We start from the raw sequence: 144179 nt of genomic DNA, 5'->3' as shown, positions 1-144179 counted from the left end.
AATGTAATCTAATTTTATCCAAGTATGAAAGACATACATGTAGTCTTAAACAGACACACCATCCAAATAAACAAAATCTGAAAGAGCCTAGCTCTAAAATCCTTATCCTTATTCTGCTATAATTTGTCAGATGACACAATAAATGCTGCATAATATAGAATTATTTTTTTTTAAATTTGATTTATATGCTGCCCTTCTCCGAGACTCAGGGCGGCTTACAATGTGTTAAGCAATAGCCTTCATACTTTTGTATATTTTTACAAAGTCAGCTTATTACCCCCACAAACTGGGTCCTCAATTTACCTACCTTAGAAAGGATGGAAGGCTGAGTCAACCTTGAGCCTGGTGAGATTCAAACTTACTAACTGCAGACAGCTGGAGTTAAATTACAATGCATTAGTCTGCTGAGCTATCCAGGCTCCTCTTATCTTTTTCCCTTTCTTCTCTTCCAATAAATTTGTAATGACATCTCTTATAAAACATACTCACATACTCATCTAAAAGCTGGAGCTACCCAGAATGAAATCCAATAATCTTCACAGAAGAAGCATGTGAAATGCAATTTATTCTATTGCAGAAATTTTATTATTTTTTAAAAAATTTCAAAATGTAAATGGTTCTAGCTCCAAACTCCTGGCTTATTTCTCTAGATTTTCTGGAACCCACCTTTTTGAGGTCATAAACATATGAAAGATGTAGGAGATAATCAGGTTGAGTCCAAGGGCAGGGTCAAATGCATCATCAGTTTGGAGTCTATACATGTCCGTGAGTGACCTATGGTAAGTTCAGCATCCCTTGAAATCCGTTGATCTTTTTCTGGTGTCAATTTTCCTTGATCATAAGTAAATCATACTATTGTACATAGGTAGCATGAAATAAACTTGTAGTGCTTTTGAACTCTATCCTAGCTCTTGATTTATTGCACCTGACAAAAATAATATAAAGGTTAAAATAGACTTTAGGTAAGTAGATAGTCACAAGAAAGGAAGGAAAGAAGGAAGGAAGGACGGACTCTAAAACTTTCTGAAAAATAATTAAAACATTTCCTTCATTCCCACATGGCCTCATTCCCACAATTAATCCCTGTGGGTCTAAGAATCAAAGAAAAAGGATTCAATTTAATATATATATATATATTTAAATGTACTAGAGTGCTTGTTTGATTCATTGATTTTGATCTTTCACACCAATATGTTGGAAAATTTTACTCTGCACAAGTTTTCTCCTGATATAGTCAACTACTGCTTCCTGGGAACTACAGCTTCCAGTGCCAGGAATGTCAGAGTTTCCCAGATCACTAACCTATTAATTTTCCAAGCATGAATAATGCATGTGATTGAATCTGGAATATTTCCATGTTCCCTTTGACTTTATCAGATGTAAGATGTTATAATAACAGTATTACAGAGAAGAATCCATATCTATTGTGGTTTAAGCTGAGCAAAAAAACTGAGAGACAAAGGGCCTAGAATGAATTTCCTCTAATGAAAATTCTTCTGAGTGTTTGTTTTCAGGATTTGGGTATGACAATCATGCAGGTCATAACATTTTCATTGAGAATAAATAGTATTATTAAATAGCAATAAGTGATATTCCTGATACATAAAACTTTATTGTATTCATAGCTGTGGATGTTTTGAAGAACACTATTCTTATTTTCACGGAAACAGAGCAGTTAGAACTAGATGTATTCATATTTCAGAGAAGACAAACAGGAATTAGGACATCACAACTAACTAAGAACTAGTTGTTTGCAGTAACTGACCATATTCTAAACAGATTCTAAACAGATAATTAAGGAAATAGAACCAACAAAATATGAGAAAGAATTGATTAGAATTATGATTATAATGGGTAGAATTATAATAGCCAGATATTGGAAATTAGATGTGAATTTTAGAATAGAAGAATGGTATTGTGAAATGTGGAAATTAGCTTTAAATGATAAAATGACATGTGATATTAAAATTAGAAATGGTGACTATAAAGAAGACATTTTCTGGAAAATTTGGAAACCATTTGTGGACTATGCGCTGGGAAAATTGGATGCTTCGGTACCTGTACCCCGAGAACGTGGATTTTGGCGATCATGAGGATATATCCGAAGAACCAAATCTTCCTTTCTTATGTATAGCACAGGGTGAAATATTGTATATGTTGTTTGTAATGTTAGTAATTTAAAATATAAAATGTTAAAAATAATAATAATAATAAAAAAGAACTAGATGTATTCATATTTCAGAGAAGACAAACAGGAATTAGGACATCACAACTAACTAAGAACTAGTTGTTTGCAGTAATTGACCATATTCTAAACAGATTTTTGCCATTTTAAGTTTCCTGAATTTGTGACTGACTAATAATGGGGATGGATGGATCCGTCAATTTCCGCTTCTCTCTGTTCTCATTTTTATAAATCTGGCAATTTCAGTTTCTCTCAGTATCTTGTTTTTTCCATTGTAGTTTTGCCCCACTCTTCTACTTGCTTTAAGTTTTTTAAGTATAAAAGCAGGAATTGGATATGTCTAGTTTAATGAAAAGAAGGACGAGGGGAGACATGAGACATGATGTTCCTTTTTTTTAATTTTTTTATTTTTTTTTCTTTATTTTCAATTTTATTAAAACATTCGAATAAAACATATTTTTAAAAAATTAAAATGTTTAAAAGGATTGTCTTGAATTTTTTTAAAAAATTGTCCCGATTTCTTCTTCCAATGGGATCTTCATGATGATAAAATCCTTGAAGTTGTAGATTCTACTTTCTCTGTTCAGAATAGCTCTTCCCAAAAACAAAAAGAGGAGCAGGACATTTATCAGCATCAGCTTCCCAGTCTTCCTGCGAAGGTGGGCATTGCGCGCCAGTTACCTCTTTGATTCCCATGTTTAGATTGGAAGCCCCATTGGACACATCCAAAGCAATTTTATTCTCACAATTTTCAAGATGGAAATTGAATTCTTCCTTGGGAATTCTATGGCGAGCATTATAGGGGCATGTTGCTAGTTTTTTAGCAATCTTCTCATTGTTCTCCTTGCACTTCACCAAGTGATAAGGGAAACGGCTGGCTCTGATCTGATGGTTTTTGTCATAGGGACACTGAACCAGCCGTTCTGGATCCATGAGAGATGTGCTGGGTGGTTGTGCTCTGTGTGACCCCACTTTCCAGCTTATTCCTCCACAGACTGTTAGCTGTGTAGCTCAGTGTTTCACCAGCTGAAGCTTCTGAATGCTCTTTAAGGGCAGGCCTATTCTATAAAGTCGATAGCAGTGTTCCAATATCTCAGGGGCTGCCACAAAGAAGAGGGAGTCAAAATATTCTCTAAAGCACCTATGGGTAGGAAAAGAAGCAATGGGTGGAAACTAATCAAGGAGAGAAGCAACCTAGAACCTAGAAATTTCCTGACAGAACAATTAATCAGTGGAACAACTTGCCTCCAGAAGTTGTGAATGCTTCAACACTGGAAGTTTTTAAGATGTTAGATAACCATTTGTCTGAAGTGGTGTAGGGTTTCCTCCCTAAGCAGGGGGTTGGACTAGAAGACCTCCAAGGTCCCTTCCAACTCTGCTATTCTATTCTATTCTATTCTATTCTATTCTATTCTGTTCTGTTCTGTTCTGTTCTGTTCTGTTCTGTTCTGTTCTATTCTATACATTCATGCCAGGGGTGGGCATGTAGCTTGGTGGGCATGGCTTGGTGGGCATGGCAGGGGAAGGATACTGCAAAATCCCCATTCCCTCCCACTCCTGGGGGAAGGATATTGCAAAAATCTCCATTCCCACCCCACTCTGGGGCCAGCCAGAGGTGGTATTTGCCAATTCTCTGAACCACTCAAAATTTCTGCTAACGGTTCTCCGAATTGCTCAAAATTTCTGCTATCGGTTCTCCAGAACCTGTCAGAACCTGCTGGAGTTCACCCCTGATTTATGCTCATTTCTCCAAACAAATGCATTCTATTTGCATTTTTCTATTTTCCTAAAGGTAATGGAATTTGGTATAATATATACTTTATTCTAAAATTTCTTCTTTGGTATACTGTAGTTTGCAAAATATTGTCTACACATTAAATGACTATTCAAAATTACAATAGTATTGAAAAAAGTTATTTACAACTGGTCCTCACACTTATGACTATCGCAGTATTCTCACAGTCACATGATCAAAAGTTGGGTGCTTAGTAACCAGCATGTATTTATGATAGTTTCAGTGTTTTAGGCTCAGGTGATTGCCATTTGCCACCTTCTCAGCCAGCCAGCTTCCAACAAGCAAAGTCAATGGAGAAATCTAGATTCACTCAACGACTCCATTCCACTTAACAACTGCAGTGATTCACCTAACAAACTGTGTCCATAAAGGTGGTTAAAAAGATGCAACTCACTTAACAATTGCCTTGCTTAGCCACAGAAGTCCCAGTTGTAAGTCAAGGACTACCTTTGCTAGCTTCCCACTTGGTTTCACACTCATTGGAATAAATTACAATTGAGCTCATATCTATAAATTAATTGCTCAAAGCACTTAGTCTTTTCTGACCTTTATAAAAAAAAATTGATGTGGCTGCTTAGTCTGTATATAGAAAGAGAATTCCTTCAGAATTTTGATGGATTTTAAAGTTACTGTACATCTCTTCAGTATATCCAAAACCTCATTCGGGTTTGATTTCTTCAATGGTTTAAAATAGTTGTAATGTGCTTGTCATCTCTTTTTTTCAGTATCTCTATGTGTGCGTGCATGTGTGTGAATTTCACACAACATGTTAACACATGTAATTTGGGATATCATCAAGAAAGATGCTATGAATCACAAAAACAATCTCAATACCTTAGGTAATGAAACTAAACAGACTGCTTGTGCTTGAACTGGGCCTGCTGGTTGATGATTACATCATCCCTTACATTAATGAAAATGAAGACATAGGAGCATGGTGACACTGGGCCATTGATGGCGCAATTTTGGCATTAGATGAAAAATTGCCAGAATGCAGGTGGCAGAAAAAGGAGAAAAAAATTCGGTGTTTGGCTTATTGCTTTAATAAGATTATACCTGCAAGAACAATGTTACACATTAAACATTCACTAATTTCATAGAGAACTTCAAACAATTGCTCTCTCTTCTTATCTGTTTCCATTCACCTTGCAGCCAAAAATGAAAGCTAAGTAACTGGTTACGCAACCAAGCACTCAACTGCACGAAGAAATGTGGTTAACATTTGCTATCTGACCCTTGGCATGGGAAATTTGGGGAAAGGATATTTCCAAAGGAGTAATGACAAAGTAGGAAGGACATCTGCTAGCAAATAATGGAATCATATCAACATAAGTTATCTGTTAGAATGTTGTCCCTTTTTTAATTGAAAAGCTCCTGCTTGTCTCTGATTGTTTGCCTGTCAGAAACGCAATGATTATTAAACAGGAACTGTCTGTCAGCTGGGGATGCCTAGGATTCAAATTTCTGTCTGGTGGGAAGGTCAGGAGCTTGAAATTGCAATAATATGTTGTTGATGCCTTTTTCTCCACTGTGTCAGATCATCTCAATCATCACTGTTCCTGATGAAATCATGATCTTGATAACTATGCAACAGAATCAACTTTCAAACTCTGAAGCAACAACTCAACTTTAATATTTAGGGCTGGGTATTGGTCCAAATACTTAATGAGAAGGAAGGACTCACTGGAGAACAGCCTAATGCTGAGAACGATTGACGCCAAAAATAGAAGGGGATGGCAGAGAATGAGATGGCTGGATGGAGTCACTGAAACAGTCAGCGTGAGTTTAAATGGTCTCCGGGGGATAGTAGAGGACAGGAAGGCCTGGAGAAAAGTTGTCCATGGGGACACGATGGGACTTTGCAATTAATAACAACAATTGGTCCAAAGTCAGCCATGAGCTTTCATGATGGAGCTTTGACTTGAGCATGAGCATCTCCATTCCTAATCCAAAAATTAACTGCTACACTACACTGCCTCAGATATCTATTCTTATGCCATGCAGAAAAATCATCTGAACAGCTCTTACTCAGTTTGATGACATTTTGTTTTCATAAATTCCTTCAAGGAAGAGATTTTGAGTGGGATGAAAATTTCAGTTTATTTTCAATTTATTCAATTTTGAGGTGGCAACAGAGTGAGCTTTTTATTGTATCACCTTCTTCTCAGCAATCTGCAGTCTACATGGCATTTCCCATTTCAATTAAATCCTACAGGAAAATTTTATTTATTTATTTATTTATTTATTTATTTATTTATTTATTTATTTATTTATTTATTTAGTAGTTCGATTTATATGCCGCCCTTCTCCGGAGACTCAGGGCAGCTTACAATACTTTTAAGCAATAGCCTTCATACTTTTGTATATACCTGCTTAGTAGGGCTTTTGGACCCCCCCTAAGCAGTTCAAGGACATTTGTCCCATAGCCAAGGATGAATGAAGAATGAAGAAAGATTATATTTTAAAAAGCCCCTAATTCGGCAAAAGTATACTCTGCTATCCCTAACAACAATGTGGTGGGGGGGAGGGCAATTAAAAAAGACATTCTCAAACATTCTGAGAATAGAATACAAAAACAAATGCCTTTTACAGATAAAGAAAATTTGCAAGCCATGTTTTGATGTAATTCCTCTTTCTAAAACTCAAGCTCCAGATATTCTGCCTCCCTGATGTTAGTATTGCTGCTTAGCACAGCTCTTTGTTTTTATTTTTATCTTTAGAACATAGACAAAATTTATAAAGTGATTTCAGCCAAACAAAACAACATTGCAAGGGACAGAAAGAAAGAAAAATAACTGCTTGTATTGTTAATCTGCCCTGCCTTTCTAAAACAAAGCAGAACCCTGATTTACACATTGGGAAATAGCATCCCTTCATTGTTTTCAAAGATAGGAAAAGTTAAAACAATAATGTGCCGGCCCTTCCTTGTCTCTAAAAGATATACTAATTATCATAGTGCCATCAATTGCCCCATGCACATTTATGTATACATTTACTTTATTATCCATCTCGGAATGTTTCATCACCATCACAACCCTGTGACTTTCCACATGCAGTGAATAGTATATCAGAACAATTGTCTTGCTTTTTTGCGTAAATGGTGCAGGCCAAGCTTCAACTCTTACTGACCAGCACTTAAAAGTTCTTGCATGATAACATACAAGTATTGTTCCACTCTAGCTTATTGCTATTTTTCACATATGACAAGCTTCTCTCATCAATTATCTCCATATATTAAAAATGAACCAATATAATATTAAAAAGATATAAATAATAAAGCACAGATGGGCATTCTATGGTCTGTTGAAATAACAATAATTTTGAGGGGGGAGGGTTTTGCATCTGAGGATAGGAATTAATCACATTTCCAGGGGAATGTGTTCCATACTGTAAAGGCTAACATCAAATTAAAAAAGCAAAAAAGCAAAAAGCAAAAAGCAAAGTCCAATGGTGAGGGAAACCTGGAGCTCCCTCTCCCTCAGTAAATGTACCAAATGGATGTAACTGTGCTGGGCAAGATGTTCTCTGGAGATTCTTGATGCCACACCATAACATATTCACAACTCTAATTTTGGTGGCATCAACAATTTCAAACCATTTTAGTTTACAATCATCTCTAGTGCGTCTTTGTTTTAGGATAAAGGATTATCTGTCAGAAATCATTTGATTCCATATGTTTTAAATAAGAATTCCCAGTTATTAAAGCCAGAAGCCACAGCTGCAGGCTAAGCTAGAACAACAAATGATTGCAAATTACCATGCAAATTGGTATTCCAAAAATTAATAAGCAACAATTGTCCGTTTATACCCACTTCTGAAGCCTACTGCATGGTCATTTAAAATCTGTAAACTGCAGTAGTAAAGCTATATAAGGAGTTCTTTAATCATTTGAACAAGGCAGGATGAAGAATGGAGTCAGTGAACATTTTGAAGGGGTACATGGATGGCAGGAATACTAAACTGATTCTCTTTAAGCAGTTGAATGTTGTTGCAGATCTCATTGGCATATAAAAAATAGTGATTTAAATTGTCTGTGTGTTATGGACAAAGCAGTAGCAAACAGACGCAAAAGGGAAGGAAACTCAGGGGGAAAAAACCCTGAGATTTTCAAATATTCAAAAATCTTTAGCTGAGAGCCACTGAACAGAAGCTGGGGCAGACAAAACAGTATTAGGAAGGTTCTATGGGAACCAAATGCTGATAGGATGGTTTAACAATGGTGAACTAGTCAGAAGGCAAAATGGAATGTGAAAATTATAAACAGCAAGGCTCCATATTACAATGCTTGGTTGCATTGCAGTCAGGGTGCTGAAAAATTGTTTTAAATAAATGTCATGTCAACAGCAGTCAATTTTGTTTATTGGGGTTGCATGAATATTCAGTTTGGACCAGGGTGAAATTCAGCCGGTTCTATCCAGGGGTGAAATTCAGCTGGTTCTATCCGGCTTAGGCGAACTGGTAGCAGCGGCTGCAGGAGGCTCCACCCACCCACACAGGTGTCATGACATCACTTTTTTGTGATGATTTTAAGCCTCTGCGCATGCAAAGAAGGCTTTGCGCATGCGTGGACACTGCTGCTGTGTGCACACATTTGTGAATCAATAGGGAAGGTAAGTGAATTTCATCCCTGGTTTGGACAGTTAATGCCAATATAATCAAATCACCAAATTAAACTGGCTTTATCAATAGAATTTGATGTCTTCAACTTCTGGGTAATTTGGATGCTTTCACACATGTGTAAAAAGTGTTTAATGTTACTAGAAGCCTGTATTGTTTCAGTTAATTTCAGTGATTTGGATCAAGTTGATTTTCTATTCTGAATTGGAAACCAGAATTAAATCACAAATCAGAACCAAATTACCAATTTGAACAAGAGTTACTTGATTTGCTGACCTCTATTATTCCTTTTAATATGTAATATGGTTAATACCTGTCACACTTTTTTAAAAAAACCAGAAAATTTACAAGGAAAGTTTTTCCCCAAAAATTTCACCGTTGGTTTAAATATATACAAATACATTTCACTAAAAGCTACTCTATGCCATAATACATTTAACTTGTAACTTGAAAGTGGGATTAATTAGCAAATCATAAATAAAATATGATGGTAGTTATCAACTATTAGATCTTGGCTATTTGTCTTTTATTCTGCTTCTCCAGTCATCTATTTATATAAAATACTGGTTTTAATCAGAATAAACCTAGATTAAGTAAATTAAATGTCCATCAGATCATTAAAGATACAGCATCTTTAAATCCTGTCACAGTACAGTTTGTTTCTGAATTCAGGCTGAGTACAATAAGGTTGTCCAGCTTATACTAATTGTAATCATAGCCCAATTTCATTGCAGAATTGCACTCAGCAATGTTTCAAATTCCAGGATTTCTTCTTAATTTTTTTTTTAATAAACTCTGAAGCCATCTGCTGTGAGGAATCTTGCAAATTTTCCAACATCTCAGAGTGCAGCAATCATACTGTTGACTTTGCAGGCCTGTTTGTAACTTCATGCAACCACTTTTTTTGTGTGTTAGAATGTGGTTTCTCTGCTTCTCTACAATGCCTGCATGTCTTGTTGAGTCTTGTCTTTCCAAACTCCAGCAAAACTGCGAAGAACAGTTTGTATGTGATATATTCCATCCTACAATTCTTAAGAGAGTACTCTATTGTGCTTCCTCCTGGGAATGGGATCTTACTCATTCACTTTCCCTATTCTGTAGAATCAGGGTGCTTAGATCTGTTATTTGCACAGTTTCTATAGTTTTATTAAGAATCTCTTTACTTCCCAGCTCAGAGCACTTCACTCTTGAATAAACACAGCTCATTCTCTGATTGAGCAATTCAGCTTTGCTATGAAATCTTAGTGGCTTTCCAGAGTTATTAGATAAATTACACAGAATCAGCTCAATAGATATTGCTACATCTGTGCTGGCTTGTCGTATTCTGCCCTTCTGAACACATATCTTTGGAGCTCTCTGCTTGTATGGGCTTGGTTCGCCTTGCCATGCATCCAACAACAGCAAAAGTTGTCACACTGAGCAAGGAAGAGGAACTAACTTTAATACATTTTATGAGCTTTCTCTTGCAATTATATCTTTCTTATATCATGCTGTCATGACATTGCCTTTGCTTCCTCCTCAGCCCATGAACTGAGACAGGCTTTAGCGGTATCTGAATTTTCCCCCTTTCTCTTCCACTTTCTTCCAGGTGCAAGGGTAGCCCCAAGGTGTATAAAAACTGACATTTGGAAGGAAGTTAGGTGATTGCAGTGACTTAAAACAGAAGCAGGAGGGGCAGAAGAGAGAAAGATCGGCAACAGGCACAGCAAATCTCATAGTTCTCCGCTCACTCCAGGACAGGTGGAGAATAATGACCCACTCATCATTATGTAGCTCACCCAGGGAACCTGGAAGCACCTGAGGATAGGAAAACGAAACATAGAAGCAAGCGTGGAATTTTTATCACAAGTTAGTTAGGTAACAGCTTTCTGGTTTATGTTATTCTGAATAAATCCAAGATTAATTGTGCATAAACGTATAATATTCGGTAACCCAGGAAGATAGTATACAAAATATCTAAGGCATGGTTATTTATTTATAAAATTTATAGGCCCCCAACCTTACCTCAAGGTAATTCTGGGCAGCCTACAATCATAAAAAATAAAATTGCATAAATTAAATAAGTTGATGCCAATTGATAAATTGATGATTAGCTGTTTATATGCCTTCTATAATTTGCTATGCCATTAACAAATGATGGGGTCTCATTCACAAAGGTTGACTGGAAGAAGGGATCGTCATTTTATACATTTAAATGCAGTCTAACCATTCATCAGGTTTTCTTGGAATTTTTGTATCTACATCTATTCTGCTTTATGCTTATTGCATTGTGATTTCATAGTGATGGCTTTTACCATTATATTTTACTGGATGGTGCTATCAATAGTTTAACCTATATAATAAATAAACAAAATGAGATATATATGGTGGGCTATCTATGAGATGGAAAGCCAGTTTGGTGTAGTGGTTAAGGCATCAGGCGAGGAACTGGGAGACTGTGAGTTCTAGTCCAGCTTTAGGCATAATGCCACCTGGATGATCTTGGGTCACTCACTCTGTCTCAGCCCTAGGAAGGAGATAATAACAAACACTTATGAAAAACTTTGTCAAGAAAACAACAGGTAATTGTCTGGGCAGTTTCAAGGAATTGGACATGATTGAAAGAATAAAAAAATGAATACATGAATTATTATTAACCCTTTTTCATTATATTAATTATATTGTTGTGATCCCTCTTCTGACAGTAATACATCAGAATCAATGGACAAATATAATCATTTAATTAGACCAGTACAATAATCAGGGAGGGAAACAAAACAATGCTAGCATTGCTGCCATTAGAATCAGTGATGTCAAAATGAGCTCAGGTGTGTCCCGATATTGTGACATTGTAATGCAAATCATGCACTTACATCCTGATGCAAGTGCAGAATTGGCATCATGATACATGAGATGTCAATTGACCTTACCTTCTGGGTAGCCATGAATATTAGGAAAGGAAGAGACAGACGCACCATCAAAAAAAAGTTAGCTGTGAAAACAAAGGATAACAAAAGGATGGCTGGTATGATCCCCTTCATGGCATGGGACCAGGTTATTTGAAAGATCCCCTCTCTCTAATTTCATCTGCCCAGCGTACCAGATGTAACAGAGAGGGCATGCTATGTGTTCTGTTGCCTAGGGAGCTAATTTGCTGAGCCCTAAGAGGTGGGCCTTTTCTGCTCTGGTGCCTGCATTGTGGAATATTCTCTTCCCCCCCCCCCAAGGTGAGGTTGGCCTCATCACTATTGAATTTCTGGAGGTCCCTCAAGACATGGTTATGCCAGCATGCCTGGGGACCCCAGGGGATGGGAGAAATTGTGTGGTGATTCTGCTGTTTTTAACATCCCTCTGTCTATTATTCTTGGTTTTAATTGGTTTTTGTATTTCTTAACTCTATTTTTATATGTATTTGTTCTTTTATTTATTATAGCATTTATTAACTGTTTTTGACTTTGTTGCGTGCCACCCAGAGTTGCTTGTTTGTGAGAATGGGCAGCTATAAATTGGTCTAAAAATAAATAAAACTGGGTTTTGCTATATTTGTTGCTTAATTCTACCAATCAGTTTGACCAAATTTGGGCCAAAACTCTTGGGAAGCACCCAGCCAGGGGAGGAGGGGTTCAAACATAGAATCACTGCACAACTGCAGAATGGCTAGGACCATCTCTCCCCCCTGTCCCCAAGCTGGAACCTCATCTAATTCTTCCCAAAAGAATTCTATCATATACATTTCAGTTTTTTCTTTTTAATAAATTTACAGACATTTCTAAAATTCTGTTTTTACTTTGTCATTATGGGGTACTGAGTGTAGATTAATGAGAAAAAAATGAATTTCAACAACTGTAGAATCGGGCTACAGCAGAGGTGGGTTTCAGCAGGTTCTGACCAGTTCTGGAGAACCGGTAGCAGAAATTTTGAGTTCAGAGAACCGGTAAATACCACCTCTGACTGGCCCCGCCCGCATCTATTCTCTGCCTCCCAAGTCCCAGCTGATCGGGAGGAAAATGGGGATTTTGCAGGAACCTTCCCTGGAATGGGGAGGGAATGGAGATTTTACAGTATGCTTCCCCCAGGAGTGAGGAGGGAATGGAGATTTTACAGTATCCTTCCCCTGCCATGCCCACCAGCCACGCCCACAGAACCAGAAGTAAAAAAAAATTGAAACCCACCACTGGGCTACAGCATTAAAAAAATTGACAAAAGTGAAGGGGTCTGAATACTTTCTGAAAAGACTGTCATTTCCAGTAGCGTATACAATGAGGGGAAAAGAATATTCTTTTTTCTAGCTTGTAAAACATAACAAGACAATATTCACTGCTATTTTAAACAAAGTCATTAAAACAATTAAGAGATTCTGCTTTTTTTTTCTTTCAAAAAGTGAGATTGCATAATAAATATACCTACATTTTATGTTGAATTATTATCTAAAATTAGAACCATGGAAAGGCTTCAATAAGTTAATATATTTCAATGGCATTTTGATTTTATAATTAGAAAGGTGCAAGGCTCTCGAGTGCTCCATAGGTTGGACTTGAGAAAAAACAAGTAGCTGATCTAAGCCTTGTTCTTCATTAGGGTACCACCCTTCTCATGATATTGACATGTTCACATTCTTCTTTAAGTAGATGCTGCAATATGTATCGTTAATGAGAATATTGCGCCATTCTTGGAATGCAGTCACTTGGGACTCGCATCCCTCTGTCATAAACCAAACAGCAGGATCTGTGATTTCTCTGGGAGTGGAAAATCTTTTTGGCCAATCAGTAATTAAGAATTGCTCTTCTTTTTATACGTTGGTATAAGGGAGAGACCAAAATGCTTAGGTAATGGTTTCTGAAATAGAGAAAGAAAAGATTGTATCAGCCTGAGTTCTTTGATTAATAGTGGACTTATGAAAATTAGAAGTGACTCTAGGAAGTACAAAATAACAACAACAACAACCAACCTTCTAATCGCCATAACATGGAATTATATGAAAGATATCTTGAAATCCATCTAGACTAGGGGTGTCAAACTTCCGTTGCCACAGTGTCTTTACATGATGTATCGTGACTTAACCCCCTTTGCTAAACTGGGTGTGGGCGTGACCAGTGCATCAGAGGTGGGTTTCAGCAGGTTCTGACCAGTCCTGGAGAACTGGTAGTGGAAATTTTGAGTAGTTTGGAGAACTGGTAATAAAAATTCTGACTGGCCCCGCCCCCACCTATTCTCTGCCTCCCAAGTCCCAGCTGAACGGGGGGAAATGTGGATTTTGCAGTAACCTTCCCCTGGATTGGGGTTGGAATGGACATTTTACAGTATCCTTCCCCTGTTACGCCCATCAAGCCACTCCCACCAAGCCATGCCATGCCCACAAAGCCACACTCACAGAACCGGTAGTAAAAAAATTTGAAACCCACCACTGCAGTGCATGATGTATCTGACCCTCAGGCTGCAAGTTTGACAGCCCTGATCTAGACCAACAGCTGCCCAATGCAAGAACGTACTAATACAGCATCTCCAATAAAAAAGGTTATAAAACTTCAAATTTATAATCTAATTAAAGAATAGGCCCAAATAAGAAGATTCCAGGAAAATTTTTGCACCAGACATTTTTCATGTGAAGCCTTAAATTAATTTTATTTCTGATTTTTTTTATTAAATTTGATGCACTGACCCCCAAATACCACCACATATTGTATAATTATTTACCATCAGCTACAAGATGCCAAGCATGCCAAAGATTGGACTCAACAGAAGCCGAGGAAAGGAGTGCCACCTTACTAAGATGAGGAAAGGGAACTTTAAGTGGCTTGGATGACCCACCCTGCCCTGTCTGGTCCTTGCTGAATGAGACATCTTAGCAAGTTCCCTGCAGTAGCATGCAACAAATACAAAGAAAAGTATAATGTGTCAGCAATCTGCCTCGGTTCCTTAATTGCTGTTCCACAATTAAATGGATCCAAATGAAATGAAGAACTTGCTAAAGAACAGACTAGGCTTACCATAATGTCTAAACAAAGCAAACAAACAAACAGCTCCTTCAATTAAATAATTCGACGTTTGTGGTGTCTATCAAAATTTCACACAAAACTTCATTCATTTCACTTTTATTCAGGGAATGAATACTAAATAGCACTTTAAGATATTTAGGAGGAAGCATGGCATGGCACTGATAACATTCCAGAATAAACCTAAGCAATGGAGGGAAGGGAAGTTTAACTCTTTTTTGACCAATCCTCTGTAAATTTAGCTCCGCAGCTATCTGAAGTTCAAACAAAGTTCCCTTTGGTAACAGTGGAATTTTTCCTTGAAAAAGAAGTCAGAACTTTAAACAGGTGATTTTTTTTTTTGGCAGGGAGATAGGGTACTGATCCCCACCCCTACTTTCTTTAGGCTATGGTTAATATACAAAGCCATCAACTGTTTTAATATACTTAATTAATGTATCATTTGGGTGTTGCTACTTTAGCAGCAGCCAGTGAAACTCAGTTTGCAGTTGTCTGTTCCCAGGGAAACCAAGGAGGGAGATTATGGGAAAAGTAGAACTACCAATCAGATATGGTGATGTGTGATGGTGCATTCAGGATAGAACTTGGCCCATGGCAGAAAAACACATAGAGCAGTGTTTCTCAACCTTGGCAGCTTGAAGATGTGTGAAGTTCAGTTCCCATGCTGGCTAGAGAATTCTGGGAGCAGAACTCCACACATTTTCAAGCTGCCATCTTCAAGTTGAGAAACACTGATTTGGAAGGGCAAGCCACTGACAGGTAAACTAGCCAGTAAAGAATAAGCACAGAATGATATGGAGGGATTTAACAATTTATTTCAATAAATAAGCCCATAGAGTGCGGCAAAGGAGAAATACATTTTTCAAGTGTATGTAAGGAATATGCTTAATATGTGCCACCAATTCTAGACAAATAACTTTACATTCCATTTCCACCACTGGCCAATCTCAGCTACTTGAGACACGGTGCTTAATTCTCAGGCCTTCCTTTGTAATCGGTCTCCCAAGCCAAGATAGCCTGAGAGAGGTGAGGAGGAGAAGAAGAACAAGGCAGGATTTGAAATAATGAGAGCCAACACCCAACATCTGAGCTGGAACGCTGGCATGAATGGCAGGAACTGAACCTCAGTCTAGCTATGGGCTGTGCTACTTGAAAGCAGCTGGGGAAACTCCCTACATTCATTTAGTCTCTGGAAAACTAGAGAGACACCAGCTCTCAAATTTGGCTGGGCGGCAGCTACCATTGTTCTTAGAATTCTGGTGAGGATTCATCCACCCATCATGAAGTTTCTATCAGTAAAAACTGTTTTGCTTCTTCTCCCATGGCCTCTTTGAGCATGTCCTGATTTAAGGTGAATGATCTCACATGGCTGCCATGGGAGTCTTATGTTGCAACTTTCACAGGATTGGCACTGGGTGTAATTAACTGCTTGCAAAGTATTGAGGAATGGCCAGATGAAAGGGCGGAGCAGAGAGACCCATTTGGGTCTGTGAGATCAAAGACAGGAAGCAGAGCAGAGTCAGAAGGGAGTTGCACTTGAGCAGGCTTTCTCTAGTCCAACAGTAGCATTGCATAGACGGAAGAAGCCACAGTATTGATTGACATTCTTTGGGTGGAGAATTAATTAGAGCAAATAGGAAGGTTAATTTCAGAAGTGGGATGGGGCTGCTCCCTGAATTTATTGATACACAATTGTGTCTCAAAAGAGACTCTACATTAAACTACTTAATATTTCCATTTCCACTGCTGGAAAATCTCATTTACTTGAAAGATAAATCTCATTTATTTGAAAAATAAAAATAAGTTTATTAGGCTACTACTTCATATCACCAATTAACCAAGTATTTGGCGATGTACAATAATAAAAGTCATAAAATAGGCTTATTAATTTAAAAAGATTTAAAATGTTCAGCAATTAAAAGCCTTGAAAAATCTAGACTGAGCAGACTGTTCAGTCTGCACACTCAATCAGGGAATACATTCTAGAGATTTGTGGCAGCAACCATGAAGCATCTGTCCCAAGATGCCTCATAGAAACTGCAAATCATTCTCATGGGTAACATGAAGCCAAACCACACAGGGCTTTCAAGGTCATAATCAGCACTATATCTGATATGAAAATATATTGTCAATAATTTGAACCATGGAATGTGACAGTTGGATTATATCTTGAAATGATCTAGTCCAACCCCCGGATAAGTACCCATTACTACATCATCTCTAACAGATGGTCAACTAGTCTCTGTATAAATGTCTTTAATGAAGGAAAATCCATTCTCTTCCATGGCAGATTGTTTCATTGTTCAACAGCCCTTATTGTGATTATTAGGAAATTCTTCCTGATGCCCAATTGAAATCTACTTCCTTGTAACTTCAACCATTGTGTTTATTCTTGCCTTCTGTAGCAACACTGTACAATCTACCACATATTGTACATGACAGTTGTTTAGAGACTTGAAGATACAGTAGCTATTATGTCTCCTTTCAGTCTTTTACTATTGGATTAAAATTATGCAAGTTTAATAATTCCTCATGAATTTTCTTCTTCTGAAACCTTTCCACATTCATTGCTTTCCTTTGCACATACTTCAGATTGTCAATGTGCTTTCTAAACTATGATGCTCACAATAGCACATAATATTCTAGGTGTGGACTAAATAATTCAGAATGGAGAACACTGAGTTCTCTTGAACCTGGCACTATTCTTGTATTTTTTCAGTCTATCATTCTTTTTTGTTGTTGCTAATGCTCAGCTTGTGATTCATCAAGACAGCCAGATCCTCTTCCGATGATTACTGCCTGATAAAATTGCCCCCATTCCTTTATACATCTATGAGTTTTTCTGCCCAAATAAAGAATCTTGCATTTGTCCTTGATGATTGTTTGTTTCTGCCCAATGTCAAGATCCCCCTTATTCTTCATATAGTTCTTCAACTATATTTCAACCTCTCCATATTTGCATTATCTGCAAACTCATACCAAGCTAGCAGGAATAGCCAACACTCCGGAAGATAGGCTTAAGATACAGAAGGAACTTGACAGATTTGAACATTAGGTGCTGCTTATCCAACAAAATGAAATTCAATGGTGAAAAAAGTAAGGTTCTACATTTAGGCAAGAAAAACAAAATGCACAGGTACAGTATATGTGGTAGCTTGCTCAATAGTGGTGACTGTGAGGGGGATCTTGGGGTCCTAGTGGACAATCACTTAATATGAGCCAGCAGTGTGATGCAGCTGCCAAAAAAAGCCGACACAGTTCTAGGTTGCATAAACAGAGGGATAGAATCAAGATCACGTGAGCTGTTAATACCACTTTATAATGCCTTGGTAAGGCCACACTTGGAATACTGCATCCAATTCTGGTCACTACGATATAAACAAAGATGTTGAGATTCTAGAAAGAGTGCAGAGAAAAGCAACAAAGATGATTAGGGGACTAGAGGCTAAAACATATATAGAACGGTTGCTGGAACTGAATATGTCTAGTCTTATGAAAAGAAGGACTGGGGTGACATGATAGCAGTGTTCTGATATCTCAGGGGCTGCCACAAAGAAGAGGGAGTCAAACTATTCTTCAAAGCACCTGAGGGTAGAACAAGGAGCAATGGGTGGAAACTAATCAAGGAGAGAAGCAACTTAGAACTAAGGAGAAATTTCCTGACAGAACAATTAATCAGTGGAACAACTGGCCTCCAGAAGTTGTAAATGCTCCTACACTGGAAGTTTTTAAGAAGAGATTGGACCATTTGTCTGAAGTGGTGTAGGGTTTCCTGCCTAAGCAGGGGGTTGGACTAGAAGATCTCCAAGATCCCTTTCAACTCTGTTATTCTATTCATATTAACAATCATATTTTTCATCCTTCATCCATTTGTTAATTATCTTAAAACATAACAAAGCCCCATATGTAGCCCTATAATCTGTCGCCTCCTTTCAGATTGATGCAGAGCCATGGATATACACTCACTGGATATAATTATTCAAACAGTTCTATAATCATTTAATGTTCAGCCCATAATTTGTTGTCTTTGCAGTTACATGGGAGATACTGTCCAAGGTTTTGCTGAAGTCAAGGTGTTATATGTCCTCTGCATTCCCATGATGACCTAAACTGGACACTCTGCCAAGTTGATTTGGCATGACTTGTTCCTGGTAAAGTCATACTGGTTTGTGCTAAGCAATGCAGTTTTTCAACAAATGCTCACAAAGTGCTTGTTAATTAATGAGTTCCAAAGTTTTGCTAGTATGGATCAAGGTAGCATATTCCTAATTACCCAAGTCTTCTTTTTATCTCTCCCCCACCACCTGTCTTTCATGATTTCTCTATGATCATGGAAAAAGAGACTTTGAGATGATATTTGCATACTCCTTTAAGACTTTCAGACACAACTGATCAGGCCTTGGAAACTTAAACTGGAGACAATTTAACCAAAGTTGATTAGCTCTGTCCTCTCCCTGTCACCCATTACTATCCAATCTTCTTCTTCAAACAGTGGTCCCACACCCTCCTTCCTTTTTTTTCCTACTTAGTCCCAAAAGCTTCTTTTGTTGCTTTTATTTTACTTTGTGAGCTTAAATTGCTTTTTGTGCTTTGTGTTCAGCCTTCTGACTTTCCTTCTGCAGATCAGATATTAGCTATTAGCTGAAAAACCTCCGTGGCGATTATATCCATCTTCCATTTCCTATGCAGGTCCCTTTCAACTCTAATCTCAGTAGACAGCTCCCTATTTCGATGAACAATCTTTTGCTCAGAACAGAAAATACATTGAGTGATTCATTTATGGGAGAGGTTGTGGTGTGGTATGTCCCTTCCCAGAGAGTTAATACTTTAAATATCCTGAAATGGCCATATGACAAGGCTATGAATCATTATATGGCACTTTCATTTATAAAAACACACATACACACACACACACACAGAGAGAGAGAGAGAGAGAGAGAGAGAGAGAGAGAGAGAGAGAGAGAGAGAGGAGGGAGGGAGGGAGGGAGGGAGAGGGAGAGGGAGAGAGAGAGACTGTATCTCTCCATCTTCAGAAAGTTACAGGTGGAACTATTTTTAATAAAAGCAGAATAGAATTTGTAAGAAATACGGAGAAAGTGTTTTCTCTCTGGTGACAAAATATTTCTTCCATCAATGTTCACTTGTTGCGGGACTATAGCCAATTCTAACTGCATGTTAAGATGCTTACATGTTTACAAAATATTGCTGGTTTTTTCCCTGCTATATTTCCATAAATCTCTTTAACATATATTGTGTGATATGAACCTGGCTAAATAAAGGATGGTTACAAACCAAAACAGTAACAAGGTGTGACGGATCTTCTACGAAGACAAGGATTTCTCTAAACTATAAGTGCAGATTTGTTGTAAACTGCTAAAGAATCTAATAGCTTGGGATCCTATTTAAGATGTGTCATTTTGAAGAAGGTTGGATGCATCGGCTGAACTAAACCAACTCATTTTTCTGTAACTGCTGCAGAAAAATATTGTAGGGAAAGCTGAATTTATTACTTTATTACAGTTAATTAAGCAATCAATGCTCTTCACTAGAAAGGCAATCTACTTTATTATAGGTTTCTCTTTGCTTCTTTATTATTCATGTTGTTTTAAATAAAAAAATATTAGAATAAACTTGGGGTAGACCTTATTGTACTCAACAGATGCATTATATTCATTTCCTTAATTCTTCTTCAAATTATCTATAATTTTCATTTCTAGGTTAGTTGGTCACACTGCAGTTAAATTCTGTGTAGCCTGTCAAATGAATATTTTCAGCAAAAATGGCAATGCATATTGGTTTGCATTTGATTAGTGCACACTCCTATGTTAGACTTCATTCCATTCATATATGAACTGTTCATACAAGTATGAATTTAAAAGAAGAAATTTTGATAGGATACACATAACAAGATTACACTAAGTAGATTATCTGCAGCTGTTTCTGTAGCATGATATTAATATACTGGCAATCTAAAATGTCTGCCAGTGTAATTATGTTCTTGTGTTATGTTGAGACAGGACCATTATTAGACTTTGATACAATACAAAAACCTTCTTCAACCATGATGTCCTCCCAGGATTCACTAAGCACTGTGGTCATTGCTGGGAATCCTGAGAGTTGAAGCCACATATCTGAAGGGCACTAAGTTTAGGGAAGACTACAGAACAAGTGCATATATAGCTAACCTCTCTGTTTCTAGTAACTGTACAATTTCTACCATTAAACCTCTCTTGGTTAAATGGTATTAAACCATATTACATTTATTTATTCTGCATTATTCAGAAACAAGAAAGGAATAACGAGAAGATAAAAAATATTTGGCAAAATTTGAATCTGGGCTTTTTTATTTTTATTTGTCTTCTTTTCTTTTCCTTCTTTCCTCTTCCTTCCTTCCTTCTTTTTTTTTTCTTGTGTTGGTCTATCCTACATTCATTCAGTTTAGCTATGGTAATTAAAGTAATATTACTGTTTCTGTTTTTTTTAAAAAAGTTAGATAAAGTACACTGTAACTTTTTCCTATCTATTAGTTAAAATTTTTGCCTGTTAATATACATTATGAAAAGGCTTTCCTTTCTCAGTTAACAACAATCAAAAGAACAGAAGTAAATTATTTTCCAGTTTTCACTTTTTCACAAGATATCCATGCAGCTTTTGAAATTGTGGGCAGTCAGTAATTTAGAAAGAGTCCCTCTAGTGGTAGAATTGGGGATATTTTCCCCACTTTCTGAGGGTTTTCTTTTTTCCTTGACTACTTATAACATTTTGAGGCAGCAGGTCCTATCATTGAACCTTACTCTTCTAAATATCAATTCTGGAGAATCTGCATGTCATTGCCCTGGAAGAAATAATTTGAGGATAAAATGATGTGTTGAACAGCTGCAATGCACATACTTCAATAACATATACACAAGATTTATATATGAATGAATATACTGCTTTTGGTTTTCTGTCAGTATTGTTATTCTGATTTAAGATATTAAATGTAAAGATAGTTAACTGCATAACTTAGTAAAGAATACACAACACCTCCCTGGAATGGGATGTTATTTTATTGGGACATTTAGGAAATAATTAAAATGCAACCCTCTCTCTAGAAACACCTAAACATAATCATCTCTTGATTCTTTTGATGAAACTAACATTGTTACCTCAAAATAAATTAAGAAATAAAATACTGATGAAAATATTCATCTGTCCTTTATACTCTTATCTTTTATTGCCTTTTAATCTTTCTACAGAGAAATACAGGCATAAGTAATGCAATTATTGAAACTAATGAAATATGTTTTATAAAGCTTTGCTATTCTTCTAGATGAAAGTCTTCCAAACATTTTAAATTCCAAAGGATACATAAATCACAGCTTTCAGCAAAACTATTGTCAGTGGAACCAAAGCATTTGAATATCAGAACACCTTTCAGCTAGGGAAGAGGGTGAATTACAACACTGTAGATTTACGTAAATAATATATTGCGTCTGGTTGAATGAATAGTTTTGTTGCTGTGACCCATCACTGTAGAGTGTAGATGATGATTTTTCCTCTGCCTGTAATTGACTTTTCAGTCATTTCCAGAAGTCACTGATATATTTAGATGTTGTCCCTTCTACTTGAAACAACTGTGTGCATATTTTCAAAAGCTTTCATACTGTAAAAGATAGAAGAAAACAAAAGCTGCTGGGTTTTTTTACACTTGTGACATCAAGTAGACAAATCTTTTAGAACTGTGACATAATAATAAATTTATTGTTCATAGTTCTACTTCTACAGGAAGCCATTACTATACTGCAGGCTGTGTGAAGCTGGTTCAGTGCAGACTGTAATAATATGCAGGTTCTTCCATAGGGAAAAAAACAGAGACAAATATAGTTGAAAATTTCAGATTTGTATATATATTAAAAATGAACAAAAATGATTATATATATTAAATTGATTATTAGAAAATGGGATAAAATCTATGAACCGCCTAAATAATCAAAATGCTAAGCATTCTAAGGCTCATAAATTAGAAGATTTTCTGTAATATTGCACAAAGTATTGAATTGCCTTCTTAAACTAGGGCTAATGGGATCAAATGTAATCTCTTTTTAAGGTTCCATCTCACCATAATTGTGCCATTGGATTTTGTATGCAGATTCAAATAATCAGTTAACCTGGGGGCAATTTAGCCTTGAGATGACTACAATAACTTTTCCAATCTGGATTTACTTCAAAGGTGCAATCAAGCAAAGTTAAACATTTTAATATTTTGGAGGATGATTGCCACCGAGAATGAAGACCTCATTGGTCCATCGTCAGAAATTTTTTAGGATTGGTGCAGAAAAAATGACTCTACAGGGTACTGAACAAATGTAATTACTGGAGCTGAATTTATTTTAGATATTGAGCCATGATCCTTTTATCATGAGCCTTAACCCTTTTCTATCAGCATTTTTCAAATATTGCCATCTTAAATTAACAGAATTCATGAAAAGAAGATCTAATTTGGGGCAAAGTACATGATTTTATATGGAAGTGAACTTCAACTACCTTTTAATCTCCACCTTTCACAGTTAGTTCAGCTTTGCTGATTGCTTGGCCTAGTTCATTGACAGCCAGCACTTTGTATTGGCCGGCATCTGCTGATGTGACTCCAGGGATCACAAGGGAGCAAACTCCAAAATCATTTTTGCAGAGAAAGGCAGGATCCTGAGAGAGATTCTTGTTACCCTTGTACCAAGTGACCTGAGGGGCTGGATCGCCAGTCACAGCACAACTCATGTGACAATTAAATCCTAAATTCACCACATGTGGTTTCAGTTGGACAAGGAATCTTGGAGGTTGATCTCGGTTCATCCCCTTATATCTCAGAAGCTTCATTTCAGGTTTATCTGGAAGAAGTGCAAAAATAAAACCAGGAGAACAAAGAATTATGCTAACAATTAAGGATTTTTCATTGTTATTTCTATTTGCAAATATAGCTGGCAATATTGGCTTGATAATGATGAATTACAATAAATTATCTACCTTTTCTGTTCTCATTTAGGAAAAGTACTAAACCATGTAAGTTCATTCAGTATTATTCTATGTTCCAGATTGGAGATCATTGATCTCCAATCATTGGACGTGCTAACTGGTCACTTTGTACTGATGTTCAGTTCAATTCAAATCAATTCAAATCAATTCAAATCAAATCAATTCAAATCAATTCAAATCAAAGTTGGCCAATATAATATCAGATACCCTAAACATGCCTCAGGAATACACCAGTCCATGCTGCAAATGATTTTATTTGTTATAATGTGAATCCAAATAAACCCAAGCCTGAAAAAAGATGGTATTTTTGGAGTCATGTTATAGATGAATTGCTTTAACAATCTGATTCATTAAAGCAACAGCCCCACATAATATAAAAATGCATTTTCGTGAATAGAGATGCTGTTTTTTAAAGCGTGCACAGCTCCCCAAACAATAGTTATCTATATTTACCCTTTTCTTTTTGAATAGTCCAAGGGTTCACTGTTTCAGAAGGCTTGCTGACCCCTACACAATTTTTTGCCAGAACTCTGAAGAAATATTCCCGACCTGGGATAAAATTTACAACTGTATATTTGTTGGTGTAAATGTCGTCAGCCACCATTTGCCATGGGCCTTTTCTGGAATCACATCTCATAACCATGTAGGTTATGTTACCGTCTCTCTTTTCTGTGGGTGAGGGCTCCCATATCAGAGTCACCGTCCCAGGGACTTTCTCAATGAGTTGTATAGGGCCAGGAGACTCTGGAATATCTGCAAAATAAAACCAAAATCAGGAAGAATGTCTAAGTGTTTCTAAAGTGGAGCAATTTGATTATTTATTTATCATGAAATTTAGAAACCCTACAGAAACTATATTTAAATATCATAGATTTAGAAACTATATGGAATAGAAAGAATGTAAATATATCGAAGAAAGAAGAATAGCTCCATGGACTTCAGTCTCTCATCCTGAAAGTTCTCCTTGATGGATAAAAAAAATAGTTCTGTTCAGTTGTTATGTCTCATTTATCAATATTTTAAATCTCCTGAGATACTTTTATAAGTGTAAAGGTGATCAGCACACATTTTCCATCTAATAAAGCCAGAGGCATGGCACAGTAAAGGAGTGTGACCAACTGGTTCTTATCTACTCTTCTCAAGCAAAAGTAATTTACAGGAGGAATCTTTATTAATAAGATTAACATATACTGTAAAGATGGTGTTAAGAGATGATATCTGCTTTGATTAAAAGAGAAAATAAGGTCAACAGATACTGTACTAAACTACCACTTCTCTTGAACATAGTAAGATGGGCCTTTTTAACTTTGTATCTCTCAGATGGATTGTTTACAAATCCAAAAATGCCCGGATAATGTGGACAGGAATTTCTGAAAGCTGTTACCCAAGTCCATATTGAAGATGCCAGATCAGCGAAGGGTGAATTAAAACTTCATTCCTATTAAAAGAGCCTTGGTGGTACAGGGGTTTAAAGCACCCTGTTATTAAGCTTATTAAGACCAGCTGCCTGCAATTACTGCAGGGTTCGAATCTCGCCAAGGCTCAAGGTTGACTCAGCCTTCCATCCTTTCTAAGGTAGGTGAAATGAGGACCCAGTTGTGGGGGCAATAAGCTGACTTTGTATAAATATACAAAAGGATGAAGGCTATTGCTGAGCACATTGTAAGCCGCCCTGAGTCTTCGGAGAAGGGCGGCATATAAATCAAATTTAAAAAAAAAAAAAAAAAACATATGTTTCTGTACTACTTCTCCCTATAACGTCTGTAACACGCACCATTTTCAAATGACTTCAAACCAGGGTGGGTTTCAAAATTTTTACTACCGGTTCTGTGGGTGTGGCTGGGTAGGCGTGGCATGGCTTGATGGGCATGGCTTGGTGGGCATGGCAGGGAAAGGATGCTGTAAAATCTCCATTCCCTCCCCAATCCAGGGGAAGGTTACTGCAAAATCCCTATTTCCTCCCAATCAGCTGGGACTTGGGAGGCAGAGAATAGATGGGGGTGGGGCCAGTCAGAATTTTTACTACCGGTTCTCCGAACTACTCAAAATTTCTGCTACCAGTTCTCCAGAACTGCTCAGAACCTGCTGAAACCGACCTCTGCTTCAAACTACTGCTTATAACACCCTAGCATACTCTTGGTTTTAATTACCAGTAGTTACTCAATCACTTCATAAAAGGTGAGGCAACTAACAGTCTTAAAGTCTTCATTGGAACTCTTTAGTATATTGCAGGCCCACCCTTCAAATCTAATTTGAAAGGGCAGAGGCTGTCTATAAGTTAGGCAATTTTAGCTTGAAGCTTCATATGGAAAGAAGAACTCATGGGTAATGCACAGCTGATATTCTTCTTGCTGAAGGATTGTTATTTAAAGAGTAGTTAGGATATTTCATTTGCTTTTTTTCCTTTTTCAAGCACTAATGCCTTTGCATACAGAGTTTCTAACAGGCAAGAGTGTTTGCAGGATAAGGTCAAAAGAGTCAAGATGGTGACCACAGCCATGCAACTAAAGCTCCACCCCTTTTTTTATGCAAAAGCACATTATATTTAATAATAAATTAAGAATGCACATTAAAAATAGGCAGAGCTTCAATTAGGGCCTCCTGCTCAAGCAAGGGGTTGGACTAGAAGACCTCCAAGGTCCTTTCCAACCCTACTATTCTAAGATTCCAGGTTCTATATGACTAGTTTTCCACGTAAGGCAATAGGATCAAATGTAGAACATGCATAATTTCCTTGTATGATCTTTACCTTGAACTCGAACTTGAAAACTGAATGTTTCCTTTCTCCCATGCTCCGTTTGAAGGCTGATGGCATAATGTCCACTGTCAGAAAGCTCAGCTTCTGGTATGATGAGTTGGCTCAGTCTTTCTCTGGTGGCAATTGTGGCCTTTACTGGCAGAGAAAGCCCATCTTTCAGCCAAATCACTTCAGAAGATAGGGATGCCTGATAAACATGAAAAAGACATTAATTTTAAATTACTTTTAAAGTGTACACATAGCAGTGGTATGAACCAGCTTCCACGTAACAGTTTGTACTATATTGCTTCTCCATTTTTTTTCTTTATTGTGGCATAATAGCAATTGATGACAGATAGACTGGAGTTATGATCCTAAGTTTCTTCCACTCGTATTGAAGTGATCTTATAGTTTGGCTAAGCCAAACAAGAACTTCTTAATTTACTGAAATCAGCAAAGAAATATTCCACAGACAATATCTAGAATTCCAAGTAAACATGGAAGACATCATTTTTTTAAAAAAAAATAATGCACAAGCACAGAATTTTATTACATTATCATAGCAGCTCAAGATACAAATTTCTCTAATTAGAAGTAATTCCAAATAAGACAACCAAATGATTCTAAGTATTCTAGCTTTTCTTTTATTTCAAGGATTATTATAAAGTAACATATAAAATTATTTTTTAAAACAATTCCAAATCTCTACATAGCTTCATTTACTGGTATATATAAAAAAAAGCACAGAACAGATTTATTATATATTGCTTGCAAAGGTTATACTTACTTCAAAAGGAATACGGACATGGATGGCATCCCCTGCTTTCACATTCATGAAACTTTCAACAGTATCCTTCACTAAGAATTTGGGGTTAACTGAAAATACATATATACATATATACATATATATATATTCATACATATATACGTAAGTAAGTAAGTTTTGGCATCATATTGTTTAGTTCAGTACTGTAACTGCAATATATAAAATGCTCAAAACAACTCTTCACTCACCACTGCATATTCTATAGAATCAAGATGTTTCATCATCTAAGAAGTATGCATGCAGAACAGCTGGGTATCACCTTCTCAAATGGCCTAATATCCCATTTGATTTAAAAATGACTGTGAAAAATAATCAGTTTAATATATTTCCCTTGTACACTTGTTAAATATTAATAAGGAGAGCAATGCTGTCTTTTCCTCAGTCAGGCTTTTGCAATAATCTCCATTAAAATAGCTATGAATGATGATATTCCAATATATCTTGAAGGTTTCAAGTTTGGAAATACCCTAGATATGAGCTAAATATGTCCCAAGTATTCTTATTTAGTTTCTTCTTCAATATAACTATGACATGTCTTTTCCAGTTCTCTCTCAATGTCTTCTGGTTTTGGCTTTCTGTCAAAAATCCCCTTCTGTGTTCTTTCAATAATGTTAGCCTTTTCTAGAACCATCTAGAGTAACGTCCATGATTTATCAGGTTGTTTCCTTTTATCTTTCAAGTTCTCCCATGAAACCCAATTCTTTAATAATTAATTTACAGGACTATCCTCAACTTACCTGGGCCTTCATAAGATCTGACCTTTCTGTCCTTATCCGCATTACATTGAATCATATCATTTCGTTCTCCAGCCTCTTGCCCACCTGTTAAATAACAGCTATATCATAGATTTCACATGCTTTGTTTTTTCCTTTCACTATTTTTGAACAGAATTTCATATAAATAGGAGAAATAGTCATATAATTTCATATAAATAAGGTAGTCCAGAATTATCTCTATAAATATTTAATTTTCAAAGCAGAAATTACATAGTTTGACTTACCAGAAGAAGGTACTGCCTGAACACAAGTATCAACTTCAACTGCGTCACCCAAACCACCATCACTAATTGCTCTCACACGTAGGAAATATGGTTCCCTGGCTTTTAATCCTCTAAATGTATATGTAGTCGTTTGTATTGGGACAGTATTACACCGAGTCCATTTCAGAGTATCAGAGTGTCGAATCTCAACAATATAACCTTTGACAAAACTTTCTTCTGCTGATTCTGGTTTCATCCATGATAAGGAGAAGCTACAGTAGTCAGTATTAATCACTTTTAGATCTTTCACTGGACCTGGAGGTTCTGGAAAAAGGAGGGTTAAAATTCTGATATCATTTCAGGGTTGCTTTTTTACATTCTGTTTCCCACTGTTTCCTTTGTGTTATTAACTCTTTATGGTACATTGGTCTACTGAAAACCGGTAGGAACCCCTGTTCTTCATTCCTTCTTTCCCTCACCACAGAACATATTCTAATAGTAACTTACTTTGTCCTACTGTCAATGGAATAGTTTCAATTTCCTGAAAATCGAATATCATCCATTCAAAGAAGCCAGACAAATTCCATTTTATCTATAGATCGCCAAATACCTCACCTCATTATTTGGCATATGGTATTTGTTCACTCACTTTTGTTTTTTAGATAATCTTATTAGGTTTTTTAAAAAAACTAACAGAAATTAATAATTAAAGAAATACGTTTTTAAAAAGGAATTCGTGAACATGGTTAATGATTAACTTGTCCTTTGAGAGAATAGGAATGCACAAAATGAAGAGGGTGTTTTTTGAAGCGTTATATTTTGGGACGTGAATCAGGGGTGGGTTCTACTTGCCTTTACTACTGGTTCGCAATGGGGCTGTGCATTTCTGTGCATGCGCAGAAGCGTTCTGATGATGTCAAGGCTGGTGGGCGGAGCCTCCCGCCAGTTTTACTACCAGTTCTATAGAACCGGTGCGAACCAGGGCAACCCACCACTGACGTGAATGTATCTAGAATACTGAGAACTGTTTCAGAAAGGATTCTTCTATAAATAAATAACTATAACTATTTTGAAATTCTTAAACCAGCCAAGAGTGAGTTATGAGAACTTTCTGGAAAAATGCACAATGCTTTCGGAAGGGACATTTCATAAGGGAAGTAGCATAAATATATATTGAATAATAAGCAAATAAATATAAGAGAGGAAGTAAACTACTTACTCATAGGATCTTGAGCATAAATAGCTTCTGAAGGTGCGCTGGCCTCGCCCACGCCTGAGTTATTGATGGCAGCCACACGAAATTCATACTGCAGTCCCTCCTTCAAATCATTCACTGTATATTTCCTGTCTATAGCATAAATGAGCTAGTTTTATCTCATAAACAATGGATGTATGCACATTATTGTGTTTGCAATTATTATCCTGATAATTTAGATCACATAATTCTCAATTATTTGAAATTAATTTATGCATATAGTTCATCTTTGTTTTGTTGTGAGGTTTTTGAATATTCTTTGCGTCTAATTGTTACGATCCATTCTGACCAAATTTCAATGAATTTAAACCTAGAGAATAATAAATAAGATTCTGTAGCATTCATGAAACTTATATAGAAATAGAAGAATAATAGCAATCCAATTTTGTGAGCACTGAAATAGAAATGCAAAAAGAGTCTCCATGATTGGAGGAGCAGGGAAGACACAAATAGGAAATTTCTATTATGACTTTAACACATTATTTTCTATCTGGTGACCAATGATCTTCTGACTTTAAGATCAAATAGACACAGCGATATAAAAGGTATCTGGGGAATATGACAAAAATAACAGAGAGAAAGTGTATCTTGGGACTGGGGCTAATGCATGATTGCAGAAATTGAAGAAAGTCATAAACCACAGGTTGTAAAATAACACATACACATTCTCTCTCTCCCCCCACTTCTCTTCCCCCCCCAATCGCTGTCTGTCTGTCTGTCTGTCTGTCTATCTATCTGTCTGTCTGTCTGTCTGTCTGTCTGTCTGTCTGATTCTTCTGTGCACAAAGAATCTCAAGAAAAGTCTGGAGTTTTTTTTTTTTTTAAGACCAGGGTGGGTGGGAAATATATATTCACATATATATATATTGTCAATATATATTGTTTTCTATATAATCCCAACTAATGTGAATATCATTCAATAACTATGACTGTGTTTGGCCACGCATCTTTCAACAACATCTCAATGCCACATCCACTGAGAGAAGGATTATGAATTGTTTTGCAACCAATACTTTATTCTGATTAAACTTTACAGAGGTAGTCCTTACAAGGAAAGGAAAATGTATTTATGAATACTTAGAAAAGAGCAATTATTTGGACAACTCTAGCCAGGTCAAACCTTTTCTAGTGAAAATGCTTCTAATATCTAATAACTTATTATCTATTTCAGCATTTAATTGAACTTAATTCAATAATATACTTTCCCAAAATGATACAGGTAGCTCTCGATATACAACCACAACTGACCCCAAAATTTCTGTTGTTAAGCAAGATAGTTGTTAAGTGAGTTTTGCCCCATTTTATGACCTTTTCTGCCACAGTTGCAATTGTTAAGTTAGCAACATGGTTGTAGAGTGAATCTGGCTTCTCCATTGACTTTGCTGTCAGAAAGTTGCAAATGGTGATGACATGATCCTCATGATGATTGCAGTACTGGGATCCTGCAACCATCATAAATATGAGCTGCTTGCTAAGCGACTGAATTTTGATAATGTGACCTTTGGGATGCTGCAACAGTCATGTGAAAAACAGTCATAAATCGCTTTTTTCAGTGCCATTGTAACTTTGATCACTAAACAAATGGTTGTAAGTTAACCTGCACTGTTAACTATAAAATACAGGTGAGTATTACAATTCCCTTTAATTAAATCTTTTAGCCACCTCCTAGCTCTTATAGAAACATAAATTACTTACCTGTTATGGGCAAATCAGTGACAGATGTCCAGAAATTACTGCCTTTCTTGCGTTTCTCAACTCTGTAGCCCAAAATTCGTGAATTCCCTATTTTATGTGGTGCAGACCATGAAATTGTGATGGCATCTTTATTGGCACTGTTAACTTTAGGTGGAGCAGGAGGGCTTGGAGAAGCTGAGGAATTGTTTCCAAGATTTTAAAATTATGTTGATTCATTGTCAACTAAGATAATAAAAAAACAGCTAAGAGAGGATCTGATTTTAAAAGTAAAATAAGTCAAAATTGATTTTAACTGACAGGTGCCTCAAATAGCCCTCATAAAGCTATGTAAGAGGGACTGGGTCGTTGTGAAGATGGCTGCCAATTAATGATCTTCAGATGTGATAATGGTTAACATAATTAGGTTTTATTGATTTTATTACCATAAGATCATATTTCATCCTAAACCCTGTCAGATTTGCCCTGAATTTTCCTCCATCAGTGCTCTAGGACTTCTGTTGTTTTATCTCCGGAGTCCTAAAAATCAGGAACTCCCTAGGACCCATTTAGACGGGGATCCCCACATCATTGTCCTCTGATTTCCAAGTAGCACCTCAGGTCTCAGTTGCATCATGCATCAGAGCCTCAGGAACCACCTCTCAAGTCCCCTCTGAAATCCTCTAATAAGATCTATCAGATGCCTGAGGGACTCTGATCAAATAAATCCTTTCTCCCTGCAATGAAAAGCAGCTACAATATAGTGAATTCCAAAACTTTCAGAGAGAGATCTGGCCATACTGAGATGTAGAGATTTTCCTTCCTATCCCAAGAAATAGCAGCAGTTCAAAATTGATTCTTGAATATCTTGGATCCATATTAGCAAAGTGAATAAATTTTCTATTACTATTTATTGTATTGATGAAAATCAATAAAGATAATACATTAGTATTATCTTAGGAGCTTTCTGTAAGAACTGCCAAAATAATGCATCTGATGAGTTGCCTGAAATGCTCAAGAAATAATATTTGTGCAAAGAACTCATGAGGTTGAATGGCAATGTTCATGTTCAGTAGAATGGAGTCTACATTTAATATTAATGACAAATTCTTTAGATTTTGCTATAGTGTTAGCAAAATCTAACACTGTCATAATCCTTTGACAAACGTACATAAAGAAAATAACAAATCACCTTTTGCAGCAGCCATGACTTCATCAGATTCCAGGGCCTCACTGGTGCCCAAGGAATTCACTGCTTTCACCCTGAAGTAATAGCTTGTGTCATGTTCCACTTTGTTGGTGGTGAAAATAGTAGAGCTTCCACTGGTTTTTCCCAGTGTCACCCAGGTCTTTCTACCAACCTGTTGCCTCTCAATAATATAACTCTGGATTGGTTTACCACCATCATCTCTTGGGGGCTTCCACTGAATAGTTATGCCATTTGCGGAACTGTCTACAACCGCTACAGGCCCTGTTGGTGATTGTGGCTTATCTAAATGAAAGACCAAAACAGACAACATGGGCAAGGGCTTTATTATAATCACATGGGAGAAGCTAGCAGACTAAGGCTAGATACAAATAAATTATAAAAAAGGAAGCTAATGATACTCTAAATGCACTATTTAATCCCTTGACTATATTGAATTGGCGAATCTGATGCTAATGGATTAAATACTAGCAACTCATTCTTGTCTATCTCCTCTTGCTCATCTGCCTATTACTGCAATTGTCTTCTATCTGAGAAACAAGTATTCTTCCCAAATGGAAGAAACTTCCATCTCTGGTTCCCAATATGAGATTCCTTTTTCCTCAGAAAGAACAGTACACAACAATAATGACAAAACAAATAAAACATTTGGTCAAAGGAAGAGTTCAGAAAAAAAAAATGGTATAATTATAGCAATGTATACATTATATATATTGTATACTGTGTTTCTCAACCTTTTTTTTTGCACATGGCCTCCCTCTGACTTTTTTTTTCATCTGTATCCCCTCTATGTCCAAATTCTATTACTAGATATAGACATGAGATAGTAAGTGATGTATTTTCTGATGCAAGACAGTATTTACAATATAGTACACCTTGTTTTTCTGTGGCCACCTCACCAAATTCTGTGGCCCCTCACAGAATTTGGTGAGGTGGCCACAGGTGAACCACCTGTGGAACAGGTGAAATGTCTCTCACCTGTGGTCCCCTTTAAATGTCCTAGGGACCATAGAGGATCTTGTGGCCCTGGTTGAGCACCACTGCTGCACATTATAGTGCTACAAACAAACTTCCTGTATCTGTCTTTGATTATATTGAAAAGCATTGTCTACTTTATTTTACATCAAATTATTTTTATCCAGCTTCCCATGAAGAAGCAATAAAAATTCTTCCACGTACAAATGTTTAACAGTACTTCATTTTTTATCTGTATTATAAAAATAGTTGCTTGAATACTACAGTTCCCTCACCTATCACTTCCAGCTTGAGAGGAACTTCAAAACTTCCACACTCATTCTTTAATCTCACTTTATAATCCCCAGTATCCTTCCGGCTGGTGCTGGGTATGAAGAGTCGAGTAAAGTTCTCTGAAAAATCTATGTTTATCCTGTCATCATCCAGAAGTTCTTGATTCTCCTTTAACCACATTACTCTGATTGGCTTCCGACCTTCAAATGGAATCTTAACCATGGCGTTTTTTCCTGCCTTTACCACGATAGGTTCCTTCTTTAGTTTTTCCAGAAGTGTGGAGTCAATATTTGGAGGATCTGAAAAAGGGTACACTAAATAAGCCACTGAATGTAAACAAAGTTGAAAGCTTGCTACTTTTGACTTTTTAAAAAAGATCTTCTGACAAAACATGATATCTTCTGGCAAAATCTTCTGGCAAAACATGAGTGACTGCATAACTTTACTACTCGTTGAATGTTTAAATTCTCTCACAACAAACCTCATGAAAATCTGAAAGAAAGCTAGGAGTGAATGACATGCCCCTCCCTCAATTTTAATTTCAACCTTTTTCTAATGTATCCAGTCTTATTAATCTCCATTTATTCTTCCAAATTCACAAATTTTAAGATTATTTGAAAATCATTTATTTTCTCCCAATGATGAAGCTTAAGGACCTGTTTATATATATATGTGTGTGTGTGTGTGTGTGTGTGTGTGTGTGTGCGCATGTGTGTGTTTATAGATAAGAGATGGGTTATTGGAAGAAAAGTTCATTTGTAGTATTTTAAGAGAAGGTGATAAGTTACTAAAAGTGTTTATACTTGTGATAAAGGGGGAAGTCATTTCTATATATATTTCTTTTCTTTTTCTTTGCTATATTCTTATTCTTTTCCTTCTTTTCTCCATTTTCCTATTTTTCTTACTTTTCTTCACCTTATATTTATCTTTTTTTAAAGTTTATATTGTTTTTTTATAGTGGCTACTTTTAATAAAATTACTATTAAAAAGAAATTCAATTTATTTTTTTTTTAAAAAAAACTATGATTCCTACCAACCAGAACATAAAATCCCCTAGCACATGTACAATTCCTTAATAGTTTTGTTAAAACACAAAGAAAAGTATTCCCAAGATGAAGCTAATAAAATGATCCAATATTATAACCAAGGGAAGATGCTGTTCTAGACATTTAGAGCAACATAAAATACAGTACAAAGAGTGAAGGTAGGAGCCATTGCTAACACTCCATAAGAGAAATAAGATTTAAATATTAGAGACATTGGGAGTCAAGAGTTATACCAGATAGATAGGTAGGTAGGCAGGCATGCAGGTAGATGATAGATAGATAGATAGATAGATAGATAGATAGATAGATAGATAGATAGATAGGCTTGAACAGTGGTCCAAATGAATAAAATGAAATTTAATTGGAAGAAATGTGAAATGTACATTTGGGTGGGGAAAAAAGGAAATGTATAAATATAGAATGGGAGAGTTGCAATAGCACTTGTGAAAAGAATTTGGATGTTGTAGTAGATCTCAAACTGAAAGCTACAATTGCATTTTCTAAAAAGAAAAATGCTACATTTGGATGCATTAACAGGAATTTAAAGTCCAGATTATAGGAAGTGCATTGTCTCACTCTGCCTTGGTCAGGTCCCAAATGGAATATTGTGTCCAGTTCTGAGCATCACAATCTCAAAAGCTACTGACAACCTGGAGTGAATTCAGAACATGTGAACTCCAAGATGGTGAAGGGACTGGAAGCCCAGTGTTATTAGGAACAGTTAAAAGAATAGAGGCTAGTTCTGCAACAGAAGATGAGTGAGGAGAGGAGGAGAGATATGTTAAAATGTAGATATCTGTAGCTGCTATTATATAGAAGAGGGAGTAGACTTGTCACCCTAGGGTGTAAGATCCAAATTAATAAGTTGGATATTATGAGATAGTTCCACTTGATAAGAGCTGTTAACCAGTGGAATAAATTGCTTCATTAGATGGCATTATCTGATAACTGGAAATGTTTAAGCAGAAGTTGAAATGCTTTATTAGATACTGAGTAGGTGAGTCTATCAAATCTATGATTCTAAATTTAAAAGGAAGGAGACTGAGAAGCAGTCTAAGTGCTAAGAACAATAATGGAAAGTTATTGCAAAAAGAACAAGCATTAAGAGCAAGAAGCAGAGGCTTGACATTACATTCAGGTGTGATATACCCTGTAATGAAGTGGGAAAAGTGATGATACATGATCCAAACAACAAGAGGAGACAGGGAATTTTGCAAGACAGTTTATTGTAGTGATTAAGGCATTAACTAGAAAACTAGGAGACCGAGTTCTAGACCCACCCAAAGCCAGCTGGGTGAACTTGGTCCAGTCACTTTCTCTCAGCCCTAGGAAGGAAGCAATATCTGAAAAACTTTGCCAAGAAAACTGCATGGTCTTGTCCAGGCATTCTCCAAGAATCCAACACAATTGAAGAGAAGAAATATAAAATAATAGAAAATATTACAAAAATTAATAGCTTACTAATGGTATATCTTCCAAGTGCTACTGGCTCTCAGCTTTTGCAGTACTGAGATTTTGATCTACATGGCTTATTAATTCAATGTCCTCTCCATTCCCGTCAGTCTTATGAACTCACAAAACTCTTATTCTAAAGCTAGAATGCCAATTGGTGGCCTATGACTATAGATATCGTTCAACCTAGTTTTATGCATTTTTCCATCAAATATTGAAAACCCTCTACAAGTGATCAATTACAATTTATGAAATAATAATCTATGGGGAGCCTGCTGCATGATGACAGTATCAGAGAAAGCAAAGACGGTATCAAGAAAGCAAGAAAGAAAAATAGACAGTGTTTGAAAAAGTATTGGAACAGGTTTCCCCAAAAGTGCCTGTCTGTAGTTTCACCAATGTATTATGACATCTCACTCTGATTGCTTCTAAAGAAAAGGAGAAAAGGATTGGCCACTCATGTATTAAGCACATGATTAACCAGCGGCACTTAGCCATTGCCATTTGATCTGCTAAATAATAACATGGCTAGGGTTACCTTCAACAAAAATAGATGCTTCTGTGCAGATGCCTTCAGCTTCAAATTTATATTTTCCAGCATGACTGTCTTCTACCTTGTCTATTATCAGTTTGTGGACCGGGCCATTTTTCTCAGTAGAGAATGCTCCTAAACCTGTTACCTTGTGGGAAAGTTGAAAGAATGCAGAAAAATATGTTATCTCAAAAAAAAAACCAACCATGCAACATTGAACAAACAATTCAGTCTGGTTCAACGCTAACTTTACTACAGATATGGGGAACTTTGAAGTTAAACAATCACTTGTTCAGATTTCAAAATTGGGCCAATGAGATAGACAATTTTCAGAAATTAGTAGATGTCAACTACTGGAAACTTCACAGTAGAATTCACTGATCTTTTTTGTAAAAGTCATTAATATTTTTGAATAGATTCATTCGCTCATTTATGAATTCCATTTTATTGTTTTTAAAGAAACTGTTGCACAACTGTGGTGATTCTTCTTGCTTCAGATTATATTCCAATCAAATACATATGCATTTTTGTTGTTGATAATTCAACTCCATAACTGATAAACATATTACATAATTTCCTCCCAATGGAATTAAGACACGGTCTCTTTTTACTATAATTTAAATTGGCAGTAAGGAGCTGTTCCACTGGAATTTTAAATACTTATGTTAGTTTTGTTTTATTTTATTTATGGTTTCTGGTTTTAAATTTGATGGCATTCTTTCTTTCTTTATTATTTTGAATAATACCAAGAAGAATGTAGTCCCATATAACACACTGCAATGTGTGTTATATGGGACTGCCCTTGAAAATTATTTGGAAACTTCAACTGGTGTAGAAAGGTGTAGTGCAAGCAGTTATTGGCACCAGTTACTTGATGTATGTGATATCACTGTTCCGGGTGCTTTTGGGATGCTTCCGGGTGCAATTCAAAGTGCTCATTGTCATTTTTAAAGCTCTTCATGGCTTGGGACCAGTTAGTTACAAGATCATTTTTCCTCAATTGTTTCCATCCACCCTACCTGATCTGGCAGGAGGAGTATGTTCCTGATACTGATGGCTAAAGAGTCTCAGTTGGTAAGGCCAGAAGGAGAGAATTTTCAGTTATGACATTGGGCTTTTGACACATCAGTTGGAACATTAAGATATGAGATTAGATTGGGCCCATCCGCATTTGCCTTTCATAAGACCTTGAACAAGCCTAAAGCCCTGAGAATAGAAAAGAGCCTGTTGTCCTGGCTATGTGATTGATTGGTTGGATAATACCCAGCCTCTATGTCAAGGGTGTCAAACTCAAGGCCCGCAGGCTGCATCTGGCCCACAGGGTGCTTAGATCTGGCCTACAGGCCCCTCCAGGAAACAGCGAAAAAATGGCCTGCGGTGCTTCTGCCAGTGAAAATGGAGCTCAGGAGGGCAGTGTGGGCCTCCTGGGCTCCATTTTGGACCAGGATGGCCTCCTGCAACCCTCTGACAATGAAAACTGAGCTCAGGGAGGTTGTTTGTGGCCTACCTGGGCTCTTTTTTTTTGGCCGCAACAATCTCCTAGAGCCCTCTGCCAGTAAAAATGGAGCTCAGGGAGGCTGCATGCGGCCTCCCTGGTCTCTGTTTTCACTGGCAGAAGGCTCCAGGAAGCCATTACGGCCAAAAACAGAGCCTCAATGAGTGACATCGAGCTGGTCACACCCCCTGGCCATGCCCCCCCAAGGTCAAACACAATCCTGATGCAGCCCTCAATGAAATTGAGTTTGACACCCCTGCTCTATGTGTTTTATTTTTATTTTTGTTACATTTATATTTTTTAATTTATTTTATTGTAAGCTACGTAGAGTCATGTAAAAGGGGGATAGGCAGATATATAAATTGAATTAATAAATGGATTAGTTTTATTTTCCTTTTTCCAAATTATTACTTATTACTATGATAGTACACTTGTTCATTGTTGCCGGTACTTTGATTCCCAAATAAAATTTCATTGGATACAATATGTGTGAAACAAGGAGTCCTTCATCTATCACAAGTTAACAACATCGTACCTTCACTCCATCCTTAAACCAAGTTCCCTTGACCTGATCATTGTTGAGATGACAAGACAACTCAGTTCGTTTTCCTTTCTGAGCATGAAGATCAAATAAACCTTGATGCAAATGGCAAAGTGGTTCTGAATAGCCAAGAAACAGAAACGCTCATTTTAAAAAGATGGGTTTTTTTAAATTATACAACATATCTTATAAATGCATATTAAAACGCACTTTAAAAAAGAACTCATTCATAAATATATAAATACCTCTCAAGTCCTCTTCAAGCAGTTTTTCTCCTCTCCCTTTCCTTGAAAGATCAGCTGGTGTAGATCCACTGGCCTCTAAATCAGAGAGCTGCTTTCTTCTGTCACCAGCATGAGATACAGCATCATAAAGGCCAGAAGCCTGGTCATAACCCAGGAACTCTTCGCCAAGGATGTCTGACTTTTTCTCATGTAGTGATCTATTAGCATCTCTAACTCCTATACTATCTCCACAATGTACAATATCTTCATTGTAGTGATAATTGAAGTTTCTTTCATTATTAAATCCTGCCTCACCAGCAATTGTGCTAGATAATGCATCATCCTTCCCATATTGCCCACTTATTCCCATTATACCACTAATACTTCTACTACCTGGCACTCCATTCTTTCCATAAAGCCCATCTAATTCTCCAGCTACACCATTTCCAATGAGGTAACCATTTTTTCCATAAAGTCCACTTACATTACTAGCACCATCAAGTTTATCTAAGATCTCTCTTTTCGAGATATCATTTCTTTCACCAAATCCAGTGCATTTTCCACCTGCCGTGCAAATAGATTCACCTGCACCCTCAATATTCCCAGCTCCGAATTGATTAAATACACTGTCTTTGTCATAAATTTTACCAACAATGACATATCCAGTTGGGCCTGCTCTACATAAAATATTCTGTCCATCTCCTCTGCCAACATCTCCAAGTCCATAAATGTCTACTACATTTGGCATTTTGTCTTTGCCATAGTTTCCATCTATATTACAAATGCCACCAGATTTATTAGTGCCTGCAGTTAATGGTATGCTCTCAATACCATCTTTGTCATATAGACTATGTACTACTGAGCCATGATATCCAATAGTGCATGTTCTATTTGGTATGCCATCCTTATCATAAGATTCATCCATGTCTTTAGAATCAATTTCTCTCCTGCCTGTGACACCAGGTATATCTCCCTTGCCATTGAGTTTACACCTAGCACAGACTCCATCCAATGTATCACCCATTCTAAATCCGGCAGTACTTGTATCATTTGGCATGCTGTTCTTGCTATAAAATACAGCAGTGCTTCCAGCTCCAATGGGTCCACTAGCACCAATTCCATTTAGCATGCCGTCTTTATCATAAAGCCTAGAAACTCCTCCAGGACTAACAAGTCCATCTGACATTCCATTCTTATCATACATTCTAGCTGTTTCACCAATAACATTAGCTTTCCTAGCTAATCTTTCACCATTACTAATTTCATCATCAACAGTACCAATTATCATACTATTCTTGTCAAAGATTCCTCCACTAGCACCTACTTTTCTCAATATGCCACCTTTCACATAGAGCCCATCTATTTCCCTAACACTACCACCATCTGAATAAAATCCACATGGCATAATACTCTGGCCAGGCAGTCCAGAAGTATCTGCTTCATTTTGCATAGCATCCTTTCCATAGAATCTACCAGTGTCCTTAGCATCACTAAAACCTTTGCCATACAGCATATCATGCCCACTAGAACTATCAGTTCCACAACTGCTTGCTTTATTTGGTATGCCATTCTTGTCATTGAGTCCAGTGATATTCACCGTATTACCATATTCATTAGCTCCAATTTTATCTAGCAGGACACCTTTACCATACAGTGTATCTATTCCACCAGCACTACCAGCTATATTAGTATCTGTCTCACCTAGCATGCCATCCTTGCCACAGTGTCCACTAGTACCCTCTGTTCTCCCTAACTTACCATAGTTGCCTAGTTTCCAATCATAAAGTCTACCTATGCCCCTAGCATCAGCTCCATTTATTTCAACTTCTTTGCCATGGTGTTCATTGATGTTTCTAATAGTATAAGGTTCCCCAACAACAGCTCCATCAAGTGTAGAATGTTTGCAATAAATGTTTGCACTGCTTACGCTCGTGGCCCTGTCTTGTCCAATAGCACCTGTGCCTCTTAATATATCATTCTTATTATAGAGTCCATCTATATTGTTAGCAAGATTACAAGCACTCATTCCTTGTAGCACAACATCCATATTATAATATCCATCTATGCTCACGGTACCATCAGGTCTAACAGCTCCTTTTAGTACATCCTTCTTGCCACTTTTGCAAGTATCAGCATCAACTATCATACTATCCTTGCTATGCAGCACTCTTATTCTTTCAGCATCATTATGTCTACCAGTGCCTGATTCAGGTGGCATTCCTTTTGTCCCACAGTACACAACTATCCCTCCAGCACTAGGAAATCTAGCTACCACTTCAGATTCAGCCAACACTACATCATTGACATAAATCTCATTCATTGTCCCACCATCACCAATTCCACCTGCCATATTGCCATAGCCATTTTTTGTGCCATCAAGCTGAGGTCTAAGGCCTCTGACTTCCTCTAAATGATTATCTTTGTCATAAAATTTCCCTGCAACTCCTTTATCACCTCCTGTTACATCAAACTCGGCTGTTAGGCAACCATCTCTATAAAGTCTACTTCTGCCTCCAATTTCTGAGAGCTTATTATCCTTGAAATAAAGCATTCCTGCACCACTTAACTCACCATCTTTAATACAGAGACTTCCATTGCTGTCAAACCTGACTCCTGATTGATGAGAATCACCCAATGTAACCTCCTTGCCATAAAGTCCTTCTACCTTTTCTGTTATGTCAAATCCAACTCCAGAGCCAGCATTGTATCCCACAATGTATTGATTGCTATTGACCTCTGCAGTGCCTAATATGGAATCTTGGAATCCCAAAACTGATCCTCTGTTAAATCTGTCTGCAGGGTCTACTCCATTAAGTGTGGAAACTTGTCCTTCTGAATTTTGCCATCTATTTGTACCTTCAGGTCCAGTGTTGAAAACTAACATTGCATTTTTCCCATATTGGGAGATCTTGTCAGTCAAACTACCTATTCCTCTGATATTTCCACCTAGCACTGCATTCTGATCAAATCCTATCTTCTCATCACTTATCAAAGATCCATCTTTTTCCAGGCTGTTATAAAGCTCTGCATTGCTATCATGGCCATTCCCATACTGGGCATCTTTGCCCATGCTGAAGTCTGCAAGGAGATCTTGATCTTTCTGCCTTTCTCCTTGGTGACGTTTCTTAGCATGCTCTTCATCTAATGGTTTGCTCCATTGTCCAGCTTTATCACTACTGTCCTCTTCAGATTGCTTTCTCTTTTCTTTAGAAGCTGTATTACAAATATACTGATGGTTAAATTGAAATGGCAAAGCCATTCATTTCTTGTAATTTAATGCAAAATAATTCAATTTAATGAATGAAACACCTTAATTAAATAAACATCAGTCCTCCTACTTTTGTATTGTGATACTGGGTGAGCTTTTTAGTTCCATATCATGATCAGTAGCAAAAATAATTGTTTATTTAAAAAAAACAGCAAATGAAATTATTGCCAATTTATCATTTATAAACATCTCATTTATGAACAGTAGTTATAGTAGCAAAATAACTATTATTATAAACACAGATTTTCAAATTGCAAGACATTATAGCTTCTATGTTATATGAATGATTTACATTAATTAATATTGATTTAACAATGATCACAGCTATCAGTTTTACAATAGAGTTTCCACATTCAGATAGTTTAGGGATATATAATGATTCCAGTACTGCTGGAAACAGTGCACTATACCAGGCAAATTATTATTATTATGTTTTTAGAAACATATTCTTTGAAATCCTTCAAAGAAAAAAATTTATTTAAGATCAATACATTAATGATCTTTGCAAAGCACACTGGACAACAATTCCTAAGCAAATGTTATTGTTTAGAGTAACTGGAAGAAGTCATTAATGATTAAGGAATCTTAAAACTTATTCCAGTATTTTGCCATTTAAATCTCTTTGCAACCCATAATTAGGCATTTCTCAATGAGATCTTGAATATAGCACTGTTAGATGTTTTTAGAAAGGAATGGGGTACATCTGCAGGGTTATGTTGTAAGAAATCAAGATTAGATCATCACTCACATTTGACTTCAAGCCAAGTACTTGAAGAACAGCTTCCAGTATCAATGGTGTAAGTCTCTTTGTCAGAGGATTGGAAGTTTTTAATGCCTAGATGGTAAATAAGGCCATCATTCAAGATTGATATATTGTTATTGTCATTTGATTCTAAATGAGTTACTAGGCTTCATAGAAGGTTCACTGAAAATAGCATTTTCTTTCTGGTGGCACTTCATTCTCACTAGGTAGAGAGCAACAGTTTACAGGAATGTCTGAAATAATAAATTAGTTGGAAATAGACATACAACAAATTCAAAATGTGGGGCAGAAGAAACCTGTAGGTGGAAAAAGCATGGCAAATATCGATTTCATTTACCAATGATTGAAGGTTACCTATCTATTTTTCAAACTTAGCTGAGAATAATCAGATTTATCATGTAGGTTTTCTCAACTAATATTTGGTGATAAAATGTCTTCCTGACAACGTCGGTAACAAAATATCAGCATGCATTCATTATTTCTATCCAGGAGCCTGGATAGCTCAACAGACAGAGCACTGTAATTTAACACCAGCTGTCTGCAATTAAAGTAAGATCGAATCTCGCCAGGCTCAAGGTTAACTCAGCCTTCCATCCTTTCTAAGGTAGGTAAATTGAGGACCCAGTTTGTGGGGGCAATAAGCTGACTTTGTATAAATATACAAAAGTATGAAGGATATTGCTTAACGCATTGTAAGCCATCCTGAGTCTCGGGAGAAGGGCGGCATATAAATCAAATAAAAAAAAAATTCAAAAGTATTTTTACAATCCATTTTGCCTACAATTAGGATTTCCAGCACACAAACAATTAAAAATGTTTTAAATGATATGATTTTGTCTTGTTTTTATATTTAAAATTAGAAGCATGATTTTATATCCTACAAATATTATATTAAGAAGGTAAATTACTCAAATTTCAACTTCACAATATATTAAAATATATAAAAAGGCTTTAAGCTCACATTTTGAGAAAAATGTCCACATCGATGCAAGAAGAAACTAACTGAAACCATTTTCTTCTGTGCTAATTTCAGCTCCCAATTTATACAACAGCTTTCTGTAAATGTTGGATTCGTTTATGAGATTGAGGGTTATTTCACTTTTTGAGGCATTTCAATGTTGATTTTGTATGTAATGAATTATACATCTTGGCATCTATACTTACTATATACTTTGAAAAGGCATGTTTATTCCATATAATGATGACTTATTAATCTGACATTTTTCATAATATATTACTTAAAGAACTAATATATAAGGATACTATAAAACCTTGGCTTGAATCTTTTAATTGATCACTTTAATGCCAGTCATACTACAATATTATACTTACTACAATCTTGGCATTAAAGAGAATAGGAATTCTTTCCACGTTACATGCACAAGATCACATACTCTTGATTAGATGAGTCTAGGGTTGTCCAAAATTGCTTTTCTACTTGTTCTTGTATTAAATTATCATTCATAGAATTATTCATTTGTTAAAATCACATTCATTTTCATTATTATTCTATTAATTATTGTTCATCATCTTTAAATCTAGACCTCTATATTTTCTATCCAACAACCACAATGTGAAACATGGCAAATTTTAGGGGGGGAATGGGGAAAATCATCTTTAAGATCACTTTTTAAAACTACAAATAATAAAGTTGGGGAAATGCAGGATTTCTTCACAGTTGTGCTAAGCAAACTGCACTCTTAATATAGTATAATATGTGAACCTGAGAGGCAGTTTGGTGTAGTGGTCACATCAGTCTAGGCCTGTCTTAAGGAACAAAGGTGGATGATCTGGGCCAGTCACTCTCTCTCAGCTCTAGGAAGGAGGCAATGCTAAACCACTTCTGAAAAACTTTGTCAAGAAACCTGCAGGGACTTGTCTAGGCAGTCTCCAAATATTGGATATGATTGATTGGAAACATGGAAGTAGTAGCAATATCACAATCTGGCATTATTTTTTTCCTACATTTATGATAGTGAACATAAAAGAGGGGAGGAAGAAGAATTGGTAACTCTAAGGAATATGAATATGATTTTCAATATGGAAATTTATTTTATTTATTTTGACTGTTCACCACCCTGAGTCCTTCGGGAGAAGGGCGGTATAAAAAAATTAATTAAATAAATAAATAAATAAATAAATAAATAAATAAATAAATAAATAAATGCCACTACTTTTTTATATGCTTTGAAGTTTTTCTAGCTTGTTATACTGAAGGGCAGATATTACATGATATTTACCAACAGCTGTTCCAGAAAGGTAGACACTCAAAAAATGCTTTGGAAATATAAAAAGCAGCGCAAGTAAGATTTGAAAAATTTATGTAATGTTATTCTGTATTTTTAGTGAGCTCTCTGGAATCCAACTGTGGTTGATTGAAAAAAGCTAAGCAGGTTCTTACCTGCCTAGGATTTGAATGGTTGAATGCCAGAAAACCATAAGGCTCTAGCTTGAATGGAAAGTTTATTGAAATTATATATAAAAGTTATAGAAAGCAGAAATGGCAAATGCAAATCGCTTTCTTATTGCAAAAAAAAAAAAAAAAAAGTTCATGAAATCAGGAACAAAGCCTGACTCAGAAGACTATTTGATTGTTATATATGTTTATTAGAAGCTGATTTAAAAACAAAACAAGAACAGAACAAAAAGCCTGTCTTCTATCATTGTCTGGCAGTTTTGGAGAACCTGGTTCTCCTGCTCCTTCTAGACTCCCCATGTCATAATTAAAATATGACATGTTCCTTATTTCTCATCTATCCTAATTTCAGTCTGAGAAAATGAATGCTAAACATGAGCAACAAATGAATATGGCATTTCAAACTTAGCTACATCTTTAGCATTTATTTCTTCACTAGTAACAAATGAAATGAATTAATCCTAGTTTGTCAGATATTTCATTTGTTATGAAACAAATGCACACCCATGTGGAGCCTTTGGTCAGGGAGCCTTACTTTCTGCTTCCAATTCAGTGGAGAAGATATCTACATCTTCTACTTTGACCTGATAAATGCCAGCATCGTCTGGCTGTAGATCATTGATCATAAAATGGTAGTTTTTGCCCTCTTGCTGTAGGCGGTGCCTTAAGTTGTCATCATTGACTCCAAAATTGATCTTCTGGCCATCCTAGAAGATAAGAGAACAAATAAACAGGCAAAGCTACATCCTTGTAAAACAAATCTGACTTCACAAGATTTGAATTATAGTTACTTTAAGGAAAACATAGTAGGCTCTAATTTGTTATTAGCCATATCTGAATTGGTCAAATCTACCAGTAGAGTTTTCCTCCTAAAACAATAACTTGTTTAGGGATGAACAGTAGTCAATTTATATTGCTAAGAAGAACAGAAGACTGCTATAGAAAAGAAATGAATGCATGAGAGTACAAAAGACTCAAGAATCAGATTGCTATTGCCCCCATGAGGACTATTATCCAACCATGTGGAAGGGCTGTGTCGAGCGTCAAGAAGCACTCGACACCATGCACAAGACCACTGATCCATGGATGTTCGTCCTACCTGCTAGCAGAAGGGATGGGACGGGCTGCACGGGTGTTGGTGGTGGGGACAGGCTGGCGATTAGGCGTTATAATGCACGGGCGTTTATGGGGGTTCGCGAGAGGGTGATAGACGCACGGAGACAAGCAGCGTAATTGGACCAAGCCGAAATGAATGACGGTGTTACTGTGCGCGCGTGATGAGAGGCAGGAAGTTGAAAACCTCCGCGCAGCTGCATGTCATTAGAGAAATCCTTATAAAAAGACTCTGTGCGAGGCGTGGGGTAGCCGCGTCTTTGCATTGCTTTGCTTTCCGACTTCCGTACGCGCTGTATGTCACAATAAACCAAGTTGCACAACTCTTCAAGTGGGTTGCTTGTGTTTTCGTGAACACAGACCAGGGGGAAGCCGAGAGGAAGACGCGGCTCCCCTTTTCCATCTAGTCTGGTTCTTCGTGATGGCCGAAGGAGTGACCGAGGATGTATTACCCATTGAGGCACTGCAAGAGGAGGGGGCGCTGGGGGACGCCGCCGGTGCCGACGCACTTGAGATGGATGAACAGCTGGTGGTACGGCCGAAGAGACGAGAGCAGCTGAAAAGCAGCGGAGCTGCGGAGCCGCGGCCAGAGACGGGGCGTGAGGAACGAGAATTGCAGGAGCTGGGAGCGACTGAGGCGCGTTCGCAAGCCCCACCCTATGCGGGCGCCCAATTTCTAGGCTGGAGGGAACGGCAGTGGGTCGAGGAAGAAGAGGGGGAGTGGAGTTACTCCACGGGCCCAGGGGCGTCCACTATGGACGTTTTGCGTGATAGATTTGGAGAAGCCAGCTTTCGCGACGCGTCGTCTTGGCAGCCATGGGCACCCGCGGTGGACTCTGCTGGTTCCTGGTCTAGTGGCGCGGCGGGCGGCAGCTCAGGCAGTAGATTTCGTCTCGCCAGCCCAAAATTCAAAGCGGAGCAACGAGAACAGCGCACACAGCGGGTAAGCGGAGAACGTCAGAGCATGAGCGCCGCTCCAACGGTACGTGGGGACGGTGGGCACGCCTCCACGGAGACTGTAGCGCAACCGCGCAGGGAGCGAGGGGTGACCCATGGCAGAGGCGACCAGCAGAACCAGCCGGGTCCGGGGATTAGACCACCACAGCCACCCCAACTAGACCCTGTGCCGATATGGGGCCATGGGCCATGGACCCCTCGCCAGACACCCTGGGGCTTACCTCCCATACAAGCGGCTTTTGACGGCACTGCAGGAAAGGTGGCGCTCTTCCTCAGCCAAGTAATAAGCCATATGGACCTATATGGTCGGCTTTATCCCTCGCAGTGGTCAATGGTGGTTGCAGTGACGGCGGTGTTAACAGGCGATGCTGCTGATTGGGTCGCTGACCTACACAGCGAACATGCCCGCGAATTAACGGACTTAGGGCTTTTCCTGGAAGCGTTACGGAACCGGTTCGAGGACGAAACCCGAACGCAGGTTATTGAAGGGGAATTGGTCAACCTTAGACAACGAGGTCGTCCGGCGAAGGACTACGTCAATGAATTCCGTAATTTGGCTGGGAAGCTCCGTTCCTGGCCAGAACGCCTTCTGATTCATCAATTCCAGGCGGGGCTTGATAGAGACATCAGACAGGCCTGTGTCTACCGGGGTCTGGGCCCCTGCCTCTCTGAGTGGTATAAGGCGGCTGTTAGTTTGGATGTCGGGTTACGGGAGTTTAAACCTCGCACCGTAAACCCACCTCTACGACGAGGACCGGTGGGCCGGTCCAGTGATAGGACCGTTGCTCGCCCAGCCCCTTTCTTTGGATCCGCTAGTGGTGAGGTGGCTAGACGGCCGTTCCGTTGCTTCAGGTGCAATCAGGAGGGGCATCGGGCAGCGGAATGTCCAGTGCCGCCACTTCGGATGTCTACTCCACGGCCACCACCGGCTACCACCCCACAGGACCGGCCTGCACGGACATTAGAACGATCCAGAGCGGTTACACAAACACCCTTGGCAGAGACAACACCTCGTTCCATCACGGGTGGTCCACCGGGAACAGCCCGTGTGCCCGAGGCTGCAGAGGAGACTGACACCGAGGAGGACATCCATGATCCTATGGTGAGTGATCCCATTCGTCCGTTCCTGATTCCAGTAACCCTTAGGCACCCCGCAACCAACCGGGAGTGCGATCAAGACGCATTGGTGGACTCCGGATGCACCCGTTGCCTTATCCGGCGGTCCATAGCAGAGGCTTTAGGCCTCCGGATACTAACGTTACGTGACCCTATAAGATTTGAACAGGTGGATGGTACTACTTTGGGGGGTGTACCTGCCAATAGCGTAACAGAACCTGTAGTGTTAAAAATAGGGGCCCATCAAGAACGCATCCGGTTCATTGTAATAACACAGATGATAGAACCAATCATTCTAGGTCTTGCCTGGCTGGATAAGTGGCAGCCCCACATCTGGTGGGAGGGGGGTTTCCGTAAATTAAGGCTTCCGATCACAGGGGAACCTTGTGTTACACTCCAGTATGGGGCAGCGCCCCAACAGAAGTACCCTTCTGTGTATTCCGATCTTGCTCGGGTGTTTAGCGAGGATGAATGTGACGTATTGCCACCACACCGAGATACCGACTGTGGTATCGAAATCATCCCCGGAGCTCGATTACTGAAACCCCGAATGTACTCGATGACGCCAAAAGAGTTAGAGGAATTACGCGCATATATAGACAAAAACCTGGCGAGAGGTTTTATCCGCCCTAGTAGGTCACACCTAGCCGCACCGGTGCTGTTCCGTGAAAAGAAGGACGGGGGGTTTCGGATTAGCGATACGGGAATTCAAATGGATCCGAAAAAAGTAGAAGCGGTGATGGAATGGCAAGCCCCACGGACACGTAAGCAGTTACAGAGCTTTTTGGGCTTTGCGAACTTTTACCGACAGTTTATCCCATCTTTCGCGAAGATAGCATTGCCTTTAACCGAGCTCTTACGAACGAAAGGTATAGTAGCACCCGGAGTAAAACCCAGGCCGGGACATGCGCTGCAATGGTCACCCGCGTGCCAACAAGCATTCGAAAGTCTCAAACGTCTCTTTGCTAAGGAACCGGTACTTAAACATCCAGACACATCACTACCATTCATCGTGCAGGCAGATGCAAGCGACGTGGCCGTTGGAGCTGTGCTACTACAAAAAGATCCAAACGGTGACCTACGGCCCTGTGCATATACCTCACGTAAGTTCACGACAACAGAGAGGAATTGGGCCATATGGGAGAAAGAGGCCTACGCTGTAAAGCGGGCCTTACAGACATGGCGGCATCTACTGGAAGGAAGTACGAAGCCTTTTGAGGTCTGGACAGACCACAAAAATCTGGAAGCACTTCAGACCCCTCGGAAATTGTCCCCAAAACAAATCAGATGGGCACAATATTTTCAACGCTTCCGGTTCTCTCTCGTCTATAAACCAGCAGGTAAGATGTTTTTGGCTGACGCCTTGTCACGGATGCCTCAATACAGAAGCAGAAAAGACGAGGTTTTACAGGCTATGATTCCACCCATAAAGGTGTATACGTTAGGAACTCGCCAACCCACTGACTGGTTGGCGACACTACGAAAAGAGCTGCTAACGGACAAGTGGGTACAAGAACACCACTCTTCTGTCACCCACCGAAACGGCTTGATATGGTGGGGGGGCAGATTGTATATTCCCGTTTCCTTAAGGCATCGGGTGTTAACTCACTGCCATGATAATAAAACCGCAGGACATTTCGGGTTCTTAAAAACATTACATCTCATCCGGAGACAATTCTGGTGGCCCAAAATGAGGAAAGACATTGACCAATACGTCCGCGGGTGTCACATATGTGCCACCTCCAAACCACGTCCTGGAAAACCGTTAGGGCTGCTACAGACCGTGGCAGAGCCAAGCAGACCGTGGGATGAAATCGCCATGGATTTCATCGTAGAACTCCCTAACAGTAGGGGATATACAGTCATTTGGACTGTAATCGACCTTTTTTCGAAACAGGCACACTTCATCCCTTGTAAAGGATTACCATCCGCGAAACGACTAGTCCGGATGTTTCTCCAACATATCTATCGAATACACGGTGCACCCAAACGAATCATCTCAGATAGAGGGGTGCAATTCACTGCCAGGTTCTGGAGAAGTTTCCTTCAGGATATCGGAACAACACAAGGCCTGAGTTCAGCGTATCACCCCAGCACCAATGGAGCAGCCGAACGAGCGAATGCCATGGTGGAACGCTACCTACGTTCCTACGTATCATACCAACAGAGAGACTGGGTAGACTACTTGCTGTTCGCTGAAACGGCCTATAACAATTCCGTGCATAGAAGCACCGGATGTACTCCTTTCCACGTTGTTATGGGACGGGATTTCCCAGCTATTCCTGACCTAGACCTCCCCACTCCACCATCCTTGACTCCCCAGGAGTGGGCGGCAGGCATACGGAAGACATGGCCTCAAATAAAGCAAGCGCTATCCAAAGCAGCTGAGGAATACAAAGAGCAGGCCGACAAAAAACGGACCACGTGTCCTTCTTTCCAGGTCGGGGATTTAGTGTATGTATCCACTAAATATATACGGTTACGGTTACCCAGCCGGAAGCTAGGTCCCAAATACATAGGCCCATTCCCCATCGTAAAAATCATTAACCCAGTAACGTTCATGTTAAAACTCCCCTCTCTGCTTGGAAAAATTCATCCTGTTTTCCACTCAAGTCTATTGAAGCCGATTACCATACCCCCTAAGGCAACACAAACGCCCCCAGGCCCAGTAACAGGGACTCACTATGAAATCAAAGATATCCTTGACACGAAAGTACGAAGAGGCCACCTATATTATTTGGTTCGATGGAAAGGATATCCTGATACCGACGCCTCATGGGTTCACAAAAAGGACGTAGATGCCCCGCGGTTGGTGGGGAAGTTTCATAAGGAAAATCCCCACAAACCGAAACCACTATAAGAACACTAACCACTATTTCTTTTTCGTTCTCCTTTAGGCGGACACCTGGTAGGGGGAGCCGCCTGTCGAGCGTCAAGAAGCACTCGACACCATGCACAAGACCACTGATCCATGGATGTTCGTCCTACCTGCTAGCAGAAGGGATGGGACGGGCTGCACGGGTGTTGGTGGTGGGGACAGGCTGGCGATTAGGCGTTATAATGCACGGGCGTTTATGGGGGTTCGCGAGAGGGTGATAGACGCACGGAGACAAGCAGCGTAATTGGACCAAGCCGAAATGAATGACGGTGTTACTGTGCGCGCGTGATGAGAGGCAGGAAGTTGAAAACCTCCGCGCAGCTGCATGTCATTAGAGAAATCCTTATAAAAAGACTCTGTGCGAGGCGTGGGGTAGCCGCGTCTTTGCATTGCTTTGCTTTCCGACTTCCGTACGCGCTGTATGTCACAATAAACCAAGTTGCACAACTCTTCAAGTGGGTTGCTTGTGTTTTCGTGAACACAGACCAGGGGGAAGCCGAGAGGCTGCTGTTCTGCTGAATTGTATTCTTTTTGTAACATCTAACCTGGATTTGTTTTACTTTCCTGTTTCTCTTCTTTCTTCTTTCCTCTGTTCATTTATCTCTTTTATTATCACCTCCATTCGGTCTTTTTAAAACTGTTCTCCTAATATTTGTGTTTTATATACTACCATAAAGGAGGTCTATATATGAAACAATACTGGCTTGTATCTTAATTCTGAGATAAAATTGCTATTGTCAAATGAAGTATTAATCTGCTTGTTCCCATAGCTGTTTAGCTCCAGTTTAGTCATGGCATTCTCTCATAAAGTTCATGTGTCAAGTGGGCCAAATCACTATCCTTCCTTACTTTGTAGAGGCAAATTCTGCTCTCTGGGTTTTTCAGTTCCATCTCTAGATCAAATGTAGCATTTCTTTGCTCTTTATTGACTTTTAGATGCTTCAGATTTGCAATACTGTACACATACTGTAAGAACAAGAGAGAGGTAAATCATTTAAGATATATAACATTTTATATACAATATTCACACTAGCAAAATAGAACAAATTCATTGTTGTCAAAGGAACACAATTTTTGCTCCATTTGAAGATGTTAAGACAATTATTTCTCAGTGGAATATACCATGCAAATAGACTCAAGACTTGCGACAGGATCCCTTTTAATGATTAGTGGTTACTTTGGCCTTAAAATGCAATGAAAGTTTGAATTCTGTTGATATTCTAATTAACATGTCAATGACAACTTATTGAATATTTATCTAATCAAATCACAAGATATGAAGCAAGATGGTCTTACTTGAGCCTGTTTATCCTCTCTTGCCTTCTTCATTTCCTGAAGTTTTCTCAGCATCCCACGGAAATCAACAACTCCATATTTTAAGCAAATCTTCTCATAATCTTTCTTCTCTGCATTTATTAATATTTGTGCAATCTGTTCCATATCCATTTTTTTCTTTGGAACAGCTGAAGGTGTTCTACAGGTTAATTCCCAAAAGATAAACCCAGAGTGTACATGAATTGCAAGAGACCTAAAATTTGTCATGTAATTGTGGAAGAAGCATATGAGGGAAAAGTTTGGAGGGCTACTTTTTATTATTACTTTTCTTTGGAAATCCATTAGAGAAATTTCATATACTTTGCAAAAATTTATATTGTTTGGTTTATAATAGCAGTCATATAGAAGACATATTAATTACAATTTATTGTTAGAAACAAAGCTAACTCAGTACTGAAAACCTAACTTGGGGAGGTGATGAGTTTTCTATTGGTATTGTCAATAAAGAAAACTTCATCAAAGCAAATTTAACATCTATCCTTACACAGTTTAAATAGAAAAATAAATTTAGGTGCTCTTGCAAGTATCTTTTGTGAGACAGAATCATCTGACACAAAGAAAGGCAACATTTAAGAAGAAAAAGTTAACTGTAAATAATTGTTGATTATGTCTAATTGTTGATAGATTGATTATATAGAAGATATATTACTGAAGAATCCTTTATTGAAGACAGATTTTTATTACTAGCAGAAGCAAAACAACAACAAAACAACAATTTAGTTTACTGGAATCCGAACTTCTGTGTGCCATTGTTGTACTATTTTTGCTAGTACAGAACAAAAAGAAAATAAAGCTATTTAACATAAGCCATTGTTGGAAAGCTCACCGTTTCTTTAATGTTTTTCTGAAGTCCTGAATCTCTTTCTTTAGATCTATAAAAGATTTTAAACTAGCATGAAAATTGAGCTTACATCACAAGAAATGTACAAGCTTTAAAAATGATTTAGAAGAAGTGCTTTGTATCTCCATGTGAACCTAAAGCAGTATTTTTAAAACTTGGCAAATTTAAGATGTGTGAACTTCAACTCTCAGAATTTCCCAGCTAGCATATTCAACTTCTGGGAGTTGAAGTCCACACATCTTAAAGCTGCCAAACTGGTCTAAAATCAATAGCAGCTTCTTAAAGAGTTATATTATTATTCTTTTAAAGCAGCAGCATTTTTTCATGAAAAATGCTCTCATGAAAATCTGCAAAAAGTCAGATTCCTTTAATGAACAGCAGAGATGTGCTGCTTGCATGAAGTAAAAAAAAAAAAAGAAGTACTTGTTCCAAATCATATTTAAAGAGTACATAACAGTTCATAATTTAAAACTTACTAAAACTTTAAAGTGATTCAAAATTGCCAAGCAGTCACTAAAGACTTGGGATTGGCCTTCTAGATTACCACTATTATGATTTTTTAAAATAACATTTATGGCAACTCACCTGCCTGTTGTGTCACAGGAAGCAGTGTTTTCTTCTTGAAGTCTACTGATCCATTTTGATAAGCGATAAAAGAAAAGGAAAAGATAGTGAAACAGAATGAAAATCCCTAATTAACAATACCATGGTAAGAATACTCACAACATAATCAGACCATGCAGAATTTAGAGTGATTATAGTTAGCACTTATACAGTCATCAGTGAGACAGATGTACATGACTTGTATTAAAACATCTGAACATTTATGGAAACAGCTTTTTTAGACAACTTACAAGGAGGTTAAATGGTGACTTTAGTTTATGAATAGGCGACATGTAATGCTATGCAATGTAAAAAAGGAGCAGGCTTTGGTCATAAGATCATGACCACATCTTTGAGGTTTGTTTGTTTGTTTGTTTGTTTTTGACATATACACACATGCATACAGTTGCTGCCCCTGATTTCAGCCCCAAAATTGATAGATTGCTCAAGCAGGTTGCCGCATGCTAAAATGATTTAATTACCCTCTATAATTTTGAGACCAGCAGTACAGGCCGCTTCCCCATACTCATTCACAGCAATACAACGATACAAATCAGCATCATCTGAAGTAATTTTGTTTATCTTCAAAGGGAAAATAAAATGAAATCATGGCAATGAATAAAATTATAATTAATAAAGTTAATTATAAAATTCAATTTATATCTGTCTATCTGTCCGTCTGTCCATCCGTCCATCCATCCTTAAAAATTAAATGCTAAACCTTACCTGAAAGATAAATTCATTTGTGGCAGGATTAAAAGATATTTGGTATTTCTGAGAATCATCCATTTCCCTATTACTGCACTTCCATAAAACCTTTGGCTTTGGTTCACCTTTGACCACAGCTCTGAAAATGGCATTTTTACCTGACAAAGAAGAAACAAAAAACATGTAAGCTGCTTTTCAATGGGAAGTAGAAATCTAAAATTAAAAAAAATACATATTCCCAATGGAACATTGGTCTTGAGTTCTAAAAGTCCATTGTGCACATTAAAAATAAATCATTTTTTTAGAGAGCAGAATGGCAAAAAAGCATAGCAAAGGGCATAGCTTAAGGGCAACAACCAACCTTGTTTCATTTCTAGCATTTAATATCCCTATGCTTTAAATCAGGTATCAGGAACAAACCAAAGCAATTAGCATTTGCCAGGAGTTTTTACACTGATTACAATAAATTGGTTAAAAAGATTGCTATTCAGTTAGAAACTTAAGAATGCAGGTAACAAATCCTTAAGAAATCTCACCTTCCTGTAATGTTACAGTGCTTGGTTTCCGCTCAAAGTCAGGTGGGCTGTACCCTTTAGGAATATCTTCTACAAACTGTGTAATGGCCACCCCAGGGAGGGCAGATTTATTCAAAGATTTAACTGAGAAGTAATAAAGATCAAAGTCAAAAATCAAAAGTTGATTGCAAGTCAACTATCCAGATATCTATTTCTACAAGATTGCAAAATGGCTAGGCATTAAGGAAATAGCATACATAAATTATATATTGTACTGTATTTTTAAAAATTTCTATACAAAACTAATTAGACCATTCTAATGCAATATGGATATGAAGTCTGCATTAATATTTATTTATTTATTTATTTATTTATTTATTTATTTATTTATTTATTTATTTATTATATTCCATCTTTATTATTTTTACAAATTACTCAAGGTAGCAAACATATCCAACCCACCTACCTCCTCCTATTTTCCCTACAACAACAACTCTGTGAGGTGTGTTGGGCTGAAAGGGAGTGATCCAGCTGTCTTTCATGGCTAAGGCAGGACTTAAACTCATGATCTCCTGATTTTGTCTTAACCAGCAGACCAACTGAATCTCCCAATATGTATTGTTGCAGTAATTGATGTAGAATCCCAGATTGTAATTGAAAATATGACATTTCTCTAAATTTTCAGCTTCAGTTCTCGGCTGTCTTTCCCTCTCCTTTCCATTTCTACCATTAGAACTCAACATTTTCTGAGTCTAAGCCCACACAAAGCTTTTCTTGGAGCTTAATCAGATGTTTACCTCTACACAGATAGCGTTCTCAATTATCAGAACTCCAGAACTGTGACATTATATTGGGAATATTTATAAAACCCCATTTTACTTCTGAACTACCAAAAGGATATCGAAAGTAAGATTAATAAATTAGTAAGAAAGAAGTAAGAAAATAAGAAATAAATTAGACCTATTTTTGTCATATTGTGTACAATTTAAATGATTTATGATTATATATTTAATTTCAACAGTTCAGGGGACTTATTTTTAGAAATGCTCTGTTCGGTAAATCACATATTTCTCAGCGTGTGAATTCCAACCATTTACTTCAAATTGAATGAGACTGGATAAAAATATTAAATATGTACGTCCAAGCCATTGAAATAATGTTGAGTGAATAAATCCTTTCCTGGAAGAACTAATTGTCTAAGCTTCTAGTGAAGACCTTACCTCCTCTCCAACTTGCCATTGTTTTCTGTTGACAACTGGAATTCAGCAGTTTGGTGAAATCTACCTGCAAATCAATGCCTCGTTGTTATTAGTGGAAATATCTAACTATCAACATTTGGAAGAAACTGTTTTAAAAGATATCCTGAGATAGAAGAGAGAGAGGGAGGGAGGGAGAGGGGGGGGAGGGAGAGGGGGGGAGGGAGAGAGGGAGAGAGAGAGAGAATGAATCATATTGCATAAGCCAAAAATGCTTATAACATCCTATCTAAAATTGGACATTTTTCAGAGCTTAAGCTTTTAAACTTCTTAGCAGTACTGTGCTGGTTGAGAATTTTAATTATCAAAGTTCACACATCTGGAAATTCCTCAGCTTACAAAATTCAAAAACTCTAAAGATACAGTCCTGAATGTACTAGAAATAAATTCCACTCATACCACTCGTCACTTAATTTTGAGAGCAATTGCTTTAGGATGTTCAATTCTTTTCATATGTTGTTTTAAATCCAGTCTGCGCTTCTTTGAGGGGGAGTTAATGTTATTGATATTATAGTTCAGTGGTGGGTTCCTCCTGGTTCAGCCCGGTTCATTCGAACCGGTAGCGGTGACAATATGACGTCACCAAACCAATTCTCTTTGTCTGGGAGCTAGGCCCTCCCACCCGCCCCCGTGTTATTCCTACATTATATTTCTTCTTTTTTAGCCCAGCTGATAGGTGCGGCAGAGTGGATTGCTGCACCTCAGCTGGGCAAATTCCTAACCCACCTCTGCGGAGCGCAAGGTTGACACGCATGCAAGCAAAGTGAACATGTGCGCGGTGATCACGTGCAAAGCTCATGCACGAAGAAAACCGGTAGTAAAGCCAGTTGGAACCCACCACTGATATGGTTCCCTGTGCACTGAGATAGGCATTTGGATTTGCAGAAATGCTGCTCATAAATGGAGAAGCTGTTTTCATGCTACCTCGTGGATTTCATCTTTAGCATATTTTAATGAGCCAGAAAGCTTAGTTTTTAATATCTGTGATTTTGGATAGATTTGTACTGAAATGAGAAAAGAATTGAGAATATGTAGCAAATAAAGACACTAGGTGGTGCTAGAGACAGTTCAAAATCAGTAACCATATTTGTTTGCTTACAAATATCAGCATTTTAGAGACAAAAATGTATTAAAGTACAAAGTTCTGTGGCGTATATAGATAGTTAAAACTATGGAGTGTTTCCTAAGCTGGTTAATGAATACAAATATACTAGTGAAAAAGGAAGCAGTGACGTCAAGGAGAAAAAAAACTGTGAAGCTGTCATCCCTAAATAATTTATGAACAAAGAAGATACAGACCTTTTGGAAAAAAACAGTTCTTACATCCCTTTGGGAACAAGTTTTGTCTGTTAAATCCTTGTCTCTGCTTTTTTTTCTTTAACCAGTTATTAAAGGAACCTGTTTTAACTTTTCTTATGCTTTTCAGGATCCTTTGATGAAAGGCTGTAGCTTTTGAAAGCTGTTTCTATTGGATCACCCATCCATGTGCTGAAATTCTGAAAGCAATATTGCAGGTATTTGTTCTGTAACTGTCCTCAAGTGAACATCCTGAATCTCATCTGGGGCACAACTTGAAATCTCTGTTATCATCCCTTCAATAACAAATGCACATATACACATATATCTGGAACTAGCTCCTTAGTCATTCCAAAAAAGAGGGGTGGGGGAAATAACCTGACAAAAGAGTATATGGAGTGCAGTTGTAAGCCAAATTTATTTTTTGACCTAGATCCAGCTTTTATTTCCTCTGAGCTCAGTCTATTTCTGCTGTGATCCTACCTGCTTAAAGCAGTTGTGAATTTCAGCCTATTTTTTTTTTCATATGACCAAGCACATGTTGCCAGGGTTAATATAAATGGATCCGGGAAAACAACTGCCACCGAATAGTCTTGTTGCCTTTCAGTCATGTCAGGATTAACTTTGCAGTGCTCTTTGGGAGAGGCCGGATGCTCTACATTCTCTACTTTTTCCTAACACCAACTCTGAGACTTTGGGAATCATGTTGTGATCAAGATATCAAGGATATTTCTAGATTAATCAAGCAGTGCAGAATTAAACCAGTACCTGGTTTATGATCTAAGCTAATCATATGGTTTATGATTCAAGCTATGTGTCATTTCATCGTGCCTTCAAGGGCGTTGATCAACCAACTTGTACAATGGGTCATGATCTATGCTTGATAGCATATTCTTATAAATGACAGCCAATTGATATTTTAGCATAAATTTGCAGGATGGATGCTATAACTGGATGTTTAACAGTTTCAGGGTCTCCAAAGCCATTCTACAAATTCTAAATACATATTTGTACCATGGCGATTAGCATACAGTAAACACAATGGCAGCTGAATGGATTCTAATATGCAGAATTTAGAAATGTCTATGGGCAGGTGGACAATCTCCTGAAGTTTATGCAATGTTGAGGGAATATTGAGATTAAAGCTGAGTCATACAACTATTCTGTATCTCTTCTCTCCTGGAGTAGCAATTATTGTACATTGCAAGCTGTAACTCTTTGTTCTGTAGATGTCTATCCAGTATTTTGAGGATCATCCATCAAGTATTTGTATTTTGGTCACCATGATACAAAATAGATGTTGAGACTCTAGAAAGGGTACAGAGATGATCATGGGACTGGAAGCTAAAACATATGATGAGCAATTGCAGGAACTGGGTATGTCTCGTCTAAAAGAACTAGGGTGACATGAAAGCAGACTTCCAATACAATATTTGAGGGGCTGCCACAGAGAGAAGTTGTGGGTGCAACATTTTTAAGAAGAGGTTTTAAGATGAAATTGGACAGACATTTGGAATGGGGTAGGGTCCCTTGTTTGAGAGGGAGTTGAACTAGAAGATCTCCAAAGTCCCTTCCAATTCTATTATTCTGTTAAGTGAGCAGATGTTGTTGCACTGTTAATGGGTTGCCTAGACCACTCCAACACAAATATTCTAGCATACAACTAGGCAGCTTTAGAAGACATGCTAAAATTAACAAATTCAACACTCTGCATCAAGGACTAGGGGTGACATGATAGCAGCGTTCCAATATCTCAGGGGCTGGCACAAACGGCAGGGCAAGAAGCAATGGGTGGAAACTAATCAAGGAGAGAAGCAATCTAGAACTAAGGAGAAATTTCCTGACAGTTAGAACAATTAATCAGTGGAACAACTTGCCTCCAGAAGTTGTAAATGCTCCAACACTGGAAGTTTTTAAGAAGAGATTGGATAACCATTTGTCTGAAATGGTATAGGGTTTCCTGCCTAAGAAGGGGATTGGACTAGAAGACCTCCAAGGTCCCTTCCAATTCTGTTATTCTATTCTATTTTCTATTCTATTCTATTCTATTCTATTCTATTCTATTCTATTCTATTCTATTCTATTCTATTCTATTCTATTCTATTCTGTGCTTTTAGTTTAAGAAGTGTGATCACTTCCTTGGCAGCAGCTCCAAATCACTGCAAGATAAATGTTACCTCATTCTTATGAAACTCTTTATAGGATTTGAGAACTATTTCCAGAATTATTTCAAATGATATCTTTTGATACACTATCAAAACGGAGTCATTTATTTGAAAATGTAAGGATTGAATATGTCAGAGAAATACTTATATCTTCTTTTGAAAAAAGATTTAATACAGCAGCCATGTAATACATAATCATTATCTCAGTATTCATTTGTCTTTCAAAGGTCTGATAAGGTGTCATAGATTCAAGATGCACTGGTGAGAAAAATAAGATACTGCATCTAGGCAGGAAAAACCAAATGAACAGATGTAGAATAGGTTGTACCCGACTCAACTGTAGTGACTACAAGAGGGATCTAGGTGTCCTAAATGACTACTACTTAAGCATAAGCCAGCAGTGTGCTGCAGATGCTTTTTAAAAAAGCAGTTCTAGGCTACATCAAGACTTATTCTCCAAGCCTTCTGAGGATAGGACAAGAAGCACTGGGTGGAAGCCCACTAAAGAGTGATCCAATCTGGAACTAATGAGAAACTTCCTGACAGTGAGAACAATTAATCAATGGAACTGCTTGCCTCCTGAAATTGTAGGTGCCATCGCTGGAGATTTTCATGAAAGTATTAGACAACCATTTGTATGGGACGTTGTAAGTTCTCTTGCCATGGGCAGGGGGTTGGACTAGAAGACCTCTTTGGTCTCTTCCAGCCCTAGATACTATGTGATTAAACAGTTATTTGGTCAAACCATGGCTGTTACTTGATTAAATAATGTGTGTGTGTATGTGTATGTATGTGCACATGCACATCTGTAATTTATTGTCCATCTTTATATAGTAGTAATTGGTATGAAGAGAAGGACCAGTGGAGACATGATAGCAGTGTTCCAATATTTGAGGAGAGGGTCAAGCTGTTTTCCAAAGCACCTGAAGGCCAGACAAGGAATAATGGATGGAAACTGACCAATGAGAGATTCAACCTAGAAATGAGGAGGAACTGACAGTGAGAACAATCAACCAATGGAACAGCTTGCCTTTGGAAGTTGTGGGAGCTTCATCACTTGAGACTTTCAAGAAAAGATTGGACTGCCATTTGTCAGAAATGGTATAGGATCTCCTGTTTGAGCAGGAGGGGGGCTGGACTAGATGACCTATAAAGTCCCTTCCAACTCTGTTAATTTGTTAATACTATACACATGACTCAATCTTGTTCAGATATCCAGGGACAGGAATTAATTATGAATACAATTTTGCTAATGTGAGTTTGTCCCAATTCTAGTTTTATAGTGAAGAATGGGATTATCTTTGAAATATGTAGATCTGCATTTCATTCTATGTCCACAGGCTGAAATGCTAAATATTGGTGTATTCTGTATGCATTCAGCAAAACGTGTGTTACGTGTGTTAATCTTGGCATGTAGCTTTTAATAACTGTGAAAATGCTCTTGACATTGATTATGAAGTATTCAGCACACTTCGAAAAACAGGTGGCCAACTTGCAACTTCTAGACCAGAGGCAAGAGATATTTATTTAAAGAGTTTGAAAAGTTTAGCATGCCTTTTCTGCTGTAAGTCTTTTCTCCCAGCAACCAATGTTGACATTCCAATATCCCTGTGTAGCTTAAGTAGTTTCTGTATTTGTCTGCCTGCTGGTCAACTTGCAGCAGGGATTAAAATCTAACTTCACAAATATAGAAAGCAATATAGGCAGCTTCCAGATTTTAAATTAGCTTCTTCCTTTCCCTCAGTTAAATTTGATTTAAAGGACTGGTCAGCATTGTTTGTTAACCTAATGCATAATTTAAAAGAAATAAAGCATTGCTTTTAAACCTGACATTTAAACTTCTGCTTTTAAACATCTTGTTTGTCCCTGAGGTTTCTTTGATGCCTCTGAAAGGCCCTTGCAAGAACAAGTGAAAACATTAGGCAAAAAATGTTTGAAAGTACTCTGAAAATTAGCCTAGGTTGATTTTCACTTAATTGTCAGCTAAATTGTTCCAGGTAGCCTTATATGGTTGACACTCCTAATGAGATGGCTTCTTGCTCCAGGTAAAATTAACACTGCATATTCCAAATGTTTTGTGTGTAATATGTCTGGCATATATGTTAGCAAAATAATAATACAAGCAAACTTAAAAATATATAAATATGGATAAAATCACTGTTTTCCCCATTTGGGAAGAAGGGATGGTCTTGTCAATTCTGTTACTCTTTTAGACTTCATATCAATTCACAAATCCTTGCATTCACTAGAATTTATGAGCAAATGACTTAATATACTGTAAAATGCAGTCACTGTGATTCTTAAACTCAACATTAACAAAAGTTCTCATGTCCCTCTTTAAATAAATCTTTATCATATTAGAGAAACCTACACTTAAAAACCAAGTGTAGGTTTCTCTAATATCCAATTATATTTACATTTACATTTTGAATGTAACTACTTTTCATTGGTGAGTTGTGTCATGGAATCCAAATATTATTTCCAATTCATTTTCAATCACTCCACTGACCAGTTGTATAAGTCTAACTACAAAAAGCCAATTTTGAGAAGGGCAACAAAATATCAGAAGAATCCAGAGCAGGGATTCTATGTGCTGCTGTTTTGGTGCTTTGTACTCCCACTTCCCCAAACCACTTTTAATTGGCAAAGGAGGGATAAGGGATCATCAATGTGAATTCATATAGAGTTCAAATAATACCGATACTAACCAGAAAGCAACTCTTCCCCTATCCCTTTCAATTTATATGCCCCATGCAACTTCAGAAGCTTTAAAAGGACAGTTTTGAAATCCATACGGTTTTCTGTTATTGAAGAGTAACAATTTTATTCAATCATTTAAATCAACAACTAAATTCCACTGTCATGCAAGGGCAATCTGTAAAAAGTCAGGAGCTTCCAAGATTTGTGACTCACCTTGTTACTCTTCCCTTTGCCTTGCAAGCATCTCCCTCTTTGCTGCTATTTGGTAGCTTCTCTGTTGCAGCCAAGGCTGTGCAAATGAAGATCTAAGAACTAAATCAGTAGAAGCCTTTTGACTCCCCTCCTCTTGTCCTCTCTCTCTCTTGTCCTCTCTCTTTCATAGGTCAAAACTTGTCAGAGTCGTTCCCCCTGTTTTTTGCTGGAAACAACATCTGTCTTCTGGGCATTATTATTTCAAGCCATGTCAGAAAATGCTGAACAAATTCAAACTGAACTTAATTTTTGAGATTTCATAAATCCACCTGGCAAATCTGCAAATCTGATTTTTTTTTTCCTTGCAAAAAAGTTTTTTCCCCCAGAGCTTTCCTCTTGGAAAAGTTTAAAACTATTTCTTTGTAAAAGCACACTGCTGCTTGCACAGAAAGGAGACTTTTCAAATCTCGGAGCATATTGCAATCAGCAACATTAAATTTCCAAAGATCAGAAGACACACTTGTTATGAACAGAATAATTAATATTGTTCTTTATTACATATTTTCTTAACCTTTTAATAACTGAGATTTTAAAAGGTTTATTTTATGAATGAGAGACTATAAAGGAAATGTACCAATAGCAAGTTTTAAAAGTTTGCATATTCCATTTTGATTTGAGGATGAAATTTGACTGCTCAAAGAAGAACGTTGATGAGCACTAGATGCTCCATTGGCTTCTGGGTCTTTTTCTGCATTTCAGCAGGTGCACACAAACACAGCACAGGAGCCAGGTCAGCAGAATTCATTGGTAGATAAAGTAGTCCTCGATTTACAATCACTTGTTTAGTGATCATTTGATGCTAATGTCATTGTAAGAAGTGATTTACAACCATTGTTGCAGCCCCACAATCATGTGATCGAAATCCAAGCATTTGGAAACAGGCATATTTTTAACATTTCAGAGAAGTCCAGGAAGACAGCTTTTCACACAATTTGGTACAACTTCATCAACAAGATCCAGTGTGTCCACATTTTGTGACTTTTCATCACTCAGCTGTAAAGTTTTCTTGTGGGCAAGCTGTATGTTAGAGAAACATGAACATTTCAATGAATAGTCTGGATAATTTTGTCTTGTCTTGTTCATTCTTTGTCTTGTTCATTCTGCGCTTTGGTGGCGCAACAGACTAAAGCACTATTAAGTAACACCAGCTGCCTGCAATTATTGCAAGTTCAAATCTCACCAGGCTCAAGGTTGACTCAGCCTTCCATCCTTTCGAGGTAGGTAAAATGAGGACCCGGTTTGTGGGGGCAATAAACTTTGTATAAAAAATAACACCGCTTTGGGGGGGGGGCAAAAGCCCTATTAAGCAGGTATATACAAAAGTATGAAGGCTATTGCTTAACGCACTGTAAGCCGCCCTGAGTCTTTGGAAAAAGGGCGGCATATAAATCGAACCAATAAATAAATAAATAAATATTTCTGTGACAAATTCTGTATTTCTATGATAAATTGAACCCTACTTAATAAGCAAAAATGTACTTGAAATTATATTATAAATATAATGTATTCTATATTTTATAGGCTATCCATATCAAAGATGTGCTGAAATTGTAGAAACGCTGATAGAAATAAATCAACAGTAGTATTGACAATCTTTCCCCCAGATGGAAACCAGTAAAGGAACATGCACAAAAATATTGATACTTGGCTTCAAATGAAATATTGTGTGTGAATTCAAGAGCAATTAAAAAAAATTAAATAGCACATTTCTACAAATTTACTGATTCCCTCTTGTGGGTATCACAGCCTTTGAAAGAGTGATGTATGGTACTAAGCAAATAGCATACAGTGTGAGCAAGGGACAGGATGCCCTGTAAAATTAGTTGTGATAGTACTTTCATCAAATTAAGATGAAGACTGAAAACTAAATCTAGTTAGATATGAAGCAAGATGAGTGTGTGTACAAAAATGGGGGGGGGATGATTAAAATATGAGAAATTGGAGTTACAAAAATTTAAAGAAGACACAAGAAATAGATTTTGAGACAAATCTTTAAAAAATGAATAAAAGTGAGTATGGAAAAATCTATTCCTAGGTTTCCCTTCCTACACTCAATGAAAAATTCATATGTACTGAAAACATTTGGGGGCAGAGTTGCTTCTACCACTAGTTTTTGGGAAGAATTTAAGTATTTTATATAAATATTTATTTATATAAAACATAAGACACTATTAGCATTCTTATTAATGGTGACTAGATTAGTAATAGCAAAATACTGGAAATATCTAAAAAGGACACTGGAGAAAAATGATATGACACACTTCTTTGATGGAAAAATTAATGTATAATTTCTGCTTAGTTGAAGAAAATAGATTTTTTTCTGTGATATGATTTTTTTTTCAAGCACTCTAGTATTGAAAACAACAATCAACCACCAAGATGATCTTATAAGAATAAGGAAGCTGTAAATGTTACGTGAATATATTGTATTGTATGCTGATATTAAAAATGTCATTGTTTTGCAAGGTGTTAAAAATGTTATGATTTGAATTTGTGAGGTGCATAAAATAACAGAAACCAAACGCACACACATGTATGATTGAAGCAAAAAAATCAGTCGAGAATTTATGAATGTTACTGTCCCAGAAATTCTTCTGCACATGATTCAAGGTTCCTTTACAAAAGATTTCATGTATCCATAAAAGAAAGCTTTGTGCCTTCGCCTTCTTTCAATTCCCCAGTCAAGCAAGCCTTTATAGCTGCTTCACTGTCCAGTTTGCAGATCAGAACAGGAATGGATCCATGACTTGAAGAAACTATATTTATGGCAGTTTGTAGTTTCAAGGACATTCCTCCAGTAGAGTCATGTGGTAGTGCAGATGTGAACACAGTTGGCTCCATAGTTCTTTCAGGACCAATAACAATGGAATCCACCAGCCTAGCACCTATTCCAAAACAAACAAAGTATTTGGAATGCAACATAAAAAAGCCAATCCTAAAATATAAGAGCACCCTGGCATGGAAACAACTACTGTATTTTTCGGAGTATAAGACACACCTTAGTTTTTGGGGAGGAAAGTAGGGGAAAAAAAATCTGCCTACCAGGTATTCATCTGGCTAGCATCCTTAGCCTGGTCAGCTTCAGCACATTAGTTTGCTCGCTGTTTTGAGGTTGGGGCTGGTTGGGGCTAAAAAACAGCTTCTAAAGCAGAGCTGATTGTCTTGAGGGAGCAGCAATTAGAAAAGCAGGCAAAGCACAGAAGATTGTTTCACTTGCGTTGGGGCTGAAAACAGCTTCAAAAGCAAACCTGATTGTCAGCGGGAGCTCCAGTGACTAAAGCAGGTGAAGCACGGAAGCAGTAAAAGAAGGCAGCAGCTGTTCCGGGTAGCCATTTTGGGCACCACACGTCATGTTTTCGGCCTCCAAATGCATTGCGTTTTCAGGTGGCAATTGGCGGCAATGTGCTTTGACGATCCCCGCAGCCTTGAAGGGCTCTCAAACGGAGCGTTTGGAGGCTGAAAACGTGACGTGCAGAGCCCAAAAACACAAGCCATGGTCGGTGGCAATCTCTGCAGCCAGGAAGAGGACACGCGGAGGCTGAAGGGTGTGGGCCGGCAGGTGGGCGGGGTTATATTCAGAGTATAAGATGCACCCAAATTTTCAGCCTATTTTAGGAGGGAAAAAGTGTGTCTTATACTCTGAAAAATACGGTAATTTAATTTTGAAAGTTTACAAGAAATTATTTCCGCTGATAGATTTCAAAGAGAAACAAAGTTGACATAATGGTTAAGACTGTGTTAAATATAACAAAATAGTGCAACCATGTTTTGTTATCCTGTTCCCCTGTACCCTTTGTGTTGGAGGCACTGCTTAAGGAGCTTCTGGGTTGACGGGATTAGCTGGTGACATCACTATTGCCCAGAGGAGCCCATGGAGACTCCTTTCATGACCCTGTCAAGAAACAAGAGTGAATGACAGGAGCTCACTCCCCACGCAGCAGCACTTGGGTCTCAAACACAGGCTTGCTAACCTCCAACCCAGCATCTAACCACACAAGCTACTGTGCTCCTATCACTATCTGTCACTACCTCCTTAACTAAAGGATGCATTTTTCATCACTATAGCGCAAGCCCAAGAAAAAATATGTTTTTTTAAGGAACTACTGACAGTTAATTATATATTTACTTTACTGATTTTGGCCTTTGGCCATAAATCTCTTCTCAGCCTTTTGACCAAAATCAAACGTACTGAACAATACAGTAAACTCTCCCATGCCAAATCTGAAGTACCCTTTCCATTCTGGATCTGAATAGCTGGGCATCCCTAGTTCATCTCTCTACCAAATCCTGGCCTATAAGGAATACCTATGCATTTTGTTTACTACTCCTGAATCTGCAATTTTTTTATAATGTATGCCTATATATATGTATGTATGCCTATATATATATATGGTAGCAGCTGAAATATGACCTGTTATATATGCGATTTTAATATTTTTATTTTTTCAAAATAGTAAGATCATAATGTAATCTTACAATTCTTTTCAAAGCTATCTCTTAAAAAAAGCATGAGCAAACCTCAAGTTATATCACATCATATAAATACTTCAAAACATTTCATGCCAATTTTGATATTATCTATTATTCCTCTAGTATTGACAACTTCAGCCTACTTGTTTCTGTACCTGAGGTATCAGGTGGACAACTGTAAATTCCTTTCACATCTGTGAGAAACACAACTCGCTTAGGAGAGAATGTCTTAGCTAACACCCGTAATAGAAAAAAATAAACAAAAACTGCTTTATATTAAGTCAAATCATTGGTCCATTAACTTTCAAATTCTCTAGTGACTGATTAGCATCAGCTCTCTAATTCTGCTTAGAATGATCTTTCACAAAGTGATCTATTAACATGAGGAGCCTGAGAAGGCACTGAAAGTCACAATGCCTGGAAATATGAGGAATAATTTGAGGGAGACTTGTCTGCTTCAGAACCATAGGATGATTTCATTGTACCCAAGACCTCAGACTTTGAGATTGTGATGTCTTTTATTTAAAATTGTTATACATTTTGTTATCCAGATGTTACATGCAAGAAAACTTACCTTTTTCAAACAAAACACAATGAGACTGCTGTTATCTGTTCATGGTTGATGGCATTAAAAGTTTGTCTTAATTTGTACACAGCTCTGGATTTCTTCAGGCTACTTCTTACATTGGTATATACTTTACCCAATTAAGAACATGACTATATATATATATATATATATATAATATATATATATATATATATATATATATTCCATAAATCTGTATTTCTATTTTTTAATCAACTACAATTTAAATTAACTTTGAATTGCAAACAACTTCAACTTAGTAATAGCTCTTAAAAAGAAAAAAAAAACAGTCTGAAATAATCAGATATACCTGCAGCATATGAATTTAAAGAGTAGAGCTCAAATTTCTTGTAAGTATCCTGATGAATTTATAAATCAAGTCATTCCCATATCTCACCTCAATAATTGTATCTCCAGATAAGATACAACAGTGTTGTTCCAAGTCCAAGGTACAATCCCCATGTAATACAGGAACGTAACCTGCATCTAGAATATTCTTCACAGCATCAATACCAGCCTTAATGACATTCTTGTTTTTTGTTTGCCAGGTTCCAAAAGGCTGGAGAGAAATAACAAGCAAATAATTCTGTTACTGTTATTAATCAGAAGGAATTACTATTTCTGAAATAAGAATGATCTGAAAATTAAGGCATTTTGGTTCTGTTATGTTTTATATTCAGGAAATGACTTTGCCTTTTTACATGGATATACAGTAGCATTATTTCTTAATCTGTGTACGTGCCAGTTACAGTGGCAACCTGAAAGGCAACTATTAGATATGTTGGTATTATATAAAAGTATTTAAATTTGTTTCTCAAATTAAAATGCAGGTAAGAAACTGCCAACAAGAAACAGCTTGGTGAAGTGGTTAAAGAACCAGGCTAGAAACCAGGAGACTGAGTTCTAGTTCTGCCTTACAAACAAAACCACCTGGATGACTTTGGCCAGTCATTTTCGCTTAGCTCTAAGAAGGAGGCAATGGCAAAACACTTCTGAAATCTTACCAAGAAAACTTCACAGACTTGTCTAGCCGCCAGGTAGTCGCCAGGAGTCAACACTGATTCAAAGGCAGCAACAAAAACAACAAAAACTATCATAATTGATGAATATAATATATGAAGCAATAAACTTCAACAATTTACTTAGGGCAGAAAATGTAGGTTTTTACAGGATAAAGAAAAATTTCCAAAAAAATACTTTCAAGGCATCTGCGCACCTTCCGCCATGCTCTAAAGACCTTATTATTTCACCAGGCGGGCCTGGCCTAATTTTCTCCCTCTTTTATAAAAGATTTTTAATTTTTAATATCTTTTAGTATTTTATATATTCAAATTTTAAAATTGGTTTTAAATTGATTGGGGTTTTAATTTGTCTGGGCCAAAACTATTTAATTTGATTTTAATTCTACTTTTTAAATTTTGTATGTATGTATTTTATTGTTTGGCTGTGCACCGCCCTGAGTCCTTCGGGAGTAGGGCGGTATAGAAATCAAATAAATAAATAAATAAATAAATTAAATAAATAAATAAATAAATAAGGCAGATTCTCTTGATGATTCCTTCATCATACTGTTTTGAGTATGAAGATGCCTTCATACTCAAACAGTAATGAAATTAACATTATCTAACCTAGGCAAATCATCAAAATCTACCTCCTTCCAAAAAAAGGCGAACAAAAATTATAGGCCCCTTACCGAAATCCCCACTGCTGGAACTCCAGTATTCATCAATTGTTCTGTCACCACATGGTTCAACTGTAAATAAATAAAAGAGTGAGTCTCAAAATTTCCTGCCTCAATGTCCTCTTCTTAAATTTCCATATTAGTTAAATAATCCTTAGATAATGAAAGGAGTTAATAGACCCAGGATGATCCAGGATGAGAGCAAAAAAACAACCAGATAGTTAGATAAGGCATGGACATTTTTACAGATACTGCATAGAGAATATTTTAAGCATCAGATCATATAATTTTGCAAACAGTGTTGCTTTTAAGTGTTATCATGAATGGAGATACAATAAACCATCCTGATAACCATGTAAAACATATGTTGTGGAGGTGTTGGTAACACAAGAGAATGCTTATTTTTCAATGGAAGGTGACAGCACCAGTCAATGGCACTCATTCAAAATTGGTCTGATATGGCTTTCAAATCTAGTTTTATTATCATTTGCTCCAATTTACTAGTTGGCAATGTGATTTATAATGGAGTGACCAGATAGACATTTCATGATTCTCCTTAAGACCCCTTAAGGGGTCTGTGAGCATCTTCATTATGTTTCAGAACCACTTTCAAAATAAGTTAGGGATATTCCTCATGACCTGGAGTATCAGAGCTTAGAAATTTTAAATGTGCGGCTCGCTCCTTCCTTCCTTCCTTCCTTCCTTCCTTCCTTCCTTCCTTCCTTCCTTCCTTCTTTCCTTCCTTCCTTCCCCTTCCTTCCTTTCTTCCTTCCTGTGTATAATTCTGCTTTAAAAAAAAAAAATCACTGGAGGGCAGGTAAGATGCCTTGCATGGCTAGCCAGCTGCCAAGCAAATCTTATCCTCTCCGTCTAGCACCTGAGTTGCTATACTGGGTATCAAAAAATTAAATTATTCCTCTCTCACAATTTTAACATGTCTCCAGATTTAGTATCATCTAGCTCTCCTCCTGCAACACTGTTGATAGAATAAAAGGAGATCTGGTGGATTTGCTTCCTCTGTGAGAATGAGAGTTGGTATCTCTTTTTCTAGCCTCCATCCTCGAGCTGATTGCTGGAGACCTGCCCTATACAAGGGTCCAGATTTCTAGCTGATCAATCAACTATTCTCTACTGGACTTCTTGCTTGCTGATACGGAGGTTGAGGGGAATTCTTTCAGGCAGCCATTGGGTTGCAACAATTGTCTAGTCCATTGAGGTGGGTGTGGCTTTCCCCCCTGCCATATTATGTGAATCCTTGTTCATTTCCCATGTTCTGCTGCTTTTGGAGAACTGTTTGGGCTATTCTTTTGATGTTCCTTCCCCAGTCTCCTTGATCAATCTTCCAGCTAAGCCATGTGGCTCTCTAATGCAGTCTTCTGCATTAGGTTCACAGCTACCAGGAGGTGCTTTAGAATGCTGGAGGATCACTGATCTTCTTCTCTTCTCTCTATTATTCTCAACTTCCAAGATGGACCTGATGAAAGGACTCTGCTTTCTCTAAAGGATAAGTATGAGACAAAGGTTTCTTTCACAGGCAGGAAAAAGCCTTAAATGATCCCTATAACTAGAAAAGAGCTACCTTCCCAGTGGCAATTTTACAGTAAAGTTGTAACGTTTTCTGTTTCCTAGTTTTGAACCAGAAATTAAGGTATGATTCATGAAACTATTAGAATTCTCACAGAATTCTCCTCTTCTTATGTTATTACAGTAATATTACTGGTATTGGTAGAAAATGGGTGGGAGGAGGTTTTTCCATAATCTCTTTACCATTTTACCACAGGGGGGAAAAAACCCTATTTATAATGAGAAAATTTGTTCTGTAGTAAAGCAAGCAGCAAGCAGCATGTATACCAAATGCAGACATGTATTTCAAGACACATATTTTGCATTGATTTCATATATCTGTGAAACTATATATCATTTCAACATCTCCATATGCTCCCAATTCATCCATCTGTCAGACTTCAGTGCATCTCATATAAGGAACCCAGCAAGGACTACAGCACAATTCAGGAATGAACATGTGATCTGAGAACATTTGCAAGACACTCAATGATGTTGTTGCATACTGCTTGGTGGATACCTTGGTGACAGAAAGCCTGGTCAAACACAGCCCTTGTCTCAAATGATCACTTGCAGCTGATCCTCCTGATGTCCCCAAGGCAACATCAAATTCTTTTGCCTGGAAATGACCGAAAGACCTGGAATGGCAAAAAGAGAGTGATTTATATGTTTGGTTCTCAGGAAGCAGTTTAAAAAAGCGATATTTGCCCACTGATCTTCAGAACCAAAGACAAAGGCTATACCGTAAACTAATAAAAGGCAAGTTTTCACTAGTTGCTTATGATTTCTTTTATTTGCTTTGCTATAACTGCAAAGTATTAATAAGCGGTGCCTCAATTCACATGACCGGCTATTATCATGCTGAAAAAGAAAAAGATTACATTCTTCTATTTTAACTTACTATTTTTCAAAACAGCATAAATTGGAATCACTTAGCATCATTTTATCTGTTACAAATCTGCTATTGGTGAAAACACTGAACTGAGCATATCAGACAAACTCTTTGTTCAAAAAGAGTTCATGAAGAGCCTTGGTGGAGCAGTAGACTAAAGTGCTGTTAAATAGCACTTAGCTGCCAGCTGCCTGCAATTACTGCGAGTTCAAATCTCACCAGGCTCAAGGTTGACTCAGCCTTCCATCCTTCCGAGGTAGGCAAAATGAGGACCCGGATTGTGGGGGCAATAAGCTGACTTTGTATAAAAAAAAAAAGAACACCGCTTGGGGGGGGGGCGAAAGCCCTACTAAGCAGGTATATACAAAAATATGAAGGCTATTGCTTAACGCATTGTAAGCCGCCCTGAGTCTCCAGAGAAGGGCGGCATATAAATTGAACCAATAAATAAATAAATAAAATCTTCAACTCCTCACTCAAGGAAAGCTATCTTTTTCCAGTGAAAGGAGGAAAGGGGAAATTTTCTGGAAGATGACTTTGAGATGAGAGAGCTGTTTTCCAACTACATCTGATGTCCATCCTGTTACAATAGCTACAACAAACAAACAAATATCAGTAAAGCATATTTTGTGTCGGGTATGTCACATCTATTTTAGCTCAAAGAATGAATGCTTAACTGCTTAAGTTATAAAGAACATCACAATATGATGCACAGCATGAGGTTAATTTGTTTTTTTACAATGAAAGCCAAGGACTTCCAAAATGGGAGAAGAGGGATTATAACCAGAACAAACAAATCCACCAAGCAAAGCTTCAGGACCAGCAATCTCTCTTCGCCTTTTTCACTGAGGAGTTAGTATGCTCGGCTAAACTTCCAGAACCCTCCTGGTCTATGTGCCTTTTCAATAATTATTTTAAAGTGTGATAAAGTGTTTTTATGTATTTATCGTTTTTAATTAAGTGTTCTATGCTGCCCAGTCTCACTTTCTTGTGAGATGGGCAGCTATATAAATTACTTACATAAATACATACATACATATATAAAAAAGCAGTAGCAGTTGTGAAGAGAAAAATCATATACCTATTCTTTCATATATGGGGTATAAATAACCAGTGTTTTTCAACACTCAAGCTGCCCTGAGTCTTCGGAGAGGGGCGGTATATAAATTTAATTAATTAAATTAAATTAAACACTCACTTCTGAAGGTCTATCTGCCTCCTCTTTCTTTTGACTTGTCCAGGGAAAGAGAGTTAAATCAGTATTGTTTTCTTCCCATTTCTATGTCTCCTTTGAACTTTAAAATGACTTTCCATGCATCTTTTCTCCATCCATTTCCCTGGATCAAAAACTACTAGTAGCTACACATGCCCAATATATCAATCATGCTGATGTCAGTGCATGCTTGCTCTGAAATAAACCCACTTTTCTAACAAGATATATCAAAGAATACTGCTTGAAATCTCGGAAAATCTGGCACCTCTCTGAGTAATTAATACTGGATTAAATCAGGTTGACAATTGATGGGTGCTACTTTCATGACAGCCTTGGGGGGTGGGGGGAAGGGATTTTTGAAAAACAATCATCTATCCAGAGTCAGGCTGATTAGAAATTTACAGAACTGCCAAGCATTCATGCCACTGCTGTGTGCAGCTAAATGAAACTGATGTAAATTCCAAAACAGCTTATTGCAGAACTATGACAGAAGTCAAAGCAGCTAAAAGAAGACTGTAAATGAAATCCATGTAAAAATCTACTTTTGCTTCACTTTCAGACAAGCACAAGAGATCATTTAAAAAATGGGAAATGGGAGTATATTAGATACAGCTTCTATATTTATCACCATGGAATTTATAAACTGTAGTTAGAGAAAAGAAATGTAACTTTTACAAATATAAAATGAATATATAAAAAATAAAATAAAAACTTAAGTGGATAAACTGTATATTCTCAAGTCATTTTATCTTGCTGTTATTTCTTTTGCAGCTGTAAATAAGGGATATGTGTCTTCTCAATCCGCTATCCATTTAATTATTGATGGGGGGATTCTGAAATCCATATTTTCTTTTTTAATAATTTGTTTTCACCAGACTGGGAACTTTAAATTGGACTATGGTTCTTGAAAGAAAGGACTGTCCTAACCATTAAGACACATGGTTATGTTATTACTCCTGATTAACATATGTGTGTGTCACCGCATACAATAAATAATTGTCAACAAAATCTTTAGAGAAGAAACATTCTGAATTTATTTAAGGAATAATTGTCTGCATGGAGTAAAAAGCACCATGTTGTTTCAGGAATGGAACAAATTCTGGCAATCCATATATCAACTCCTGCTTTGAAGGTGGGGAGCCACTTCCTACTATGAAGGAGAAAGTCACAACATAAATATGCTTAATCCAATAACAAAGAAATGTGGTGTGGTGGTGTATTGTTATTGAAATGACAGCTCTTAAGAATTGGAGCCTATTGCCCCAACTGAAATTTCCTCTGGAGAGTTGGAAGAACCCACCAAAGCAGTTGGAAAGGGACAGAAAAGACAGTTAAGTTGCCCGAATGGAAAGAGTGATTTTCACCTAATGATGTAGGCTTTTTTTTTTCCTTCTTCTATTCAATTGTATCTGGTTCACAGAGACCAGATTTAATGAAATCAGCAATGCAAAGTAGAAATAGATGGTCCATGCTGAACACAATCACTATTGTGGCTATTTTGTGCCTCTACTCACTACTAACTGACTCTCTCTGCTAATATTTACAAAGGCATGCAGTAAGGAGAGGCATTGAAAGGCTGAAAATGCTAGTTGTCCAAAATGGGACTAAAATCATGCACCTGTTGTGAAGGACCAGCCAAGTGTTAGGTCAGACTGCCATAAATATTCCCTCACCATGAGGGCCTCCTCCTTTTCAAGCATGTTTTATGCCTCCATTATGTGCTATTTGATCCTCTGTTAATGCCACAATTACAAAAAGGCCATGGAGATGTACTTGATTGCTTGTCAATGGAATAAACACCTTTGCTGCAGCAGGAGATGGCTGAAAAGATTCAAGTTTCTCATTTGCTTACCTGCCTAGCAGGTATTTCTAAGCCATCAGATAAATGAAATATAAATCACAATGACCAACCGCTAGCAACATAACGTTCTGTCCTCAATTAAAATAAAACAGATAATGTAATTGATTAACACTCCCACCCCCCCCCCCCCACACACACACACACGCACGCATTATGGCAACAGGTGAAACGGTGTTTGGTTTAATTCTCTCCTTATTTGTTTATTTCAAAGATCCGTCTGGCCGCCCATCTTAAAACATCATTCTGGGTGGTTCACAGTAGTAATGAAATCTCAAACCATAACATCCAAAACAAGAATTAATAAAGAAACATTTCTTTTTACTTTGCTTTTCTGTGGGAATGACACTTGTAAATGATCTGCTTGAATATATATGCAAAGAAACTTTAAAATGGTTCTTTGACAAGAGATTTAAGCAGCTTAAATAAGTGATTTTAGTAATGTAACCAGAGGCTAATTCTCTATTTGAAGAACTGTCAGAACAAGCTGCGATGATGAAGCACCATTTGCACAATTCAATTTGGGTGGGCATCTTAATAAATGAAATACAGAAAATCTCCAAGACAAAGCATGTAATCCCAGGTTAATAAAAACACAATAAAACCAATTCTGGGAGGAAGAAAGAACAACTAGTACATGGGTGTCAAACTCGCCGCGTCACGTTGCAGTCACGTGACGTTTTGCGACATTTTTCCCATTCACGGGGCTGGAGTGGGTGTGGCCTGCATTTGCCACAGCCAGCCTGTGGGCTGCCAGTTTAACACCCCTGAACTAGTATGACACTAAGTATGACACTAAGTAGCCTATATTTCAAACATGGCTAAAATAGTAAACTTTTAAGCTAATGGTTCAAATAAAAACAGAAGTATAGAAAAATACTAAATGTTTACTCCCAGGGCTGCATTTAGCACCTACAGTAATATCCTTGTTTTCACAGCTCTTGTTCTACAGGGTTATCAAGGCTATTTTGTTTTAAAAGGCACTGAAGGTGGAAGGGGATTAATTTTGTTGTTATGATCCCCTCCACCAATCTTTACTGTATTTGATTTGTGGTGTTTAATTATGAGAGTCAGGGTGAGAGAGTCAGATAAAATTGCTCACAGTTTCTATTTCATAGTGCTCGTTTAGCTTGTGGGAGGAAAGGATAGTGGGGTCCTGAAGCTGCCTCAACTGCTGATTAAACCTGGTCAAGGTTTTCTCTACTACAGTGACATGTGCCGTATTTCTAGTTTAATGAGTCTAATTGTTTTAAATTAGTATTTTTATAAAGTTACATTCTATGCAAACTGTTGTCTTTTTTGGTCAGGGAAACCCTTCCCTTCTACTGATGGTACATGCAGCCATCTTACTTCCAAGGGGAATTTATTCAGGAATGGCCTGCTTTCTGAATTACCCTGTATTCCAATTCTATTAAAATATTTGGCAGGGAAAGTAAGCCCAACAGAAAAAACAGGGTTAATTACTGAACCAGCAGAAAGAATTCCAGAATCCAAAGGGAGCAGAACAGCTTGAGAGGTCAGTCCCCAAGTAGAGTTCGTTTATCAAAATACACAATTTTAGCAGAGAAAGCTGAAGCTTCCAAAACACCCAGACTATATTTTCAGGACTTTTGAGTCTGTAGAAATCACTGTTATTCCCTATATTCGGTCAGAAGAATAACTAAGGATCTTTAGAAGCAAATGTTTCTAAAAGGAAAAAAGGCCAAAATAAGAAAATGGTCTATCGAAAACAGGGCATGTTCAACAATCATAGATGGCTCTTCTAACATTTTTCAATTACATACCTAATGGCTGAACTACATGCTTCAGGGACAGGGATAGCGAGTGAGTACTCAAAGCTATGTCCTTGAATTGCTAGAAGTTAGAACAAAGCATAATTAAGAACAGTAATTAATAAGTTTTTATCACATGTAAATGCCTTATTCTCTAATATGTAAATAGTATATGAACGGGATATCAGGGGTTAATTTATTCTTCACTTCTTAATGTATTCATACTTTACCACTCCCATACCTAGCTCCACCCATTGTATATATAAGGAGCTGCACGCACCCATTCCTTGCTTCTATCTGTGAATATTCAGTGAATATAGAATGCCTAATGTAAATAAAGAGAGATATATTTGAACTTTTAACTCTTACTAGATTTATTGAGTCTGATCCTGAAAATATTGCAACAAGCTGGTAGCAGAGGATGGTTAATTGACTCAATAAAAAAAATTAAATATGTCTAAGAGAGATAGGCCCAACACCAGGGCATACAGCAAAGAAATGGAAACGGATCAAGAAATAATCGATGAATCCACAAACGCGATTTCGAGAGAATCCGAAGAATACACCACTGAAGACGAAGAAATAATAAATGAAAATGATGACCGAGAGGAAATCAAAATAGAAAACAACGAACTCAGGTCAGAGATATTAAAACTATTAAAAAGCCAGAAGAACGATGAAAGCCTCATCGCGAACCTCCAAGATATGCTGAAAAACAGCGGAGCAGCGAGAGAGAAGCACATCGCTACTGAAAAGCCAAAAGATTCAAAAATAGTGAGTGATACGATTACAGAAAAAAACACTATGAAGAAGAAAAACGGTGATCCCGCGCAAAATTTTGAATGGCAGCCATCTTGGTTTCAACAGACCTCCAGGGTGAGCGAAGCAGAGCCAATCAGAAAACTCGATTCAAAATTTCTGGCGCGAAAGACGTTACTAGATAATGAAAACGAAAAAGAAAAGTCAAACACCTCAGAAGAATCAGAATCGGAAAGTGAAGGTGATTCAACAGATACTCAAATAAAATCAGCAATGAAAACGCTTTTTGCTGCATTTGGACCGAAACTAAAAATTACCAAAAAGTCAACTAGAAAGCAAGCGAGCAAGCCAACGCCTCAAAATCTACCCGCTCCCATCCTGACGACGAGAGCACCGACGCCTGAACCCAGAGAGCCCTGCAGATACCGCCCCACGCCGCAGACCGATGCAAGCACCAACGCTCTCAAGAGAAGAAAAAGAACAACCGCCATCGTCAGGACTCCCAAGATCGAGCCAGAGACCGATTCATCTGAGGAGAAGCAGAACGAGAGAGCCGCAACGACGAGAACCTCTCACGACGACTCCAGGGACGAAATAAACAACGCGCATGCGCAAGACTACGCAGACGGCCCTGGAAGACATGAGTTGCTGAAAGGATCGTGCAGGCTCGTTGCGAGCATTCCCACGACATTTTGTAATTTCCAGCATTTACGAGACCACGGACTACCTCCAGTTGTAAGTAATGGACCCAATAATGTCGGAAACTTGCCCAGTGACTTCCCAAAGCTGAGGATAGATGGCATTAATTTACAAGAATGGTATCAGCAGCTCCAGGTTGTCTTTATGAAAGAAAACTTACTGTTTTTTATCACTAATCCCCCAAAAAGACCTTGGACTCTAAAATTAGATTGCTTACACCATAGAGCATTTTTCTTATTAATTTCTAGTGTATCTCCTGCTATGTATCACAGCATTAAGCAAAATCTGACTGTTTCAGAGATTATTCAATGCATGTTCAATTTATTTCACAGTGACAGTGTAGCTACTACCACAAGAATGTCTAAAGATTTCTTTTCCTCTAGGATAAAACCAGGGGTTTCCATAAGTGAACATTTAATATCTTTAAACAAAATAAGAGCTGAACTGCATTTAAGGGGGGAGGTGATTTCAGATCAAACGATGAAAAGTGTTATCATCAACTCACTTGACCCATCATGGGATAATTATATGTCACATTTAGACACAATCAATCTAGGATACTTATCAATAGAAAGTCTATCCAATAAGTTAATAGCTGAAGACAATTCAAGGAGGAGTCGCTCTAACAACCACATAGAACACAAACCATATAGAAAAGTAGCTTTTCAAGAAAGATATAATGAAACATTTAGATGCCACAACTGTGGATCCAGGGAACACAATAGAAGAGATTGCCCCAAAATTTCAAAAGAAAGACATAGGTCAGAACACAGAAATAAATACAATTATAGACAGTCTTCCATTGATAAGACATAGATATAGAAGCCCACCAAATTACAAAGAGCATAGAGGGGGCAGAGATAATTCAAAGGATAGAAAATCTGGTTCACTGAATGGACTAAACAAACAAGACAACACTAACATACAGCAAGCTGAGAACAATAATTGGCTTATTGATTCTGGAGCAACTAATCACACCACTAATAACAAAAATATATTATCTTCATTTGTAGAAGATAAATTTGTAATAAAGGTAGCTAACCAAGAAAAGGTTCAAGTATTAGGTAGAGGGAATGTAACCTTACCTGGCCTAGGAAAAATAGAGGGGGTATTACTAATACCTGAAATACCTCATAACATACTAAGTGCCATAAAACTAAGCAGAGATTCTGATATTAATATTGTTTTTTCAAAAGGAAAAGCGACCTTGGAGAAAAATAAAATAGATATAGGTACAGTAATGATTAAAGGAGGCCTACCTTATTTAATAAGAAAGGAGAAATGGTTACACAACATTGATTCAAATATGGAAGATTGTATTGAACTAGATGATGGAAACATTAGCAACAGTGACAATGATGAATATAAAGTAGCTCATGATCACAAGGATGCACATAATGAAAAAAAACCAAAAATAGGTAAGCCAATTCATGATGAGTGTGCTCATGTTTTACATAGGAAGTTAGGACATGCCAGTTTTCCTGTAGTACAAAAAATGACTGAACACGCAGAAGGTGTTAAAATAAAAAATTGTGAAAACTATTTGGAATGCTCAGTATGTAAATCTACAAAACTAAAAACTAGTCCCAGGCCTAGAAAATCAACAAGGTCAACCAACAAAATTTTTGATTTAGTACACATGGACCTGGTTGGTCCACTAACTCCATCAATCACTTATAGAAAACGTTACTTCTTAACCATAGTGGACGATTATAGTCGCTATGGATTTGTTTATACATTAAAACACAAAGATGAAACTTTTCAGAAATTTAAAGAATTTTATAAACGCGTAGAAACACAACACAATATCAAAATAAAACAAATCATGACAGATAGGGGATGTGAATTCATGTCTAAGGAATTCTCCCAATGGCTGAAGGACAAAGGAATGTTACATTACACATCTAGCCCATTTTCTGCGTTCCAGAACGGAATTGCAGAGAGGAAGAACTCAACATTACAAACCATGATTAGATGCACATTGGAAGATGCTGGCTTAAGCAAACAATTCTGGTCAGAAGCCCTACATTATTCCAATTACACACAAAATAGAACCTGGTCCAGCATTGTAAATAAGACACCATATGAAGTGATGTATAATAGGAAACCAAAATTAGCACACATGCACATATTTGGAGTCACTGCAGACGTACACATACCTAAACAATTAAGAAGAAAGGGAGAAAATGTGTCTAGAAGACTCAGATTTATGGGATATGAGACAGGCACAAAAGGATACAGATTCATTGATAATAATAACAAATTTATAGTTTCCAGAACAGCTGTGTTCCATGAACAGGCCAACTGGTCTAAAATACATCTTAATGAAATATTCCCAAGTAACAACAAAGATACAAAATCCCAAGAGAAAGGGACTATAGAAAAGCAAAATGACAACAAACATAGAAACAAAACCAAAACATGGACAAATAGTCAACACAAAATAAAGACAGATACACTAACAAAAAAGGAAGCAAGATATTTGCATGATAATAATAGTAAACCTGAAAAAACAATTAGAAACACCAGAAACCAAATACCAAATAAATACAAGGATTATATAATGCATATGGATGGAGAATCAACGACACCTAATACGTATGAGGAAGTGTTAAAACTTCCTCGTAAAGAAAAAGAAAAATGGGAATTAGCAATGAAAAAAGAGATGGAAAGTTTACAAGGATTAAATGTATTTACACCTGCAATTGCACCAAAGGACAAAACCATTATTGGCACTAGGTGGATATATAAAATTAAAAATTTAGAGGGAGGCAATACTCTATACAAGGCTAGATTAGTTGCACAGGGTTATGCACAGAAATATCCGGAGGACTATACTGACACATACTCCCCCACAGTAAGAACTGAGAGTGTCAAAACAGCTCTAGTTGTAGCATCAGCACTCAATCTCGATGTATTCCAATATGACATACAGACTGCGTATTTACACGCAAAACTAGATAAGGAAATATATGTAAGAGCACCTCACAGTCAATACACAAACAAGAATGAGACTTGGTTATTAAACAAGAGTTTATACGGGTTAAAACAATCTGGTAAACGATGGTATGATTGTTTAGTAAAAGTACTTAAAACTATGGATTTCAATGCTACTACTGCTGATAACTGTTTCTTTGTTAAAAAGGGTGATGATTACATAGAATTTGTATTGATCTATGTGGATGACATTTTGTACATAGGTAAACATAAAGAAAGAAGAGAAACATTTGTAACTAAGCTAAATGAACATTTCTCATTGAAATCTTTAGGCAAAGTAAATAAGTATCTTGGTGTTCAAATTAATAAAACTAAAAGAGGATTCAAACTTACTCAGAGAGATAAGATCATAGAACTCTTGAACAAATGCAATCTAAGCGATGCCAAACCCTGTGACACTCCTATGCAGACTGACTTCCTAAGAAATGCAGATGAATCATCCCCTGAATTCAAAGATAATACATTCTATAGGTCTATCATAGGTTCCCTTCTTTACATTTCCAATTGGACTAGACCTGATATCGCTTTACCCCTCAATTTATTGTCCAGACATGTCAGCAAACCAACAATGTACCATTGGGAAGCTGTTAAAAGGATATTAAGATATTTAAAGAATACCTTAGATTTTTGTTTGATATTAGAGCCTAATAATGTTAAGGAGCCAAACCTCACATGTTACGCAGATGCGGATTGGGCTGGAGACACTTCATGCAGAAAAAGTACATCTGGTTATGTATTCCTCCTAAATGATTGTCCAGTTTACTGGTACACTGGCAAACAAGATTTAGTGGCCACTTCAACGACAGAAGCAGAATATGTTTGTTTATCTAAAGCAGCGAATAACCTTGTATGGTTTAATGATTTAATTTCTGATGTTTGGAAAAAACCTGCCTTACCTTTTGTCATGCATGAAGATAATAAAGCGGCTATCGAAATATCTAGATCTGACGCCATTGGACAAAGGTCCAGACATATAGACATAAAATTTAAACATGTGAGACAATTATCTCAGGATGGATTTATTAAAGCGGTGCATTGTGAGACATCAGAACAATTAGCTGACATATTGACAAAGCCTTTGCCATTTAAGCAGCATAAATACTTGACTTCCAAGTTATATGTTTTGTATCGTCCTGAATCTGAATGTAATTGGTGTAGCATACCGAATCGGCATTTAGAGGGGGATTTGTCACATGTAAATGCCTTATTCTCTAATATGTAAATAGTATATGAACGGGATATCAGGGGTTAATTTATTCTTCACTTCTTAATGTATTCATACTTTACCACTCCCATACCTAGCTCCACCCATTGTATATATAAGGAGCTGCACGCACCCATTCCTTGCTTCTATCTGTGAATATTCAGTGAATATAGAATGCCTAATGTAAATAAAGAGAGATATATTTGAACTTTTAACTCTTACTAGATTTATTGAGTCTGATCCTGAAAATATTGCAACAGTTTTAAATGAGGATAGGGAATTTTCAAGGTGACATAAAAATTGACTAACATAAATCATAGTTGATGATAGCTGATGATATGGTCAAACACAAAGTAGACACAAAAAGAGAAGGTAAACATAAATGCAATTTACAAGACCAATTTGAAAGAAGCACTGATTTCATCTCCAAGACTGGTCATCATTTTTAAAGTGGAGAGGATATTTGTTTCAAACTATTTTTAAATAACAGATGTTATGAGATCACCACACATCCCAAAAGGAGAGGCAGGATGGCTATCAGTGTGCTGCTCTGAAAGGTTAGGATGGTATGAAAAAGGCACAAAGAGAGGTCAGCAAGCTGAGGGGGTATTTGTAGATAGCTCCATGTGCTACTACAACCATATGCAGGCACGTCCCATGACAACACTGTGTGAATTTCTGTCACATAACTAGCCCTCTATATTGGTTCTCAGACTTCATTCCTTCTCGCCAGTCCTAAGTAGAGCAGCCCACTGAGTTTACGCTATCCAGTGAGAAAAATAATGTCACTACGCATCAGGGTGGATAAAAATCAATGATTTTTTTAAAAAAATCAAAAAAAATCAGATTTTTTTTTATTTAAATCAGATTTTTTTGATTTTTATCAAATTTATTTTAATAAAAAACTTTTCGGGTAAAAATCTATCATAAGATAGTTTTCTATTTAAGATACATAAATAATTTAGTTTATTCAGCATGAAATGGAGCTTAGTTATGTAGCATGAGGCTGTGTATTCTGCAACACTGGGACTATCGGTGAGTCAACAGTGGGTCAAAGGAGTAGCAGAGATGACAGTTGTTCTTTAAAAATTATGATTTAAATTGAGTTGATTTAAATCAAGCCTTTTTACTAGTGATTTAAATCATGATTTAAATTGTGATTTAAATCAACTCAACTCGATTTAAATCAAATCCCCCCTGCTACGCATACATGCATACAGATCAGTAACAAAAGTTGTCTAGGGTGCTTTTTAATGCTGTAAATGGATTTGAATCAACTGGATAGTTAGATTAAACACTAAAATCTAGAGTAGTTGGTTGTTGTCACAAATTCTGTGACAACAAATTCTGGTTGTTGTCATAGAATTGACAATTCTATGTGTGGTCTATTTTTATATATAAAAATATATGCATATGCATGTGTGTGTGTGTGTGTGTGTGTGTGTGTAGAGGGAGGGAGGGAAGGAGAGAGAGAGAAAGAGAGGGAGAGAATGAAACTACAAATATCATTGTTTCCTTGAGCAGCTCCATATCATGATGTTCTAGCATCATCTGGCATCAGAAAGCTTTAAGAAAAAAAAGGTACGTGGAATGATCCACATGGCATCCTCATTAGCAACTAGATACACCAGTAACCAAAGTGAAGAGGAGACACATGAGCTAATGACAGATCCCAATGTGTGTTTCCAGATTCACAAATCTCTCTGGTATCCTTGGCTGGCACATAAGCATAGGTATTTGTCTTAGAAACATGCTTCTCAGTTAGGACATCATATAGACAGAATCTTTGGACTTTACTGATATGCAAGTCAACTGATAGGGTTTTGTATTTGGAGAGAATTATTACATGAGAAAGTCTTGTTTCTTAAAAAACAAAAAGACAAAGGAAATCAGCATCTGTGTTAACATGGTTTCCCAATAATAAAGTAGTACCCTCACCTTGCTGGGATCCTAGCAGTTGGCATAAACACAATGAGTCATGCCCATTATCTTTTTTATGGGGGATATTTGCCCTGGACTGCATGCAAAGAAGAGACACTATCCAAAGCATTTTATAAATTTAATTTTAGTATTTGAAATGACCAAATAGATAAATGCTTTTATTCAGAATATACTCCCCATACATTCTTATTTATGTATGGAGCCACTGATTTCAATGGACAAAGAACAAGGAAAGAAAAATGCCTTAGGGTAGGTTGCAGTGGGAAGGGAAGATGATGGCTTACATCTGTGATGGCGAAACTATGGCATGCATGCCAGAAGTGGCACACAGAGCCCTTTCTGTGGGCATGCGCGCCGGCCACCTGGTCTTCAATTTCCGGCGCTCCGGTGCACACGCATACATTCCAGTTTGGGAACTCGGTACCAAAAAGGTTCGCCATCACTGGCTTAGGTATTTCACCATCAGGGCTCCCAGAAAAGGTCTGGTTTTGCCTGTGCCAACTACTTCAGGAGAATAAGATTCTATTAATACTTGAATACTGAAAAAGTACTCAGAAATGGGGAGAAGAATCAGATTTCTAGAATCATTAGTTTTATTGCATTTCCATCATATATATTATCTCTTAAAGCTACCCATTCACAAGTCAAAAGTCTGTTGCAACTGAGGGTCATTCATTTCCTTTGAAACAAGACTTACAGAAATTGGTAGACTAGACAACTATAGTTTTCTAACTCTCCATGATACACAAATAATAAGTCAATTACTTGTGAAAATATCTGCAAAGGATGACAGTATACGCAATGGTTCTTTACCCTCTGCACAAATTGCTTGTGGAAAAAATACATAAAATGTAATGATATGACATACATATTTCTATTATTAGATCAGGAATGGATTACAGCTGAAGTGGGAACCCTATAGCCCTTCAGATGTAGATGACTGTTTTCTTCCATCAGGTCCAGCCAACTTCATCAATGATATGGAGGGTTATGATTCTATTTTGATAAATTAGACATTTCTAAGGAAATGCAGAGGAGTGAACTTAGGCCTTTTTCATTCATTTGTTAAATTTACATCCTTTCCTTCAGGAGCTCAAGGTGGTATTCACAGAATTCATGTCTCCTCACCTTCCATAATAATCTTGAAAGGTAGGTTGGACTCAGTGACCGGTACAAAATCATGCCTTGAGCCAACATGAATAAAAATGGAGTTGAACCTGAGCTTTCAACATCTTAACCGCTGCATCACACAAAAGGCAGGAAACAGATGACAAAGGATGCTTAAGCCCTGAAAAATCTGGAAATACTGCCTGCTATTCTTGTCTTCAGTTATGATACCAACATTCCAATATCTGCCGCAAAGAAGCTGGAGTTAACCTATTCTCCAAACAACCTGAAGGCAGGACAAGAAGCAATGGACAGAAACTAATCAAAGAGAAAAGCAACCTAGAACTAAGGAGAAATTTCCTGACAGTTAGAACAATTAATGAGTGGAATGATTTGCCTTCAGAAGTTGAGGGTGCTCCAACACAGGAGGTTTTTTTAAGAGACTGGATAACCATTTGTTTGAAATGGTATAGGGCAGTGATGGCTAACCTTTTTGCCATCGCGTGCCAAAAGCAGGGGGAGGTTGCATGCCCACACCAATAATTCAATGCGCCCCACCTCCCCGTGTGCGACCCCCCCGATCCTCCAGCTTTTGGTACGCGATGGCACGGTGGGCCCGGTAGGCCCGGTTTTCGGTCTCCCCAGGCTCCAGAGGCTTTCTAGAAGTCTGGGGAGGGCAAAAACAGCCCCCCCGAGGCCTTCCAGAGGCCGGAAATGGCCTGTTTGCTGACTTCCGGTGGGACTGGAAGTCTGGAAACGGGACGTTTCCGGCCACCGGAGAGCCTCCAGGGGAGTGGGGAAGGCTGTTTTCGCCCTCCCCAGACTTCTAGAAAGCTTCTGGAGCCTGGGGAGACTGAAAAATAGGCCTTCCCCACCCACCCCGGAGGCCCTCCAGAACTTCCGGTGGGCCCGGAAAGCCTGAAAATCAGCTAGCCAGTGCGCGCATGCGTGCTGGAATTGAGCTAGGGCAACACTCACGTGCCCACTGATATGGCTCTGCGTGCCACCTGTGGCACGCGTGCCATAAGTTCGCCATCACAGATATAATGTTTCCTGCCTGACCTCCAAAGTCTCTTCCAACTGTTATTCTATTATTTATCTTTATCACCCTTTTTGTATCTCCTTTCTATTTCCAAAGATTCAAGAAGCTAAATCCAAATGATCCAGCTACAATTCTTGGTAATCAATGTGGAATTCTGGTATTTAAATAAATGTAGGCATGACATAAAGACAATCTGATGCTGCTCAGAAATTGTCATACAGAAAAAAGTTCCTCTGATTAAAAATAATGGAACATGTCTGAGGAATACAGGATTGTAACATATAAGCACTGTATTTTATTTCCTTATTCCATTAGAAAAACAAACTCCACTGGAGTTATTTTATTCCTTCCATTTTTTCTATTGTTTTCCAATTTTTCAGAAAAAATGAGCCTTCCAAAAAAGAAACCTGTTCCTACCTAGAACTACCTAGACCAGGGTGTCAAACTCAATTCCATTGAGGGCCATATCAGGATTGGATTTGACCTTGGAGGGACAGCTGGAGGTGTGGGATGGGCGTGGCCAAGGTGGGTGTAGTCTTGGTGGGCATGACATGGAATCGCACCTCCGCAGATATGGTTTTATATACTTATAAAAATAGGGACACATACATACCTGTGATTTTGGTTTTTTTTAATACTTACTTGATCACCTTATGAAAGTGAGACCAGATCAAAAAACTGACTCCAAGAAGACTAGATCTATAAATTATTGACATGGGCTAGCAAGCCTGAAAGGTAAAATATTTTACTTTTCCTCCCTTTTATAACCTTCTGAGTCAAGGATGGCCTCCTGCAGCACTCCGGAGACCCCGTTTTGGGCCTGGAAGGCCTCCTGGGCCATTCCAGAGGCCCCATTTTGGGCCTGGAAGGCCTCCTGGACTACTCTGCCCTATTTTTGCTAGCAAAGGCACCGTGAGCCAGTCCTTTGCTATTTCCAGACCGGCCCCGCAGACCAGATCAAAGCACTCCATGGACCGAGTCCGGCCCATGGGCCTTGAGTTTGATATCCCTGACCTAGACCTAAGGAGAAATTTCCTGACAGTTAGAACAATTAATCAGTGGAACAATTTGCCTCCAGAAGTTGTAAATGTCCAATACTGGAAGTTTTTAAGAAGAGATTGGACAACCATTTGTCTGAAATGGTATAGAATTTCCTGCCTAAGTAGGGGATTGGACTAGAAGACCTCCAAGGTCCCTTCCAACTGTTATTTTGTTCTGTTCTACTCTACTCTGTTAGAAAATTATGATTATCATTGATTAATTTGCCTATACTATTGGAAAGACTTACGTCATTCACATCCTACCTTATGACTGAAAAGTAATAGTGCAACAAGTCCATGGCACCTCTGAAGAAGTCAAAAGGGAAATTCAATCAAAAGCACCAGCAATGAAAATAATCACAAGAGAGAAGGGCTAGTTCAGGGGTCGGCAATCTTAAACACTCAAAGAGCCACAAAGGTCCTAACCGGAAATTCCCTGTTCAATTCTGGAACCAACTGGAAATCCGATTCCCCCACCATAGAGTCTCTTCCTAGTGCAGCATCCTTTTTTCTCTACCTGTCCAACAGAAAGCCCTATCAATTGTGGAGCTGACCGGCGACAGGGAGCCACAGCAGAGAGATGAAAGAGCCACATGCGGCTCCAGAGCAGTGGGTTGCTGACCCCTGCCTAGTTGAACTTCACAAGCTTGATATCTTCACTAAGGTCCTGAAAAAAGGCAATCTTGCCTTGATTTTAGAATTCAAATTATAATTTCTTCTCTAGACAAACAGTCATATAAGTTAACATGAGAACCCATGGCAAGTCACTGAGCAAACTTTAGTTTGTCATATGTGCACCATATGGAGGCTGCAAATTCCAGATGACTATTGGATCATAGAGTTTTCTGCATGTTTTTGTTTTTAATATGAATAAAGTTAAAGCATATTAAGAATATTAATAAATATTTATGGAATCATGATTATATCATTACTGAGTAAAGAAAGAATATTAAAAATATTAAGAAATATTAAAGAATATTTAAAGAATTAAAGAATATTTGTGAAGAACAAAATGCTCGTAAAAGTACAAATTAATATACATCACAGAAAAAAAAAAATAGGATGAATACTTCTATAAGGTTTTTCTACCACTTAGTGGTTGGCTGGATTTTTGCAGCTCATAGCATAGCCAATCACTCTGTACTTGTATTTTTCACCATTCTTATTATGCATTGCATGTATTTAAGTTTTAAATGCTGCCCTGATGTTCACCTAACATGAGGCTGGGGGAACAGGGCATTTTCCCAAGCTCTAGACTGTAAATAAATTAATAATCTAGCCTAAGGTATTTTCTGACCAAATGTCACATAATGCTGCTAGTTGAGAAGCAACTGGACAATACGAGAAGAGTTGCATATACTGAGTGGGCAGCCCTAAAAATTGAATTAATAGATGAAATATATTTTCAAAAAGTGACATCTAAACATACTAAAAATTGAATTAATAGATGAAATATATTTTCAAAAAATGACATCTAAACATACTATGTTCATACATATTATAGAGGTGGATATTTTGTTTTGTTAGCAAACCCACAAATGGCTGGGTTTGTACATCACACTAGGTAAAAGTCACTGTTTACAAACTTCAATGGCTAAGTTTATACAACTAAATCAATCTCAAGCAAAACATGGCACAGCGTAGGAAGTCAGTTTTTGACTCGCTGTACTAATTGCACACTATGCAGTTAGAAATAGTACATTATTTTGGTTCTGAAAACTTCTGAAATGCAGTAACGGAAAGATCTTGATGCCTGTTTATGAGGCACGTTCTGAGAGTTGAGCTAAGCCCTTCTGCATCAAAGCACATTTCTCTCAAGAGCTAACATGCTAGAAATCTTCTTGTTGGCTCCAGTTCAGCACCTTAAATGCTTCTATTCCAAGTGCTGATCTACCCGCTAAATAGTAACCCTTAATGTAATCCAATCACAGCGGGCAATGCTGTGCTGATTCCCTGTCACTGGCATGCCACTCATTACAGACCTTGCCATCTGGCTTTCTTCTTTCCAAAGCTAATCCATGCCAATCAGCAGCAAATGAGAAACAGCAGGATAGCGTGCAGAAAGCGGGTGAGAATGGAAACATAAAGCTGATATTGTATGCAACCAACAGGAAGAGCAACTTGCTAAAACAAAAACAAAAACCCAGAGTTTTGTTCTCCAGGTTTAGCAGCCTGGACCACATCTACCAGAATCCACTGCCAGTGCAGCTGGTAAATTCTACATGCTGTAGTTCCTACAAACCTTTTAAAGCATTCACGTATTAAAGCATGTGATTTGGGGCCGTCGTACAATCTGGATCAGTCAGAGAGTTGTGGTCAAGTTCAAACCACCTTAATACAGTGCCCCTTCAGACCTTCCAGGCGAATGTGAATATTCTGATTCAATAATTCCATGAGTTATCAGAAAACTCTGCCAGAATCAAAGAGGAGTAAACAAATTCTGCCCAACTTTTACAAAGTTTTAATCACCTTCCTATCAGACTATGCCATTACTTCTTAGCCTGTATTTTATTCATGCTTTTCTGGGAATAAATCCCACTGAACTACTTCTGACATGCATAGGACTGCACTGTCTGTGGATTCCTTTGGGTCTTTAGACCTATTCATGCAGCCAGAACACTGAACATCTGAATATTTCTATTAATCTCCAATGCCCATTGATTCTAATTGCCCTGCAGAATTTGCATGTTTAAGGCAAACATGTGCAGAAAGAAAGCCATGTTTGGCTATATGCACACTGAATCCTGAGAGCGTAGAAGTCTGCAATATGGGGATCCTGGGTCATATCAAACAGTTTCAACTCTGATTTCACTGACAGCAAGGGAAGGAGTAGAGAAGTTATCTGAATTTCTCACCAGCAAATACTCTGGGTTCATAAGGCCTGAGCAGGGGTTTTAATGGTTATGTACCATCAAGTCATTTTCAACTCTTAGCAACCATTTATTTTTCCTTGCTGATCTGTCCCTAACTTGGTCCTTTAGCTCTTCCAATGCTGTCCTCATCACTACTCCCACTGAATCTATCCACTAGGTGGTGATAGTCTTTTTTCTTCCATCTTTCTGCTGAAATAACAGCAATGTATTTTATCAAAGATGACAACTGCTGCCACCTGCTGGAAATGAAACTTCATTCTTATTAAAACAAATGAAGTACCTTTAGGTCAATACTCTGACACGATGGAGGCTATCTATAAAAGGTCATGCCACAATAAGCAAAAAAAAGCTTGATATTAGATAACTAATGAATATGTAATAATTTCTCTGGGAAATCTTATCCATATGCCCATTTAAATTAGCAAAGATGCAAAACCATCACAGAAAATTCCAGATTTTAAACTAGGAATTTCAGACTTCATAATTATATTTCACCCAATTAAAAAATGTACAAATTTACCTAAGAACAAGACAAAACATGAACAGTTGATAATATATTCCTGAATCTCAGGCCAGGTAACAGTTATCTCTTCATATTCATTAGCTTGGGACTTCAGAAAGACAAGAAAGAAAGAAACTGTCACAAAGGTAATTTTATGGATCAATACCTCTTCTGGATGGCTCTTTCAAGACTTGAGTACTAAATCAGACTATTTATTTAGTCCTGCATAAAAAGGCTAGGCTACATCTTGTATTTAGTTATATGTGTAGCATTTCAAGAAATGTGTTATACATATGTGGCTGTTTGTACACTGACTCACTCAGACATCAAAATTGTGCAATATCAGGATTCCAGCTCATATCAAACTATTTCTCTCCTCTAGGGAAGAAGATGAATTTATTAGGGTGACTGTTGGGAAGAAAGGAAGGAAGGAAAGAAGGAAGGAAATTATCTGAATTGCTCACATAGCAAGTATTCCAGGTTCATAATGCTTGGCAAGGCTTTTGATGATTATGTGCCATCAAGTCACTGTCAACTCATAGCAACCATAGATTTTCTTAACACAACATAATTATGCACCATAGATAAAACAAAAGTGTAAGTGGCAATATTAATAACAGAATTGTCAAATGATAAGGTGAAGAATACAATGTATAACATGTCCTTGAACTGTATTAGAGCCAGAGGAATAATCTGGAAGTTGCCATCCACCAATCTACCAGGGTTCAGTTTCAGTCTCTTGACCAAGTCTTGCAAGATGTCAGAAAGGTATTAATTTGAAGGTATGCAATGATTATCAATTAATTTCAGAATATTTCCCACTGTCAAGGACAATCTTTCATCTTGGATAAACCAAATTGGTCTTCCTTCTTGAACAGGTTTCAACATATCTGGATGAGGGAAATAATCAATTTACTTCATCAAAGCTATTTCATAAATATATCTGTTTAGACCCTAACCCTAACCCTAACCCATTCCTTCAAATAAATACATTTAGGGACAACCTATCAAAAGCTTCATTTCTTCTGTTTGCCTTTATTGGCCGATATCCCTGTTTCACTTAGTTTCAATTTATTGTCCTACGTCCTGATCTAAATCTGCCTAAACTTCTGTAGTTTCAGATCTAACTGAGAAATAGAGTTGAATGTCATCAAAATCCTTGTTATGATCCCACCCAACTCAAGCTTGGAATGACTACTTCAATTTGACACCAGCACCACCTCTTCTCACTTTCCATGTCAACTGATTCTGGGATTACAGGGCATAATTTGCAGTTTGCAATTTCTATAAAGGTCTCAAGTTAATTCTTTCTTTTATTTCAGGAGCTTTGCTACCATTAATCCTGTGCCATAAAACAAGGAACAAAATACCAGATAATCCACCACTTTGTGTGGTTTATTCAAGAAGTAAATTTCAATAGGAGGAAACTCAAGGCCAGTAAACAAACAGATCATGTGCTAAATATAACTTAAAATACCTGAAGCATCCATTTATTTCATTTATTTATTTCATTTAGTTGCAATACCACACAATAACAAGCAGACTGCACTTATCATTTGACAGGATTATACATTTTAAGAATGTTAATTAACGTATTTTTTATATTTTCACTACCACACCAGGATAAAAAGACAAGGAGACATCATTTTAAGCTTTAGTGACCCAGAAAATAAAATTATTTTGACACATATCAGAGAAAAGTCAATTCTGCAAAGGAACATTTAAAAAGAAAGTTGGTAAATGTATATTAGGGATCTTAAATTTCTGGCCCACAGGTGGCCCTGTCATCTTTTATACAAATTATACAAATTAAAACAAATAAATAAATAATCTTTTGCAGTCCACATGTAACCAAAAGAGCGAGGCACAGATATTGGCCAGCCCCTCTGTACAGTAATCATGAACACACATTATGAATCCTCCCTTGGGTTAGTCACCAACATGAAGCTCTGTTCCTAGGCATTGCAGTCTAAAAGGCAACTGCATTCCTAGCCTTGCATCAAGGTGCAATCACAGCCACCACCACCGTCAAAACAATGATTTGTGGACTCCAACCTTGGACAGTGAAAACACCTCAGTGCAGCCTTACCTTTGCCTGTTCTGTATAGGTTTATGGCTGTACTTTTCTCCCTAAATCCATAGCAAGAAGAAACATGGCAGAGCCACTGGTGCAGGTGCCAACTCTGGCCCCATATGTGACATCTTAATGCATGGTGAGGAGTGTAACTATCTGGGCATGGAGCTGTTTCTTCTGGGCCTTGTGCCTGACAAAACCTTCATGCTGTTGCCTAATTTCCAGCAGTCTTTCTTTCTCCTGCTGACTCAGGAGTACCAGAGTGACTTTCCTCCTCCTTTTCTCCATTGGTTGCCTAGATTTTTAGAACTCTGAAACTGCACCTGATATGCCAAAGGACAAGATGGCAATGAAGAGGCATCTCAATTCTCTTTATGCAACTGCCTCCTAAAGAAATATTTATCTCTCAGGAAATATCCACAAAATATTCCACTATGAGGTATTTGAAAGACCAAAACCAAGGCGCTTTCACTCAATTCTTTGTTTGCCATGATAAATATTTGCTTTCACTTCAAACACATGGTAAATGGGTTTATTAAATAAATAGGATATCAGTCATTAGGTGGATCAAACATTGCATATGTTATATATAAAATATACCTTATTTCATATGTATTAAATTAGAGCTGCTGAAATAGTTCATGTCCCTTGCAGTAATTTATTGGCAAGCAAACAAAACTTCCAGCCACAGAGTCACATAAGAAATTGTATTATTAGATGCTTGGATCTTGATTACGGTTATTTGATAAGACTGGACCAATTCAAAAATAAAATCTTCAGTTTTGTTGGTTAATTTTAAATTAATTACTAAATATTAGGATATTAATCTAACCCAAGACGCCAGGAGGAACCAATGACGCCCATTTGGCATCCTGGCTCAAGGGCAGAAGCCTTCCGCTACTTCGCATGCGTTCCTACCCTGCGCCGTGCACGATTATGCATCGTCTCTCTCCAGCCTCCCAGAGCAACGAAACAAGAATAGCCGCCCTCCGCAAGGACTCCGTTTTCAGCGTCTCGAACTGGTTTTTCTGCGTCAATGCACTACCTCCTAATTTCAGAATGCAATCCACTGCAGCAGCCATTGTGTCCAGACTTGCCGGCTCTTATTTTACCGGCTGTCTTTGCTGACGCCACATCCGGCCAATTTCACTGTAAGCAATTTGAGAAAAGCCAGGCGGTTGCAGCGCAGGCAATGGAATGAAATTGAGGAGAATTTGCAAAATGACTACTGATTGCAGCATCGAACAATTTATTGCTTTTTGGGGGGGAAGGGGAGAATATGCGGGTATTTTTATTTTAACTTTTCTTCCCTGATACTCCTTTAATTAAATGCTGTTCTTTCTACCTTTTAATCAAACTCTCAAGACAGGTTAATTTAAGACAAGTTGATTCCGATTAAAGTAGAACTGCTGATGTACAAAGGCATATAAATATATATTATGTTTATAATATATATATGTGTGTGTGTGTGTGTGTGTGTGTGTGTGTGTGTGTATGTATATGTATGTGTGTGTGTGTGTGTGTGTGTATATATATATATATATATATATATATATATATATATATATATATATATATATATATATATATATACAATAAAAATATATAAATATATATATTTAAATAAATTTGTATATTTATATTTCAAAGGCAAACTCATATATTTTATGAGTTTTGTTTTCACAACTGGAACCAAGTTTATATGCATTTAGATGATTAATCGACAAGGGGGGAAAACGGCCCTAGGCAATGCAATGCATTTGCCAACATTAGTCTCCTTTTACTCCCCCCCCCCAAAAAAATTGCTGTACAATCTAAATCGGATGGGGAGGGGGATCAGAAAATCCATGGGCGTTGATTATATGCCAACATAGCGGCCTCATCGAAAGAAAGGATGGCTTATAGTGGGGAAAAGCATTCTGCACATATTCATTGGCACTGCTAAGAATGTCTCCTTTTGCTGTTGTGATGGTGCTCAAAGGTAGCAAGGCAAGGACGCATGTAAAACAATCCGAAATGCCAAGCACTTCTTTACAGGCAATGAAAAGCTAGCGCTGAAGTTATTCTCCAAATTGTTTGAGCAAACGTACAGGACTCTCGTTCTAGAATAAATCGGTAAAACGACATTGCGTGTCTCTTAACCCCACATCCTGAGGAACAGCTACGCAGCCTTTTCGCCTCTCCTACTTCAATATTTTGCGGTCAACCCTGGAATCCACATAGCGCAGTCATGACTTTTTTTTTTCTTGTTAATAAAAGGCTCGAAAATTATTAATAGTCCCTTAAATCGCGGCAGCGGCTCTGGTTGGTTTGTAGCAACGTCTACTATGGTGATGTCAGCAGAAAATCACAGCGAAAGGCGGATCCGACCGTTTCTAGGAGCCGGCGCTGCTAGGTGAGTCTCTTGTTCCGTCGCCAATAGCATAAAACAATCCCATGTCGGTTGGGAGAAAACGGGGAGCAGTTTCCTTAGCTTGTGGTACTGTGGGTGTAGCGAAGGTTGGAAGAATCCGATCTCTGCCTGTGATCTGCGTGTTACTCTGGTGGTTCGTGTCCTGAAAAATGGTATCCTTTGAAAGGGAATTTAAAGCGCCAGGAGAAGGTGATCGGCAGGTAGGTAGTAGCTATGAACTGCTGCCGTTCCTTCAGGAGTTGCAGCAAAAGGCATCCTTATTTTAATTACGGATGTTTTTCATCATGACGTATATACAATCTCTTCACCTTTTCATTTACATAGATAAAACACAATCCAAATTCTGCCTAATGAAGAAAAATTAAGTCCGTTGCAGAGGTATCACATGCACACTTTTATGGGAGATGGAGAGGAGGTGGAAACTGTAGTTGCCCATCAAAGTTGGACATTCTGGGAAATCTGGCCATTGCGCAAGAGAGCTTCCTGTCTCTTTCCCCTCTGTTATGCTTTTTCTTTCCCCTCCCCACCCCAGCAGGGGGAAATGCCTCCTCTTCATCTTCCTTCCCTTTAAATTTGGAGTACTCTACACCACAAAGAGGAAAAAGAGTGTAAACTTTAGCAGATGCTTAAGAAAAATGCTTTAGTGAAGAATATATATGGAGATTTTAAATCATCCAGGTCATGGTTGTCCCAAAGGTGCTTTTTCAAAAGGCAACTGGACCTCCTTTGTTTTTCCTTGAATATGTTTCCCTTCTCATCCAAGAAACTTCAGAACTGAAGAAACTTCTTGGATGAGAAGCGAAACGTCTTCAGGGGAAAAGAAAGAAAGTCCAGTTGCCTTTTGAAAAAGCACCTTTGGGATATTAGGGAGATGTCTGGGTACTCCATTCCCATCACATGGTCACCCAGTTTCTCAAGACATCTCTAAAAATGATTGGAGTAGGTGTGTATCACTTCAGTCCCTGCACAGACCCATCCTCTTCAGTCTGAGCTTGACTTAAAATATAGAACTCAAACTGTAACTGTTTCATTTCCAAATCAGTAACTGCATGTGAGATTCAGGAAAGTTTTTCCACATTAGGTTGTGTGGCTATACATAGTCCTCGACTCACAACTATTTGTTTAGTGTCAGCTCAAAGTTACAACAGAATTGAAAACGTGAATTGTGTCTGGTTTTCATACTTATGATGGTTGCAGCATCCCCACAGTCACATAATCAAAATTTGGGTGCTTGGCTACTGGCATGTATTTCTTATAATTGCATTGTTCCCGAGTTATGTGGTCACCATTTGTAACCTTCCCAGCCAGCTTCCAATAAACAAAGACAAAGAAACCAGATTTGCTTAATGACTGCAAAATTCACTTAACTATAGTGATTTGCCTTAACAATTGTGGCAAAAAGTTGGTGAAATGGGACAAATAATCATTTAACAATTGCCTCGCTTAGCAATGAAAATGTTGCACTCAATTGTGGTTGTAAATCAAGGACTACTTACATGATTGATTTCTAATTTGGTGACTTCTTGAACTTATGTAGAAATTGGAATACATTTAAAACTATCATCTTAGACCAAAGTTTTATGAATTAATGTACATGTTTTTCACCCACATCATTAGCATTATCTTTCTTATCCTATTTTGACCCTGTAGATAAGGTTGTATTTATATAATTCATATGTTGAGCTATAGCACATTGGATTCGAAGACAGAATAACTGGTAGTAAAAACACGGAATTTGTTCACAACTTTTAAAACTAAAGGGATTTTTTTCTGGGATTGTATGACAGCTGTGGAATGACTCTGGGCAATGAACAGAACTTAAATAACATAAAAACAATTATAATCATTACAAAAATTAAAATACAAAGCACTCAAGAAGCAGCAAACCCAAATCACTAACACAACTGAGTGAATATGTCAGTCACTCCTTTCTCCTTTTCTTAAGATAAGAGACTTTGTTACCCAATAACTAATCCATTTTAGTTTTTTCCTGGTTACAAGACCTAATAACTTGAATAATACAACTATGTCTACCTTGTACTTCCCATATCTTAAATTGGGAGGAGCCAAGAGAGAGATGGAAGGAAGAGCTGAGAAACTGCTTAAGTCAGGCCTTTCCCATTCATGACATAGTTCCCTAGTTGGTAGATGTATTCCCTGCTGGCTGGGGATATGTTAGAAGGGGATAGCAATAGCAGTAGCATTTAGACTTATATACCACTTCACAGTTCTTTACAGCCCTTTCTAAGCGGTTTACAGAGTCAGCATATTGCCCCCAACAATCTAGGTCCTCGTTTTACCAACCTGGATGGCAGCAAAGCTGAGATTGGCAATGAGGACAGCAAGATTTATACTGGCATTCTATGCCAGCTCAAAGATGGCTACATAACACTTCAACACAGTATTTGGGAAAGACAATATTACTGGGTTCTTTGGAAATGTTGAAATATCCATGGTTTGTATAAGCATAGGTTTGTGTATCTTACTTTTGTATTTTTTTTTTTTCAAAAAAAAACCCCAATCAGTTTATATGGCTGCTCATCTCAAATACATGAATGGGTAGCTACCAGTATTAAAAAGTAAATAAAATAAGTAAATTACAGTATACAAAAAATTTAAACACAAAGCAGCTAGATAAAAAAATCACAATGTAACCCAAACGTGATAATTCTTGCATCAGTTTCTATGAAATTTGAAATGCTTCATCTCTTCATAATGATGCAGTTTTTCTATGAATTTCATTTCATTCCCATTCTGATGAACATAAACAAAAAATCAATACATGCCATTCCTCATTTATGCTTTTTCCAGATAGGGTAATTACAGTATCAGAGTAGAACTTTGGTTTTCATATTTATCCAACCAAATTGGGTACAAATTGCAAAGCGTTCTCTGGACTGTCACAAAATAGAATGATGTTAAAATGGCTTGGATAGGTAGCTGTGATGTCAGAATGGCTTGGTTAGACCTCATAGCGCTAGAAAGAACATAGCTGGAGACTTCTGAATTCTGCCAGACTTCTGGCAGTTTGTGCAACAAGTATTTCCCAGTGGGAAATATAGCAGTGAGTTTGATAATTGGAAGATTGCACTGGCAATCAAAAAAGAGTCTACAGATTGCATAAGAAGTGGGGTTCATTATATACAGCCTTTATTCCAGGTGACATTATTCAATTGTTACAGTACTGCACGCTGGAGGGAAACATGGTACTAATCATCATCACTTTGTCTTATGAAGAAGTCTATACCAGGTACTGCATAGGAAGGGGAAGATTATTTTGGAATCTTTACATTTATGCAAAATCTTATCCAAATACTGTAGAAGGGTAAGTTATTAAGTATGTATGTATGCATTAGATATGCTTCAGAAGTTTTATCAAACTCAGTATGATTCCTTTGAGTTCCTCTTAAGATTCAGAGCTTCTCAGGCATCCAGGAATAACTTGGACATATCTTACATAAGTACAATCTGCTCCAGCAGGCTTTCTTAGCTCTCAAGAGAGTTTCCTGATAAATCTATTGATGTTTGCTCTGGATCCCCCAGAGTATAAACTGAGAGCAATTTGAAATGTCACAGAACAGAAAATGAACCCGCCCTTGAATGTGGTCTAAGACTGAAGCATTCAGTTCACATTCTTTCCAGCTGACACAATTTTGTGGTCTCTTTTATGTGACTGAATTGGCTTTTCTGTGTCCAGGTGTTTGATTGTTTGCTGCCTAAAAGCTGAAACTTTCCAGAATATGTGTAAATGTGAAGAGCACCTAAGATAGATGTGGTAGATATTTATATATGTGGTAGATATGCATATGTAAGATCAAGTATCTTACTAAAAATGATTTTGCTTTTCAATGTTTCAGTAAAATGGAACTTGGAAAAGGTTCATTTTTATGCAACTTTTCTTAGTAAAAGATGATCTAATCTAACTTTATTGCTCTTTTTTATTTTTTATTTGCATTTTGAGAGATAGCTGCTGGGATCTCAACCTTCATCAAGATTGACCACTGATTAACTTCGACTTAAGAGCAGCTTTTTTGAAAAAGAAATACACATTTCTTTCCTGCTATTGTAATTTTCATTACTGCACTATTAAAGTGATAAGATGCAGCTAAAAAGTTTCATTCTTTGGTGAACATGGGATATAAGTTAAACTGTGGCCTCCAGGTTACTTGCAAGGATATGAAATTTTGAAGTGTGAAAATGTGATTCAAATGAATTCATCTTTCCTGTCTTTATATTCTTTTACTGTTATTAGATTATTTGTTATGTATTCTGAACTGAAACTGAATGTTTACTTTACTTTATTGTCATTGCACATGGTACAACGAAATTAAATGCCGTCTTCAGTGTACATTATAACTATAAAAATAAAAACACGAACATACATCCTTTACATACTATGTAATTGAAATTGAAAACCCGATATTGCACTATACCATAGAATTCAATTCTCTTTGTCCTTGTTTTTATTATCCTGTATCGTCTGCCAGATGGTAATAGTTCCAAAAAAGGGTGCCCAGGATGAGATGGATCTTTAAGAATGTTTTGAACTTTCTTAAGGCAGCGGGAGCTATAAAGCTCTTCAAAAGAGGGGAGAGGGCAACCAATGATCCTCTGGGCAATGACATTGACCATCTGAAATGCTGTCCTATCTGCCATGCAATTTGCAAACCATACATAGATGCAGTAAATTAAAATACTCTCTATGGTGCAGAGGTAGAAGCCCACCAGCAATTTTTCATTCAGTTGTTGTTTCCTGAGAAGTCTCAGGTAGTATAATCTCTGCTGGGCCCTTTTGTACATCTTTTGTAGAAAATCTAATCTAGTTGCAGAAAAGCACAAGGTGTAACATATGGTAAAATGGTAATATGTAATGAGTTATATTTAAAATCTAATGCAAGACTGATTCTATTGAAATTGTCTCCTTTGCACAAGGAATAGGAAAAGGCTGATTTTCTCTTTTACACACGCTATAAATTCTTATGCAACCTCCTAATCTGTTGTGAACTATTGGCTTTTGATACATGATTTTATTGCTTCAGGTTTCCAGGCCCTAAAAGGAGGAGGTATCGTCAAAATTATACATATCTTGTGGAAATCAGCTTGTCACATTCTACCAGATGAGTTGTGATATCTAAATGTCTATAATGTTATAAATGTTCTGTTGTTTTCCCTCCACCCTGCAGGTAATGTTCATTTACACGTCTGAGAAATCATGAAATCGGTGTCACTTGCAGCCATTTTTTGGTGTATCCTAATACCATCATTTGAGACCAGCAAGGTAAGGGACGAGAATAGAGAAAAAAATTAGTTTATAATAAAATCAAATGTTTGTGTATGGATTAATTTCTACACACGAACCTGAATTCATTTACTTGCTGTAATTTTTTTGATATCTGAATATAGTCTGCAATCTTTCACTCTATTTTCTTTGATAAACACAATTATCTCAGCCTTCATATGTACTTTCAGATCCATGCTCTTCATTGTATCATATCGTCTATCAGCCAACAACACGATATTATTAAATACAAATGTACATGTATGTTCATGGCCCCAATCATCACATCTCTAATGTCACCACAAGCTTTCCTTATCCATTTCTTTCATAAATACATTAAACAATCAAGGATATGACATACAAGGAAATCTCTATCCTTATCTTATTCCCTGTTCAGTGTTTAACCATTCACTAAACATTCTATTTATTCTCACATAGGTTTTAATTCCATTATATACCAATTTTATTGCCCTCAGCAATTAACATTCAATTTTATATGCTGGATGGGGAGCAGTGGGCTGAAACTGATTCCTGGAAAGACCAAATGACTCTGGGTTTGTGGTTCTTTGGTCCATGGAGAATTGCCATCTTTGGTCTTGGAAGGGGTGGCACTGCCACAGACAGATCCAGTGTGTAATCTGGAGGTTCTTCTGGACTCACAAGTGCTGCTCAAGGAGCAGGTAGCAGTCATGGCCAGGAGGGCCTTTGTGCAGCTGTGGCTTGTGCATCAGTTATGCTCTTTCCTGGACCAATGATCCGCCTCACAGTTAATCACGCCCTAGTAACCTCCTGTCTTGACTATTGTATATCCTGTACATGAGGCTGGTCTTGAAAAGAATCTGGAAGCTCCAATTGGTTCAAAATGCAGCGACCCATGTTGTTTTGTGCAGATGTAGATGTGCACAGGTGTCATCTCTCCTGCGGAAGCTTCATTAGCTACCGATCTGCTTCTGGGTACGATTCAAGATTCTGGTTGTCACCTACAAAATCCCCACATGATTTGGGGATAGGTTATCAGAAGGACCGTCTCTTCCCAGTTACATCCATCTGACCTATCAGAGCTGGGAGTCAGCAAATGTGGGTCCCCTCTCCTAAGGAGGTACATCTGGTGGGGCCCAGAAGAAGGGCCTTCTTCATGGTGGCTCCCTCTTTTTAGAGCATCCTGTGGAGATTAGAGTGGCCTCCATGTTGACATTCTTTTGCAAGGCCCTGAGGACCTGGTTTTGCCAAAGGGTCTGTGGAACCCAGAGTGGGATGGAGCTCATCAAGTGGCTTATTTGATTGATTATTGTTGCCGAGGGAGGGCATTGTTTTTTATTCTTTGTATATTGGATTTTTATTTTTGTAAGCTCTCCAGAGTCGCTGAGAGTGCATAGACAGCCATACAAATTTTCTTAAATAAATAAATAAATAAATAAATATTACTGAAGTAAAACTCAACAGTTTTAACAACCAAGATGTAGGTTAAGAAAATACGAAGGATCACAGGTTCTCCACCACAATATAACATGACTGGAAAGAGTATCGTTAACTACTTTACTTTGCAGTGAGATCACACATATTGCTTATTCTACTTCTATCCTATTTTTCTTCTATAGACATTTGAAGACATCCGCTGCAAGTGTGTCTGCCCGCCATATCGTAATATAACAGGACAGATTTACAAGAACAATGTATCACAGAAAGATTGGTGAGACAAATTTCAGAAAAGATTCTCAAAGCTCATAGAATGTTTGCAAGATGTGATTGTTCTAAAAAGCTGGTTTTAAAACTGGTCTTCAATATAGGAAGACAGTGAAATGAACTAGTCTCATGCTTTCTGTCTGATCAATTGGATACTTTCATCCTGTACATTTTATCTATTTGTATATCTGTCAAGGGAATTAACTTAGTGATGTAATAACAGTCTCAAAATGATTCCATATGATAAAAGGTTTTTAATGCCCATTGTTGCTTCTTGTTTCTCACAACTACAGTAACTGCCTGCATGTGGTAGACCCTATGCCAGTGCCAGGGCATGATGTTGAGGCATATTGCCTGTTGTGTGAGTGCAAGTATGAAGAACGAAGCACCACGACCATCAAGGTAAAATACCAATCTGTCTCTTACACCAGCTTTCTCTGTTGTCACTGTATAGAACTAAGAATTTTGGCTGTTGACAACCGTCAAGAAACTAAAAAGAGAATCTGAAAATATACTCACAAGGAAATTAGCATTCTGAGATTGAGGCAAGAGTGTCTACATTGGTAGTTCTCCTGATTAGTGTTTCTCATATAGATATTACCTTGTAGTGAAAGCTGCATTTGAGAATCATATCTTAGATTTTTCCTTAAGAGATCAAGGAAATAATTTTAGTCATGTTTTGGTTATGTAAATGTTTGGTTTTGGACTGTTTAACTTTGCTGGGAAAGGTGTTATTTTCTTCATCCTTTCTTAAATCTGATGTCTTCGGACAATGCAGAATTTCGAATCTGCATAACTGCATATACTTTCAGCAGATTGAAAAGGTATCAGATTGGGGAAATCCAACTTGGTATCTTTGTCCTTATTTGGATCTTATCCTTTCTAGCACTGGTAATTTTTTAGCTGATTTCCCCTATTACAATATAGATGTTGATGCTTTGCTCAAAATATGTTCTTTTATCCAGGATCTTTGATGACATTTTGTGTTCATGCAGATTATCATCATCATTTATCTCTCAGTGATTGGAGCTCTTCTACTCTACATGGTCTTTTTAATGGTAGTTGACCCTTTTATCCGCAAACCTGATGCCTATACTCAGCCCCTACACAATGAAGAAGAGTCAGAGGTGAGTTTGATGCTCTTTAAACAGGTTTCCTTTTTCCATTTGGACTACCTGAATCTGGTGTCTTCCGTACATTGCTTCCCACACTCCCCTACTTAATAGATTGTGGGAATTAAAAGCTAATAATTTTGGAAAGCTTGAGATTCTGGAACGCTTGGCAGTAATCAGACCTTTAAATCTATGTGTTCAGTAATGGAGATTTCTACATACCAATCACTTTACAGAACAAAGTGATTGGTATGTAGAAACCTCCGTGTATGTTTATTCACTTATTCACATATTTGTTCACATAACGTTTTTCTGTATGCAGTGATTGAAGCCTTCCCACCCACAGAGGGTACCTTGTTCAGTATACAGCCCTTTCCCTCTAGATACCCTTCTCCCCAGTGCACACGCATCTTCATCCTTTCCAGACAGCATAATGCATGAAGAGGGTTTAAGATAGAGCCTTGGTACTACAGTGGTTTAAAGCACCCTGTTATTAACACAGCTGCCTGCAATTTACTGCTGGTTCGAATCTCTCCAAGGCTCAAGGTTGACTCAGCCTTCCATCCTTTCTAAGGTAGGTTAAATGAGGACCCAGTTTGTGGGGGCAATAAGCTGACTTTGTATAAATATACAGAAGGATGAAGGCTATTGCTTAACGCACTGTAAGCCGCCCTGAGTCTCCGGAGAAGGGCGGCATATAAATCAAATTAAAAAAAAAAGATATGCCTCAAAATCTGTTTCTATAGTCAGCACTCAGAACTAACATTTCCAAGCTGAAACACTGCAGATAAGTTGAGATTGCAGCTTTCTGAAGTCTGGAGGTGACTGGGTTAGAAAAGGTACCTTTAAACAATTAGTGACATAAAGGAATTGGAATTCTTTCTAGGTTCTCATTTTAGATTGTGGATTGCATCTTTGAAGTTCACGCACAATAAATACGAGCATATTTTGTTTTGAAGAAAATATTTTAAAATCCTGTTAACTATGTTTCCTGAAACAACACAATTCACATTAAACCATAGTACAAAACCAAAGGATTTTATTTTGTATTTCATTCATTCATTTGAATTAGAACGCTGAAGCAGTATCTAAAATAAGGCTGTTAGATTTTTCTGAACTACAGCTCGTTATGATCAAGAAAGAGAGAAAGCTGGGAATTATATTTCAGAAATATCTCCTACTTCTGCTTTAAGATATACGACAACAGTGCAATATAACATGATTATATTGAGTATGGAAATTTATATTTTTGGTAGACAGAATGTTATCCAGACATTTCATTGTAATTCCTTTGTATTTGTTTTTATAGAAAGTAACTAACCATTCTTCATAATCTGAAGCATACTGCAGTAATATAAGCTACCTTGGGATATTTTCTGTCGTTAATGATGAGCAGTTTAACCTTGCTATTTTCAGTGTGCATGAATATAATATACCTGTCCATTCTTTTTTAAAAATAGTTTGATTTGTCTTTGTAGCCCAAGGTGGAGCATTACTACTGCGCATCTGAAATACTTTTTCTTTGAGATGTTTCTTCTTCTGTTACTGCAGGATCCCTGTTCCTTGACAGCTATACGTCCTTCAGCCAATGCCAGAACAAATACAGTGCTGGAGAGAGTGGAAGGAGCCCAGGAAAGGTGGAAGCGTCAGGTGCAGGAACAGCGGAAGACTGTGTTTGATCGGCACAAGATGCTAAGCTAGACCTTTTTAGGTGTGAGCTGCAGCTGCTGGTTAGCTAGGCAAAATTTTGTTCGCCAATACAGACCCCCAAATCTGTAGTTTAAATATCTTGCACCTGCTGTTTCTGATTGGGTTTGTTTGTTGTCCTCCTCAGTTTACCCAAGAGAATATGCTGCATTTGAAGCAAGCTGCTGGCTGCAGATTCCATCTATGAGGGCTGCCACTTGCTTTATTTGTTGCTGTAAGGAAAAAAATAACTCTAGGATAACTAAAAGTGAGAAACAATTGCAACTTTGGGTTCTATAATCTGCCAAGCATTGGTCTGTTTTTGGTGATGAAAATGTGGCATGCATTTATTCGTTATTGCTTACTAACCTGTGGCTTGGCTTTTAGCTCAAGTTGGATGTATTAATAATGGAATGATAACAGCAACATCCTTTTCATTCCGTTGACTGTATGCCAATATATGATCCTTCACTGTTGCAAAATACCTACAGAGAAGTGGCTTGGATCTATGTATAACATGCTAGTTTGAAAAGTTGGCACTAAAGATAGAAATGCAATAAGGGAAATTAACTCAGCAAAAAGGAGTAATTGTATTTGGCTCATAAATTCTTACAGATTCTTTCTTCAAGGATTTTTTTTCAGGATAGTTAACTTTACACCAAAGAAATATGGACACATTTTTTTTAGCACTATCATAGTTAATGGTAAGCCATGGTTAACCCATCACAAGTATGAGTTCTGTGCTTCCCAGTCTCCTAAAGGGATCAAACCAAGAAGCTTGTGGGTGCCTATTTCACATGCAGATTTTTAAACAATCAAGAGGTTATACATATTCTTGTATTTCTTTGCTTTGGAGACAGCTTAATTGCTGCCTAGGTTAGATCTCAATTTTCAAAGTACATTGAACAGATGAAGCCATTGCTGTTCATACAATTGCATATGCAAACAAAGAATACTTTGCACATGTTAACTATTGAAAATCCTTTGCTTCAAGATTTATCTGCACAGGAAGGAAGTGGATTATTTAGCGCAAAGGAAATTGCCCCTCTACATGTGGCAGTTTATCCCAGTATGTAGAACTGGATTCTACTATCAAAGGACATTTATAGAAATATAGCCTTAGATTTTAATATCAGTTCAAAGAGTGACATGCAATATGCAAAATAAAATTTAACTTGACTTAATGGAAAATTTCCTGCCTGCATTTGGATATGGCCTACATGGTCATAATTGTTTTACAATACATCAATCAACCGCTTGCCCAAATGTATAGGACATTGCATTGAAATTTGTTTTGATGGTACTTGTAGTAGCCAGATTTATGCCACCAATTAAAGGGAAGTAGTATTAATAGTATGTAATGGTGAAATGTAATGTTGTAATGGTCACTCAGATGCAAAAGACAGTATCAAGAGATTTTGAAGGTTGGACAGTATTTTTTCCGCATGCAAAAATATTTATGTATTAAATGATCTACTTTATCTCTTAAAATATCTCTGGCAGATTTTATCAGTCTTTGTTACTATGCAGCATCTGTTCATTAAAGAAAGTATGTACAATATCACAGATGTCAGGCATGATTCAATAACTTTTTAGCAGAAAGGGTTATCAATCACTCAAGAGTTCAGAGAATGCATAAAAACGGAGTCTAAATTCATAAAATAAATGCTAGCCATACCATATGTGGGGGCTGCTGAAATCCAGTAAATATTGCAAGCCATTAAGAGTTTTCTGCATCTCTTTGTTGTTTCTATAATCATCTATATTTTATAGCCCAATTATGTCTAGGATACATTATAATATATCTCAACAGCTGGTTATTAAGCACAGATCTGAAAAAAAAAATATTATCCATTGTTTACATGGAAGTATGCGGCAAGGGATTTGACTTTATTTACCGAAAACATTTATAAGCCATTTTCATTCAAATATTCAACATGATGTACAAAAATAAATCAGCAACAAAAAAGTAGTCTGAATAACAGTGTTCTAATACGTCAGAAATTACATCTGATAAAATAAGACCTCAAAAATCATCATAATAACAATATTAACATAAGAAGTCCTAATGTGAACAAATAATGTGTTCTACAACACTTTTACATCCCATTCTAAAGGAGAGAAATTAATGTCTAATTGTAATGTTGGGAAAAGAACAAGCTACTTTTTAAAATCTTTTTGCTACCTCTCTTCCTTTGCTTTTAATGAAGAGACACTTCTAAATATAACCTTGGTGTTGTATGCCCAAAAGTGATTTTAAGCTAGCTAAAACATTACTCATGGGGATGCCAACCAAAGATATATATTCTAGGTCAACATTAACTACAGTTAGGAGATGTGAAAGAAAGTCTGAAGCCTGAACTTCATTTCCTAGAACCACCTCAGTGCATGACTTTTAAAAAAATCAATAGAATCATTTCATGCTATTTTGAGATATAAGAAACTTGGAGAGCAAAGTTTAAAACTTCCCATAGATTTAATATAATTTAAAAACAAGTGTTAGCTCTCCATTTATAGAATTTTTTTTTCCAAGAAAATATACATACCATCTATCCAAATCTATGTCAGATAGTAACTCATCTAGGGCTTCAAGTACAAACCTTCCCTCCCATGCCTCCCTGGTCTTCCCTAAACATTTTGTAGAATGGGAGGATCCAAAAATATGTGTTAATTTGTGCAACATTTGTGTTTTAATTTATAAAACATTTGAGTCATTTGGTTCCAACAATCCCAGCCTATACAAATTTAGCTCCTGTGTGGCCACTTGAAATTGAGTAAGCAGCTTAAAACCTCCAAGCAAGAACGGTATACAAAAATATAACAGTACATTATTCTAAATCAATATACAAATGTACTAAAAATTATGTGAATTCCTCCAAATCAAATCAAAATATAAACATTGGTGTCCTTTTCTATTTCTTCCCATTGCATCAATGCATATCTCTCATTAAAGCAAGTCTTTGGTAAAGTTGGGATTATTCAGCAAAAGTGCATGGGAATCTGAACAGGTGTCCCTAAAGTTATATTGGATCAGCAGGATGCCCTTCCCTTGAATCTATCTCAGTCTCATAATGAAAGCTTTAGATTTTAGGAATGCATAATTTTTCTTTCCTGTTAGATCTTTTTTTTTTTTTCATCAGTCATGATAACCACCTTTATTTTGTAAGCATTTTTACTGACAGCTCCAGGAAGGGCTGCTTTTTAAAGAGGAATTGTGTCACGCAGAGGCGGAATTAGTTTGGCATGTTATTCCTCCTCTGAGCTAAGATGGAGATGATTCCTGAAACTGGATCCTCAAACCTATGAAGAACTTAATGGCAAATAAAGGACCCTTCAGTTTTTGGTAATGTTTTAAGACAATCTCTTTTAACAGACAAATTATCATCTTGGCTCCCCTGAATGTGACCACTGGAAGACCGTAGAGCCTTGGATGGTGCCTGCTCCATTTACCTGGACTTTGGCAGTTCAGGAGGATGAAGAGACCTTATTTTGCAGACCCCAAGACCATGGCATTTTATTTCCTTCTATCACTGCCTCTTTTTTTTTTCATGGTTACAAATGTATTTATTTGATAACCAGAGGCATCCTGCAGATAGTGAATATACCTGTTCAGGATTCTTACTGTTAATGTAAAATATATTGAGATAATTACGCCATCTGAAGGCAAAACATGCCTTGCTTTCAGCAGCTTTTCTTTTAAATCATTTTTTTATTGTTTCTTTTTTTAAAATAATTTTATTCATGAACATTTTTGAATACAGTGTATTGTCAGGGTATACCATTTACAAGAGGAAAAAAAGCCAAATAGAAAATAGTGATATTAACACATGAACTAATAACAGCAATAATAATATAACACATACCCTATGGAACAATCTACCCCCAGAGATACGAGTGATCTCCGACCTCCGGATTTTTCGTCGGGCCCTAAAAACTTATTTTTTTCAGCTAGCCGGTCTGTCCTGATTTTAGGGTTAGTTTTAAAAATTTTAATATTTATTTTAATTGACAAGTTTTAAATTATGGGTCAAATTTATAAATTATTTTAACTTTATTTTTAACTGTGATGTTTGTATAGATGTTTTTTATCTGGCTGTTCACTGCCCTGAGTCCGAAAGGAGAAGGGCGGTATAGAAATTCGAATAAATGAAATAAAACATGTACTGAGAATAAAAGTAATAATATAACCAAATAATTTTAGCTAATGATTATTAGTTATAAACCATCTCTATTGTTAATACATTCATAGTCTTCCTTCCTCTAATTTCTACCTAGTCTCTAATCGCTCATAAAATCTATTCCATACCAAATAATATCCCATGTCTTCTTTATCTTTTATTTTTATTTTTATTTTTATTTTTATTTTTATTTTTATTATTATTATTATTATTATTATTATTATTATTATTATTTATTTATTTATTTTTATTTTTAAAGTCTGTCCATTTCAGCACAATCTAAAATTTTTCAAATTACTTCTCATCTGGCAGGGTGTTCTCATTTTAGCTTCTCCTTCTTTCATACTGCTATTACTTGGACAATGTTTTTTTTTTTTTTATCCTGCCTTTATAATTTTTATAAGTAACTGAAGGCGGTGAACATGCTGTTTTCCACACAACAGTCTTGTGAGGTGAGTTGGACTGAAAAAAAAGTGACTGACCCAAAACCACCCAGCTGGCTTCCACACCTGAGGCTGGACTCTGGAGAGCAGGACCAGAACCAATGGGTTGAAATTATATTGGTGAAATACAAATTCAATATTGGAAGGTATTTATTAGATTTTTTTTTAAAAAAAATACCATCTTTATTACTTTTATAAGTAACTAGAGCAGCGAAAAGAAGTAAAACCTCTTGGTAAGGAATATTAAATGTACCCCAAATTCCAAGGAAATCTTAAGGAATAAGAAGCATGCACTGAAGTTACTGCATTCACCGACCGTTTCAGTATCCTTGTTGCTTTCCAAATACGTTACAAGACATCAGCAGCACCCGGCAAAATTGGATATCACGGCAGGAGCAGAATATCAGAATAAAATCAGAATAACGGAGTTGGAAGGGACCTTGGAGGTCTTCTAGTCCAGCCCACTGCTGGAGCAGGAGACCCTTTAACATTCCGGACAAAAGGCTGTCCAATGCCTTCTGGAAAACCATCAGCGAAGGCTACGCGGCCTTTTCGCCTCTCCTTGCTTTAAATCAGAGGTCTTCAAACTTGGCAGCTTTAAGACTTGTGGACTTCAACTCCCAGAATTCTCCAGCCAGCTAGGCTATGCTGGAGAATTCTGGGAGTTGAAGTCCACAAGTCTGCTTTAAATGTTCTGTCGTCCAACCTGGAATCCACAGAGCACAGCGGTTTGACTGAACGTTTAAAATAGGACTAAATTATTAATATTGCTTTAAATCGCGGCAGCGGTTCTGGTTGGTTTGTAGCAACGTCTACTACGGTGATGTCAGCAGAAAATCACAGCGAAAGGCAGACCCGACCGTTTCTAGTAGGGCGCTGCTAGGTGAGTCTCTTGTTCCGTTGTTAATAGAATTAAAAAAAAAACAAAAACACCCCAATGTTGGTTGGGAGAAAACGGGAAGCAGTTTCCATAGCAACCTGTTGTACTGTGGGTGTAGCGAAGCTTGGAAGAATCCGATCTCTGCCCGTGGTCTGCGGTTCGTGTCCTGAAAAATGGTATGGTTTGAAGGAGAATTCAAAGCGCCAGGAGAGGTAGGTATGCTAGTAGCTATGAACTGCTCCCGTTCCTTCAGGAGTTGCAGCAACAGGCTCCCTTATTTTAAGTAGGGGTGTTTTTCATCATGACGTATATACAATCTCTTCACCTTTTCGTTTACATTTTTTTTAAAAAAATCCATATTCTGCGTAATGATGAAACGTCCGTTGCAGAGGTATCACATGCACACATTTTTGGGGAAATGGAGAGGAGGGGGAAACTATAGTTAGCCATCAAAGTTGGAAAGTCCCGGAAAGCTGGCCATTACGCAAGAAAGCTTCCTGTCTCTTTCTCCTCTTTTTATACTTTTTTAATACTTTTTTTTTTGTACCACCACCACCCCCACCCCCCACCCCCGAGCAGGAGGAAATGACTCCTCCTCTTCATCCTCCTTCCCTTTAAATTTGGAGTATTCTACACCACAAAGAGGAAACAGTGTGAACTTTAGCAAATGCTTAAGAAAAACGCTTTAGTGAAGAAGTAATCCAGGAATAAGAATCAGGCAGAACACACAAGGAATACATAGTCTTTCTTTGCAGTATATGCACTGGTGGGTTTCAAAAATTTTTACTACTGGTTCTGTGAGTGTGGCTTGGTGGGCGTGGCATGGCTTGGTGGGTGTCGCTTGGTGGGTGTGGCAGGGGAAGGATACTGTAAAATGCCCATTCCCACACCAATCCAAATGTCCAATCCACCAAATGTCCAATCCATGGGTTACTGCAAAATCCCCATTTCCTCCCGATCAGCTGGGACTTGGGAGGCAGAGAATAGATGGGAGCGGGGCCAGTCAGAATTTTTACTACTACTCAAAATTTCCACTACCAGTTCTCCAGAACTGGTCAAAACCTGCTGAAACCCACCTCTGAGTATATGCTTAGGGATGGGTGGAGCTAGAAATCATAAGACTGGCAAGAGATGGGGGTTCATGGGTACTACAGTCCCATCACATGGTCATCCAGTTTCTCTCTAGCATCTCTAAGAAATGATAAGAGTAGGTGTATCTCTTCAGTCTCTACACAGACCCATCTCTCCTCTTCAGTCCAAGCTTGACCTCAAACACAGATTCAAGTTTTGGCTGAAGATGATGTCATTTCCAAATCAAAAACTCCATGTAAGATTCAGGAAAGCTTTTGCAGCTTATGTTGTGTGGTTATTACATGATTAAAATCCAATTTGCTGGCTTGTTGAGTAGGAGTAGAAATAGAAATTGGAATGCAATTAATATTATCTACTTAAACTAAAGATTCATGGAATAACATACAATCTATCCCAGCAGAGTTTCGTGGGTCTCAAGAAAGTTTCCTTATAAATCTATGGGTGTTTTTCCCTGGACCCCCAGAGCATAAACTGCAAGCAACTTGAGATGTCAAAAAAGGGTTTCTTGTTTTTAAACATGCTGTGAACCCATCCAAAGTCCAAAGAGCATTGGGAGGTTGCAGAGCAGTTCCAATAAAGTGAAGAAATAAAGCTTCATGAATAGAACAGGCAAAGAACCTATACTTTGAGTGGTCTAATAGTTGAAATATTCAATTCACATTCTTTGCAGGTGATGGAAGAGTTTTGTGGTCTTTTTTATGTGACTTGACTGGCTTTTCTATGTCCAGCTGTTTGTTTGTTTGTTTGCTTGATTGTTTGCTGCCTAAAAACTGAAACTTTCCAAAATATATGTAAAAGTGAAGAGCATCTAAGATAGATGTTGTAGATACCATAGGTAAGATCTAGTATCTTGCTAAGAATACTTTTGTTTTCAATGTTTCCATAAAATGGAATTTGGAGGAGGCTCATTTTTACACAAACATTTCTTAGTGAATGATAATCTAATCTAACTGATTAATAGCTCCTTTTATTTTATTTACATTCAGATAGACAGCTGCAGGGATCTTGAGCTTGCTTTTTAATTAAGACGGACCACTAATTAACTTCGGTTCTACCAATAAAAGCAGCTACTTTGAAGAATGAATACATATTTTGTTTCCTATAATTGTAATTTGCATTGCTGCACAGTTCATACTGCTATTAAAGTCATAAGATAAAGATGCATTTTAAACAGTGTAGTTGAAATGTTTTGTAAACATGGGGAAATAAGTTACAGCGTGGCCTCCATTTTAATTAAAAGAACATGAAATTTGAAATAATAAAATTGTGATCTTTCCTGTATATTGATTTTTTTCTTAATGTTATTAGATTATTTGCTATTCCTGTAAGCCACTGTACATCTGTTGCAGACAAACCAAAAATCTAATCTAGTTGCAGAATAGCACAAGGTGTAATATCTGGTAAGATGATAATATGCAATGAGCTATATTTAAAATCTAACTCAAGATAGTTTCTAGTCAAACTCCTCTGCCAAAGGAATTGGAAAAGACTGATTTTGTCTTCTCTTCCATGCATACTGCAAGTTCTTGGCTTTTGATACATTGCTTCAGGTTTTCAGGCCCTAAAAGAAGAAGGTATTGTCAAAATTACACATATGCTGAGGAAACCAGCTTGTCACATTATAGCAGACAAATTGTGATCTTTAAAGGTCTATAATGTTATAAAGAATTGGGTTTTCCTTCCACCCTTCAGGTACTGTTCATTTACACGTCTGAGAAATCATGACATTGGTGTCAGTTGCAGCCATTTTTTGGTGTATACTAATACCATCGTTTGAGACCAGCAAGGTAAGGGAGGACAATAGGGAGAAAAACTGATTATGTTAATGCTTATCATTTGCTTTTGGATTAATGTAATGGTCATGTCTACCTATGTTACCATAGCATTATATGAAGCCAAGCCAACATAGCTCAGTTCAAGCATTTCACTAAATCATGGTTTATTTTTAATATAATTTGTTGATAGCAATAGCATTTAGATTTCTGCTACTATGTGCAATTCAGTTATAACAGATATGCAGAAATGCCCATTATGCTATTCCTTTTTTGGGCAACAGTGTTATATAGAGTAGGGGAAAAAGTAAGAAACAGCAAGCCAAAGAAATTAAAGGCATGAGGTTAAAAAAGGGAAAAGGACTCATAGCTAAAATGAGTTTAAACTTCTTCATATACCGTATTTTTCGGAGTACAAGACACACTTTTTCCCCCCCTAAAAGAGGATGGAAACGTTGGTACGTCTTATACACCAAATACAGCCATTTTTGGCCTCCTGAAGCCCCACCGCGCTCATCTCATTTTTGTGAAAAATGGGCCCGTTCTTCGCAAAAATGGGGTGCGCACAGGGTTTGGGAGGCCTGCAGAATGCTCCTGGAGGCCGGGGAAGGAAAAAACTTTTTTTTTCTTACTTACCTCTTCAAAATCTTGGTGCATCTTATATACTGGTGCATCTTATAGTCCAAAAAATATGGTCCTTCATTCCACCATATCTATTCACCACTTCATACACCCCTTTTTTAATTCCATAAACTTTTCACCTCTTTCTTTTTGAGAATGTCATCAAACCCATCCAGCATTACTTCCTTATCTCCTTTTTGCTTCAACAGCTCTTGTCTTCTGGCAGCTCTTCACATGCATGCACTAGGAACAGGCTCCTCCTGTTCTTCTGTCTCTCGGCTGTCCGCCTCTGGAGGCTCCGGAGTCTGCACATCGTTCCCAGATGGCCCTGGCCCCATCTCTGCCTCCGACGCAGAGCCCTCGTCCAGGCCTTCCCCTGAGTCCAGTACTGGCCCATTTTCCTCCCCAGCCTCCCCACTGTCCGACTCCACTGCCAGGTCTGGGCTGCTGGTGGACCACAACAGTGCGGGAGAGAGGCATGCAATCTGTCCCACTATCTATCTTTGCTTGGCTGTAGCTGCAATGGGGTAGTTGGCCACGCAGCATGTCCAGCAGATCAGATCACATGCCTTCCCCACATGCCTCTGCCTCTACCTGCTCCTTAGACGCTGGCCTGGCAGTCACAGCGTTCAGACTCACCTGCAATGTGCAAGTTGTGCAGCCCCAGAGTACATCAGCCAATAGGCTGGCGGGCTGCAGCTGCTGCCAGACACTGTCGGACCCCACACATTCACTGCCTCCAGTGCATGCGCCAAGGGGTGGGATGCCCGGTGGGGTAGGCTAGGCCAGGATAGCACGAGCTGGTCCCTCGCCATCTCCAGTAACGTGTTTTTCTGAAAATAAACCCTAATGCAACTTTTGGAGCCAAAAAAATATATAAGACCAGATCTTATTTTGGGGGAAACATCTTCATATTACTTGCAATCTTTCACTTTTTTTTTTTTGAAGAACACTATTATTTCAGCCTTTCATATATACAGTTTCAAATCCAAGCTCTTTAGCCAACCACATCAATACAAAAGTGCACATATATTCATGGTCCCAATCATCACACTTATAATAATAACAAACTTTCCTTATCCATTCTTCCATAACTATATTAAACAATTAAGGGAATTTCATGCATGTATCCTTGCCTTATTATCTCTTCAGTGTTTACTCATTCACAAAAAGCATTCTATTTATTCTCCCATAGGTTTTAATTCCATTATATGCCAGTCTTATCATCCTCAGCAACTAATATTCAATTTTATATGTTATTAAAGTAAAACTTGCAGCTGCAATAGCCAAGATGTAGCTCAAGACCATAAGGGTTACAGATTCTCCGGCAGGGTATGAAGTAACGGGAGAATGTTTAATTACTTTACTTTGCAATGGGGCAAAACAATTGGTCACACACTGCTTCTCTTATTTTTCTTCTATAGCAATTTATGGCCAATGGCTGCTACTGTGTCTGCCCACCATATCAGAATTTAAGTAAATTCATTTTCTGGAAACAACTATTTCAGGATGATTGGTGAGACAAATTTCAAATGTCATAGACTGTCTGCAAGATGGGATTGTTCTAAAAAGCTAATTTTAAAACAGCTCTTCAATATAGGAAGTCAGTTCAGTGAAATGAACTAAAGACTCGCACTTTATGTCTGTTTACATTGGATACTTTCACCATGTGCATTTTATCTATTTATGTATGGTCATTTTGATCAAGGGAATAATAGTTCCAAAATTAGGGTTTTTCCAAGAGCTATTAGATTCATGTTTGATATTTTATTTTATTTTTCATTTATTGGATTTATAGGCTACTCCAATCATGAATGACTCAGACTATGAAGAGAAATATTCTAGAAAAGGCCACATTTTTTACATCTGTAATTACTTTCTGTTGTCTCCCTAACAACATTTTCAAAGCTTTGATGGAAATCGTAATGTTTTAGGTAGGAATCAACCGCTGAATGCCAGTGTCTTTGTTAGCTATGTTAGCTGCTGGAAGATGAAATTCTGCAGTTCTGGGAATGCTTTGAAGTTGTTATGTAAGAATTATTAAGTCATATTGAAAAAATAGGTGCAGAAACATTTTGATATGAAAAGTGACTGAATTAAATATTCTTGCTCTAGATATTGGCCTAAAATTAAACAGTCCAAAAAAAGCCAAGAGGTACATGAAATTTTTAAAATGGATAGATTCTCTCCTTTTATTCATTACACGCAGCAATTAAATGTAGAATTTTTCAATTAACAATGTTTTCTTTTTCGTTTAAACTTAGAAACTAATTATAATTTGGAGCAAATTAGTCTCTTAAATCAACTTGAGACCATGGGTTAAGACCATAATTTGATAAGAACCGGTTAATCAAAATTTTCCAGATTTGATTAAATATGTTTAATTGATGTAATGAGTGGAGAAAATAAAGGTGAATGCTTGGATAAAGGGTTCATGTGTATCTTTGCTTATTAAACCATATATGATCATCCATAAACAGTCAATATGTCCAGCTAAATGTTACATTAAACTCAATACCCTCTGGAACAGGTGGACTTCCATGGGATAGATTTTTGATGGTTGTTGTTGCTTCTGGTTTCTCACAATTGCAGTAATTGCCTGTATACAGTGGACCCGATGCCAGTGCCAAGACATGAGGTTGAGGCATATTGCTTGCTGTGTGATTGCAAGTTTGTGGAAAGAAATAATACCACCACTAAGGTAATCCTCATCATTTTCCTCTCAGTGCTTGGAGCTATTTTACTCTTCTAAGTCTTTTCAATGGTAGTTAAGCACTTCATCCATAAACCTGATGCCTATACCAAGTATCAGACTATCTCTTACATCAGTTTTCTCTGTCTTCTTTCCTCAATGTATAGAACTAGGAATTTTGACTGATTCCAACTGTCAAGGAAACTAAAAGAGGCTGAAAATATAATCACAAGGAAATTGGCACTATGACATTGAGGCAAGAGTGTCTACTGTGGTATTTCTCATGTAGATCTTGTAGTTAAAACAACAGATGTTGTTGCATGAGAGTTAACTTCTCTAGAAAAGCAAGTACATGCACTGGGGGATTCATCTTATGTTTTTGTTTTGGATTGTTTCACTCTGCTAGGAAAACTGTCATTTTCTTCATCCTTTCCTAATCTGATGCCCTTGAACATGCAGAATTCTGAGCCTGCAGATTGTTCCAAAGTTTGCAAAGCATCAGATTGGGGAAACCAGCCTGATACTTTTGTCCATACTTTGATCTTCTCTTTCTAGCAGTGCTGATTTCCTTTTTTGCAATAAAAGGGAAATTCCCTTTTACGCCTTGCTTAAAACATGTTCTTTTATCCAGTATGTTTGATGATATTTCACTTCTCTGTTCATGCAGATCATCCTCATCATTTCCCTCTCAGTGTTTGGGGCTATTTTACTCTTCAAAGTCTTTTCAATGGTAGTTAAGCACTTCTTCCATAAATCTGATGCCTATACTAAGTCCCTGCACAATGAAAAAGAGCCAGAGGTGCGTTTTATCCTTTTTAAACAGGTTTTGTTTTCATTCAGACTGTCTGTATCTGGTGTCTTCCATACATTTGTTCCTATGCTGCCTCATTCAATTGATTGTGGGAATTAAAAGTTAGTAAATTTGGAAAACTTCAGAACCTTGTAGAAGGTTCATCTTGGCAGCAATCAGGCTGTTAAATGTATGTGTTCAGTACAGTAATTGGTGTTTAGAAATCTGCATGTATCTTTATTCACTTATTCACATAAAGTTTTCTGTATTCATAGAATCCTTCCCACCCACAGAGGATATCTTATTCAGTGTACAACCCTTTCCCTCTAGATACTCTTCAACCCAATGCATGCACAAATTCATCCTTTCCAGACAGGAGGGTTTAAGATCTGCCTCAAAATCTGTGTCTATAATCAGCACTCCAAACCAATATTTTCAAGCTGAAACACTGCAGATAAGTTGGGACTGCAGCAGTGATGGGAATTTTACTACTGGTTCTGTGGGCATGGCTTGGTGGCCATGGCATGGCTTGGTGGGCATGCAGGGGAAGGATACTGTAAAATCTCCATTCCCTCCCCACTCCAGGGGAAGGTTACTGCAAAATCCTCATTTGCTCCCGATCAGCTGGGATTCGGGAGGCAGAGAATAGATGGCAGCGGGGGTGGTATTTACCAGTTCTCCAAACTACTCAAAATTTCCGCTACGGGTTCTCCAGAACTGGTCAGAACCTGCTGAATACCACCTCTGGAGTTTGGAGGTGACTGGGTTAGAGAAGACAGCTTTAAACAATTAGTGAATGCAAGATTTCATTCTAGATTGTGGATTACATCTTTAAAGTTTACACACATTAAATATGAGCATCTTTTGCTTGTTTTCATAGACAGTAGCCATTCTTAATGGTCTGAAGAATGTTGCACTATTACCACGGCTTGAAAATGTTTTCTCTTGTTAATTATCAATAACTTAATTTAATCTTGGTATTCGTAGTGTGCATATGCTTATATTTGTTCAATTCTGTTTTAAGAGTAATTGATGTGTCTCTGTAGTCCAAGGTGGAGCATTATTACTATGCATATAAAATGTGCTTTTTGGTGATGTTTCTTCTTCTATTTCTGCAGAATCCCCACACTTGATCTCCTCCTCAATCCACCTAAGAGAATATGCTACATTTGAAGCAAGCTACTAGTTGCACATTCCATTGATGAGGACTGCCATTTGCTTTATTTGTCGTTGTCAGGAAAATAATAACTGTAGGATAATTATTCGACTTCCAAAGTGAGAAACAATTGCAATTTAATTTGGGTTCCATAATCTGCCACGCATTGTTCTGGTTTGGTGATAAAAATGTGGCATGCATTTATTCATTATTGCTTACAAACCTGTAGCTTAGCTTTTAGCTCGAGTTGAATGTATTATTAATAGAATAAAAACACTAACATCCTTTTCATTCCATTGGCTGCCAATATATGATATTTCACTCTTGCAAAATAGTTACAGAGAAGTGGTTGGATTCTGTCTTTAAAATGCTGGTTTGAAAAGTTGGCACCAAAGACAAAAATGTAATAAGGGAAATTAATTTAGCAAAAAGGAGTTACTACATTTGGCTCATAAATTCTTACAGATTTTCCCTTCAAGGATTTTTTTTTTTTTCAGGATAATTAACTTTACACCAAAGGAATATGAACAGATTTTCTAGCACTGTCATAGTTAAGATGCTTAACCCATTACAAGAATGACTGGATGAGCTCCATGCTTCCCAATCTCCTTAAGGGACCAAACCAAGAGGCTTGTGGATGTCTCTTCCACATGCAGATTTTTAAATAGTCAAGTGGTTATACAGAATACAGATTCTTGTATTTTATGCTGGATTCACTGGATGCAAAGGAATTTGCCCTTCTACAGTACAAGTGGCAGTGTATCCCAGTATGCAAAACTGAATTCTATCAAAGGACATTTAGAAAAATATAGCCTTACATTTTATTATTGTCCCAAGAAGTGCCATGCAGCATACATCTTTTAAAATAAAATTTAAATTGGCTTAATAGAAAATTTCCTGCATGATATTGGATTTTTCCCTTGGCCAACATGATTACAATTACTTATTTTATTCTGTTTTACAATAATCTTTTGCAGATGTATGGAACCTGTAGCAATCAGGTCTAGGTCAACAATTAAGGGAAAGTAGCATTAACAATATGTAACTCTGAAATGTAATGTAACGTTGTAATGGTCTGTCAGTACCTACTATCAATAGACCTTGGAGGATGGACAGTATTTTTCTGCATACTTAAATATTTCAGTATTAAGCAAACTACTTTATCTCTCTTGAAGTATCTCTGGCAGACTTTATCTAATCTTTGTTGCTATGCAGCATTTTTTCATTAAACACGGAAAGTTAGTATAACATAGATGTCAGGTATCATTCAATACTTTTTGCTCAGAAGGAGATATCATGCAAAGGTTTGGAGAATATGTAGAAATGGGGGGGGGATCCTAAAATATATGATAGGCTATAACTGGGCTATAAAAATCCAAATGACCACTTATGGGCAGATGACCACTTATGGGTATATATATGGTCCAGCCATGTCTAAAATACAGTATGCACATTGTATCATCAGCTGGTTACAAATCATACATCTGCAAAAAATGTTATGCTTATTGACATGGAAGTATGTGGTGAGGCATTTGATTTTATGTACTGAAAATATTTACAAGCTATTTTTTTTAATTCAGATATTCAGTGTGATGTATAAAAAAGTAACAGGGAAAAAAGTTGTAAGATGTCAACAATAAAATATAATAAAACAATCACTAAAATGAATCATGTTGTTAATATTATTAATACAGTACTGGCAATAATTCCAAATATTTCTAGTACATTTTGTAAACTATTGGGTTTTGATTAGCCACTTACAGTATATGGCAAAAATATAGGAAGCCATCAAAACGTATAATTGGGGTATTAGCTTAACACTGTCCCGCTAGAGCTGAAACTCATGCAGTAATAACAATGGCCATGCTAGTGTGAGATGAACGAAGGTGCTATCTGGAGGAAAGCAGATGGAAAACTTTTTGTACAACAGTGATTGGTCTTGACTTGTCAGTATTTCAGGCAAGAATTTCTGCAATCTTTCCTAGAGATTTGGGGGATTGAACCTGAGACGGATAATACCCCACTGCTAATGAAGAGAAATTAATATCTTATAATATGTGGGAAAAAGATTTTCCATAAAATGCCTACTGTTTCCATTCCTAGCTTCAATCATTGCCCCTTCAGTCTTAGTAATTCATTCTTTCTTTCCTTCCTTCCTTCCTTCCTTTTTCTGGACACAACTCTTGCTGAAGAACAATGAACAAAAATAACTGGCTTTCTAATTTTTCCATCTTCACCGATTTTTTTAAATCATTTTTTTTAGAAGATCATGACCTTTTTGCTGTTCTTAATTACCCTTAAGTTCAGGTTATTTTGAACTTTAGCTTTCCTGATACTATCCCTACAATTCAGGGCTATCTGTATACATTCTTCCCTGAAACCCTGTTCTCATCTTTACCTTCTCTTCCCGATCTCTGCTATTAAACAGTACATTATTGTAAATCAGTATACAGATATATTAAAATTCTATGCAAATTCCCCCAAAACAAATAATATAAACATTAGTGCTCTTTTTCATTTCTCCCCATTGTGTCTCTGTATAGTTCTCATTAAAGCAAATTCCTGTTAATAAAGTTGTTTGGATTGGTCAGCAAATAAGCATGAAAACATTTGACGGAGTGTCTCTAAAGTTATCCTGGATCAGCAAAATTCTTTTCACTTGAATCTACCACAGCCTCATAATTAAAGCTTTAGATTATAGGGATATACAAACTTTCATTTCTAGATCATTTTTCATCAATTATAACAAATCATTTTTAACAGGTCCAATAGATTAATAGAAATAAATCCACCAGGAGATTATTCTGTGAATGTTTTTAAGGAACAAATCATGAAAGAACAGTTTATGCTGAACTAGTTAACTTAAGTGAATATTAATTAAATGAGTAGTGGGGCCTTTAAAACAGTCTCTCTTATCCTCTTAGCTTTACAACACTTAATCCAAACACCATGTCCATACTATGAAGTCTAGAAATGAGATTCTGCAGTTTCAGCAGAATTCAAGCCATATAATCATCAACTACAATACATAATGTTCATATTCTTTTTTGCTTTTTGTTCATGCTGCATCTGTATTTGATGTATTTGATGCATCTTCCAAATCACTAGTAACTGATTTACCCTGCCTGTAAACCGCCTCATAACATCCATATCCTTCAGTTTATCAACTTCTGTTTAAAAGAGGGTCAGCAATCTTCAGTTATATTTTGAGAGAAGATGTGACTTTGAAAATATTAGTGGAACACTATCCGGCACCTTTAGAAGAATGCTGACATAAACAATAATGGAAATATGAAATGTATAGGAACTGTTGGGATTTATTGCTTACATATAACAGTTGAACAGTGAAGTCTGATTTGGTGTCAATACTTACATTTAAAGAATATAATGAAATGTTTTTATCGAAGGCTACAGGAAGGGCTACATTTTAAAGGGGAATTGTGTCACTGGCATGTTATTTCCTCTCATCCTCCTGAACTAAGATGGATGTGGTTCCTGAAACTGGATCCCAGACCTATGAAGAACTTAATGGCATATAAAGGACCCTTCAGTTTTTGAGAATGTTTTGAGACAGTCTTAACAGCCTGAGACAAATTATCATCTTGGTTGTCCTGAGTTTGGCCACTGGAGGACAGTAGAACCTTGGATGGTGCCCCCTGGGCTTTGGCAGTTCAGTTCTGAGGACATCTTATTTTGCAGACCCCAACACCATGGCATCCTGATTTTCTTCCATCACTGTTTCTTTCTTAAGCTCTTCCATGGTCTCCAGTTTAGTTTCTCCTTTCACATCGCTGCTCCTTGGACAATTTCAAGAGCTTTGTGCTTCTGCCTCTTTTTGTAGCTGTTGTCAATCAATAACAACTGGTTCTCTAGTTCTTGTTCTTCCCTTTTATCTTTGCAGCCCTTTCTCTTCCTTTTCCTGGTATCTGTAATCTCAACATTCTAAAAGCTACCTGAAAGATAAATCTGTTCATCCCAAAAATTCTGCAGTCACTTTGGACCCACTCGTTTCCTTAGCTGTAGAAATTTCTGCTCTCTGAGAAAGACATTTTGTCCCAAGGGCAAGCAGTGATACAGGGGAACCTACTGTGTACAGATAATCCTTTATTTACAACAGTTCATTTAGTGACTATTCAAAGTTACAACAGCACTGAAAAATGAGATTTATGACCATTTTTCACAGTTTTTCACAGTTACAATCTTTGCAGTATCCCCATGATCATGCAATTAAAATTCAGATGCTTGGTTCATATTTATAACCGTGCTGTGTCCCAAGGGCATGTGGTCACCTTTTGAGACCTTCTCACAAGCAAAGGCCATTTCAAAGCATGGAAATACTGGATTTTGAAGTCCCTAATAGATTTTTGGATGGCACCTGCTTACCTACTTTTTACTTTACTTACTGACTTCATCTGGTAACTCCATTTTTCGCTTTACTGAAATTGTTTGCAATAATGTGGTGTTGTTTTTTTTTTCACACATCTTGAGACCCTTTTCCTATTAGTTTCTTATAATGGAATACTTTGTATCACGTTTTAAGTTTATTATAATAATAGAATTTTCAAATATTTTATATGAAGTTATGCATCTGTTATATACAAGTCTTGAAGATGTTTGATGTCTAAGAACTAGATGTCCTCTTGAGGTTAGGTAGTTTGGTTCACATCATCCTTTTATATGCTTTCAATCTTTTGGTGGTGGTTATTGTTTTAATTTAAGAACAATTAGATTTCATTTAAGAATGAGTAGATTTCCAAATGTTACCTATGTTGAATTTGGGCCAAACCACTTTCAAGAGCATTCCTTTGGATAATGGTGTTTCTACAGCTGGATCCAGTCCTGGCAATCACCATCATTATGAGAATACCCTAGAGGAGCATAAGGCTTAACCCTTCCATAATGGAAAATCTTACCTACATAACAGTTAAATACAAACAATCAAGATGCTGTCCTTTATATGTAAACATTTTAATGTGCACAAAGAGGAAGCCAGGGGCTGCAGTCCAGAGGCTCTGGTTAAGTCTCAGTTACAGCTAAAATTGCTAAGTGTTAAGCATTCTGCAGTTTGAGGCTTACTGCTGTCTTTGCTTTTGGGCGGGGGAGGGCTTTACATGTCTAGCATTTGTCATGATGAAATAAATTATTATCTTACAAATGATATGATAGATTGTGGAATAACATGAAACTAGTGTTAACTGAAAGCTATGGCATGGATGTGTTTTTTAAAAATAAATAAATAAAGGGCCATCGGGGCGTGAGGATATGTGTAGCTATGGCCTTCCTAAAACAGGTTTGTGCTTTCTTCCTTCATGGTATCTTCTATGGTCAGGCAGTCTTGGCAGCTATTTTTAAATTAACATGTAGTTCTGATAGATAAGTAGAAGTAGCAGGAACCATGGTTGTAGCACAGCGTGGTTTGAAGGTTCTCCAGAGGACAGTTGAACTACAAGATCAGAAAGTTTTATATGGAAAATATGCAAAATCGATACTAAGCCTACTCTCTGAACCAAAGGATAAGAACATACTCATACATAGAAACTATTGCTGGATTGGGATAAATTTTACTTAAAAATTGCTTGTGGAATGAAGTCCATTATTTCACCTGAAATCAGCAGACTGACTTAGGACAAGTGTCTAACTCTTACACAGTTCTGTCCTCCAACCACAGAGGCTATCCAAAGTCTTAGAAGGAATATATTGACATTGCTAATGTTGCACTAGAGCTAGCCTATTATTAAAACCATCCTAACAACAGTCATTTGGGTCTATGAAAATGAGGGTGGGGGGAGAGAGTATACTCCAGACCAGGAGTGTCAAACTCAAGGCCTGGGGCCCAGATCCAGTATGCAGGGTGTTTAGATTTGGCCGCAGGGCTGCCCTGGAAACAGCGAAGGACCAGCCCGCAATGCCTCTGCCAGTGAAAACAGAGCTTGGAAGGGCTGCGTGCATTTTCACTGGCAGAGGGTTGCAGGAGCCTGTTTTAACTGGCAGAGCGCTCGGGTCTCCACAGGCACCCCGACATGAGTGACATCGAGCAGGCCACGCCTACCCTGGCCTTGCCCCCTGCCCCCCCAAGGTCAAACACAACCCTGATGCAGCCCTCAATGAAATCGAGTTTGACACCTCTGCTCCAGACTATAAAAGCTATGCAAATAAAACAAATTGTAGTTTGACCCTGAAACATAGCTCCCACAGCTTGCATTTTGCTTATCACCCCTTCACACTTCATAGTCCGATCTAATTTTAGTCATGCTAGCTGAAAATCTTGAAACTTTTGGTTCAAAGTTAGAAGGAAATCATTTTAGGGATATGCAGAATTAATTCAAAGTCACTACAAAGGGTAACCAATGTTTATACAGCTATGATAATTAATCAATTTGCATTAACTCATAATCTTCAAACATGGATTGGATTGATTATTATATGGGCCCTTATATTTTCACTCTCTTTTATGTTCACTGAGGCTATATGTATGTTTTTAATAATGCATTTAATTCAGCTATTATTTGCTGCAGCAAGGAAATTGGCAAGGCCTTTCAGTGAATTTATCCATCTGCTGTTAACAAGCCTTGCTGAATGCATTCACATCTGCAAATGCCTTGGATACCCTCTGGTTCAAATAAATATATTTGGCAGGTCCAGGATAATGCAGTTCAAAAAATAAAGTTATAGAACTGACAGATTAGATTCAGGTCTTCATATGGCAACTTGTGGCATGTTCCCTTTCCCTGAAGCTGCACTTGAACTTTCATATTAACTGCCAATGGGATTTAGTCACTGGAAGGCTGGAGAGACTCCAGTTGAAGCCCCCTCACAGGCATCCAATGACTTTCATCAGTTCCCTCTCATAGCCTTTTTGTGATGTTAAAATCACAAAATGAAAAACTGCATATGTCACATTGAATTCTGAGGAAAGAGGTGGGAAATAATAATAACAGCAATTAAGACAAATGAAGACATGAAGGTTTTAAAAAGAGGTTGTAGTAGAAAATATTATAGCTACATTATAAATGCACTCTTGAACATAATAAAATGCCAGCAAAATACTGGATGTCAGTATCATTAATAATAAATTTTAGTAGGGAAATATTTGCCTTTTTTTTTTCAATCTCCCGCTGTAATAAAGCACAAAACAGATATTGTACAAGAAGCAAAAGAAAAAGAAAAACCAAATCATGACTGGACAATATAAATGAAAGACAAAGGATAATGACAGCACCATGGATTTTCTAAAGGACTTTCCCTTCAAAATACAATTACTTCATTTTTCATCAGGCCCTGACATCAGTCATCAGCAGCACCACATGACAAGCACTTTTTGCCTGGCCAGGATTTGAGGGGGGTGGGGTGGGTGGGTTACTTTATGGCTGCTGATAAAGCTTGCAGTGTTAGACGATTAATGCTTACCATTGGATTCATGCCTTGCCCTTGCAATTTAATCTGCAAAATTAGTTCCAACAATTAGAAGACAATGAGCAGAATGATGTCATTCAGTGCTTTTTCTCTAGATGGCCTAACAAAACAGAATAAAACACTCTGAGGAGGCGCCTGTTACAGCCTTTAAAATTGTCTCAGTTTTGCAGCTTAGGGAGGCTTCACACATTGAATAGCTAAAAAAAATAAAAATAAAAAAGAACCTTGGGTTTGCAGCAACTGTGTGGTCACCCTGCTCCCTGCTTAGAAATTGTCAACCCTCAAATTGAAGCAAAAATTTAAATTCCCAAGGCAGGAATTAAAGAGCTAAAGGACTACAAGTAAATAGTGTTTTATTGCATTGCTGTTGTTTTACAATATGAATTAATGAAATGAAATGAACTTTGATTAATGAAGTCTGAGTTGTGAATTGAAACAAATTGAGTCAAAGTGTGTGATCAAGGGAATCTATGCTTGCCCTCTCAGGGGGTTCATTATGTAGAACTTAAGTAGAACCTACATGTTGATAGCTAAACTAAGAAGCACTGCAGATGTCTGGATTAAATGATTCAGGAGTTTTCCTAGTCAGCATGAACACATTTGATGATGTCAAAACGAAGTTTAAATACAAGAAATTCTTCTCACCATTGATCCTTGCATAAGTTGAGACAGATCTATATTCATAGACTTATCCACCTCCAAGATACATTTCAGAAAAGTAAATTGTACCTGTTCCAGTATGGGAGCATTTATGCACAGTTTTGCACCATATGTGATCATTGGGACTATTTTGCTATATATACCTTTATGATTGGAATTAGAGAACTTGTATAACTAGGGTTGGTAAGCTCCCTTATGGCATTGGCATAGGCTGTAGCCCTTAGAGAACTCCTCTTAAAAAGTGGGAGCCAGGAACATTGGTGTAGAGGAGTTTGTCATTGATCCTGTAGCACATGATAAATTGTTCCTAGCTATAATCAAGATGGTGATTATTTCTCCTAAACATGCCCCAGAAATTCCAAACGCTTATGGAGGAAAAGTTCCCTTTTTATTGAAGAAACCATTTCATAACTTCCATAGCTGCATTGTGGTGTGTGTGTGTGTGTGTGTGTGTGTGTGTGTGTGTGTGTGATTTTGTTTTTCCTAATAAGAGCTGGTGGAGGAGAGGGTTATGAGATAATTCTGCTTTGCTCTTAATCCAGTCCAGTAAGAATTGTCTCCCTGTGCTTGTAATAACTGAAGAGAAAAATTGAGACATTGCTGCATGTTACATATTTGCTGTAGTGTGTAGTTTGGCTGAAAGTCACACCAACATTTGGAGGAAGGAAAGTTTAGCTTGTAGCTTTGGCCTCCATCAGTTCCAGAACCACAGAATATTTATGTATTTTTCTTTCTGCAGCTGTTAGGTGTTGGTGTGTTGCTTATTTTATCAAGGCAGAGGTGACTTCAAGTCTAGCTCCCACTTCAGCAAATCTATGAACAAGGATGCTAATGCACTTTTGGCTCAAATTGAAAGCGACATTATCTAAATGTTAAAGAAATAAATGTTAACTTGCAAAATGGACATTATTTGTTACATCTGTCTGTCTGAGGGGCTGACAGATAAAAATCTATAAAGATAGCAAGCTAATAATTTTTTTCCTGGTGTGACATGAACCATATAGGAATACTCTCCATATGCTTAATATCAGTTATGTTAAAAATGGGGATGTGTCAGCTCTGTTTTATGTCTCAAGACCTGCCAAGGTATCGCTCCCATTTTAAAATTTTATTTTAACGTTTCCCTCAAGATCCAGAACTTGCCATTTCTTATCTCTCTCATTCATACCATTGAATAAAAGACCAAAAATGCAATGTCTGAACATTTGGGGCTCTTTTTTAAAACATATATTTAAAATAATATGCATCAGATGTATTTGACTGAATAATAAGAATGCCCCAAATAGGAAGTGAGTTTTTAAAGTTTACCGTAGTATCCAAGCCTTCTAATAGAGGACTGTTCACCAAACAATCCCAGCTAATTAAAAGTATACTTTGAAAAGCATGAATTGAAAGAACATTTATTCCCACAGGGAATATTTTACATGATGCATGACTTATGAGTAGGAAAAAAAAAACAAGGCTGATGATGCAATTCTGCATCTTTGGCCTTAAATGGCAAAATGTAACTGTATATGTACCAGCTCAGCTGAGCATAATAGCCAAATTTCTTCAGATTTTATTGGAAGTAAAATACTGTTAACATTTGGTGAAGCTAAAAGATTTAAATTAGATGAAATAAATAAAAATCAAAGTAGCACAATGCATATTTTAAATATAGATTCTAAGTACCACAGATTTGGTCTATCTATATAATGGAGGGATGGATGAACACAATATATTGTTTAAATTCTTAAGCTGACCATGCTGAAGATGAAAAGAAGTTCTCCATACAGTATAAAACCAGTCCAAAATACTTTTCATGGATAATTTCTTGAGTCTTTTCTAAGTACTTTTTTCAGCGCAAGGATGAACGCTAGTATATGGTTAATGGAGTAATTCCTGGTTTTGAAGTAGCTACTTCCAAGTCATAGGCAAGGCAGTGCATATTTCACTTTCCAAACATAACTAGCCAATTAAAGGTTAGGATCAGTGCAAATTGTGCTTATATCTCAGTGCTTAAAGGGGAAGTGTAGATATCATGTTCGTTCTTATCTATAGTTAAAACTCTCTGCAGTAACAATTTTAGGCAAATAGTCATGTTCTTGGCTTAAGCAAGCTTCAGTAGCAACAAGGAAGATTCCAAAATCAATTTGAGATCCGCTTAACAATCTAAGCATCTAATCTATTGCAATTACACATATTTTAAAAAACAAAAGGTAAAACATCTAGTTTTGAAGGTCAAGCAGATAAAAAAGGAGACCTTTGAGCAGCTGTAGGGTCTCTTATTTACTAATGAAACATGTCCCAGAATAATATTGCAGGATCCAATCTGTGTCAGTCACCAGACCAGAGATTTAGTCTTCTCAGCTTTTGGACTCGTGTTGGAGCCCATCTTCAATAACTTCTTTCTACCAGAGTATGTGTCTTATTTAGTTATTAAACATACTGTATATCCTGCTTTCTTTCTCAAGCTATCTTACCTATTTCCTTGATCTTATCACAATGCTGTGAGTAAGTTGAACTAAGAGAAAATGACTAGCTCAAAGTCACCCATCCAGGAAATTTCCACAGGTGAATGTCAACTTGAGCACTGATTATTTCACTCCCAATCCAAGACTTAAGCATTATAACAAACTTCAGTAACATGTCTGGTACCACGTTTTCTACTATTTGGGTACCAGGGGAGACTTCTTTTTAAAATTTGATTTGACAAGGCATTTCCAATCGTATTAGCTTTTGCTGGTTTACCTTCTACTTTTACCTCTTAATTCAAACAAGAAAGTGAAGGCATTGTGTTTTTATATTCTGACTTCTTGTATTCTAACTGCCTAGGCACTTAGATATAAATGGTATAATAATATGAACACTGTGAATATACTACAAATTAGTAAAAATACTACAAACTAGTAAAATAAATAACATTAGTAATAAATAAAATGCTTCATTTTATTTTAATGGAAACATTCAGTTGCATATTACACATTTGGGATAATTATGCACCAAATGGAGTGCAGAATATTCACCCTACATATCTGAATCACTGTAACACCTGTCACAATAAAGCTCAGCAGTTACATTTTCTTATGGCACTCCAGTATCTTTTTCTATAATATCTGCATTATTCTGTGGGAATAAAATCAATGGGAAATCTGTGGGAATCTTAGTGGGATCTGTGGGAATCCAGGAGCAAGAGATTCCAGGCTTTAATATTCCCCAATGTACAACTGTCATGTGTTATCCAACCCAATCTTTTCACTTCCCCCTATATTTTTTTGAAGAGTATTGTCCTCTTGATATATTTTTAATGTCCTCTTACTAGGAAGTCATAGCTCTAACTCTAACCAGGCATTCATGATCTCTCCAATTCTCACCCATTTCTTCCATGCTATATTTCCTCTATCTTCTTAATTTTAATCCATATCAAACTGAAATGGCTTTCAGGGTCTTTAGACTTAGAGCATGGATGTTTAAGTTGAGAGGTAGCCCTTAGGTACGGCTAGCATAGCACTTTCAAAAGTTTCTACCAAACTGTAATTTCTAATGTGGTAGAAGATGCAAGAGTATTAACTACATGGAGAACAAGTATAAATATATTTAATTTGATTCAAGTTAAGTCTAACACGATTTAATACTTTAATCAGTATTATATCCCACCCTCTTCTTTGCCCTGGATTAAAGCCCTTTTGGGCAGAAAAAATATACACCACATTTCAGAGAAAAATTGCTCTTCAGGTTTCTGAAAATAGGGTAAAAGCAGTCTTCCACTAAACCGATACTAAGAGAGTAGTTTGCAGAGGTAGTTTGCATTTTTGATGTTTTCCAGACAGAACCACATTCCTGTAACTTTGGGATGACTGTGACTCATTATTTAGGTATTCATTATGTTTAGTAATTGAGATTTATTCTGACTCTTAGCATTGATTCATGATTCATTATTTATTTATGTTTTTAAAAAATGCTGCAAGGGATTCTCATAACTGGGCACATGGCATGCTGTAAAAAGAATCAAAGTTGAGTGTAAGCATCACTGAAGATAAATTTGCATTGCTTATTGGAACTGGAAGTCATGAGGACATTGATGTCTTGATAATCATGTGATGGTAACTGCCAAACTTTTGAAGTGTCCCATTTGTAATTTCCTTTCCTTTCATGGCATTTTTATGTCGGGGTTTCTTTTTTGGTGAAAAATTATCCTATGTTTTATGACAATTCCAAGAATTATGAAATACTTTTGCTTAGTTGTTCCAACTTTTCATTGTATACAGTATGCTATTCTGGATCTCTGCCTAATGCTATTTTAAGCCTTTTGAATTATCTTACAAGAGATTGCTTTCCAATCAAATCATCTTATGTTTTCTTAGATTTTAATGCTTTTAGCAAGGTTTAGCCTAGCTTGAGACTGAGATGAAGAAAATACAGTAATCAATTTACAGCAATTAGCAATAGCCATAGCACTTAAACTTATATACCACTTCATAGTACTTTTACAGCCCTCTCTAAGTGGTTTACAGAGTCAGCATATTGCCCCCAACAATCTGGGTCCTCATTGTTACATGAAAAAATATTCAAAAGCTGAAATGATTTATTCAGGTATTACTTTACCATAACTGAAAAGGCTAATTTATCTATTCATTTATGGGTCCATTCATTTATCTAAACAATATCACTTTAATTCTGCATCCACAAAAAATGATGCCCAAGATTTCGTATGGACTGATTTGTTTTCCAGAAACCTATTTGTTTGGTTTATTTATTTGCTAAAAAAATAAAAAAAGACTTGGCAGAAGGTGACAATGCTCATGTGGTGATTATGTTAATTGTTGTTGGTTTTTGTTCCTCAGATGCTGTTTGTGCTTATATGGTTTTTTAAATGATTTTTATATTGTTTCTTGTTTTTTTGATATTGCTTTTTAATTGTTGACTGCCCAGAGACCTGAGATAGGCAAATATATTCAAAATAATACGTACATGTATGCATATATACATGCATAAATGTATTTAACCATATATATTATACATGGGGCTGTCATTAAAGAATATCTGGAGATTTCAGTTGGTGCAAAATGAGGTTGCAAGGGCAGTTATAGTGTTCCTAAAAGGAGATATATTACATCTTTGTCTAGTGAGCTGCATTGATTGCCAGTTTGTTTGCAGGTACAATTTAATATGCTGTTTTTAACCTTTAAAACTCTACGTGGCATGGGACTATATTATCTGAGGGACCACTTCTCCCCAGTTACTTCTACCTGTCCCATCAGGTACATGGGACAGGCATGGGACAGGCATTGGGAGAGGCATGTGGCAGGTCTTGTCTGCTAATGAGTCCCATCTGAGAAGAAGCAAAAGACTTTTCTACTATGATGGCCAATCTCTGGAACTTCTTCTCCCTTGAGGTGAGGTTAGCCCCAATCCAGATGGCCTTTCAGAGAGTCCTCAAAACATGATTCCCCCCCCATAAGGCCTGGGGATCCCCTAGCAGCAGAGTATCCATGCATTTGTTGCACCATGATTAACTTCTCAATTAATCTTCTTGCCATTTTATTTTTATGTACTGTATGTTATGTTTTTATGTACTTTTATGTTTTTATGTACTTTTATGTTTTTATGTACTTTTGTGTTTTTAAGTTTTTTATGTACTGTACTGTATGTTATGTTACGTTACGTTACGTTATGTTATGTTATGTTATGTTATGTTATGTACTGTTTCAATGGAGTGGTATCATTTATCCAAAATTTCTAGACATTCAGAAGAGAAAATTACTAGAACCATGCAAGGAATAGGAGGCCATAGATCAAAATTCTAGACTAGCAAAGATTAGAAAGAGCCATGTAACAATAAAACTGGACCAAAAAAGTAATCCATGATCAATTTTTATCTTTATTCTAGATAAAGCCAGCAAAAAGAATCAAGAAATGAAATCATAAAGTCAGAGTGATTAGAAAGTTAAAGTCTCCAGAGAGAAGGAGAAAGTTGTATTGAGAAGATAGGGAACGAAAAAGGGAGATGAGACAATGAAGTATAAATGAATAGTTAAATTTTATTAAAGAAGGAATATAGTTTGACAATTCATAAAATTAAGAGAGAGACTGCTCATAATTGCATGTTCACAGTTCGTCAGCTACTTCTCTTTTATGAATTTATTATGACAGTGGCTAAAAGAAATAAAGAGTTCAACATGGGTGGATGATTGGTTACACATATTTTTCCCTGAGCTTTATTTTGTAGACAGGGAACAAAAAAAGTGCTTGTACATGTATTTATAGGGCTTATCAGTTGCTCAATTTAGCTGCTTCTGAGCAGAGTACAGCTCTCTAAATACCCAGTTTGAGATAAAAACAAGCGAGTACTACATAATCCAATTTATACTGATAGGGGCAGACTTAAATTCCAAGGTTGGTCCTGACAATAAAACTCTATATGTACAATACCATTTCCATTAAACAGGTTTAGAATCTGATTTCCTTCCAGATATTAGGCAATCAAAGATCTGAAAGCAGCCTTTTCAGATGTATCCCTGCCCTAAACAACTAATAGCCTCAATCGTTGCATTTTGAACAGGTTCTTTAAATCAAGCCACCCTTCAGAGCTTACTTATTGGAATGGGTCCAAGGGTAGCCTTATAGACAACATAATTGTATAATCCAATTTAAAATATAAATTGCAATATAAATTGCATATAAATTGCAATAAAATAAAATAAAATAAATAAATAATAAAATCAAAGCACACATAGCAATTACATATATAACACCAGGAATCATACTCATCACAATAAAAACCAATTCATCATGTAATGAGACAGTCACTTAACAACTCAGCTCCATTTACTACTACTGTATTTATTCCACAAGTATTATTAATACTGCTGAGCTTAGGTAAATTTAAATACTGCTAATAGAATGTAAATCACATTTGGTTTGGTAAACTTTGGTATGCAAATATATTTGCATCTGTTTGCATATATTTGCTTCTGTCAGGGTGTGTTTTATAATGCAAATATGTTGCTTTGCTCTTGCTTGTTGAAGTTTGGCATATGCTATGTTCTTGCATGTTATTACAAATAAAATTAAACAGCATAAACATAATTTTTACATACTTCCTGTATGTAAAAAGATCAGCGTAGTTGCTTTTGCCATATTTGTGTCTGACAGGGGTACCCCAGTTGCCTCATCTGGCTAAGAAGTAGGTGTCATTATTCTGACTGAAAGTCATAACCTGTTGATTGCTTGACCCAAAGAATTGGTCTTTTCATAAGGGTTTTGTTTTCCATTTTTGTTCTGACTGAATATGGAACATTCAAGCCATTTTGACATTTGTTTTGTTGGACCAATGTCAATCCAAATTTTCTGGTGATTTTTTTTTCCAGCTACGACTGTTTTGTTCCTAATTCCAAACAGAGTGGTTTCCATTTTGCTTCCTTTGCATATAAGGCCTAATATGTATCTTCAGACTGGTTAGACTTGTTATACACGGTAAATTTTCTTTTTTACTATATTACATTTTGCTGTCTTTTATTCTTGCTATTGTAACTTCCCTTTTTTCCTGTGTTTTACTCATGGCCATCTTAGGTTTCAGAAAAGGAAAAAATTACCTCTATATCAGGGGTGTCAAACTCGTGTCGTCACGGCATCATCACATGACATATTGTGACTGTTTTCCCCTTTGCTAAACCGGGAGTGGGTGTGGCCAGTGCATGATGCATGATGCATCCAGCCCACAGGCTGCGACTTTGACAGCCATGCTCTTTATTTTCTTTCCTCTTATACTTCATTACTTTCTATTCTTTCTGTGTCCTAAAGAATTGACATTTTCACGTAGCTTTTTCTGCAGTCATACAGAAATACTTTCTTCCAAGATATGTTTCCAATTTCCAAATTTTACTTAAAACATGTTTAGAAGAGAAAATTTCAAGATCAAGGTACAAACAATTGAATTGGCTTCATTCCAGGTACTATGCAGTTTCATCATTCAAAGGGAATAAGAAAAAGCTGGTTTGAAAGTTACCCTTTACCATGAAAATAATCTGACAAATCTCTTGGGTACACAATATCCCATCCCCACTATAACATTGCTTGGCTGGACTGTCGGAAACAAAACAATGTATATATTGAAGTGAAAGAGAGGTTTCCATTCATAAAGCAGGAGCCAGGAAGCTTTCATGACCTTTAGCAAGCATCCAGTTCCCATTTCACTGCAAGTTGAAGAATTTATTTCAGATCAACCCCCAAACAAAAATGCTTTCATTAAATTTTCTTCTAATACACCTCATAACCATTAATGCAATCTCAGTGCAATCCAGTTGCTTGGAGTTATTTTAAAACACATTACCATATCCATATGCCAAATATCAAATATTATTTGTAGTGGTGCATTTTCAAGTGCAGCAGTTGTGACATATTGTGATAACAGGCATGCCTCCAGGAAGATCCATAATCACAAAAGTCATCTTATTTATTTATTTATTTATTTATTTATTTATTTATTTATTTATTTATTTATTTATTTATTTTTCATATTTGTATACCGCCCTACTCCCGAAGGACTCAGGGCGGTGAACAGCCATAAATAAAATACAAAGACATACAAAAGTTAAAAACTATTAAAAAACAGATTAAATAATTTAGGCTCAAAGATTAAAACATCCAAATTTATCTAAAAGAGATTTAAAACCCAATTTAAAAGCCAATTTAAAAGGGAGAGTTAGGCCAGACCAGCCTGTTGGAATAAAAATGTTTTTAGGGCGTGGCAGAAGATGCGTAAGTCTTGGATCCTCCGTATCTCCGGGGGGAGCTCGTTCCAGATGGCAGGTGCCCCCACAGAGAAGGCTCTCCCCCTGGGGGCCACCAGTCGACATTGTTTGGCCGACGGCACCCCGAGGAATCCCTCTCTATGGGAGCGAACTGGTTGGTTAAATGACAAGCATGCAAAGCATATAAATTATTAATAAGCCTTTACAGTTAGGTTTATAGAGAATAAGGCATAGTAAACTAGGAATAAGCTCCAATAAAATTCAATGGTGCTTCCACACTGATAGTATCTTTATTTTAAACAATAGGACAAATAATCTTGCTAGCAGAAATATCACCAGGAAAGGAAATAAAAAATAAAACTTGAAATTTAATTATGTCATCTATTCCCCATGTAAGTCAGGCATCTATGCATTTTTGTAGATGACACTAACACTTCTTTCCTAGGAGTGGTGGAAAAGCCATCTTCATCTTATCAAAATAAAAAAAGCCAAAGGGTTTAAATAAAAAATAGTCACCCTGAAAGGGATATATCAAAATATACAATTCTGTACTACATTTCTGGTACACATCCAGTTTAGAATGAAATCAAACCTGCTGGGTTTTGGGTTTTTTAAATTACATATAAGAGAATAGTATTCCTAATGGATGTGCCATGTGGACTGCTGAAGAAACACCCATCCATCAATTGATCAATATACAGTACTAAACAATGCACTTAAAGTCATCTTCCAGTCTGATGATTGTTCTATGTCTACATCCAAGTTCTTGGCTCTACATTCATAACTATGTTTTAAACATGTCTCTTAACCAAAGCATTTTCATTTCAAATGTTTTCTGAATCTTTTAAACTGCAAAGTCATTGTTTAAAAACAACTAATTTAAAAGTTTCATTGCTTTTTTTGAGAGAATATTCTGTACAAGTATTTTTTTTAAATAAATCTTGTAATATGTTGCTTCCTGGATATGAAACAGGGTCAAATGCTTTCCAGTGGTAGGTCAATTCTGTTGAGAAGAATCCAGGAGCGTAAGCGGTAGATAATGGGACATTTTATTGCAAGTAGTTAATGATGATTATTATGTAGTATTTCCTGCAAAACATTCCATTTAGTTTTAGTAGATACTTTCCGGGCCAACAGTTTATAGTTCCATTAACTTTTTTTTTTTTATTTCTCAAAAATGGCTTTAAAAATTCTTATGCCTTTTTCACTTGATTTCTTATTCCATGATTGGAATTTCCTTTGGAAAATAGTTGCACACATCTGATGCCAGATTTCATTACCATATTTTTAACAGTTTATCTTATAAAGATCTTCATTCACAAATATTTTGTTGAAGGAAGAAGTAAATCATTCCATGTATGTGTTGAGTCACATTTTTTGTATCTGTTTGTACAGTCTTTCTGAATAAAGTTTATTATGATAAAAATGATAGATGTGTTCTTATAATCCATTTCCTCTGTTGTTCTTTGTCACGCCATATTAACAACTCCAGGAATCAGAGCAGGCATCAGGAACTGATATGGTCAAGCACCTGCTCCAGCCTTGCTCCACTATTGCAAGACCAAGATATTTTGATCCCAAATCAGTGGTGGGTTTCAAAAATTTTTACTACCGGTTCTGTGGATGTGGCTTGGTGGGCGTGGCATGGCTTGGTGGGCATGGTTTGATGGGTGTGGCAGGGGAAGGATACTGCAAAATCCCCATTTCCTCCTGAACAGCTGGGACTTGGGAGGCAGAGAATAGATGGGGGCGGGGCCAGTCAGTATTTTTACTACCAGTTCTCCAAACTATTCAAAATTTCCACTACTGATTCTCCAGAACTGGTCAGAACCTGCTGAAACCCGCCTCTGTCCCAAATGTATGTAAGAATCTAACCTAGATAGTAAGCCTTAGCTCTGAGTATTTATATACAGTATACAGTATACAGTAAGCATTGTATACCACACTGACTGGCAAATGCATCCCTGACTTTCTACACTTAGCCATCATTCCCATTTCTCCACTATTTTCCACCTGAGATACCTGTTTCACTCTGCCTAATCATAAAGCCAGCCATAAACCCATTCACCTGCTATCTCCAAGAGAGATTTGCAGAGACAGTAGCAGGTGCAATATGCCTTGCCACAAGTCATGGGTGGGGCTTTAGATTGAACCGAGAAGGAGAAGAAGGAAAGCAAATGAGTTCTAGAAATTATTACAAAGAAGAAGAAGAAAAGTAACAGAAAGAGGAATACATTAAGCCATCTAATCCAAGAGTTCCAAAAGAACATTGGCATTTCTTTATAGCAAATGCACTGCAATTCTGTGCTCAAGATTTGCACCACACACATACAAAATCATAGGGTTAGAATGGGATTTTAGAGACATCAGGTCTAATCACTGCTCAATGCATGACTCTAAATTAAAACATCCCCAACCAATGGCTATTTACCCATTGACTAAATATTCAATAAAGGAACACACAGACATACCCACCTAGTTCATTTGCTTCATATCCCAAATTTTCTCCAGCAATTCCAGGTTACTCAGGTGGGAATCTTATTTTATCCCCAAAATAAAGTACTGAAAAAATGACTGGGCTAAAATCACTAACTGAGCCTCCATATCTAAGATGCAGTGATTAAGGTCTTTCAGCAGAACCTGGTATCAGTTTGCAATTATTTTCTAAAGGAAATTTCAAACATGGAATAAAAAATCAAGTGAAAAAAGCATAATAATTTTAAAAGCCATTTTAAAGAAATAAAAAAATGAAAAATATTGTTAGTGGAACCATAAACTGTTGACCTCAAAAGAAATAGCTTTTCTATTAAAACTAGATGGGATTTTTTGCAGAAAATATTACATAATAATCATCAACAACTCCTTGCAATAAAATGTTCCTTTATCTAGTACTTACGCTCTTGGATCTTTCTCAACAACAATGAAAAAATATTACTCCTATTTTTTCACATCTTGTTTGACATTTTAAATTAGAAAATAATGTTTTGAATTAAAATAGAATAGAATAGAATAGAATAGAATAGAATAGAATAGAATAGAATAGAATAGAATAGAATAGAATAGAATAGAATTCTTTATTGGCTAAGTGTGATTGGACACACAAGGAATTTGTCTTGGTGCATACCAAGTGTACATAAAAGAAAAGATACATTCATCAAGAATCATAAGGTACAACACTTAATGATAGTCATTTGATGTATATCATTTGATGTATAATATAGATCAGTATTGTGAATTTGACAAAACTGTACTCCAATCAGATCTGGAATTACAGGACTCCAGGCACTTTCATGTCATATTTGACAGTGATGCTGGCAAATACATGGATTGATAAGCTTTGCAAAAATTGCCGGGGCTGTAGATATTCACATATGTGCTGTCCATATATATGAACAAGATGGATTCAGTCCAATGGAAAAGATTCATAGCAAGCAACACTTAAACAAAGTAAAAGCAGAGATTAATAACTACTTTGAAGGAATCTGGGAGTATCCATGAAAACTATGATAATAATACTCTGCCTTTTTGTTTGAGAATATGGGAAGGAGTGACAAACCTGGCCAATTCTTAAGTTAATGTGACATTTTAGTTAATTAATCAAATTTAATGAACAGCAGATTTTTGTAAGATTAAGATAATATTCCATAGATAATATTCCTTTTCAGGCATGGACATGAAACGTCTTAGTTTTTTATTATAATATAACTTATATTATAACTTATAATATAAGTTATTATTTAGAGAAGTGTTATAAATTTCAGTAAATTATATGTATGTAACAGATAATGTTAAAGAAAAGTTGATTATATGTGACATGCTTATTGCATACAAGCTTTATTGCAACAACACTTTGTATCCTAATATTACATTTGTGACCATTTTATGTTATACTCTATTTTTGCTAATAGTGACTGATATAGCATTAGTAGGAGATAATGATTTGAAGATATTCTGAGTATGAAATTAATTTGCAGGAATGCTATCTGGGGAAAAAAGGAATTTTCACATTTGTTTTTTTTAATTAGGAAACCAGCAGTCAAAGAATTCAGCTAAAAGGAAAACAAATTTGAGCCAGAGGTCCACCTTAAGAGTTTGGTTTCACAGCAATTGTTTTGCTGTTTATTTTGATGAGGTTTTTTGCATTTACTTGCTCTGATTTTGTAATATAATATCAGCCTCCCAATTACATGCTCACTTGCAGTCTCTGAAAATAAGCCAATTCTTGAAGCGTTGTCCTTTATTTGCCTGACACAGTAGAAAGAGCTAAATATCCAGTGATGAGACAATAGCTAATGAAGTGGCAACAAAATTTCAGTTTCATATTAAACTCTACCCTGTGATTAATAATGATGAAGAAAAATGCAAATGAGGCAGAAAATCAAGAGTCAGTTTTAGGCTGTAATCCTGTACATATTTACCTGATAGCAATTCCTACCAAGCATTATCTCTTTACTTCCGATTGAAAATCATCTCAGGAAATGAGAGATGCAGTTTCCAGCATGTTCCAACAAAACAGATATAATTGTGATGGCTATGGCATTTTGTGTACCCCTCAGGCAATTAAATATAGAAAAAGTAAAAAAAAAAAGTAATATTTTGGGGATAATTTCCAATAACTGTCATGGGAAATATATGAAGTGAGAACTTGATCTGTATGTGTCATTTGTTAGTTGAAAGTTATGAAACACACTTTTATTTTAATGAACTCTTTAAACATCTGTACTTTTTCAAATTAGTTTAAATGTACAGGGTAAAAAAGTACACAAAATATTAAAAGAAAGAAAGAAAAGATGCAGTAAAAAGAGAACACAAAAACTCATTTTTAAAATCATTTAAAAATGATTCAAGCCAGTTTTTAAAACATAACATTAAACCATAGAAAGGGGCTTTTCAGGGTGCCGTCGGTCAAACAGTGTTGACTGGCGGCCCCCAGGGGGAGAGCCTTCTCTGTGGGGGTACCTGCCATCTGGAACAAGCTCCCCCCAGAGATATGGAGGATCCCAGATCTGCGCACTTTCCACCGTGCCCTCAAAACATTCCTATTCCAGCAGGCTGGTCTGGCCTAACTTCCCTTTTAAATTGCTATTTTTAAATTTGTCTTATAAATTGGGGTGTTTTAGATTTGTTTTGGGCCAAAGTATTTAATGTATTTTAAATGGTTTTTAACGTTTGTACTATGTGTATTTTATCTTTTGGCTGTTCACCGCCCTGAGTCCTTCGGGAGTAGGGCGGTATATAAATTTAATAAATAATAATAATAATAATAATAATAATAATAATAATAATAATAATAATAATAAGCCTCTGACTTAATGCATAATAAAGTAAAGGAATTAACTTCAGCCAAGTACATTTGACGAATTCGTAAGATATTAATGTCCAAATTGAGTGGAGGAAACATCATAAAAGCCATAAATACCTGGGCTATACCTGTGATTAGATACTCTCAGGAATAATTGACTGGACCCAGATGGAGTTAGACAATTTGGACAGAAAAACAAGGAAGCTTATGACAATGAATCATGCCTTGCACCCTAAAAGTGATGTTGACCGATTATATTTACCAAGAGCAGAGGGTGGTCGAGGACTCCTACAAGTAAAGCAGACTGTGGAAGAAGAAAAACACAGCTTGAATGATTACATCCAGAAAAATGAAGAACCAATGATTAAGAAAGTAAATAAAGGAGGCCTTTTAAAGATAACTAAAACAAAAGCAGAATATAAGAAAGAAGTAATTGAGCAACGAGCTGAAATTGGAAAAGCAAAACTCTGCATTGCCAATACTTGAAAAGTATTGAAGGCAAAGCTGACCAGAAACTAACTTGGAACTGGTTAAGATCAGGAGTACTGAAAAAAGAAACAGAAAGCTTTATTTTGGCAACTCAAGAACAAGCCCTAGCCACAAACTGCATGAAGGCAAAAATTCAACATGTTACCACCAATAGCAAATGCCGCCTCTGCAATGAGAAAGATGAGACAGTCGACCACCTGATCAGTAGGTGCAGCAAAATTTCACAAACTGACTACCTACAACGCCATGACCGTATTGCTAAAATCATTCACTGGAAATTGTGCCAGAAGTTTGGATTTGAATACAGCAAAAACCATTGGGAACATCAGGTTGAGAAAGTTTTAGAGAATGAGAAACTCAAGATCTTGTGGGACTTTAGGATTCAGACTGACAGGCACTTGGTCCACAACACACCTGACATAACAATAGTTGAAAAGAAAAAAGTATGGTTCATTGACATTGCAATACCTGGTGATGCACAGATTGAAGATAAGCAGCAAGAAAAAATCACAAAGTACCGGGACTTGCAAATTGAAGTTGAGCGACTGTGGAAAAAGAAATTGTGTGTTGTCCCGATTGTAATTGGAGCCTTTGGAGCAATACCCAAAGGGCTACCCTGCTATTTAGAAATTCTAAATTTGCCGGACTTGAACATTTTGACTCTACAAAAAGCACCTTACTCGGAACAGCTTACATCTTCCGATGATACCTTAACAGTTCCTAGGTCCTTGGTTAGGACTCGAGCTGCTGAGCTATTAACCAGCCTCAAAGGTTGTGAATCTCACTAAAGATTAAATAATAATAATAATAATAACCTTGGCGTAGAAGTAATGTTGACTCATCATCTCATAGTTCTGATGGCTACCTGGTTCATAACCAAAATGAACACATATAAATTACAGAGGTTTATAAATTTGGGATTGCAGATTGAAGTGTATTTGTTTTTTTGCTACCTACCTTCTGTGTTTAATAAATCCATAATCCTTAATATCATGATAAATTTAAAATTCTTGTAAAATTCTTGTTGTTGGTTGGTTGTGAAGTCATGTCTGACCCATCGCGACCCCATGGACAACATTCCTCCAGGCTTTCCTGTCCTCCACCATCCTCTAGAGTCCATTTAAAGTCACGCCTACTGCTTCAGTGACTCCATCCAGCCACCTCGTTCTCTGTCGTCCCCTTCTTCTTTTGCCCTCAATCTTTCCCTGCATTAGGCTCTTCTCCAGTGAGTCCTTCCTTCTCATTAGGTGGCCAAAGTATTTCAGTTTCATCTTCAGGATCTGGCCACCTAAACAGCAGTCAGGGTTGATCTCCTCTAGGACTGACTGGTTTGTTCGCCTTGCAGGCCAAGGGACTCGCAGGAATCTTCTCCAGCACCATAGTTCAAAGGCCTCAATTCTTTTGCGCTCAGCCTTTCTTATGGTCCAACTTTCCCAGCCATACATTGCAACTGGGAAAACCATAGCCTTGACTATATGCATTTTGTTGGCAGGGTGATGTCTTTGCTTTTTAGTAAGCTATCTAGATTTGCCATAGCTTTCCTCCCCAGGAGCAAGCATCTTTTAATTTCTTGGCTGCAATCCCCATTTGCTTGTAAAATTATTGATATATTATTCAACAGTATATTCACATCTTTAAACCATAATGAGTTTTGTAATATTTTATTAAGAAAATTGTGGATAACCAAAATTAGGTAACTATGAGACAAGTCCATGTCATATCACTGACTCAGAGAATCAGTGATCACTGTTTTATTTCCTTTGTGCATTAATACTGACATGCATTTTCCTCTGTGGTCTTCATGTCCAGTTCATGCTACTCAAATGATCATTTCCTTTGAATGTAAAGACAAGCAAAATAGGAGCCACATTCTTTTGCTTTTTAAAATCATTTGTTAACATTTTGTAGGAAGTTAGCACCCAGCCCTCTCCTAGAAAAATGAAATATTCTAGGAAATATTAAAAAGGCAGGATATTATACGTCCTTGGATGAGAAATGGAGAAACATATTTTTAGGCAGGAAGCAGACTCACTCTTAATAGCCCCCACCTTCCTCAATAGTCCACAGCAGATGTCAGCACTTAAGAGATAAAGAGATAGCTAGGTCTATTCAAAAGCAAATGCCCTCACCCAAGATCCAACAAAGATAGGATTAGCCCTCTACCCATCTAGCAACAGAACTCACAACATGGCACCTGACGAGATTGCATCACCCAGCAAGGCTCAATCAAGCCTGGGACTCAAAAGAAAACCTACAAAGTTACCCCTGCATGGCCCCATGGGAGTCTGACAACCAATCAGAATACAAGCTCAAATTCAAAGCCCAACAGAGGGTTTTAAAATCTCTCTCTCTCCCTCTCCCTCCCTCCCTCCCTCCCTCCCTCCCTCTCTCTCTCTCTCTCTCTCTTGTGTTTTCCCTCCTTACTATGATGAATTCCATCTTTGCAAAGCAGCCCATCTTTCATGGTTTGTACCATCATTGAAAATTCCAAATCTATGTTGTATCAACATTGGCATTCTCTCCTGCTGAGCTTGCAAC

The 144179-nt window shown here is 37.2% G+C and overlaps 4 protein-coding genes and 1 pseudogene across 4 annotated transcripts; 2 read left to right on the top strand and 3 right to left on the bottom strand.

Annotated features, from left to right (window-relative positions):
* Positions 1-2739: 2739 nt before the first annotated feature.
* LOC139315085 (gametocyte-specific factor 1 pseudogene) lies at positions 2740-5121 on the bottom strand (annotated as a pseudogene).
* A 17977-nt stretch (positions 5122-23098) lies between these two features.
* Positions 23099-55873, bottom strand: IGFN1 (immunoglobulin like and fibronectin type III domain containing 1). Its single transcript, XM_070941112.1, has 22 exons — positions 55774-55873; positions 55329-55451; positions 54811-54950; positions 54567-54666; positions 53467-53512; positions 52602-52779; positions 52155-52271; positions 45777-45948; positions 42811-42897; positions 38816-42007; positions 38565-38689; positions 36541-36682; positions 33507-33803; positions 32242-32541; positions 31074-31247; positions 29343-29471; positions 28145-28447; positions 27882-27965; positions 27106-27194; positions 26331-26526; positions 24035-24334; positions 23099-23436 (listed from the first exon to the last, which is right to left on the bottom strand). The coding sequence occupies exons 1-22, from the start codon at positions 55871-55873 to the stop codon at positions 23099-23101; spliced, it is 6732 nt and encodes a 2243-aa protein (XP_070797213.1).
* A 9642-nt stretch (positions 55874-65515) lies between these two features.
* LOC139314291 (uncharacterized) lies at positions 65516-94349 on the bottom strand. The gene is made up of 7 exons (XM_070939876.1): positions 94168-94349; positions 71797-71914; positions 69726-69785; positions 68430-68591; positions 67932-67938; positions 67602-67679; positions 65516-65861 (listed from the first exon to the last, which is right to left on the bottom strand). The coding sequence occupies exons 1-7, from the start codon at positions 94329-94331 to the stop codon at positions 65605-65607; spliced, it is 846 nt and encodes a 281-aa protein (XP_070795977.1). The 5' UTR covers positions 94332-94349; the 3' UTR covers positions 65516-65604.
* Positions 94350-95591: 1242 nt separating this feature from the next.
* On the top strand, positions 95592-106907 carry TMEM9 (transmembrane protein 9). The gene is made up of 6 exons (XM_070939875.1): positions 95592-95644; positions 100846-100940; positions 102539-102630; positions 102917-103025; positions 103619-103750; positions 105287-106907. The coding sequence occupies exons 2-6, from the start codon at positions 100875-100877 to the stop codon at positions 105434-105436; spliced, it is 549 nt and encodes a 182-aa protein (XP_070795976.1). The 5' UTR covers positions 95592-95644; positions 100846-100874; the 3' UTR covers positions 105437-106907.
* Positions 106908-110878: 3971 nt separating this feature from the next.
* Positions 110879-119092, top strand: LOC139314289 (proton-transporting V-type ATPase complex assembly regulator TMEM9-like). The gene is made up of 6 exons (XM_070939874.1): positions 110879-110925; positions 113707-113801; positions 115832-115923; positions 117000-117108; positions 117767-117898; positions 119008-119092. Exons 2-6 carry the CDS (start codon positions 113736-113738, stop codon positions 119020-119022), a joined length of 414 nt encoding a protein of 137 aa, XP_070795975.1. The 5' UTR covers positions 110879-110925; positions 113707-113735; the 3' UTR covers positions 119023-119092.
* The last annotated feature ends 25087 nt before the right edge of the window (positions 119093-144179 follow it).

Source organism: Pituophis catenifer, unplaced genomic scaffold, assembly GCF_029215685.1.
Source record: "Pituophis catenifer annectens isolate HBS135680 unplaced genomic scaffold, rPitCat1.0.hap2 SCAF_3, whole genome shotgun sequence".
In the NCBI taxonomy this organism is placed as follows: Eukaryota; Metazoa; Chordata; class Lepidosauria; order Squamata; family Colubridae; genus Pituophis; species Pituophis catenifer.
This window is presented reverse-complemented; position numbering and strand designations above follow the sequence as displayed.

Coding starts and splice junctions, on each gene's coding strand:
- IGFN1 (XM_070941112.1), bottom strand. CDS start 55,873: ATGAGTTTAAGTCCTGCCTTAGCCATGAAAGACAGCTGGATCACTCCC. Junction 45,949..52,154: donor GCAGAATTTGCCTCTACAAA/GTAAGGAAGGAT, acceptor CTTATCTTCTAG/GATGGCCAGAAGATCAATTT. Junction 36,683..38,564: donor GGTTTAAGGATGGAGTGAAG/GTACGATGTTGT, acceptor CTTTCCCACAAG/GTAACAGGTTTAGGAGCATT.
- LOC139314291 (XM_070939876.1), bottom strand. CDS start 94,331: ATGGCTGCTGCAGTGGATTGCATTCTGAAATTAGGAGGTAGTGCATTG. Junction 71,915..94,167: donor ATAATCGTGCACGGCGCAGG/GTAGGAACGCAT, acceptor TTGCCATTCCAG/GTCTTTCGGTCATTTCCAGG. Junction 69,786..71,796: donor CCAGGCTTTCTGTCACCAAG/GTATCCACCAAG, acceptor ATTTATTTACAG/TTGAACCATGTGGTGACAGA.
- TMEM9 (XM_070939875.1), top strand. CDS start 100,875: ATGAAATCGGTGTCACTTGCAGCCATTTTTTGGTGTATCCTAATACCA. Junction 100,941..102,538: donor CATCATTTGAGACCAGCAAG/GTAAGGGACGAG, acceptor TTTCTTCTATAG/ACATTTGAAGACATCCGCTG. Junction 103,751..105,286: donor ACAATGAAGAAGAGTCAGAG/GTGAGTTTGATG, acceptor CTGTTACTGCAG/GATCCCTGTTCCTTGACAGC.
- LOC139314289 (XM_070939874.1), top strand. CDS start 113,736: ATGACATTGGTGTCAGTTGCAGCCATTTTTTGGTGTATACTAATACCA. Junction 113,802..115,831: donor CATCGTTTGAGACCAGCAAG/GTAAGGGAGGAC, acceptor TTTCTTCTATAG/CAATTTATGGCCAATGGCTG. Junction 117,109..117,766: donor GAAATAATACCACCACTAAG/GTAATCCTCATC, acceptor CTGTTCATGCAG/ATCATCCTCATCATTTCCCT.